The sequence below is a fragment of the Lepisosteus oculatus genome, chromosome 13 (genome assembly GCF_040954835.1).
Source record: "Lepisosteus oculatus isolate fLepOcu1 chromosome 13, fLepOcu1.hap2, whole genome shotgun sequence".
In the NCBI taxonomy this organism is placed as follows: domain Eukaryota; kingdom Metazoa; phylum Chordata; class Actinopteri; order Semionotiformes; family Lepisosteidae; genus Lepisosteus; species Lepisosteus oculatus.
In genome coordinates, this window is record NC_090708.1 from 2,846,127 (window position 1) to 2,990,305 (window position 144,179).

The 144,179-nt window shown below is 39.9% G+C and overlaps 2 protein-coding genes and 1 long non-coding RNA gene across 30 annotated transcripts; all 3 read left to right on the top strand.

The window, feature by feature from the left end:
- Positions 1-16,359: 16,359 nt before the first annotated feature.
- mbnl1 (muscleblind-like splicing regulator 1) lies at positions 16,360-104,607 on the top strand. 25 transcript variants are annotated; one of them, XM_069197799.1, is made up of 12 exons: positions 16,360-16,403; positions 47,126-48,169; positions 84,108-84,278; positions 87,418-87,624; positions 91,495-91,749; positions 92,481-92,534; positions 93,434-93,587; positions 96,458-96,493; positions 97,251-97,342; positions 98,049-98,093; positions 98,867-98,941; positions 101,157-104,607. In XM_069197799.1, the coding sequence occupies exons 2-11, from the start codon at positions 47,996-47,998 to the stop codon at positions 98,921-98,923; spliced, it is 1,245 nt and encodes a 414-aa protein (XP_069053900.1). In that variant the 5' UTR covers positions 16,360-16,403; positions 47,126-47,995; the 3' UTR covers positions 98,924-98,941; positions 101,157-104,607. The 25 variants fall into 25 exon arrangements, with proteins under 25 accessions (XP_069053900.1, XP_015216289.1, XP_015216300.1 ...); XM_015360803.2 differs by lacking the exon at positions 16,360-16,403 and adding an exon at positions 24,357-24,606; XM_015360806.2 differs by lacking the exon at positions 16,360-16,403 and adding an exon at positions 34,547-34,616.
- Positions 104,608-114,782: 10,175 nt separating this feature from the next.
- On the top strand, positions 114,783-117,092 carry LOC107079081 (uncharacterized). Its single transcript, XR_001480065.2, has 3 exons — positions 114,783-114,970; positions 115,242-115,377; positions 116,892-117,092. It is a non-coding gene; the product is annotated as an uncharacterized lncRNA (long non-coding RNA).
- A 14,692-nt stretch (positions 117,093-131,784) lies between these two features.
- Positions 131,785-135,034, top strand: p2ry1 (purinergic receptor P2Y1). Of its 4 annotated transcripts, none has more exons than XM_015360618.2 (2): positions 131,785-132,290; positions 132,603-135,034. In XM_015360618.2, the coding sequence occupies exon 2, from the start codon at positions 132,630-132,632 to the stop codon at positions 133,689-133,691; it is 1,062 nt and encodes a 353-aa protein (XP_015216104.1). In that variant the 5' UTR covers positions 131,785-132,290; positions 132,603-132,629; the 3' UTR covers positions 133,692-135,034. The 4 variants fall into 4 exon arrangements, with proteins under 4 accessions (XP_015216104.1, XP_069053668.1, XP_015216102.2 ...); XM_069197567.1 differs by having other exon boundaries at positions 131,786-132,290; positions 132,679-135,034; XM_015360616.2 differs by lacking the exon at positions 131,785-132,290 and adding an exon at positions 132,297-132,482.
- The last annotated feature ends 9,145 nt before the right edge of the window (positions 135,035-144,179 follow it).

A 144,179-nucleotide genomic window follows, 5' to 3' on the forward strand; every position in this document is an offset into this window, starting at 1 on the left:
TGTCTGCTTACAGGGGCTAGCTATAGGAATGTGTTTTCTGATTGATCTCATTTTGTAGCCAAGGACACTAATTTCCTGAAATTGTTTTCTCCGCACAATAACCTGATGCATTTCCAGTCCACTGCTTTGTCAGTGTTCCCTAAGATCTTTTGGTGACCTCTGATACTCAAGTAATCAGTGTAGATCTCTTATTAGTGGGTATTATTTTACAGCATGTGTCGCCACTTCTAGCAGTATCTAACAATTTCTCTGATTGTGTTGTTGTTTATGGGACAAGTAGTTCCTTGTAAACCTCTTTCCTACAGTATGTCCCCAATGGGAGAAGAGGGAAATGCTATTGCACTATTTGGCGCTGCACTAATACACAATGTCTTTAATAAAAACATGGAGCTTAACAAATCAAACCTATTGTTTGATTTGTTAGAGCGACCTTTTTAACTTGGACGTTCCTGCATTGGAGAGTGAACCTAAAAATTTTCTTTCATTGCAAAATGGTCATGTCACGTCATTTGCCAAACTGCTTTATACCACATGGTGTTGCAGGAAGACGGAGCCTACCTGGCAAGAAACGAGCGCAAGGCAGGGTACACCCTGGACAGGACACCAGTCCATCGCAGGGCCAATGCAAGCCAGTCATGCATGGGGACAATTTAGAGGCTACGGTAAAGGCACAGGGGGAGATTTGGCCCAGACACCAGGATAACTCCCCACTCTTATCGAGAAATGCCCGGGGATCTTTAATGACCACTGAGAGTCAGGACCTCGGTTTAATGTCTCATCCGAAAGACGGCGCCCACTACAGTACAGTGTCCCTGCCATTATACCGGGGCATCAGGACCCACACAGACTGCAGGTTGGGCACCCCCCGCTGGTCCCACTAACACCACTTCCAGCAGCAACCATAGCTTCCCAGGAGGCCTCCCATCCAGGTACTGACCAGGCTCAACCCTGCTGAGCTTCAGTGGGGAGCCAGTTGGCAGCTGCAGGGTGATATGGCTGCTGGCTTTGTGAAACGGTTTTCATGTAAAATCTCTTCTTAAGGACTCCTTCTCATTCTCGGAGTGCAAACCTGACCTACACTCTGACTAAGACGCAGAGAGGTGTGTTTTTTCATTGGTTATGTCATTGTTTGATTGCAGTAATTTCTCGTTTGCTGGTCATCCCAGGACCTTGTTAGAAAGGCTGCAATCTGAGAAAACAGCAGCATCTGGAGCACTTTCTTGACCCCTCTATCAAATTACTTCCAACTGATATGCCTTACATTTGTTGCCAGGCCAATATGTATTTCATATAGATTTATTGTTATTATGTGCGAAAGACGATGACGTCTAAAAAAAAAAGCACATGTGCTTTATGGAATAATGAGTCAAGACTGACAGGCTGAATTTGTGTGTTAAACATGAAACTGGCTGTTTTACCCAACAGAAATAATCACGTTGTCGCATTGATGAGTTAAAAAAGGAGCAAGGACAAATGTGCATTTTTAGCAAAAATGTATTTTTTTAGAAGAGTCTGTAATTTAGGACTAAAACCTATTACTGATTGTAATATTATACCATTGATCACACGAAGGCATATAGTCTGTTACTGCATGGAAAGCAAAGGTTTAGTGGGGGTATTTTGGTTCCTGCGATCCTCTTAAACTAATTCAGAGAAGGTTAAATGGTCAGCAGTTTTGCTTATAAAGGTTATGTCAATGTTCTCCTCTTAATCTCAGCAAGATTATTGGATTGTGTAGGAAAGCAAAATACCTCATGCTTATAAAAACCTGATTCCGGCTTGAGCTGCTTGCATGGACATTAGCGTTGTGTCTGCAATATAAACTGTGTGCCTAATGCAGCCTTTGTTCAAACAAGGAACAAGTGTTTTGAAAACGTTAATAGTGGTGAGATGGCAGCCTAGCCTAGTTGAAGCTAATTTGTTTAATTCAAATTGAGATATCTGTTTTTCATATCTTTGGCATAATCTACTGACACGTGTGTTGTGAGCTCTGCGTTGTGTAGATTGTACTGCCTCTAGGTTTATACAAACTGGCTTTCCTGAAGTGCTCCCTTAATTAAGTTGGAGCAGTCACTCTCCGCCAATCAGTTGTTATTTGGGGCAGTACTTCAGTGGTGAAGGAGTTGAATCCTCTCATCTTACAGTATATGTAAAGTGCTTTGAGATCCTTTGGAATGAAAAGCACGATATAAATTTAAATATAAAAGTTATTATTATTATTATTATTATTATTATTATTATTATTATTATTATTATTTTGCATTGATGTGGCTTTGCTGAGCCCAGCACGTCATTTGTTGCTTTTTGCATCATATACCGTATGGTAAAGATGTGGGCGTAACAATTTCAGAATTACAGTACTTTGTTTACACATTGTTGGATTTTCAGCTATAAAAAACAACTACTAAAGCATTTGTATAATGGAAATATCACTCATTGTCTTTTTTGGATAAAATATTCAAATTGCTGATTTGTAATACAGTCTCACTCCCTCTCTCAGTACCTCTTAGTATCTCACTTAAAACAGAAATACTTCATTTTTCTTAAACTAACAGTGTTCTTAAGACTCTTCCAATAATGTGGCCCAAAAGTGATTATTGTATCATCATATTGTTACAAATGCGGGGTTATGAAACTGGTGAAAATCAGGATTTGACCAAGCAGTTTAGTCAATAATTAGTACAATAATTATTCATAACCCCCGACTTGTAAGTGATTTGTAGTAATATACCCGATCAGCTGATGTGATTAGAGGCACGAGAATTCTTTGCTCTCTGGCACAGCTTTGTTGAGAGGAGTAACAATCCAGACACACTTGGTTAACAAATATATATTACAATGACAAAACACAAACTACAGTACACACAGCATAGAACACACACAGTATTCTATTCACAGTATTCTACAGTATTACGCACAGTATTTACACACACGACAGAGCCTAACGTTCTGGTCACCCAGAAAACCCCAGACTACTACTAGACTCTTAATATGCCTACGGACGCCACACAAGAGATGAGCTGCCTTCTAACTAAATGCAATGCAACCTGCAGTTAAATCTCTCTCTCTGCACGCCGCATGCCACAAAATCAATGGGAGCCTATATCCCTATCCATAAAATGTACCTTAAGCAGGAAAGACGTTTCTAACTGAGGTATCTTTTGCCCAGGAACCCCAAGTTCCCTAAAACACAGAAAAACACACTCTCTCTAACAAGGGTCAAATACTCAGCTCCAGTCAGGTTTGGTTTGGATGATCAAGAAGTAGGGGCTCTCGCCTGGTCCCATCTCCTCCGGACTCCTCTCTCTTCTCCTTGTTGGTCCTTCTTGTTTATTCTCCTCCTACGCCTTTTCTTTGCGCTCTTAATGTGATCTTATATTGTCTGTTTCTGTCCTGCTTCTGTGCAATCATAATCTGACTATACAGTACCTACTGTAGGTAAGTTGTGGGTTAAACTTGACAGTTGTTTCTGCTCAAGGGACCCCCCAGACCTTCACAGTTTGAAGTGCTTACCCTTCCAAGTGTCACAAACCTTATCTGAATTCTAAGAGACACTTCTCAGTCACCTAAAGCTGTACCAATATGGTGGAACTGTGGAAGTGATGTTAATTGCTATGTCAGACCTACAGGGTCCAAGCTACAGTACACTATGTATGACATTACGTTTCTGTTTTGTTTCTGCTTTTTGGATAACTCATAAACTAGGAACTTTAAAGTGTGTTTTTTGTCCACAAGCCTTTGTTAGCAGGTGTTTCTTTGAGCTGCACTTCCTTATAATGTATTGTGTACAGTTCTTACTTCAACAACCGTTAAAACAGGACAAAACTGGAAGTTTTGCTGCTTTAAGATCACTTCTGTAATGGTTTGTTTAATGAAAATGACAGTTTTTTTTGTATAGTTACAGGAACTGGTACTAGGTTACTCATTTTTCACACTATACAACACATTGTAAGAATTGCACTCCAATTGGTCATATGTACAAATATTGCCTGAGGATGAAAGTGCATGAAACTATGAGATCTTGTCAAACTGTACCGATTTAATATTAGATTCAGCTCTGCAATGCAGTCGTTTATTGTAGAGGGAAGTAGTTTGTTTTATACTTAATTATGCATACAAGACAAATGCTTCATCCCTTCTTGGTCACTTGCAGATCTGTAATTGGGAAAACCCCTTTCAGCCTTAGAATTTAGTGTTTCAAAATTCAATGACAGGAAGGCCATATTTGGAGGGATTTAAGAGCCCCTGTAAGATGTGGCTATTTGAGGTGCAGCTCTCTTGGACAAGACCTTCTTTAATTTTTTTCTGCATTTAGGATTCCTTATGGTTTAAAATCATACCCTTTCTGATTTCAACAGCACACAGGCCTTGCTACCCATGATTCACATGCAGGTGTCTGCATTGCCCAGTAACAAAAGAAAAGCAAAATCTGCCCATGACAGCTGCTTGGCTTCAGTACTTCAGCAGAGGACATGTACTGTACAACACAGTTCCTTGTGTTACAAATGAGGAAGTGCTTAATGTTTATTCTTTTTTTAAATTGGCGTTACAGCCCATGCAACATCAGACTACGAATATTAAACAGCTTGGATTAGGACAGTAAATTGAGTGTTAATGTATTTTTTTATTTTAAGTTCTACAGTTTATAATTGGATTAAGTGCATGGTTTGTGCAGAAGTTTACTGACTGTTAAACTACAGCTTCATACAGACTATAAACAGAGCATGTTTTCTTAACCTGGCAACAGCAGGGACTAATTGGCATATGGTATATCTAGACATCTCTAAATTCTGAGAGCATTTGACTATGCAGATAATCCCAGACAAAGGAGAAATATAGTTTAGTATGGCTGGAAGTAAAATTGTGATTATTTTAAAGTTGCCCTTTAACAGTCTGTGCTTTTACTGCTGTAGCAGCTTGAAGTCAGTTCACTGGGATGCTATTGGCAGTTCATCTGCTTCTAGTAATTGGCATTGAGTTTTAAAGTATTTCAGCAGTTTGCTAATTTGTTTTACTAAAATGACTGACAGGGAAGCAAACCCAGGGGTATTCTTGTGATTGACAGCACGGGCTTTAGAAATGTCACTCAGGGATTTCTTTTTGTAGTGTAAGGATTTCATTTTCAATAGATACAGAGGAGACTAAAAAAAGCCTAATAATTTGTCTCAATGATGAAATTGTGATAGAAAGGGAAAAAGGACAGAAAATTGAATTGGGTTGCCTTTTTTCTTCATAGAAAAAAGCAAATTTATTTTGGTCAAATGAAAGTGATTTGGTTGTGCCTGAATTCAGCAACATAGCCTGCAAGTTTTAATAAGAATTGTATTTATGTGGTCATGTGCTTTTTTTTGTAATTGTTATATGTGATTCCAAAAAAACCTTTCTTGGGCAATTTCTTTTTATACCTAAGTATTTCATTTAATAGTTCAGCAAATAAATGTAAAGTTGTTAGCATTTTGTTTTCAGAAATATTTCAAGAGACCCAATTTCAAGATGTTTCTTTGCATACATGCTTTTAATGTATCCAGTATCCAGACTGAGCAGATTTGTACTGTATGTGCATCATGTTCTGTGAAAAATAAACTGTCAAATACATTATTTTACTTCCATAAATATTAAAGTGATAGTTTAAATGTTACAGCAATAGTTTCTTAAGCATTAAGGCAAATGTTTGCCTTTGAAAGAAAAATAATTCAATAAAACTTTTATAAAAACCTTAATTTCCAGAAAGAAATCCTTCATTGGCAAACGTAGTGAAGTATTTTAAAGTAATATCAAGATTATTTATGAATGTGAAATATTACGCAAGTTTATGCTTTGTTCCACAGAGGTTTGACAAGATATGTATTTTTAGTACATTGCTCATAGTCATTTATACACTCATCCCTTTGAAAGTTTCCCTTCAAAATTATTGAGTTTAGAGTAACAGAAATGAGAATTTGGAGTATTGGCCTCCTTGGTGATGAATCTTGACAATGTGTTGAGTATATTCAAGATTTCTTACAGCATGTACTTTATTTTCAGAAGTTGTACCTCTCCATAATAGATATTTTAGCTTAAGATATTTAATATCAGGTTTATTTCATCAGATATTGTAATCAAATAAACGATGGGAATTGTTGTTAAGCAAGCACCAATGTTTTGTATAATTACAGGCAGGAGATGTAAATTTTAAACTCAACCATCAGAAAAGGTGCAAATTTAAACTCCAAAGGGAGGCCTTTCAGAGATGACTGTATTAAAATAATCTCAGGTAATTTATAGAGTTTGTTGGTTTTATTTTCGATCTTCCTTTTTTATCTTGAAATGTTTTTATACACAGCATACTGTAGGTCACCACCTACCAAAATTACAACTGTCAATAAAAAATAACACTGTCATATTTATATAGGGCACATAATTAACAGCCTTCATTTCCTCTCTGAAGAAATAGCTGTCTTAATCTGTGTCTGAACTGTTGCAAACCATAAAGTTTCAAAATGACCTTACAGAGGCAAACAGATGTCGTTTTTGTCAAGGCTCCAGTTTTACAACTGTGGGGTTTTTTACATTCTTTTTGTGCGAGTTTGAAGGAAAGTCAGCTTGTTTGCTTGCTTCAGTGTTTTCAGTCACCATTTGAAATGTCCTTAAGTGTTCAAAGTATTAAGTGTACGAACAAAACAAAACTAACTTTAGCATTTTCTGTATCCTTTTTGCTTCGTAGACATGGGCAGAGGCTGTTTTCACTGAACATTTGAAACATGAGAGCTTGCCTTAGCATTTTTTTACCCATGCTAACTTTCTCATTTCAGCAGCAGCAGAAGAGTGCAGTCATTTTACACACCCATAATACACACCTTAGCTAAAACCTTTTTTTTTGTGCTTTTTCAGAGAAAACACTTATGCAGTAATTGGCTTCACTCTCTAAACTTTTTTCTAGCTCTGCTTTTTGAAAGTGTTTATTTTTTCAGTTGAGTGTAATTTTGTCTGGTGTTTTTTGACTTTGTAGTCTAGCATAAATGCTAGAAGGATGTGTAATTAGGCTGACATGAACGCAGACTTGGGAGTGTTTTATAGTACAGTTCTGTACTGTATCAGCAGGTTGCTTGGTAACTTGACTGTCTGGCTTCTTTACTCTTAGTATATCACTGCTGAGGCTTAATGTATGCCAGTATTGGATTCTTCCTTCTGCTTCCTGCTATATTCATGTGCACAGAGGTCTCATCTTACAGTTTTTGTAATTTTTTCCCTCCCTTGTAAGATTATTCATCTGTCTCCCTGTTTCTCAGCAGGAGTATTTTTTTCTTCCATTGGAGAGAATGACTGGAACTGCGCGTTTTTTGACAGTGTGCATCCTTCAGAAACATACACCCGCTGAACAGAGATTGATATTACACCGGGATAAACTACTTGAAGAAAACTGATGTCTAATTCAGGACGGTCTGAAGGGTTTTACAATCCCTAGCCATGTCTCCAGTTCATCATTATTGATTAAAGGAATATGATCTGTTTTTTAAGTTGTTTTTTACAGTATATTAGCAGACATAATTGAGTGAATTTGAAATTCAATTTAAAATTATAATTGGATTCAGAATTGATACTGTCATTCTTATTTTCTTTACCAGTCCTGAATATCACTAACTAGAACATTAGTGCTCCTGAATGAAGTATAAGAGATCTTGACTAAAGCTCAGAGGGGCTTGTCCTGTTCATTCATTTTGTCTCATTCTCATGCTCCATTGAAAACACAGCTGACTTCTAAGGGCTTGATTACTGCTTAGCCAGCATTTATCAAGCATGTCAGATATATTTCAAATGGCATAAGGTAATGCAGTTAGGGGAAACTATATTAGGACCCCCGCTCTTTCATATTTATTCTGTATCAGTGATCTAGATTCTGGTATGGGTAATAAACTCGACAAGTTCCCAGATGATATGAAACAGATGGAAGAACATCTACTGAAAAGGAAATCCAAAAAGACTTTGACAATATTCAAGACTGGGCAAACACCTGACAGATTGCAATTAACATAGACAAGAGCAGAATGTTGCATGCATGTGACAAAAAGAAACTAAATATACAATGGAAAGCACTGATCTTTAAGATATGAAAAAGACTTACTGTAGGGTGAGTTTTTTTATCTTTTAGACAGTGTGGGAGAACGATGAAAGGCAAACAAAATATAAGGATATATAGTTTAGTGTGGAATTTTACTGTTTAATGAAAACTGTATAACACATTATTAAGACTTAATTTAGAATATTGTTCACCATGTCACAGAATACATACTGCTACTTTGGGATCAGTCCAGATAAGAGCAACTATCTGTAGATACATTGAGGGACGTAAATGAATGTTCTAGTCTGAAAGACTGACAAAATAAAATATTTTTAGTTGTTATTAGAGAAGGCTACTAGAGAGGCTACTAATAGAGAAGTTCAATTCAAGTATTCAAAATCTACTATTGCATTGACACAGTTATACCTAAAGACTTCAGCATCACAATGACAATGCAACTGGGAACTAAAGGGAAGTGTATTTGCAAACTGATAACAGGAGGCATTACTTTACACAAAGGGTTGTTGGAGTCTGCAACCAGCAACTCAGTCCTGTTTTTTTAAACTATGGCTTATTTTACGAAACACCTGAACTGGGATTATTTAGTGAGTGACATGCAAATAAGTTAGCTTTCTCATGATCTTAAAGAGCAACATATCTCTGAAGACAGTCTTCATCAATACTTCAGAGTATTTTTTTCCCTTTATGAACTGCAAGATTCTTATGATAGCTTTTGGACCGCATGTGCTACATGATTTGGTTTATCAAGAGAAATACATGTATGTTTTACAGTGGTTCAAGCTTGCTGTTCAGTTTCTCCTGTAAAAGACTTAGTGTTTAAAAATAACAAGCCACATACTGTACCGTACTGTGTTTTATTTTAAACAAAATGGATAATTTCAGTATACGTCAAAGCCATAGATCAGGATGTTCCGTGAAAGAAGTTATTAATCTGTAAATGTCATTCGTACAGAGAAAGGTGGAGTTCTTTTTTTACTATAACACATAAAGGCTTTTCGTTATTGCTTCTGTAATGTGACCCACATAATCAGAAATACTGGGATGCTACTCAGCTGTGTTGGATCCAGTGTAGTACCACTGAGAATATGATCCAGCAAAGCTGGGGCAACTTTTGACATAAGAACATCAGAAAGATTATAAGTGAGAGGTGGCCGTTTAGGCCATTTAGTCGTTAGTAGTTAATTGATCCAACCGATAATTAATCCACAGGGTAGGGTGGTGACCTACAGTATATTATATTATTTTGATTCACTTTAGTTAAAACTCAGTCCAGATATAATGTTAGTCTGAACTTTTAAAGATATGATGGGATTCTGTATTTCAAAAGTTAAACACACAAAAAATTGTTGTTTTAGTTAAACTGGGTTATTTAAAAAAATGTAGGCCCTAGACTGGTTTTATTGATACCTGAAAACCTTTAACAGTGTTTTCCTCTTTTACTAGACTGTTGAGGTTTGTGTAACAAGAGAAGCATCTAGAGATTTAGTTGCTGGTTTACTTTTTGTTTTTACTGAATTGGGATACACGTAACAAACACCAACATTATTGGTCTAGCATTAGACCTTTTCAGTAGACAGTTAGTCTTTAACAGGGAAATTTAATTCAGGCTTTAAAATCATGTTCTGGTCACATTTCGGTTGACAGAACTGCCCCTTATTCGTACATTATTGGGTGCGTGTCAGCTTGACCTTTCTTTGCAGAGCTATTAAAAGCCTTGGCACACTGCATAGGCTTTTGTTCCACACTTTCAGTCGAGTTGCCAAATAAAAATATTACTCGGCAACATTCCTGTTTGGAGTTTGCAGTCACAGATAGCCTGGTTCATGAATCTGCTCCACTAACAGTTGAAATTCTTCTGGCAGTATTCCATAGTACTGTTATATCCTGCCATCGCCTTGAATTGATTTGAGGGTACTTGAGCCTTTTCTTCAAGGGCTTAATTTAAGACACGCTGTGCTTCCTCTTTAGATTCTTTCAGAGATTCCTCATAACTTTCTTCCCTCCATTTATTTTTATTTCCCTCAGTATTTCAGGGTTACAGTGTGTTAAAAATGAGTGCCTTCTAAGAGGAGCTCCCTGTGCTTGGAGCCAGCAGAGGAATCTAATTCTGAATTGAGAGAAAACGCTGAGAGAGAGAATGAAGTGGGCAGTACAGCATGTTGCTGTCACTGGTGGAAGATCTTCATTTTCTCTATATATCTGCTTTATACTCTGCTGCTTTTCTGCTCCGAAACCTAGGAAACCAACTGTGGTCGTATATTAAGCCAAAAATAAAACCCCAAACTATGCCATTTATTTTAATAGTTTCATGTTTCAAAAACTGGTGTTTTATATTTCATTTTTATGAAATTATAGAAAATGTATGTTATTATTTAATCTCCCCTTGCTTGTGAGGTTGTGCATTGAAACTGAACGGTGGGATTTCTTTTTTGTACTTCAAAACCTTTGTGGAAGTTTGCATTACTGACTTTGTAGAGCAGAGCAGGGAGGAGGTCAGCTCCAGCGCTTCTTGTTTTGTAAAGTGCACCGTTCACTTGTGTGCAGCTTTTGCAGTGGGTACACTACACACAGTACAAGACAGGAGAAGCTGGGCAGTGAGGGGGATTTGCATTTTAAATGACCTGTTGTACATTATTCGTTGGAAAACCAGTAGCTTGATGTCTTTTCATTTTACTAGGAAACATTTTATATTAACCTGCAGAGGTTTGCATATATGGTACATAAATATACAGAATAAATGGGTAATTGCTTGAATTAATCTAATCTACATGCACATTAGAAGCCTGCTTGTCACAGAGGTTTAGGTATTCAAATGTGAAAGCATATGGTTGATTGAATTTCACAGCAGCCTCAGATGTATTATCTCCCATATGGAATTGTTTAAGGTAGTGATGCACAGAATCGACTGTCAGCTTTTCGAAAGGAGAAAGCACAGTGGCTTTCAGATGCATGAGAAAGGTCTTTACCTGCTTTCTGGCTGGATGTCTCTTTGTCGAAGGTTTTTTTTTGTAAGTTGTCAATTCCTTTTCTTTGTATTATGACGAGTTCTTTTTAAATGCGCAGCCCATGTTGTCGTGCTGCTTTTTGTCGGCTGAAGAAACAAGACATAAAACCGTACTTCAGTTCTATTTACAAATATAGTTCATGCATGAGAACAGCATGTTTGTTTCGTGGAGGAGGAAAGAAAGAATTAAAAGTGTTTTGTGTTTTAGCCATTAGTGGTGACTGCTGTGAAATCCATACTAAGATCTTGCAGATCATAAGAGTTGTAGTGTGTTTCACCCACTAACATCATACACCATACCTTACCATACTGTAAATGTACCGTAAATGTCATAAATGTTTTTTAGAGAAAATATTACTCATGTTTTAACAGTTAAGTGCCCTCAGGACTTATGTCCTGGCATTTCAAGGACTTCAAGGACTGGATGTATTAATGAGATCATTAAATTAAACAAAGGTAAAATTAAGGGTTGAGTACTGAACAGTAAATGTGTGGTATGGCTCCGGTCTCTACATACAGTACAGTTCTGTTTTTTGGCCATTTAAAGTAAGAGGCTTGTGGTTGAAAAAGCTTTCTGAATGCAAACTTTCTATATTTCCCGGAATAGCTGGTTGTCACCCACAGACAAATATAAATAGAAACAGGTCTGCACCCTTGAAAAGGTACTATAAAATATCTGATCATGAAAAACACACCCACACCTGTGTGTATGTGCTACATGGAAAAAAACAAGTATGTCTCGGCAGGGTTTTTTTCATACAGGAAACATTCCGCCCTGTTCTATTTGGGTGATTCTTATGTCTCACTTTGTAATATTAAATCCAAATTTAAGTGGATGGCTGCCTTCATTGAGCCCTTGTAAACAAGGGTCTATTTTAGTGCAGTCTTTGTGTCTCTTGAATGAGAAATGCAGAGGCTAGTTTCAGGAGAGCCTGTTGCTGTAGAGGGTAACTCAGAGCTTACAGGTACGTGAACAATTTAGCACAGAATACAGATGGACCTTGGCACAAAATGAAGCACATTAATATGTGTGAGCTTTGTGGCTCTGGGGCTATGACTCTGCACTCTGGAAGGTTGCTGGTTCGTATCCCGCGGCCGGCAGAGGAATCCTTCTCTGTTGGGCCCCTGAGCAAGGCCCTTCACCCCAACTGCTGCAGGGGTGCTGTATAAATGGCTGACCCTGCGCTCTGACCCCCAGCTTCTCTCCCTGTCTGTGTGTCTCTATTGTCTCTTATTATGTGTCAGTAAAGTGATATTATCTTATCTGATTGTAATAATGCTAAAAAGACTTTGCTTATTAATAGTGTTTCTAGCAATATTAGCTACCGTGATTTAATATATTCATAGATAATCAAATGTCTGGGTTTTAACCCTTATGAAATTATAGTTGGGTTGTTGCATATACTGTTTTTTATCTTAATGTACAATGCAATACCTTAATAATTCTGTCATAACTTTAAAACTGTTTTCTGTCATTTTGTCATTCTGCTATTTAATTGTAAGGTTTTAAGTAGCTGTTAAGTAGCTTGAATCTGCTGGGCTTAGGGAATGAATGCTTCAAGAAAATGAAGACAGAAAATTGCAGTCCACCTTCTTGTGGGACTGTTCGGTGGTATAATGAGTGTGCCACTCACTGGGAGATGCCTGATAGGTGTGGACAGTTTCTGGTCACCATGAGGTGGAACTCATACCTTGAAGTTAAGTTATTCAGACGTTATGACAACCTGATCGCACCTGTGAGGCGAGGTCAGCAGATCTGGGGTGTTTCAGCCCTCTGCAGGACTGAGGCTGGTTTGCGTTGCTGAGCATCTGCAAAGCATTACTGCCAGCTTGATGGATTGTTCATCCAAAAAGCCAGGTTTGATCTGACTGCAGACCATATGTACTGTACCTGTGTGTTTCTGTCCAAGGGAAGAGCTTCTTGAGGGAATCCTGGATTTGTCAGGGATGTTTTCTTCACTGTTTAAATATCTCTGTGTTGCTTTTCCTTTTTTTTAAAAAAAAATATTACTTGAATCGCAAACAATGGTTAATCCATATACCTCTATAGCTGTACTCTTAACCATTTATATGATGAGTAAATATCAGATCAAATAATAATAAACTAAGGCACATACAGTACGGTACAGTAGATATGTGGTTGTTGTGTTAATGCTCATTCATCTAAATGTTTGCATTACAGCGAGTTTGACTTCTCGTACTGCACTGGGAAACTGTTAGTACTGTCAGTGTGTCAGTGGATATTTTCATTCTGCCTCCCCGCTCTGTTTCTATTAACATTTGTGGTTTTTAGGGTTTTCTCTTATTTGCTGTATATTTTTATATGTGCAATACATGTATTGTATATTTTGTAAGTTACTCTGGGTAAGGGCATCTGCTCAGGAAATAATGATGATAATAACATCTGCACTTAAAGACTGCTGCCTTACCTTTTTCAAGCTAAAGCCCTAATTTGATATGAATCGTATTACTCAAAGTAAAAAACTCAAAGTTACTCAAGTGTGAAGTTGCTTAGTCTAAACAAAAGAGTATTCATTTTAGAATTCTAGGCAGGTTGAACTACCTTAGATAGTTAAGGGTGATACTGTTGATTTCAGGTCATTCTGGCATCATGACCTTTCACGTTTGTGTGATATACAATCCAAATGCAATTCACTGGATATTTGAGTTGGAAAATACACTCATTAGAAAAGGGGACACATTGCTCATCAGGTGGATTAAAGTAGTTATAGTTTGCTGTAGTATATTCTTCTTTTATTGGTATTGTTTTCATGGACAACAGCTCTCAGAATTTACATCAATACCCTGTCTCAGTTGTTGGTATTGTCATGATCAGGAAACTTGTTTTCTTTTTGATCTGCATGAAGGTGTTAACTTAACAGGAAACTGCTTATATACAGTCAATTGTTATACTCTTCGTGCATGTAATTCAAATAAAAATACATTTACTGTCCTGATCCCAGATAATAAATACCATGAGATTCTTGTTGTTTGGACTAGGTATCCAAATAGAAAAAAAGGACTAACGTTAACATTAAACATTTTTATAGTAGGATAGTGCACATTTTAATGTTTTTCAGTTTTATCACAGGCTGTCTTCTGTCTGTATGATCCCAAATGCACTCAAACACATGTTACTCTGAAAACAGTCCCTAGAATAGGGGCACCCATGCTGGAGCTGCATCTCCGCTGATGAGTCTCGAACCCGTATTCGCACACGGGGGAGAATGAGGGAGTGCAGACACACTCCCCAACCCCACCAACTTCCTGCCACTCAAGTCTGATCACGTCACAGTCAGCGCTGCCCCCTGCAGGGGGAGAGGTGCGACTCTCACTGACTGCCAGGACTTGCACACTGCCTCCAGTGGAATCCCAGTCACAGTCAGCTTGTGACCATCGAACTCAACCTGCCCTCGGTCCTCTTTCTAAACTAATGCCTCATGTAATATTGTGTAATAATATACATACTGTAAGAGCCCAAAATTGCAAAAAGCATTATAATCTCTCTAATAGATTTCTAAATGAAACAAAGACATTTTTTCAGAACACTAAATTCACCACTCTCACACATGCATTGTGTGTAAAGCTCTAAATTAAATTTAAAAAGATCACAAAATTATAAAAGCATGCTCTAGGGTGAGGAAACTGTGGGGAACAGATGGTTGCCAAAGCTCAGCATGGACTCTTTTCTTTGTTGTGTCTTCATACCATGTAACTGCATTGTATTAAAAGAATGATCTTTTTTGCAGTGTTCTAACTTTTTTACTAACAAGATGCAGCCTGATTTTATACCTAAGTAGTATACTAAAATCTGGTGAAAACACATTTGAAAAAAAGAACATGCTCCTTTGCTAACCATGCCAAATACACTATTTATCTCTGCTTATTGTTTTGTGGCATATTTTAAAGATTGAAAAGTTAATACTAAGTGAGCCAAAAATACTTAAAGCTCTCTGCTCTCTTCTTGCCAAAATATCCAAAAAATAAATTAATAAATGCAAAATGTCACTAGGCAGTGATGCTTTGTCTCCCATTCTGGGCACTGAGTCTGTTGGAGCTCCATTGACTTTGTAATTGATGCTTGTCATCTTATTTCAAAAAGAGGCTGGGGAGATGTTTTCCTTGACAATCCAGGAGAAGTCATGGCCGAGGTCGTTTGTTTATTTTTAAGAGAATTGATTTCTAAATTTGTCTCAGATTTCTTGCTGGTATAGTAATTTGTAAGAATAAAGAGAAGAAAAAATTGGGGTACGTTAAAGGATGTTTTTCACTGTGATGTGTTTCTAAATCGAATCAGTTAATATATTATTAGATATTTAATTGATTTTTTTATTTTCTCCATTGCGGCAAATACTGTATATCAAGGAGCTCTAAGCTGGCCGGTCAGAAAAGTGATTCATCCCTCTAAGTTTGTTTAAGTAAGGGGAATGAAGATACAGAATTAATACAATAAGAATTTAAATCTACAATTCAGTCAGTCATGTTTGGGGAAAAAGGGGTAAACGTGTTTCAAAATAAAACAAAAAAATCACCACTTCACAATTTTAACACGACTGTAAAAAGAAATACTCCTAAGCACCGCAAGATGAAAATGCAAAATAAACTCCTTAGTGAATATATTTTTTCCAGGGATGCAAAATACCAAAGAGCTTTCTTTTAGTCTGAACTAAAGCCATGTACTGTATTTGACTTCCATCTCTCATTTCTTTGGGCTCATTTCTGCCAAATGAACTCTCTGCACAGCTTCAGGGAAGTGGGTTTTAATGTACAGTACCTTACCTCTGGCATGACAGCATTCACAGCCAGGCTGCCTAGAAAAGCCCTGAGTAGCTCCTCAAGTCAGGTTTGCTTATACTGTAGGTGTGTAACTATGACCTCTGCCCATGTGCACTTGATGACAGTGCACACTGTTTAGAAAATGTGGCATTTTTCAGATATATATATGCACATAGTATACAGTATATTAAAGACCTGTCTTTTGTTTATTGCAGAGTGATAGAGCTTTTTATAGTATTAGTTTCAGGTCTGAAACTAAACAGTGAGGGGTTGAAAAATCCCAGCCCTTTTACAAAGCCATCTTGCTTTGCATAGGGGACAGTCTCTCATTTATCATTTATTATTGTGTTCTTCTTAAACCGCGATCAGGGAGTAAATACAGCTCAGCCGTCTTGCTGGAAGCCCAGAGCAGTCCGTTAAATGTCTGCCTTTGAGCCAGGAGAGTTGAGAAAGCCTTAAAAGGGAAGGAATATAATTTCAGTTCCTGGCATCCACAAAGGAAATGCTAAAACAGGCCTGGTTTTGCCAGATCGCACAGAGAGAGAGCTGTTGAGACGGTGTCAAGTAAGTTTTTTTTTTTGCATTCGAAATTAATATTTAATATTTAAAAGCATGAAACTTTAACGCTTCCTATAATAAATGGATGCTGAGTTTGGCTTCTCCCTGTTAAAGTATGAAGGCTGCATTTTCTGGCATATACTAATATCCTGCCATCGGGATGGTGTCGGCTGGGGAGAAGATTGTGTCGACCATAATGGAATGTTAGGACGGCCGATGTGGAAAGCACAGAGCAATTGGTTTTATTCCGACTGCGCTCAGTATTCATTTGAATGATAAAGACAGACGTTTTGGAGAGATTGCATACCTGACTCACCTTTTGTGTCAGTGTACACTGTTGACAGCTGCGTTTTTGCCTGTGTTTCCTAAAGATTGTGTTATTTTCAGTGTGCGCGCTGCGTGGCACAGTTCATAAATTGTCCACTTGCGTTAATGAAGAGCGAGTGGGAGCTGCCAAAGAAAAGAAGTCCAAGAGGCTTTTTTTCATTTTAAGTCTTTCTCTTTGAAGAGTTTAACAGCTGTAACACATTTTCCCCGATTTGTAATACGTTTTCCTTGGATTCTGAACTCTTTTCACATTTCGTCTATAGCATTTACTTGCTTTTTGTTCTGAGCAAGCTCAACATGTTGCGAGAGTTGTCAAAGTCTGGGATGCATTCTGGGCTTTGTCATAACTCCATGCATCGTCCCCTTTTTTCAGTTGTGCCTTTTATCTGTGTTTGATGAACTCTCCATATGATGCCTGGAGACAAATCAAGCAAGCGCATAAGTGATAGCTTACTGTTGAGCTCGCTGGCCCAGCTTGTTTTAATAATTTTACAGTCCCAAGTGCCAGTTCATTATTGAAAGAACACAGGGGCATATACAGATCGTAAGCTCCTTCGTTAGCTTTTCCCAAATGTAGGCCTCTTCAGCTTATAAATCTATTGGCCATTATTCTCAAATTTCCTTTTATAGGGCTGTAAAGCTATAAACACCACTATGGAGAGCCTTGAGAAGCTTCTTGGAAGCTGAGTGCAGTCACGTGAGGGAAAGGCTTGATCCACTGAAAAAATCAATGTGTTATTGTCACTGCATTTTATAAAAAAAAAACACTTATCAACTGGCACAAATAAATATGTCTTATAACTGGACTGAAAATGAACAGGTGCTCACGGGGAGCACCATACCTGTTGGACAAGGAGAAAGCCCTTTGGGTTCTTTTTCCCAGAGGAATGAAGTACTGGTTTTGAATTTGACAAGCCCTTCACTCCCACAGGTGTCCATGTTGTTATTCAGAACGTCCCAAATTTGAATTCTTTCCACTCTCTGGTAGCGTCAGTGGCTCCACATGACCCGGGGATGGGAGATGACATGGATGTCGGATTAGGAAAGAGAGCAGCCTCAGCTGAAATACAGTAGTGGCGTAACAGACACACACACACAGATAACAGGACAGCGGAAGTCAGGAAGGGTTTTCTGCTGCCCCATAAAGAAACAAGCAGCTGCAGTCCGGCATCATCAGTGCAGTGTGGCCTCTGCTTCTGTTTCTGCTCTGTCCTTCATTTCAACTGGTAGCCCCAGCTATTCCAAAACACAGAGATACTCAAATGGCAGTCAGAGATACAGTAGCAAGTACAGTGCATAGATTTGTGGTCCAGCTAGGCTGCAAAAAATTAAATACTTTTAAATAAGAAACTGAAATAGCCCCGGGTGATCATACCTAACAATGAATCAAAATAATCAAAAAAGATGATAAATGCCTAACTGAAGCATGATATACTGTAGTAATTAAGCTGAAATTATGTTACGATTGGATTTCCTACCTCATATATACAGAAATCCTATGAAGTGAATAATTTATAGTTTCTGCTCTTTTCATCCAACCCATTGGTAACTAATGAAGTTTGAATACAGTCAGTATGAAATGTAAATATAGCATTTTATGTAATTTATTAATAAATGGAAGGAATTAATATTTACCGGTGAATTAATAGGAGTCTGCAGCTAGAGTACCTTTAGTTCGGTTACAAAATCATTCAGTGAAAATCAATTTTATTTTTCTTTTCCTACTTTTATTTTCTAGTATAAAAATCAAATGGGCCTGCCCTCTGTTACCATTAAAAATAAGCTGGACAACTTTTGTTGACCAATGTCTATGTTGCAGAGGTGTTTGGGGTTATGATTATTTTTTCTTTCGTCTGTGTACCCTGTGGTAGTTTTTCAGACCTTGAATTAGCCTTCCAAGCTGCAGATTTCAGTTGAAACGTTGATTGAGACAGTGGACGAGGTGTGGGTTGCCAATCAAACACTGAAGTGTGGCCAGCAATGAAAATCCTTTTTGAAGCAGCAACCTGGAAGCGCCTGGCATGTTCCTCTGCCTTCACATTCTCGATGAATTAGTAGAGAGAACACATTCAGGCATTAACTTAGTGGATAAATAAGCAGCATGCATGACTGAGATGGTTTCCTAAACCTTGAGAAGTTATTATAAAATCATGGGGATGCTTCAGTGGTCTCCAGCTTTGCCAGTTTTCCAGGAAAGCAAAGACTGCTCACAGATAAATATTTCTATTGCTATGAAAAGAGAGTATTATCTTGATTTAGAGAATCTATTGCGATTGCAAACAGCAGTAAGTAGCAATAGATTCTACTTAACTGTGTTGTACCTTTTGAGTTTTTTTGTAACTTACTTGTTAAAATTTAAACTTCACTTTTTTCCTAGCTTTGTTGAAAACCATTATCACATAGTTAACATCTATTAAAACATTTAATGACTTCGCCATGTGCTGCATTCATGCTTGGATAGCTCCTACAATAAAGGATAAAGGAATCAGTTGCTCATGCTGTCATAACGAGACTGAAATTTAAAATGTTACTGATACTGAGAGGTCCCAAATTACTGCTTTAATGTGAATGCACAGGACTTGTTCTGAATGTAGGAGAATTCCAGGGGGGGGAATTGTTTTTGCAGCCCAGTGTGACTCATTATTTGTGAGCTTGGTGTCGTTTTTACATGCTCTGTAGGATCATCACCTTGGTGATGCAAAACTACAGCAGGCTCAAGCCACAGAGATCTCTGAGCTTGCTGCTAGGCTAGATCCATGCCTAAGAACTGAATTGCCTTCTTGAGTGACCTGCATCACCTTTATTGCATCCCAGGCATCCAGTTTATGGGCACTCTGTTATAATCAGTCTATTTCAGAGTTGTGTTGTGATAGGGAAGTTGCTGTTTATTTAAATATAAGGATGAGGTAAGTCTCACAAGTCTCTATCTGTGCATCACATTTCCTGTTTAACAGCAACGTGGGTTTAATTTCGCAGGAGGTGGGTTGGGCATGTCAGCATTTCATTTTGTGTGTTTCACTGTACAGTACATTGGCAGTCTGAGTGTTTCTTGCCATGAACTGAATTAAATGCCACTGTCATTGTTCCCATAGACACCAAGATCCTAACATTGGAACCAAAGTTACCACGTGTTTCTGGGTTACATCTTGATCATTCTTAATCTGGTCACGCCAAATGCTTGTCAGGACTCGTGACAGTGGGGCTTGCCACTGTCCCTTATTTTATATTTTATGTAAAGATGTTTGAGCAGGCTACATAGCATTGCATTGAACAGCGGAGGGTAGAAACATGCACCTCCACTGTATGTGCTGTATGTGTTCCACATAAAGCCAGAGCTCAATATACTCAATTTCATATACAGTGTAACACAGTGGATTTTATTGAGCGGTTCAGATGATTAACTGCTCAAGGGGCTGGAAATATGAAAAATTGCTCCAATTATGCAATCATAAATTAAACTTAAACAGTGAGCTTTTTCAGGTACTTGCACGTCAATATATTGCCTGAGCACTGAACCACATATTTATTTTAAATATTGCTTATTGAACCGTGAAGGTACGTTTTTTGAAAATTCAGATGAAATCAGCTCGATTCATCAATAAACTACTCTCTGCTCAAGGCAAGACTCACAACTGTGCGCAGTTCATTGTTTTATTTATCACAGCTCTCTGTTAAACTAGACTGTGATAACATCTGTGACTATGATAACACCATTAATGTCTGAAATAGCCACCCCCTACTCCCTGGTGTTATTAATTGAGTTCATAAGAGTCTAGTTGAAGAAGATGCCTAAATGCCACCAATCACTGGCTCCAGGGTGTGAATATGAACCTGTTCTGTAGCTTACACTGCATTAACACTCCTCCAACATCCCCAGCTCCACTGCTAATGCAGCACCCTCTCTGCCTGTCCACTGGATTTCAACTCCCTCATCCGTATGGGCAGGCAGTCGCCCTTCAAACCAGACGGGTCAAAGCCAGCATATGATTAAAGACTAAGGTGTCCCTCCACCTGAATACATTACACGCTCTTTAGCAACATCTTAAAGAGCCCCCCTGCCTTCACTGTACAGCCAGGAGCCACAGAAACAGTGTAACTCTCACCTTGGAGTGACCCTCTTAGGTGTTTCATCAAAAATTCATCCAGGTGTTTGTTTTGTTGTCGGAGGAGGTATCTCCTTGAAAACAAAAAAAAGACAGAAATGAATGCAGGGAAAAAATGAAGACGTTCAATGAAGGTAAATGTTGACAGGTTAGCTGAGCTTAATTATCCCTTCAACAAAGTTCACCTTGAAGAATGAGGACTCCTGGGGTTGTTTGCACCTGCAGCCATTAGGAACCAGGAAACTGCATGTGCCAGTGTGCTGATCATCAGGAATTTCCTCACATACTGGGGATACTGGTCAGGAGATTGTATTGTACAAAAGATTTAATGGTTTTCTTTTAGATAAAAGTACCCTGGATGTTGCTTTGGTACACATAAGTGTGCCTACACAAGTACATTCATGTCCATAGGTGTGTTGATTTTTCAACAGTGCTACCCTGTTATAACAGGAGATGGAGGTGCTTAAGTGGGAGACCCCATTATTTGTGGTAATTTAGTAACAAACCATGTTTCTGAAATGATTTACTGTGCAAAGCCCACGAGCCAAACAAATAGATGATATGCTGATGAGATTAAATAGAAACCCACTGAAAATTTAGCATACACCTTTATTTAATTTACATTGTCATCCTTTTCTAACGTATGTTGGAACCTATACAGTGAATTAAAGAACACGGAGCCCAAGGGCAAGGACTGTTGTAATGGTCCGTAATTATTTCTGTACTGTTATGGAATTTTTGTATTACCTGATTGGTTGAGTTTTTACTTTCAGAAAACAACGCGCACCAGGAGCACATGTTTGTGTTTCCTCAGTCCGCGGTCACAGAGAGGCTTGTTCCCAGAAAGGGTGGGGGCGACCTGGAGCTGGAGTCTGTTCCAGAACGACAGGGAACGAGACAGGACAACATCCTGGGCAAGACACACCTCCGCAACTGCGCAGGCACACACAAACACACGTGCGGACTGAACACACACACCCACACAATTTAGAGATGCCACTTAACCTAGCCGGCATGTCTCTGGTAGCCAGGAATGAACCAGAGAAAAATCTGTTGTGAGCCCTGGAAGGACAGGCTCCACGCAGATGGTGCTCCAGCTCGGGCTCGAACCCAGGACCCACGAGGTCTCAGCACTGATCACCTTGCTGCCGTGCCCGCCCTCAGTGCGCTCAAGTTTCAGGATGAATGCTTTCAAACTGTCAAAAGCACTGGTGTGGGTTTTTTTGTTTCACTTTCAGAGTTTCTTTTACCATTAAAAGACTCTGTTTAACGCCAAAAATTGATACCTTCCACTTGCTGTTTCGGGCTGACCAGAGGCTGAGAAGAGCTGTCTTGTACAGTATCATTTATTCATGGTGGTCACAGGTTAAAAAGTGCTTCGAAGTGGTGATTGAACACCCAAGTCTCCTGGATATATTTAATTTACAAATCTTAATGCATCGCAGCTGTGTTATCAGGTTTAATTGGCCACGAAGACATAATTTAAGTTGCCATGGACTCACAGGTTGAAATAAGTAAATGAACCTAAACTCTTGTAGTTAATTTTCTATCTCATAGATAGAAAGGCCGGTGTTTAACTATGGTGTTCTGTACAGTAACACGCCCACTGGGAATGTGCAGTAATTCAACATCTCAAATAATCTTCAGTAATCTTAAATGTGAATACATGATTGGCGTTCATTAATAATTAGTAATCATACCAAATAATTATTACTATTACTATCCCTTACGATGGTTTTTCATGTTCTGCAGAGAGTTCTGAAGATTCATGATATGTAGTTTTTTTTTCCAGCAAAACCAGAAACTTGGTGTTAAAGTTTGACAGAGACCCCATGCAGGCTATTAAATGAGGTTTATCCCCTGTTTTTGCTTCTGCAGACATCAGGTGCACAGGACAGAAGATTTCTTTAAGCCGCCTGTGCACTGTAGACTGTTCAAAGTGCTGTTCACGTTTTGCCTTTGCTCATTCTGCCAGCCATATTAAGTTGCCTTTTAACAGAGAAAGATTTCCTGTCTGCAGTGCTTTGTGCTGTCTATCTGGGATGTCATATTGCAAATGGGGAAATGGGAGCCCTGGCCTTACTGCATCGTAACCGATTCCCAACTGTTGGGAGGCAACAATTACCCTGCATTTCATAGCTCTTCCCAATTAAAGTACTGTCCTGTATCAACACTGTCGAGTGTCAGACAGTGAAGCAGTGCGGTATGTTACTGCCTTGGACCAAAGAGCTCTGTGGTGTTCCCTCCTGCATGAATATTTCAGAACCTGACTGTAGTGCAGACATTTCCTAATTTTCAGGTACAAAATGGCAGAGGATTTGTTAAGTTTAAAAGGAATGAGCACTGGAGTCCTGAAGGAATAAAAGAAAGTTCTGAGAGAGTAATTTGCTATTGATTGTCATAGGCCATGACCTAATAACTACCTCAACATTAGTCTGTCTCTGCTGGAGGTGCCACATGTAACCTGTCAACAATTGGGTTTTTTTTTGCTACCATGACTAGTTTTTTTGGACCGTTGGAGTACAAAAAAAAACATCTTAGAGTTCTTTTTTGTTACTCTTGTGGTTTATAAAAAAAAAACCCTGGAGCACTGGGCTGAAACCATGCTGTTGTGGCCATTACCCTGGCTTCTGTCAAGAAATGGCTGGAAGAGAATCTTGAATCAGTTCTCTAGAAAGACACCATATTCTTCTCAAGTGTAGAAATGAGCCTACAAACCACCAACAAGCTAGAGGGTCACCTGAGTAACTGTTGTTGTATACTGTTGATTCTAATTCAGCTTTGTTCCAGGGTTCGGTGCCAGCCTATGGTCAGGGGATTGAGAAACCTGGCCTTAGATTAATGTTTAGCTCAGTTTATAGAGCACTCTCTTTATCTCTCTTCCTCTTCTGGCTGGCCTGTAACATGGTATGGAATGTGTAGTCAGAACTGGAAAAGACAGGGCTGAGCTAAGGTGTGTTTACACTCGCGATCAGAGGTGTAAGACATTTGCACCTGCTTTGCGGTCATGCAGCGCGCATGGGTTAAAAAGAAACGCAGAAGAAGTGGCGCGATGCAGATCGTAACTGCAGCAGTTTTGCAAGGTTGTTGTTTTTTATCTGTCACAAGCAGATGGTTACACAGCTAGAGGAAGGAAGCAGCAGCAGATCGATGGACAGAAACCACAACCCAGATTCCAGGAACCCTTGCTGGTGCTCATGTCAGTTTGCACAAGGGTTCTGCAGACCAGATGTAAGTGGCCTGATTAGCATAGGGCCAGACCATGACCGTTTGCAGAGCGGGGGGGGTGGGGGGTTGTGGTGTGTGTGTGGGGGGGGAGCGATTTGTCCCGAGATAATATAAACAAACACTAACACATACGCCTTAAGACTACACTTTCATTTCATGTTCAGGCTCTGTGTTTCACTCAAAGGAAGGAGTAGCGCTTTCCGTCACATGTTCATGCTAGTATGGTTTCCTCTTAAATGTTTAAATAGATAAAATGTGTTACTCTTTTGGAGGTGGTAGAATGTAAGCAACCCCCCCCCAAAAAAAGAGTCTGTTGCCATAGTAACCCCGAGCAATCGTCTAAGAATAACTAATTTAATGTTCTTAGACCTATAGAGTTTGAAGAGTGCAATTATTCAGGTCTTTCACAGTTTCCTCTTCAGCCAGGTCATCATCCCCTGTGCTAAGAAAAAGGATGTTGTAATTAGCCCAGAATGCACTGCAAACTGCAGCTCTTCAGCTCCGGGTTCCACTAAGTTTTAAGGCGGCTTCAATGCATCAAATGCAGTCAGGTAAGGAAGATGTCTGTCTTTCCAGTTAGTAGTATTAAATGCTTGTATGTTTCTCTTTTTTAGATTTCAGCACTGTTAATTTGTATAATAAGACGTGCAGTTGAACACGCAGATTTGGAAAATAATTTTAAGTTACTCTTGATTTGTTTTAATAAATGCTGATGCTCTTTTCTCAGTTCATAGTATTGTGGTGTGAAATTGAAGATCCTTACTTTCTAAAGATGCTGCAACTGTTGATATAAAAGAGTATATTTTTCTTTTAATCCAGACATATTAGACCCACAATTTGGCAATTTTGAATTAAACACGATCTAACTAGATCTAATTGGAAATATACAGTTAATATGACTGTTTTTGTTGCAAATAACCTGAATTTAACTTTATGTAGCAAAGAAATACATTTTTATAGTTTTTATTTTATTCTTGATTGCGAAATGTATTTTTTATTTTAAAATTTTATTTTACAGTTAATCCTGTCCTGTTAACAAAAACAGTAACATACTTCTGAGATTGTGGTTTGTTATGCACTTACTTGTAATGAAATAATGTTTAATTTTTTTATTTACATTTGCCCCATCAATTTTTCAGGGTGATCTGAAAAGTTTTTTCTAATATGATTTGCTGTCAGTTCATTTTGGAAGTTGATATCAAGCTGTATTTTTAACTTCACGATTGTAAAAATAAGAACTTTAAAGAAAGAGCAGTTTGATTTTTCTTGTAGTTTTGTGTCTTTACAAAAGAATATTTGGAAATAGTCATGCTAAAGACCTGGGCATAACCTAAAAAGGGAAACATTGCTCATTGACCCAGGCTTGGTCGTTGAAGAAGTTGCGTCCTCATGCAGAATATACTGGTCATTTTGAGGTTTCAGTGTTTCCTGATGTGTGAAACAACTCTAACGACTGAGCAGTAAACACTGCGGAAGTGCTTTACATGCTAGTGCTGGCTGGGTGTGAGTTTATTACACAATATTATTATTATTGTATTATTAAAATTAAAAAAATAAATAAATGAGTTGCTGTTAGCAAAGAGAAAGGCCAAGACATGAAGATGAAAAAGTTTGCACTGTTTTTAGTGCTTCTCTGCAGTTTCTAGTTTCTTTAGACATACATATTACAGGTAATTGTCCTCTTACAGGCTTCATGACTGCTAAACAAAATTCTTCTTTAAGTCCTTTAAAAGTCTTTTCTCAGAGTGTGTTAGGTTGTGTGTGGTGGTTGAATGAGAGAAGTTAGCTGAACATTAAGTGATGAATGTTGATTTATCAGGTTTGAATACTTACATAAACGTGTCTATGTGTATGGATACATTTAACATGGTCTTTGTTGTCTCACAACACAGAGCACAGCACTCCCAAACTTAATCTACCTTTTAAATAATAATGCAAAGTTTCTAGCCATGGATCGGTGTTCTCACTCAGTGTGATACAGCTAACTTTGACCAGTAACAACTTTTTTATAGGTCTATCTTGCTGGGAGCACATTTCATATTTAAGCTGTGTTTTAGGAGATGCTATGAATTATGGAACTGAATATTAACTTAGCTTGTCCTCACAGATAAATAATCTTAAAAATTCATTTGCACTAGCTAATATTATGTTAGCGGGGCTGTTTTTATTTCAGTCTTTATTGATCTAGGGAAATGTATAAAGATATTAAAAAGAAAATATATTTCAGTTGAGAGTTTTTCCATCAAATCAGTTTGTTGTCCTTGGTCGAACTCTTTTTGGTCTTGCAATTACCATCACTGATGGACAGTTTATTAATAAAGATTCTCATGTCTGCATGTGGCCCTAGGTGTGAATTCACAAGGGCATGGCAATCATTTACAGGCTCTTGGTAGATGTTAAGCCTATGAGGAAGGCGATGGACTTGTGGAGGCCTTTCATGCTGGTGAATTCCTCACAGGCGGGTAGCAGGGTCAGAGCGCATAGCTGCTCTGCTCCTGTGCTTGTTGTCCGTTATAATTCCATCTGCTCATACTTATACTTAGAAGTCTCTTAACCTTCTCAAATTAATATTTCTAGTGGTTCCACCTGTTTTATAGAAGGTTCCCTTGGGAAAAACAGTTAAATACTGTAGTGTCACTGACAAATCAGGCATTATAAATAGAAATGACTAAGCACCTTCAGAAACAGCGGCCATGATGAAACCCAGTGAGATGGAATAACGTGTTTTAGTTTGTCTTGGCCTGCTGAAAACAAATGCATCATGGGATAGGAACAAAACAGTTTAAACCCAGGGGAGAAAACGTTTTGCAGCGCCAACTTTGTCTGACAAATTGGGGCACAGCTTATTCCCATTGGTTGTCTGCTATTTTAATTTTGGTTAAGCTGTAAATTATATTATTTTTTAGATCGACCTGCAGATATTTCTTTCTGTGAATAATGACCATAAAAACATTATCAGCAAAAGATCGGTTAAGGTGCCTTTTTCTCTCTTTTGTGGTTGAGACGTTTTCCTCATCCTGTTTTACATTATTCAAAGTGCAAATGTTCGTTATTCTGAGGGCATTGTTGAAACCAAAATTAGCAACTGAAACCAAGGTGGCTGTGGCATATTCTCATTATTTTTTTCTTTTTCAGATTTCTACCATTAGTATTTACATTGTTATGTTTTATTTTTGAATATATAATGTTGATACATCTGTCTGTATGTCTGTTAGGGTTAGGACAGTGTCTTTTTAAAGTGATTTTGCCTCAAAAGGGTAGCATTGGCTAAGCTGTTATTTAAGAAAAATAATTTGCAAACAAGTGCAGAGTGTCATGGTGTATTTAAAATGGGGCTCTCTGATCTCTTTGTTTTGTGTTTCAGTATCTTCATATATAGGGTCAAAATAAGCTGAAAATACACACCAGAGATATTTTGATCATACTTGTTTTATTTAATATTAAATAATAAAAAACTTTTAAAATAACCTTTAAGGCAACAACAAAAAACAGAATCTGGAAAAGGTGAAAAAAGATTTTAGTGTTTTACTGGGTTATTTGCATACCTTTGTCTGGTATTTTTGTTATTTACAATAGGGGCATTCCACATCAGTTTCCAGTTTCAGTAGAAACTGAATCTGTATCTGTGTATACTAATTCTAGGTAGTCTATGAAGAAGCATTAAAAATGCATGCAACACATAGGCATAATTTGCAGGGCTACATCATGGTGAAATTGCTAATCTTCTACCAGATAAATTAATTTAACTTTTTTTAGTTTAATTAACTGAAACAAAATGTAAATAATCTAAGTGTTCAGGCTTCTCCTAATTTGTTTTAGAACAGATTATTGCTATTTGCGTGTGAGAAAATAGTTTAAAGGGAAAAAAAACATCTCCCATTCTGATCATTTTGGCTATTTTATTTAACAGACCCATGGTGGAGCGCACAGGTCTTTAACAAAGTCCTTATCAGACACCCAGTGCTAGCTGGTCTTGGTACTGTAGCAGTGCATCAATGAAGGGGGTGGCATTTCAACACCTCAGAAACAAAATGGAAAAATAAATCTTGTTGCAGTCAAATCTTGGAATGCGTTTTCGTCTGTGATGTTCCAAACAGATTAAACTCTCCTTAATCTGGAAATAATAGTATTTCTTTGTTTAACCAGATAAGCCAGTTGATAGCAAATTCTAATTTACAGTGAAATGTGCAGTCTTCCAGCATGAACACGTCTGTATGTTAAAGCAGTCTGTAGCCCCTAAATACAATGATTTAATTAAAAATCCACAGAGGTCAGAGTAGCTGCATGCCAGAATGTTATTTAGGACATAAAGTGTGCTTTAGGACTTCAGGTCTTTACACTTTGCTGTGCAGAGTTAGTGGATTTTGATCGTCCGTACTGACAGGTGTGTACTTGCAAATTTCCACAAGGACTAATAAGCACTTGTATTTCCCTGAATGTCTTTTGTGTTAAGTTGGAGGTTGTTGGCTGTGTCTTTAGGTAGTGTACACCAGTTCTGATTTTGGAGGTCTACAGTCCAGCAGGCTGTTTAGATCAGGGGTTCATGGGGTTTTCTGAAGACCCGCACACCCAGGTTGTATTTCAGCCAAGCTCTTGGTTATTAACTGAACCCTTAGTTGACTCAATAACAGGATTAATTTGACCTGCTTGACTGTTGTCAGCTCTTAAACACGTCGGGTGAGGGGGGGCTTTTAGCTATTGCATTTCATAAATGACAGAAAATGACAAAACTTCGAGTTTAACAAAAACTCCCATCATGCAACGCATCCATCTGCTGGAATGAAAAACTGCAGGTTTCTGTGCCTCCGGGACCGGGACTGGGGAACCCCTGCTCTCCTGTAGGACACCCTTAATTCATCGCTTCATAAAGAAGAGGAACGCACATGACCTTTGAGCAATTTAGTGAGTTCGTTGGTTTATTTAGGTAAGGAAATAAGAGTTCTCTGAGCCTTGCAGGCTACAAGGGATTTTTCTTTATATACATTATATTTTTATTTTTATGCTTATTATATCTCTGAAACAACTGAACTCATCGCCAGCTTCGGTGCTCAGAACAAAATAGCTTCCAGAGGTTTTGAAATTAATAGTTAAGGGATGATACGTAAGAACTGCTGGATTGTTGCTCTTCAGGTCCAGGGTTGACCTCCGGTGTTTATATACTTATCAGTATTACACATTGTAATTTAATTATCCATTAAAACAGGCAGAACCCCCTTGAAAGGAGTTCTTGAGCGCGATGGTGATGTCTGGCTAATAGTCAGAGCTGTGTTTGGATCTTGGATATGTTCTTAAGGGGTTTGTTGTGTAGGTGAGAGTATATTGCTTTTGCTCCATGTGTTGGTAAAGAGTTCAGTCCGTGAGCATGTTCAATCACTGATCTGTGGACACTGCTGAGGCAAAGAGAGCTCTGCTCAGGTAGAGCATCACTGAGGTCCTAGACAGAGAGAACAGAGGTATGCAGTGGTTTAATTTTATACCTTTGTCTTCCTAAAATAATCTTTCCTAGAATAAAGTTGGCAAAAATGATTTTCTAACAGTTTTTTTCATTGGTTATTTCAGAATGGCATTACTTCAGTTTAAAGTGCTTGAGGCTCAGTATTGAGTCTTCCCTAAGACTCAGCCACAGTTGCCACAGAAGCCGCAGTTGTTTTATTTTCAGTTCATTGCTTCTCTGTCCCTAAATTTCCAAACCTCAACTTCCAGACCCCACACTTTTGTGCCACACCCACTAATCCAGTCATCAGGGCAGCAGGTCCCTGGGCTGTGTGCTGTTCCGGTGGCAGCCCCGGTAGTCTGGGGCTCAGCTTATCAAACCAAGAACAATACAGATTCAGACCAAAGCACATCAAGGCTACTATCTGTTTGGGGGCTATATGTAATGCTGATATATTGCTTGTTATTTCAGTGACCAGTGTCATTGTTGTCTGAGTGTTTATTGAGGCCTGCTTCTTTCCTGAAAAGTGCCAGCAGAATTAATTATTATTTAATGCCAGCTTATTAGGTAATATAATATTTCACATAACATACAGTATAACATTAAAATTATTTTTTTCAAAAGCAAATATTTGAAATATGTTAGTATTATAGAAGCTGTAGATATTCACTAATACGTTTATGCAGTACAGATTTACAGAGAAAATACTGTTCCTTTAAAATATAAAAAAAGACATTTGCCTTTAAAACAGAAAACGAAGAATGAGTACTGTATATTGCCAAGGCTAATCTCAATTCATTTTGCAATTAAAAAAAAATCAATATATCTTATGTGTCCAAAACAGGATACCTTAGCAGGAAACCTTAAAGACAAAAAATGCAGATTATTATTCTGAATAGATAACATGTGAGACTGAATTTAACTGTACATCTCAGCCTGTGACATTGCTGAATTAATGCTTCTTAGAAGAAAAGATCTGATGCGCAGATTGTATTACATAATATCAACTAGCTCTGCATGCAAGCACAGAAATCCAGACTACAGGGCATTGTTGTGTGTGTGTGCAATTATTCAGACAAATCCCAGGAGAGCTGGTGAGAAACTGTTGAAGAGACCTCTGATATAGGTGGCCAGAGATGTCACTTTCTAGGGTAGATAAGGAACGTTCTTAAAGATACAACGTTAATGCTCAGTGTGTAATTTTTTGGGAGTTTCATGCAATTATCTATGGAACTTCATTCCTCAGTAATGATCTGTGTAATAAGGAAGAATGAAAAAAGTTTATAGAAGGTGTTTCATAGAAATGTTGTCCTCCTTAAAGTGATTAGAAGTGTGAAAGAGAAAAATAAAGGCGGGCAGTAATGTATCAATAATCACAAACCACAGCTAAAAGCTGCTGAAAGCCTTATGTGCCTTTGTAACCATGTCCGAAACTTACTGTAAATATCTAGGTTTACACACTTGAACACGTCCATTGACAAGGTATGCAAATGATGTAGAGAGGTAGAAGGAAGGGGGTTGATGAAATCTGCACGGTATTCTGTGCAGCACCAGGTGGTTTATCTGAACACTGAGGTTCCTTGCACACTGGGAAGGAGGGAGGAAGGATAAACGTCCGGAGCTCAGGGGACGTGCATACCCAGAGTTAATCAGGCAAGACAAGCCCGGCTAGGAATGTGAGTGGAGGAGAGGTTCGCCACGAGCACACTGGGCACGCATATCACTGGCGCGGCTTCCTCAGCCACCGGCCAGCTCCACGTCTGCAGGAACGATGGCTTCCCAGCCTCAGCCTCAGCCTTCTCAGCCTACTGTACTTCTAGCTTGTGCAGGCTAACAAGGTTCCATCATTTAAAATGTATTTTTCTGGCTTGAGAAGAGATTCTAAACTCTCTCTCTCTCTTACACCTCCCCACATGGTCTCGAAGTCGTCCCTGTTATTATTGGCAGCGCCTACTTTCGGCATCATTCGTATCTAGATATGGCCGGCAATGCCATCCTGTGCTCTGCACACAGCCGTGCTAATGACGAATGTGCTTGCCTGCACCAGGAGCACCTACCCTTGCAAGCACCAGCTTCCTTGCTTACGCACATCTTTTTTCAGTCATTTACTACGTCTTTAGAAACAAGACCCATTGGCTGTAAATAATCCTAAAGCAACCCTGAAATACAGTGCCCAGCTGGGCCAGGTATAGAAAAACAAACGTCGTAGCGCCTCTGTGGTGAACAATGGTCTTTATCACAGCAGTGGGAGTGCGCTGTAATTCTTTGCTGTGATAACTGCGTCAGTGATGTGAAGGCACAGTGTTTCACTTCACATCTGTGAAGTAAAAGGCGCCTTTTGATTTCTCTTTTCTTCCAGGAGGTTCCAGAGCAGAGCTTTCCTCATTCAAATAACTCTTGGCTGAAGAGCTCATCAGTAGCTTGGTCCGTGCTTTGATTTTGTGCCTTTCTTCAGGATGAATCGAGTCATAGAATAATTGTTTGTGAAGGCATTTTGCTTGCTTATGTTCAATATCGTTACGTTTGGCATTGCTCAATATTTTGGCAAACAGTAAAACCTTGGGTTATTATGCTCCCAAAAGCGTACTTTTAAAGTGGGAGTTCCTATTACAGACTTTCCAAATCAGAATTAAAATGATCCTTTCTATTTGTTTTTCTAGTCCTTTTTAAGAATACCGCTAGCAGATTTCTCCCAGTCCGCGTGTTGTTCTTGGAATACAGTTTGAATTTCATTAAGTAATACAGCTCCCTTTCTAGATTTAGTAAATGTCTGTGTTGTTTTTGGAAACATTACATCAGAAAATCTAAAGCTAAGACATTTTACCACGTGGAAGCTTCTGTGTGTACTCATGTTACTACTTTATTTCTGTATGGAGTATGTAGCACTTAGCAACTGTATACAATGAGAATTAGTCCTTTCTTGTCTGATCTCAGTGCTACCATTAATAAATCTGCATTAGAAATCAACCCATCAGCCTACAAATTCTTGGTCCGTTTCAGCCATACAGTGAGGTGGAATTTCATCGTTAGAAATCACACAGATTAAAGATTAAAGTGGACTGTGACAACTCAATGCCAAAAATAGTATTAAAAGATAAACATTTAATCATACTGTGCTGTGCTGAGTGAAAGAGGAAATATTTTTAAAGGCATACACTTAAAACCATTGATTTGTGATATGACAGATAATTGCTTCATTGGCTCAAAGCTTTTTAGAGTTTAATTCTATGAAATGTCTAATAGAGGTCAGTGTACATTTTGGTAAAATGGATGCTTATCAGTGCTTCAGATAAACTTATTTACTGAAAGAGTAACTGGGCCAAAAATTCCACCAGCACATTTTCCTGGGGGGGGGCTGAGGTCATGCTCACGGTCTGGGGGGTAACTCTCGCTGGTCACCAGTCTAGAGCGCTCATTCACTTCCTGCTTCACCAGGGGGATGAGTCCTGCTTGTGACACTTGCTCATTCTCTTGCAGTTTTAAAAGGCAAAGGCACAAGCAAACCAGTTGCCAAACATATGCTTTGGTCACAATTGCAGTTGTTTTTGTCTGCCAAATGCACAGAGCAAGCCTTTAAGGACTACTTAGAAGATCTGTTCAATCATCACACCAAGCATTAATGAGACTTCAAAGTTTGAAAACTTGTCTTAGAAGCCAGAAGCATGTTGTTTAGGGGTTGAATGTCAAAACATTTTTCTCCAAAGAACCATTTCCTATTTTGTAAAGTAATTTGTCGATGTTTAAAGGTGAAAAATATACAATATATTGCAGGTGAAAGTAATCACAAAAGCAGTTGCTTGAAAAGTGAGTTAAAGACTCATTTGAAATTGGAAAAACAGAGCAAGTATTAAAAAGCTTTCAAAAGCCACCATACAGATTCATAAAGCAGACATTTCAGGATATCCATGTTTTATAGATTGGTTGAACAAAGTTCTGAGAGAAACATTAGTGTCTTTTTACACAATTAAACTTCCTGTCAAATGTGGTGTATAACCACAGACAGTCTTTGGAATTATATTCTTGCTCGTGGTCAGATCAAGCCTGTCACAAATGAAATACAGAACAAAGAAAAAGACTGTTGGTGGATTAGTTGTATGCCATGCTTAAAAGAATCAGAGAGTGACAGTATAAGCTGAGGATATTATAGGCAGGATTTAACCCTCTTGCTGAATTATTACAGTTAATTTGTTGACACTAGTGTTGGACATGGTTCTGGCTCTGTGTCAGTGTTTCAAACACATTAGGCGTGCAAAGACCTGAGTGAAATTGTCTGTCCTTAGACATGCACCTCCAGAAGTCCAGGACCATCCATGCCATACTGTGATCCTGGCTCTGTCTCAACTTCAACATAAATTGCTCATAAAAAAAACGTTGCTCCTAGAAAGGAACGTGTTACGCTTGCTGTAGAACACATTTATTCAGAAATTACCTCAAGGAGATGCCATCATTGCAGCCCTGTGTAGCTTCAACTATTGTGACTTGACTTTGAAGTGGGAGCTCTTAATTAAAAACTATAGGGGAACATAAAATAAAAGGAGGATTTTGCATAGCTGTGATGCATAGCGGTTTTAATTTTGCCTTGAGTGCTTTGACTGTTGCTGAAATTCCCTTGTACAAGCTGCAGCTTGCGTTCGTTAAACTTAAGTGCTTCTTTAACGACTCCTTTTTTGGTTAGAAGATGTCACTGGACTAGATACAAATCTCAATTTGAAATTAAATTTTAGTTGGGACCTTTCTGAATTATAAATATTTATGAAAGTCAAAACCCACCACTCACACGTTGGCGTCACAAAGATTTATCAAGCTGACTGTCATAGTTACGGAGTGAGGACTCCTGCTAAAAGCCAGTTAAAAGCCCACATGTACAATCTAATGTATTATCTGATTGGAATGTCCATGGCAACAGTATTTGTAAATTGCACAGTGTAGCACTGGAGTTCAGAGGTTATTATATGCTTTACATATCAGATGGACTGAACCAAAGGCAGCTTGTTGTAGGGGAAGCAGGAGGTGTGAGTGGGGGAAATTCCATCTGAAGAGCTTTTACTTCTTTCCTCGCGCTGTGCCCTAATGTAATCTGTGCTACAAATAAGGCTGAATAAAGGAAGGACAAATAAAGACAGTCTGGTAGGTATCCTGTTAGGAATCCGGTAAGTGAAAGCAATAGTAGGCTGTCTGGCAAGTATTTTGATCACTTCTACAGTTGAGAAGGCCAGTCTAGTCTGCTGCACACAGTGCCTGCTTCCTGGTAGGGCAGGCGTTTAGGGGAGGGGCAATTAGCAGGCAGGGAGAGGAGTCTGCAAAGCTAGATTCAACAGCCTTCCCACTGCAGCTGAATGTGGAGAGACTGTAAGAATGCTTTTTCTGATAGCAGCTTGAGCAGGTTCACTTCATTGCTGTGTCATCCATAAATAATGAATTCCACAGTGCCTTGGGCACTGTCTCTGCCGTCTGGTTTGATCTGAAAACACACACAAAAAATGTGAGGTAAGTTTTGTTTTGTTTTTTCTCCATTTTCTTTTTCTCTCTCTCAATTTTCACTGCTGTTCTGTGTTGCTGTCGGGAGAGCTCAGGGGCCGAGCAGATAGGAGAAGCTGAGGCTGTGCCTGCACTGGCTTCGTTTATCAGGTTGAGGGGGCTAAGTTACTGCGGTTTAAGGTTTCATATCGCACACCATCTTTAGCTGGAAAGAAAACAGAAGGTCACAGCTGCAGATCTGTATACAGCAGCCTCTTCCTGTCTGAGTGCTGCAGGCACACACCACAGCAGAGCTCGAGAGCTGTATTTCGACTGATCCGAGAGTGAGAAACAGGTGGATAACCCACCGGCATCTTTTCAGGGTCTTGATTTAAGGCAAAACGATGACACATTGCCATGAACTGGAGGACTTGTGAGTTCCGTTTTTAGTTAAGGTTTTTTTCCCTTTCTAGTTTTGGTTAAGAAGCTTCTGAAGGTTGCTTGTTCTGCATGTGGTCCAAATATGTGCTCTGAAAGGTTAACTCTCTGCCTACTGCATATAAATTATGCGTGACATGTTTAGCTGTGTGTCCTTATATGGCGAGTGCTGTATTTCAGTACAGTATGGGTTTGCCAAGCTACTGGGGTGGAAGACATTTAGCGTTTTTTTTTCACTTTTTTTTTTTGTAGTGCGTCATACCCAAACTGTAGGGCGAGTAAGTAAATGCAATAAGTGTTAACAGGGGTGATCAAGGAGAAGGATCATGCCTTTATTAGCCTTTCTTGCGAGAGGAAAGTTATTCTGTTAGAGAAAACAACAGAAAAGGCCTTTCGAATCGGGCAAGTTCAGGCAGAAGTTGTACGGAAGGCTATCACAGGCTTTTACCCATTAAAGGGCTGAGAGAGGCCGAGGACAACATGGCATCACGGAGCTATTTCACATGAGCTTACAGCCAAAAAACTGATAGGGATACCGTAAGTTCGAAAAGTCTGGAGCCTGAGCGAGCTGTTTATTTATTGGTTCAGAGGGACGTTATCCAAAGGCCCAGTTTGAATTTCAGTGTGGGTTTTTGCATATTTTGTACAGACATCTCTGTTGCAATGGAGCAGCTCTTCGAAATTATGGGACATTCAGGTTTATCTTTGGCGTTAATTCCAAGTAAAGTAAACAGGAATATCTCCACACCATTATCTGATAGTACGAACAGAAGCTCCTGTCAGTGGTTCCTTTTTTGCATAGATGGTACCACACCCACCCCTTTAAAGCTTCTGTCAGTTGCAGGAGGACCTGTGCTCCGACATGTACAAGCAAATGCAGATCGACAGAGTGCACTTATTCGTCAGCACAGCAGTGCCTTGGTCTGGCTGACTCAGGAAGAGGTCTCATTGCCTCCTGCTTGGGAGATACAGTCATCAGCCTCCAGAACAATAGGCAGCTATACATTCCCGTTGTTGCTGTGTGTGTGTCTGAAGGTCCAGCGGAATATTTGTCTGAATGAAAGAGCAGATATGTGAATAGATAGCTCTTCTGAATATTAATACTAACTAGGCCTTGTGAACCTGGTTAGCCGTGCACTGTATAACTCCACGTATTACGTACAGTACGTCTCCAGAATTAACAATGGATTTCTTGGGTTGCAAATCCCAATTCTATTTCTAAAAAAGGTATTGTTAGTTTTCAGTTGAATCTGAGATTTACCCAATAGTACATGGGGGACATAAATGTAATGTCATGTTTGCAAAATGTTCTTTTCAGTTTGTGTGCTGAAAACGTATTAAAGTAAAACCTTGAACAGACACAAAGTTTGAAATTCATAAAAAGGAGAATGAGCCCTTACAAGCAGCTGGTAAGATGTTTTGCTAGTGCGTGAAAAACAAATAGTCACTTCGGATGTTGTTTTGGTGTTAATCAACAGCACAACAGGATGCTTCCAAAAAAATGTAAATTGTTGCTGAGATGTATTTTTTTCTCTTATCTAGCTTTAAGGTTAAAGTGTTTAATATATGCTGTTTGGCATGTTAAGTGCAATGTTTACTGTGCCTTTAAATGGAGAAATAACAGTGCAAGAACCTTTCATTAGAATGTAGGTCTGAACACCTTTTCATTACCTAATTATTGTTAAATTACTATTTTGAATGTTATCGGCAAAGCAATCAGCACTTAGAGTGTAGCACAGACAAATATATCCTATAATTTGGAAGGATTATAGTGTTACAGACACTTCAGTTTTCACTTTTAATTATCTGAATTATTGTAATGTTGCGTTAAGTGTCTTCAGTGTTGCCATTTTTAAACGTTTTGATTTTTGTGGAGACAACAGCGGTGTGGAACTTTCACAATACGTGTTTGTTTGGTTTTTCATAAGCAGGGAATAATGGAGAGGCTCCAATATTGCCTTCCTGGAGCTAAAATGTTTCTAGCTGTGTTATTTTTAAAGGGTTCCACGTGGATGTGAAGCCATATATCTGTTAAATAATGCAAGACTGTTGCATGCTTGTCATCGAAGAGTTGCTAATCGGAGACAATGTAAATTTGTAGCGGCACTGCTCTCATTTACCCTGTGAGTAAAGTCACTGTCTTTGCAGCGTTCATTTCAGGCAGGAAACACATGTTTGGTGTGCATGCCTCAGAGCTTCTAAAGTGTCTTTGTCAAGTTTTCACTTACACTCTCTGAAGGCCCGACTTAGTGCGTTCGTACACAACGACCTGACAATTGACACATTGTCCAAGGTTTCTGGTTTCTGATTATGGTATGAATTGCCGCTGTGTGTCAACCCCCTGTGAAACCGTGGCCATCTGCACATTTGTAGGTGTGCCCATACGTGGCAGGACAACAATATCACTTCTATTCTCTCCTGTGAGCGCTGCACAGTAGTGCTTGTTCTGCTTATCTGTTGTCGTTGTTGTTTTCTAGCCTCAGAGGCACGGCAATGTCATGATTTCATGGGGGGGGGGTGGTGAGTTAAATTCCGTTTCATTCACCATTACCAGCTTCAATTTTCAGCAAGGGGGACGTTTGTTATTTTTAACGAAAATATTGTTTCAGGCAAGCCCTGGGAGTGCACACTGCTTTACAAAGAGACCCTGTCTCCCCCTGGGCTGGTAAACTGAGGCTTCTTCCAGAGAGCTGGCCAAAGAATGAAAGCAGCTCTTCTTTGTTTCACTCTGTCAGATATTTAAAGAACGGTAAACAGCCTGGGCCTTGGTGTTAGATTTCTATGAAAACATTACATTTCACTTTCCATATCTTGGTACCAAACTCATCTGCAGCATTTGACAGTGCATGATTTATTGCCAAAACAATAAAGAAATAATAAGGCTCAATCGTAAGACTTATGTTTAATTTCTGCTTTTATTTTTGTCGGTTTACATAAAGCATTAATAAAGCAGGTATCCTCTTTGTAGATATAGTCTGGCAGTGATGAAAGCATTTTAATCTACTGCTAGATAGGACTATACTGTATGCCGTTAGTTACTCTCTCTACAAGCACTTTATTTAAAAAAAACTTAGTTTTTTTCTAAATGACTATAACTCAGTTAGCTATTACACTCCAGAGTTCTGGGGAATTGCACTCATCAGATTCTCATTTGCTCCGTGCTGTGTCACGTAAATCGCAGAGCTCATGTGTGGCTAGCAGACACGAGAGCAGACAGGAGAAACAGCTGGGTCACAAACTTGTCCCGTAACTCACTCTTTTTCTGTTCAGTACAATGGCACTTGGAAAATAAGGTAAGAAAGTGCCAATCCTGCCTACAGTTACTCCCAGCTGGGGTTTGCGTTCTGTGGAGTGGGCTCCTCTGAGCTAGAGGAGAGAGTTCTGGCCACAGAGCATACTGTAACTGGAACTTTCTGGATCTAAATACATGTGCCTATGTTAGTAGGAAGTATCCAAAAACACATGGTAAAGCACACGAGGAATTTATTCATGCTGCATGTCTGCTGTGAATTTTCACATGATGCCAGGGATTAGTAAAACAGATGGGTAGATGGGTTTTGATGTGTCACATTTAAAATGCACGCCATCTAAATGAGAAGGAACTGCGAAGCCTCAGATTTTGCTAACTGATACATAAGTAGTTTTTCAAAAGCACGTCAAAACGGTCAAGTTCTAGCTGCGTTGCATATGAATCCAGTAGAGTCACTGGGAAATGGTAGAGAGTTGCGGACCAGTTATACTGTCCCATTTCTGTTGGTGAATAAAGCATCCTTTGGAAAGACCAAATGATTGGCAGAAATGGTCAGCTGCTCAATTAGAGTATTGCTCACTGGAGACGAGCAAAGGCTGCGATTGCTGATGTTAACTCTTTGGAAAATGATAGAAGAACAAGTGAGAGTAAAATGACGACATTATTCTTTTGTCCTGGGACGGCGCAGGATCAGGCGTAAGTGTCAGGGCTGATTTCTGGTGGGTTGTGGGCTCCATTCCTGGCTGCGGACGATGCTGTTGTGCCTTGAGTGAGGTACTCTACCCCAGTGGCTGCAGTCCACCCAGCAGTATGAGTGGGGAGCAGCTTTTGCGAGGGTAGACTGCGATGGACTGGCGTTCCATTCCCTGGGGGGGAGTCTTGCTCTTGATTGCTTCATGCCAAGAATGGAGGAGAAGCTCTGGCCTGTGCTGAGCTGTTTTGTGTGGCTCCAGTGGAATTACCTACCTGCCTACTTTCCTCTTAACATCGTCGCGGTGCTGCACATTGTCTTTTTGTGATCTGTTTGGAAAAAGGCAGTAGACAGGATATAAAAACGAGAACGCTGGGCTTCTGAAGGGATGGGCTGGGAAAGGGGCTCCCAGGGGGAGCCGCGTGTCTGGCTGAGTGCTGCCTGGTTTGGCTTTGGCCTCAGCTTGCTGGACGCCCGCAGCCTGTGGGATCTGCTGGGCCCCTCGGCCCCCAGGTGGCGCTGTCTGCGAGGGCTGTACCTCTCCTCCAGGTGGCACTGGCTCCGCTGCGTGCGTGCCTAGCCCCTACCTGGGGCTCGTTCCGACCGGGCGTTCTGGAGGAAGGGACTTGATGTCCTTGTCCCTCCTCTGCTGGTAAAACTGAGTTGATGCAGTCAGGAATCACAAACTGGGCTTGAAATCCTAACTTGAGAAAGAAATCATAAAAGCGTTTATTGGCTATTGCTGAGAGAATTTGAATTATGGGAGTGATATGGAGAAAGATGGATCGTTGACTGAAGGCCATGAAGAGCTTTGCTGTGTGCTGCACATGCAACCACCAGCTTTAATTACACCAGCACTACCGTTTTTGGATCTAGCTACCAATTATGCTCTGATTACAGATTGTCTTTATTTTCCACTTTTCTCCCATTGTGATGCATTTTGAGCGTTTGTAGTTTTTAAACATCTGGGATTTTATTAAAAGCACATGACAGCGCGCGCCATTCCAATGTAACTGTTGCACTGTCAGGTCGCTTCACCTTGTGTGACTTTGCTGCACAGTTGTCATTGGCCTGTGAGGTACTGTAGCTCTCTATGAAAGAGTTGGTTTTAAATGTGTTAGGAAGGATGTGGTAAGAATCATGGATGACATATATGATAACATAACATAGCATAACATCACTTCATTAGCCCTATACAATTTCTTGCATTAGGAATTCGTCTTTTCGCAGACCCCAGCTTGCTCTCCATGAGACACAGACACACAGACAGGGAGAGGCAAGCTTGGGGGTGAGCAAGGTTCCTATTGGAATGGTGTGTAGAAACGTAGAGCAGAAACTTCAGTCAAATTGTCCGCTCGCAGAAACATTAAATCAGTTTCTATGATGATTATTTTGATGTTAGTTGGAGCAACTTTATCTTAATTTATTTTGCACAAAACAAACCTGTCACCCTGAATGAGGAGCAGGTTTTTCTCATTAATTTAGCCATAATAGGTATTGTCTGTTAAATAATTTGCCAATTAACTGTAATTCGTCTTCTCTGGCCGGTAAGATTCTCATTATGTAATTTAGTAGAACATTAGAGTATATTATAAATGAAGCAAATATATTTTAAAAATATTTTGAATAAATTATTTTTTTAACTATAAATGTTTGTTAATAATACCGTTTCTTTTCGCAGTTTAGAGGACTTCAGATAATAGTAAAGATTCTGAGAGAATTATCTGATTTCAGATAGGAGTTACCAGTTCTTACACATCTGTACTGCATTTCTTTTTAGACGGGAGCAATTTTTATTTTTTAACAAAGGCGTGTACAGTAAGTATGCAGGCTGTGGCTTAAAAAAAACAGCGCATCCTGACCATTAATCTGCTTGTATGTAGCAACAGTAACATTTAACTTTTGACCATGTGCTGCACACTGCAGATTCTCTGCTCCCTGACTCACTCCTTGGAGACTGGTCCTGAGTGAGAGCTGGTCAGGAGAGAGATGCACTGACACATTTCTGCCATATGTTCCTGTATCACACATCAGTGCACGTGCTGCTTCTGCACAGGCCAATCTTGCATCCATTCTGCCCTCTTAACTGATGACTCCCGTGAGCCAGAATGAAAGAGCTTGTAGCCCACCAGGAGTTTAGTATTGTGTGAATTGGGAGGCATCAATACCTGCATTTAATAGAACTGCAGTGATGCTTCAGTTTATGTACAAAACAAACACCAGAAAGTACCTATAGAATATAATCCACTCGTAGCTGGTATTTGCTCTGGCCTGTGCTAGTTTAGAAGGCAGCAGTGACCTTGCAGCGTCGTGTTGTGTACCTTGCTCTGTAAGATGCCAAGCTGTGTAGATTGTATATATTCTCCTCATCTTGCACTGTCACCTCTTGTGTGCAGCCATGATTTCCTGAGAAAACGCAAAACGAATCTTTAATCTGTTGACTCCCCACTCTGTAAACAATCCTGCGCTTGAAAATATGTTGTATTTTTTTTTATCGAAAGCTGGCACCCGGTGTATTCCCAACAATATCCTTAGAAAGGCATCCAAGGCTGCACAGAACAGTGGAGAAGGAAATAAATCTGTAATCGCAATAAAGGAGGAATACGCAAGGGTCTTGTGCCCTGTAAACATCACAGTGGAATCTCACCATTTCCAACAGAGTGTTTAATTCCCTGTGTTTCAGTTGCAGTTAAGTGAGTCATACAGTCATACAGCATGTGTGCTGGGCAAGCCTCTGGACTGTATCTCTGTTTGAATTCTCAAAAATAAATGCATTTTCACTTAGAAAATTGGTTCATATATTCATTAAAAATGAAGTATTTTACAGAATAAAAAATCAAAGAGTCTAAAGGAGAAAAAAACAGGAAGTATTTTTTTAAAGACTTATTTCCAGACTAACTGGTAAATCATTATTCTGTTTTTTTTCAGCCCAAATATGTCAAATCAGAGACGTCAGCTCTAGCCCGTACGTGTGTCTGGATAGCTCTGAATCCAGCCATTGTTTCATTTTAATGTCTACAGATTTTTCTCCTTTCCTGTGTGTAATGTAGAGCATATTCTTTACCCTTTCAGTATAATACAAGGCAGAAATCTGTAACTGTACTGCTGCTTTTTCAGACTTGGTGTTATTTGTTACAGACTGTGCTCATTTGCATCGTCCCATTCTGAGGGAGTCTGATAAAGCCATGCAGCTTCCTCTGTCGTGGAAGTCATTCAAGGTGAAAAGATGGCGTGCCACCACGTTGCTTCTGCGTGTTGGGATTACTTTCAGATGTGGAGCCTCTCCTTTGTGACGTCTTATTATAGGGTGTTGGGAGGCCAGTGTGGTTTACTGGTTTATTCATTTTTCTAAATACATCTCCATGCGGTCCGATCTGTGTGTCTTGTCTGTACAGAACAGCTACAAAACCTTAAAAACAATATACAGTCCATTCTACATAAACAAAATACCTTTTTTGCACAGTAGGCTTAAGTTTTCACAAGGCAAAAACATTAGGAATTAGTCAGGATGGAATTAGACTTAGAAATTAGCATCTGTAGTGTTTTTTTTTTCCAAGTGGAAAAAAATACTCTAAATGCTCTTTATGTATTGCTACAGAAATACCTAAATGGTGTTACTAACCTAAGCTTCAGAAAGTCAATGCCTGGTTCATTTTTTAAATTCTGTCATTAAAGTTTCTTACTCCATGACAAATACTATGTAGTGAAACATTTTAATATTTTCCTTTGCTTTGTCCTTCCTACATATGTGGATGTCTGGGTTTTTGAATACGAAAACTGAGTAAAGATGAATATGAGACATTTTTAATAGAATTGCTCCAAAAATGAAGAAGAACATGATTTCCAAGTAGTAAAAGTTTCCTTAGGTAACTTCCAAAAGAAGCTTCTGATAATGGTGAAAAGCAAATGAGAAACTCAATGAAGAAAAAATGACATTATATAAAGAGCATTGTAGATGAGGAGAAGAATGTGCTCATCTGATGAGTCACACTGCACATCGATTTTGAACTGCACTTGTAGCTAACAGAGCTCTAGCCAGCGGGTAGCATAACTATATTTTTTATTTTAAATCACAAAAATCTGAAAGCTGCATCACCACTCACACACCTGAGACTATTAGAACATTTGAAAAATGTAACAACCCTGGCTTGTGTAATTTTAGTTTTAGTTTTTGATTGACTTTACTAATAAATATTATTCTATTTTGTAAGGCTAATAATTAAATGCATGTTTTAATGTGTAAAGTATGAAGTAATTTGGTTATGAAACCACAGCAGGTTCCTATCCTCTGCTCAGCTCGATATTGCTCTTTCTGTATCAGATAACAGGAGATTGGGATGTGGTAATCAAATTCTTGTGAACTTAGTTAAGTACTATATTAATTATATAAAAGTTTTCAATTATTTACTTTTGTATTAATACTTATTGTAGTGTTTGATGCGTTAGTTATACAACTAATTGGCATGGGCATCTGACAGGGTCTTATAAATTATATAAAAGGTATGAATAAGGCTTCCTTTTAAAGAAACAGCCTCTTGTTGATATCGCATGATGTTTCATGATGTTTCATCTCTCTCCAGCTTGGAAAAATTGGAAAGCTATTGACCTTATTTACAGTATATGAAATATTTTCAGCACTTACTATGGTATGAAAATACTGTATGTAAAACTGCCAAGCCTGATATGTCTAATCTGTTAAATTTTGCATCCTTGTGGATAAGCTGGTTCAATAGCTTTAGTCTTGGTGCCTTTGCTTTATCTGGGAAAACTGTTGTAGTACAAATGGCATAACAGATTCAGAATTCAGATTCAGATTCAGAAACAGAACAGTTCCAAATTATACTGAATTTCCTGAGTACTTCATGACTTATTAAGGAGGAGCTTAGTGTGTAATGCTTAATGTACTGTAACAAATTGTGTTTTAGTATCTAAATGTGTTTTTGCAAAAGTCAAAAGAACTTTCTTTAAGTTGAATTCGTTCAACTTCAAAGTTGAGTGAATCAACTTGTTAGTTGATTCACTCACGTTTAATCTTCACTAATGTGTATAGTATTAACTAGATATGATGAAACTTGAAAAAGCATTTGAATTCAAAATTATTTTAAGTACAATTGATGTGAGTACTGCATGTTATGCATGTACACTTTTTTTAAAAAAAAGCAAGACTTAGAACTGGCAAGAATAATAAAGAGTTATTTCAAGAAGAAATGGAAAGTACCTTGAATTACGTTGCATTACTGGGGAGAGAGGGGTTTACAGTTAACTGTGATTTTAAGAATATTCCCAAAATATTTTACCTTTTAGAAGTTGAGAGGCTATATTTAAGAGAGGTAATAAAATAATGTCAGCCCTTCTGGAGCAGTGTCCATAAGGAAGGCCTAAGTAGTCTGACTACGTAAACAAGTTTTATTGGGAAGATTTGCAGATTATCAAATAGCAGTCTTTAAATAGATGACACGGAATACACTTAACTGTGTGTCCACCCATCTCTGTAATTAATATGTTTCAATCGAGTTGTAAACAGGATGCATAGTTTTAATATTCAAAAATAGAGTGGTGTTTAAATGTTATCTTAGGTAGTTGAATTCTATTTAGCATGCATGAAATTGCAAATTCATTGGCTTGTTATCTTAATGCCTGTGGCTGTTTATGTTTCATTATTCTTGTGGCTTAAGATGCATTTATTAAAAATCTTACTGAAGTTATTCACGGTGGACCTTACACATTCCAGGCTGAATTTTGCATTGGTCCCCTTCTGCTCAGGCAAAGGTGAGAAAGATCTTGGTTGCACTTAATAATTATGTACAGTACATCTACAAAGCATTTTGGGCAAAAAAGCATGGCCCGCTAAACAAAATCTGTCATCCTGCTCAGCAGAGACCTGGCTTAACAGCGTGGCAGCCACAGAGAGGTTATTGTGTGAGGTCAGGACAGTTGCAGGAGGTGTTCTGTTAATCTGCTGGTCTCACATGAGTTTGTTTTGTCTGATGAATGTTCTGAAACATATAGAAGCAGACAGTGCCAATTGGCAGCCTGTGGAGTTTAACTTTAAGTCCCATTCTCTAATCAGTCTGTCCTGAAAGAGAACTTCGACTTGGATTTTGGAATAGACTAGTGTAGGATATTACAGTTACTGTACATATACAGTAGTTTTAAATGATGTGTTCCATTCATAAGCAGTGTTGAGGATAATACAAGTTATAGACTTTCTTTTTTTCTTATAGGAAAACTGGATTGCCTATATATATTTACCTAGTCTGATATAAGTTGATATGCCATATTGAAAGAATTACTGTAGAATAGGCAGTAGAAACCCTTTAAGTAACATTGTCTTTTTTTAGAATGCAGTGTTTTAGGGATATCATATTAAATATTTCAAATATTGTCCGATTGAAATTAACACTTTTAAAAATAAACAGCGAGATTTTATGACTCCTTCATAAACCTTCCTACCAAAAGCAGTCAGACATGCAAGACCTCTGTGAGTCAGAGGTTCTGCTCTTTAAATAGTTCTGAGTAGCAAAAGCTGCTTTTACAGAATGGCAGAGGTAAAACAGTACAGGGATCACAGTCTTTTTTTCCCTCCTAACTTGGTGGTAAAATAAATCACAGCCAGATGGTGGAATTTTAAAAACTGCAGTGTCGAAATTTCGATTCCTGATTTCAGCCAAGTAGGCCATTCAGAGTTAATGTCTTACAGATAAACCTTCTGCGTTACAAGGCCTCTGTTTGACACCGCCTCCAGCATGGGTTAAGTCAGGCAAAATCACACCCTCGAGTGTGTAGACCATTTTTACGAAAAATAAAACTGCCTCTTTAATATTTAATACGTCTGTAATGGAATCGCCTCCTTCTCTGACTGCTTATATTTTACCAGACGCTTTGACACCAGCCTGGTCTCTGTTTCCTCTGCATTTCTAAAACCTCGGAGTTGAAAAAAGGTCACAACAGGGGCTACTTGTGTTGATATTGGACCTGGCTGCAACATATTGACGGCGTCTGCTGACTGGTTTTGTGTGTGCGTGTGCTGTGTGCTCTGGAGCTGAAGAGGCAGTGCTGGAGAGGAAGGAATAGGAAGTGAATGGAAGGGGTCAGGAGATTGTTCCATTCGCACACACCCCTGCTCCCTTTCTGTTCGCGGGTGTGAGATGGAGCATAGTCTGTCCCTGAGGCAGAGCCGTCGAAGCAGAGAGCACACCAGCTAGGAAGTGAGCTGCAGTTCAGAAGCTTTTTCACTTCTGCTCCAGCTAACCGGCAGGTGTCTGTCTTGTTTTCTTCTTTCTTTTTGTCAGCGCAGGGGGACAGATATTCGCTTTGAAAAAGCAACGTGGTTTAATCCCCCGTGCTGCATGTCGGATAGATTCAGACCCCCCCCCCCCACACACACGGCTGTCCTCTCTCTAGAGAATAAGGGATAAGTCACATCTAATGGACATTTTCTCAGCTTATTGAATAGTAATGAATGTCTGACGGGCCCGACCTTTCGTGAGACAGCCCACACTGCTGGCTTTCTGCCCAGGGTACTGCTGCAACTCTGTGCGATGGGTTGTCCTATAGTCGTCCAGCACTGCTTCAGTAGGGGAAGTGGCCCCCTCTTTTTTGTCTCTTTTTTATATATATATATGTACAATGGCTGGCTGCAGTATGCTTAACTGTAAGTATGGTGTTTCCCATTTTGTGTTCCAGGCTTCCCCTGTTGCACGCTAGGTGCTGGGAGGAGGGGGTAAAGGGGGCTCTGGGGTTGTGCTAAGGAGTTAAATGCTGTCTGGTGACTTTTACTGTATCTCCTTTCTCCTACAGGTTGGTACTAAAGAAGTGCCTTTCCTGACGTCTCTGCTGCTTGGGACCGCTTCTAGAGCCGTCTGTGCTTTTTGCCTTGCTTGCTGCCAGCTAGACTGCGAAGACTGCACATCCCTCCAGCGCTGCTCCAGCCCACCCCCTCCCTTCCTCACCTGTACTTAGACATTTTGTGAACTCATCCTCGTCCTTGGCCTCGGCCTCAGCACCAGGCATCGCCCCCTGCTGCTTCATTGTAAAATCACAGTGTTTTTTTTTTTTTTTACCGGTATCTCTTTCCTTCTTGAGTGGGGGGAAAAAAAAGAGAACGTTTTTTTTGTTTGTTTTTTACTGCCATTAATAATCAACAAAAAACTTGTCGGGTTTTTCAGTTGTCGCTGCACACTGCTGCAACTCTCTGTGCCAGACTAATCAATAATGATTGCACCATAAAAACCCAATTGCCAACTCCCCTGAGCGAACGATTACAGGTTTCAGGCGACTCTACTGAAGGCACTGTGAGTTTACCACAGGGGTCTGCCACGTTCTCGGACTTGTGCTGGGCTCTGGTGTTGTGCTTGGAATGGGTTTCTGAGAGCTCTAGGCTAGTTGTAGGCCACCCCTTCACTTCAGCAATGATACTCTCCCACTAAACCTAAAACCGTTTGAAAAAGTAACAGCTCTGTGCTGTGTCAGCTCGACAAAGAAGATACCTTCTGTCAGTTCACTGAAGTGCGCCACCGCATAAACGAAGAACGCAGAAGGAGAGCCTTTTATTTATTTTTAAGGTACTTTTTTTTTTTTACTCGAATCATACCGCAGATTGCCTGGATCTTTCTTTTTTTTTTGTTGTTTTTTTTTGTGTAAAATTTCAACTACCTAGAAATTTCAAACATGGCAGTTAACGTCACGCCGATTCGGGACACAAAGTGGCTCACGTTGGAAGTGTGCCGAGAGTTCCAGAGGGGAACCTGCTCGCGACCAGACACGGAATGTAAATTTGCACACCCTTCAAAGAGCTGCCAAGTGGAGAACGGAAGAGTAATCGCCTGCTTTGACTCCTTAAAAGTAAGTACCTCCGTCAAGTGTGGTGCTAGACCTTTCCCAGTCTCCTCGCGTTCGCTCGAGGGGCTGCTTAGGGACACGGTCCTCTGCGCCTCAGCCTGGTCTGCTGGCGCTGTGGTGATCGCATCTTCCTGTTCGTGTGCGGGAGTATGAGCTCTTTGGGCCCAGTGTGATCAGTTGATGCTGGCATGCTCAGAATCAGAAACAGGGGTTCTCCTTTTGAAGTTGGTGCCCGGCTTTGTTCGAACTTCTTTTTTAAAGCGCTTACCGAGATGGGTGGTTCACTGCGCAGTTCCTGCAGTGGGTTTTTTCCTTTTTTTTTGTTACGGATGTGTTTTTGAAGATGAGGGTGCAGAGGGTGGTTAGGGCTCGCTGCAAGATCGGAACAGCTTTGAGAAAGAAAAGCAACTGCCGTTTGTCCGATCTTCTCTAAGAAGATAGGAATGTGTGCCCTATGTTACACTTAAAAGACTAACGTTTGAAACAATCCCGAGGAAAGCTTCAAAGACGTTCATTGTGCAGTCCAAATCTACAGTAATGTAGATGGGAGGTGAGCCTTACTTTTGCCATGCATCTGTCTGGTGGAGAATGAGATGAATATAAACTGTGTCATTTTCTGTCTATTTTTAGATTGGTTTGAAAGGCAAACTGAATACTTTCTAAGGGGAACCCGTGAAATGGCAGTACCTTTCAGCTGTGATAGAGAGCCTGGCTGCTGTCCAAGGTTTCATACATCCTTGCAGACAAGCAGGGGCTAAAACGTCTAGTTTACCGATCGCAGTGGAATAAAGACGTGCTCACTGGAAAAGCTGTGCATGTGCTGTCCCTCTGCTGTTTAAGAATTTGGTGTAAAAGGATGTTGCTTCAATGGATTGTCTAAAAAGGATATGGATTGCTGTGTCTGGCCAATAGTGGTGTCTAATCTTTCGCCAAAGGCTCAGCTGGTGGTAGAAAAGTGCAGGGAGTAAAGACTGGAGCAGAATCGTGTGTAATAATCTCCTGAAAGGCTGTAATTATATAGAGGGCATAAAAACTCCTGTGTACACTAAGACTGCCATGCAGCCAAGCACAGAGGGCCAGGCAGAGACTGAATGCATTGTTTCACCGTTGTGCCAGTAGTGTTATCATCTGCCTCTTGATGAAAGGATAGCTAAATAAATCATGTATTCTTTCATTGAAAGAAAAATAGAAAAAAAGGGCAATAGGAGAGATACTGCCAAATAAACCCCTAAATTGTGGCCAATTTTTTGTAAAGAATTTGTCATCACACATTGCATAGTGTTTGTGATTCTTTTTGCTAAACATGCTTGGAATATGTGGCTGAAATAGAAATAGTTCCATGAATTAAAGCCAAGTCGTTTTTTTCACTTCTATTTGCCCACTTTTTCCATATCTGTAATCAAAACCAGATTGTTTCGAACAAATGACCTACAGATTGTAGCGAAGGTGCTGGTATACTCTCTAGCTGTAGGGGCAGGAAGTTACGATTGCTTGGCTTATAAGAAATAAACACACAATTTCGTTCGAGAGCCAGACCAAGAATTCAAAGCTTCAGATTCGTCTTATTCATGTTAAAGGTTCACCACACAGCCCACTCGTAAAAAGCCAGTGGAGGGTTTGAAATTTACAAATGGTATGGCCCTAGCTCTACGTTTATTTTAATAATTTATCCTTAAACATCTTTTGTGACCAAAATATCTGTAGACAACTGCTTTCTTCTAGAAGAGTTTGTTGTTTGCCATGTTATCAATATAGATTCAAAACACACTTAATAGAATTTGTTCTTGCTATATATTTTATTAAAATGTTTAACAAAAAGTTTTCTTACAAAAGCAGCAGAATAAAACGTTATGATTCTGAAACTTAGGTGGAACATGGGATTCTGTATCAGCTTCTACTATTAAACATCTCTTATGTTTTAGTTTTTTGTTTTGTTTTAATTGGGGTTTTATTGCATTTAATTGTACTTCATAACATTGTTATTAACTGCTAGTTGTTATTATAGGTTGGTCATTTAAATTGTTTATAGTAAATAAAAATCAGTTTAAAGTAAATAAAAAAAAGATCTCATGATACCTGTCACTCCAAATATAATAAATGTTTAAATATTTAATATAAATAGTAGGATAGAACATGTGGAGTTGATTAAGAGTTTTTAGATGTCATAGCGTTAAAGACTTTTGGTTTTCAACATGGAAGGATAACTCTTAAAGATTGAAATAAGCAATCTGACAGCTGTAAAATGTCTTAGGAAATGGGTTATTAAGAATTAATAGAATTCAAAAGCCAAATTCCAAAACAACGCACAAAAAATGTTAGATTCTTGTTTTTTTCTCAGTGAAAAAATTTTGAGGTTACCTTTCTGTTTTGCAGTGGATGTACAATATACTACTTATTATGATGATGTCACAAATGTAAAAAAAAAGGTAGTTTTTGGGGGGTTTCTAGGGTTTTTCCTCAAACATTGATTGGGATTGTGCTTTAATAAACCTGTTGTGTGTCTGGGCATAACCCAAGCAACTACGGAGCAACTTGGAAAAATAGATATTACCCAGAGAGCGTTAATAAAGGAAGACTGTAAACAGCTCTTACCAAAATTCTGTGAATTTCTTTCTAACTGTGGTTCTAGCCTTTTTTCCCTGGAACAATCAGAACATGAGAAGGGTTACAAACAAAGCTCATTTAGCAACTCAGAATCATTTTGTAGTTACAAGCTAATCGATCCCAGACATCTAAAGATCCAAAGATCCAGCTGATTCTTGACCGTAGCCAGGGTATCAACGTCAACCACAGGACTGGTTAGCCTGCGCCACACTCCCAACACCCTTTGTGCAAAGAAATGCCTCCTGTTCTTGTTTTTAAATGCCCTTCCGTACAGTTTCCACTTGTGACTTCTTGGCAGGTGACTTTGGGAATGTCTATGAGGAAGGTTTCCTTATCTAATTTTCCTCCCAAACCCTAACAGTCCCCATTCATGCCAGGTTTTCTGCAGCTCGTTCAGTGAAAATAATTGGCTTATTTATTGACAGTGTTTAATAGGGGAGAGGTGTCTGCAGCAGAAAGTGCTCAGGGCGCAGTGACAGCCAGGAATACAAGGAGCAAGAGCCCCAGGGGCTTTTACATGACCCTTATTCAGCCCTGGAGAGGACGAGACAGCTTTGCACCAGCTCAGGAACGTATAGGATTACAGAATGGGTTGTTAAGTAGGCAGGGTGTTAATGAGCATTTTCCGAATTGCACAAAGGTGGATTCCCGCTGTGCCGCTATGCAGAGAGTGGTTCACCTTGTCGGTGGGGCTGTCGGAGGCATGTGGCAGCAACGTGCTCCTCTTCCTGTGCCCCTGAATCCAGCCTCCAGAGTGACTCAGGGCTGAGGGCAGGGTGTGGTATTTGACAGCTTTATTTGTGTTTCCGATCATTGTGCCGATTATTGTTTTTTTTTAGCGGCTTTGAAAGTGAAATCAGAGACGAGTTCATCTTAAACAGCATTGCGTGTGGGAGCGTGCGGGAAGCACCTATAGAAAAATGAAAGGGCTTCTCAGATGGGCAGCACAGTCTCCCTTTCTCCCCTATGGGACTTTGTAGTGGAAATAAATAGGAAAAACTGTATTTTTACACACCTCTGTCGCTCTCTCGATAAATTTTTTGTCACAGGCTTTGTAACATAAATGAACGATTCTGATCGTGAGACAGGTCACGTTATCTTTCTTGGAAAAACAGCAACAACAGAAAAAACAAGGGAATTTAATTGAGGGAGTCTCTCCTGAAAATATTAGTCATACACCATAGAAGCAGACAAAGCAGCTTAACTTCATACTTTTTTCCATAAGCTTGGTCATTAACAGGTTTGATATTAACTGGCGGATATATCATTTTATTGTCCATTGGAATATTGTGGTGTTGTGGTTAAGGCCCAACTGTTTTACTGGATTCCTTTTTTTTTACTTTGTTCTTTTTTGAAGAGTTTGATCTGCTTTCCCTCATGAAACGTACAGTATCCATCATATGAGGAGGTACTGTAATTGCTGTCGGCACTGTTTCTCAGGAAGATATCAGGTTTTTACCTGTCGCCTGGCCCCTCTAAATGTCACAGTTCATTAACTGGAGAGCAGTGCGTGCCAGTCATACTTGTCTGCAGGGTGAAGAAGACTTCACCCTCAACAGCTGTGCGATGGAAAGTCTGTGTTATTCAACAGCATTAAAGCCTGTACTGTGTGGCCTGTGACAACTCCAGGTCTCTACGTGACTTTTGAAAGCATGATTTCTCTAGAGCAGAAGTGGCGGTCAGTATTTTTTTAGACATAATATTTTCATTAGGATTGTATTTTGTTTCCTTTGAGGGTTTGCAGTTTTTTTGCCTTTTTGGTCCTTTAATGCGGCCCAAATCATTTATTCCGTCTTCCGATGAGACTAATTGTTTTGGTAAAATCTGGAAGGCACTGCTGTTTTGGTCAGAGCTGCCTTAATCTGTGCTGAGGAGTTATGGTGTTTCAGTAGATTGTTTCATTGGAAAATGTGTTGGTCACCCTTGATCACACTGCAGTGTGCAGGAGCCTGTTATTTTATTACTCCTTTGCCCATGAGGTGGGGTAAAAAAGTTTGCATTTCTGAGCTTTGCTAGGGTGATGTCCAGGTTTTAATGAAGCAATTACCCCCGTAGTGACTCAGACAGACCATCTTCACTCGACCTCCACTTCCACATAGGCTACTGTCAGTTTAACAGGAAAGAGTAGCTCTTAGGCTTAGATCTTAGCAGAGACCTTCGTTTTTTAATTTTTCTAAACCCCCACCCAAAAAAAAACCAAAATGCCAATAGTGCCTGAATATAATGGATTGCCTTTCAAATTAAAAGTACTTTTTTCATGAACAATTAACATCTTCTGGATTCAGGAACAGCTGTGTGCTGTGTCTCTTTGCGAGCTGAATTTGTTTCAGAATGGACCAGCAGTTTTGCTAACAGCGTAACAGGCTTAAAGTGTAGAAAGCAGGCAGTTATCAAAGTGAGTGGCACTTACAAATGTGATAACCCAGGAACATGTGTAAGGCGTGCTCCTACGTTCTGCTTCTGAAAGCTGTTATGGATCTTGCAGTGATCTTTGAGTAAAAGCATTTTTTTTACAATCTAAGATCAGGTGCTTTCTTTGAGTGTAGACGTTTCACAGAATACCATTTTGCAGAATTCCACTCCTGGTTTCTACCTTTTCAATTAACATGAAATCCTCTTATCAAGCCAATAAATTAAAAATTACAATGTCCTAGAAGCTTTCCAAAGTTCTGTTTGGGTTGGAAATATGATCCCCTTTCTGTAGCCCTTATCATCATAAACAGGTGCTTTATAATCCTTTCAAGTTCTTGAAGAAAACAAACATGTATTTTAATTAAAATGCAAACAATAAGAAAACAGCTTTTTTCCCCCTAGCCACAACACTCGTTGATCTCCTTCATTTTAAGTTCCCCCCAGAGTTTGCCTGGAGCTTGTTTTTGACTGCTGGTCAGGTGAGAGAGTTTTGAACACTCATTTTTAATAAAGAAAGGCAAACCCTCAAGGAATAGATTTGCTTTGGCAAGTTAGAATATAAAACCAAGCGACTCTACATGAATTCTAAGTAGGGCCATATTTAGAGCATTATATAAAATAACAGCCTGACATTAACTGAAGCCTTGTCTTACTTGAAAAATACTTTTCAACATTGCTTATTTAAAAAGGGTAAGGTGTAGGTATAGGTTGTGCAATATAATTTTAGGCCTTATACTGAGCCCCAATGAGAATATTTGTGTGTCTAGAAGCCATTTGAAAGAAGGGGAGATATGATGGTTAACTGCAGATGAAAACAGGCCGAACTCCTGGCAGTGTAAATGAAAGCCAAGCTAATGAGCTGAGCTAGATTTCCGCAGGATATTAAATATTGGGTTACAATTACTATATGCTTCTGTGTTTTTTATGTAAGAGATCACTTCTGATGGCTGTAATTGCACTGAAAGGAGTTGGTCTAAAATACCTAGAATAGAGCATGCATCTCAATCTGAAGGGTTCCGGAAAAAAACGTGTGTATAATTTTTGTTTGTTTGAATAGTAAGTAAGCGATCTGTTGGTGCCAGTATGAGTAGTGTGTGGGATCTTACTGCTGGAGAGAACAGGCTTTAGTGAGTTGTAATGAAAATCCTGTACGTCTGACTTCTGTGCTGTAGTTGTAAAAAGACTATTGAAAGAACCACACTATCACAGATACGCTGTTTGGTCGGCTTCCAACACACTTTCTCTAATCCCTATGCTCTTGTGCCAGATATAATTTCTTATGTATGTGACTTTTTAAGCTGGAAATGGTGCTTTGTGTATAATAAAGCAAATTAAATATTGAACCTTGTAAACTTTGCCTTGGGTGACTGTCATCACTCCTAGAGTTATTTTTTCTCATTTTTATTTATAGAATGAACATAGGTCTTTCAAATCTTCATAAACTTTTATGAGACATCAAAACAGAAAGAAGAAGAATAGATGCATAATAAAAAAACACATTTGATTCTGTATTCTCCATGGCTGGAAATAGTTGCTGTTGTCATGTGAAAAAAACCATAGCGCTCCTGACTTGAAGACCTACTGGACCAGTACCAAACAGTCTGAAGGGTCATGCTTACTAGTTTCTTTGCTCTGCCAAGATAAATGGGCCGTGCACAAAAACTTACAAGTCAACAAGCCCAACTGGAAAAACTTCAAGGTTCTGGAGCATTTGAAATACAGTTTGTGTGTACAATTTAAGATGCAGTCAGCTATATTCTTAAACTGCCTTTGCTTATGGTTCATTCAGCTAATTTCCATATCACATAGACTGTTTATAGAGGGGCCACTAGGTCTGTAGGTTTTCTATGTCTCTTTAAGGCACCTGCACCTGATGAGCTGGGGGAGTTTGGTAAATTTTTAAGCACAATTACGTCAGTCCTGAGCTAATATAGGACATTACGGATTGAGCTAAAATACAGATCTGCAGATTCAAGGGTCCTTAATTCAGGTGTTCAGAGACCTTAAAGTGTGGACATAGTCAGTCCACTGGTCCTATTCAGGATCAACAGGGAAATAAGAAACAGAAAAGACAATTGGAAGTAGAAGGAAGGGCATTTAAAATGGAAAATAGTAACACAAGGGGATGGGAGAATTTGGAACAAGCTCCACCGGCTTGTTGTTGATGCAGATACCCTGGCTTTCTTCAGTAAATGACAGTGTGAGATCAGTTAGTGGCTAGCAACCAAAAAAGCTAGATGGAGCAGATGTTTTTCCATAATTTGCAACCTTTCTTCTGATAGGTGCTCCTGATATACAAGGGTCATGGAGTCATTATTTAAAACCAGTGCACCTTTAAAGCTACAGTATGTTGTGTGTCTCAATGTATCAAGGAAGGAAATCAGACACAAAAGGAGCTATCGAACCAGAGACTGTTGAATAATTCATGTTGCATTGTTGAACTGAACTGGTACCAGACCTTTCCTACATCAGCCGAACATCTAGATAAACTAAGGTTTCTCATTGCTTTGATTATTCTGGAAACGTATGATTTCCAAAAGTATTTTAGGAGTGTCAGAGGGATTATAGAACTGTTCAGTAAATGTTAAAGGTTGCAGTGCAGGAACGTTTATACCTTTGACAGCCATTAGACGAAGCTTAATTAGTCAGAGCTGTGAACTGTCAGACCACTTTGTCTTCATGAAATATTGATCCTGCATGTTGACAGTGAGGCATGACATGCTTCTTGGGCAGGGTGACGTGTCAGCCTTCTGCAGCTTACAGCGGAGTCATGAAAGTAAACCATTAATGATCATTTCTTAAAGAGCATTTATCCCATGGTACTTTTTTTGCGTAGCCTTTTTGTATTTTGGATTTACTTTAATTCTTCATAGAAAAGTTTGATCTCTGAGTTTTAATTTTAGAATCGTCACTTGAGCTGGGGTCCTGGAATATAACTGGTCTTTCTGCAGCATCTCTGCAGAATTAATGCTTGTTGATAGTGGCCTGCACGTGTGAATCCCAGAGCTTTGGAGGGGATTTTCTTTTGTTTTTAAGATCCGAACTGATTTTTTTTTTCAATTGATTGAAAATAAATGTGTGCTGAACTACTGTGGTAAGGTGATGAGACATTCTCAGTAGCTGTTTTGCTGTTAGATAAGTGCTTTTGTCTGGCTTCCAATAACATTTCTGAGCATTCTCCTCTACTTTAGAATATGTCTATCAGTAAATGCACAACATGTGCAACTTTTCATTTGTAGTAATACAATGAACCTTATAATGGGGTGATCATAGTAAAACTTTTAAAGTATAGAAAATTAACCATTTCTTGCATTGTACAATGCAGTGCTATTGATTTTCTCAATAACATAAACAGTAGTTTTTATGTTAAGGTGGTGAGCATGCAGGATTTTATTTTCATTTTAGTCTATTTTTCTCAAATATCAAGCTGTTAGACAGCTGGCAGGACTGAAGTTGTCTGAGAATTTTCTAATATAAAGGTTTTGGATTTTAAACTTGTCAGCTTTAATTATTTTTCTGTTGTCATTACAGAAATGTACTTTGTTAATGAAGACTTTGCTACGTTGTTCTGTGATAACATGTTTGCCTTTTCAATGTGCTACGTGTCGTAGAATTGTTTTCCATTTTTTGTGTTTCGCTTGGCAAGAACAGGTTTAGTACGTTAGATTTCGGCTAAATGATTGTTGTGAAGAAAGAGCCCGGAGTCACGAGAAGGCAACTGAGAGGGCTGAGCTGACAGCTGATGAGAAGTGAACTTGTCTGAACCACACGGAGAACAGCCTGTCAGGACACACAAGAGTGGCTGAAAGTGGTGCCTTTCCTGCCTGGGAGCTGCCATGCCTCTGCATGTCTCACTGCCTTGTTTGTCTCTCACTGTGCTCCTCCTAGAGAGCGTGCCCTCATGTCCCTGTGGGCGGCACAGCTCTGGAGCTGTTTGCCCTGGGCTGGAGACTTTGCACAATGCGGTCTCATGTTTTTTTTTTTTGTGCACCCTATAATTTCTCCCATGGCCACAGGTTTTTTAAATATCGCATTTGAGTGTGCAGGGGAAAGGGGCAGCGAGCAGCCGAGAGGAAGCGTGGATTGTCGACACCTACATTGGCCTGGCTTCCTTTTGTTGTTGCTGTTGGTCTGGCTTCCTGTCGTGCACTTTATTTATTTACTCTGTGGTGACGTGTGATTTCATTTTCTGCTTACTAATCGTGTGCTGCACCATCTAGGGCGCTAGAGTTGAGGTCTGGTTACATCATGCCTGTAGGCCATTTTGCCAGGCTTGCTCATCAAGCAGCAGCATGTTTCGGGAGCAACGCCTTGCGACCACTGGTGGCTCTGTGTCTACAGTGTAGCTGTGCCGCACTGACACAGCTCTCCGTTGGACAGAAGTGTTGGACATTTTGCTCTCTTTCGTCTTTAAAATTCACGTTAAAAAGAAAATCAATTGTAAAATGCATGTCCAAGCCCGTGACTGTGTGAGAGATATGAGTTTGTTCCAGCAGTGGGGACATCCCACAAAAAGGAGACATCTTGCATACCCCTCTCATTGATAATTACTGGTGCTGGCTGTCAATTGTGATTTATAGTGCATCAGAGGGCTTTGAAAAGACTGTATTTAATATGGCATTTAACTGTGAGCATTAGTGGATTAGCCCTTACAGTGATTGTCGTTAGAAGAGGCCATCAACTGCCATTAAATTACACAAACCTTGAACCAAATGCTAATGGTGTGCTGGATACAGTTTCACAAATTAGATTTTTTTAGTAAAGAGATTTAGTTACATTCTTTTCTGAAGGCTGACATTTTCTTATTATTTGCATCCATTTTGACACATTGCTAAGAGCACCTGAGGCACAGATAGGTACCATTTTGCTTTTATATCAGTTTTGTTGTGCCTTGCAAATGGTATACTGTATGAAGTCTCCATTAACAGCATGATGATTTTAACAGCATGAATGAATTTAGTTAGAACTCCAAAATCTCCTGCTCACAGGATATCCATTCATGGGACTCCAGATATATAGATAATCTAGAATTGTAGAAAAGGAAGGGAATTGTAAATCTGACAGACAGCAGGCAGCTAGCTGTGCTGCATTAAGGACAAAAAAGGAGCAACTATTTGAGTGTCAGGCTCATTAAAAGACCTGTCGGCAATTCTGTTTGGGTCTGATGCTAGAGGACAAACAGGAGCCCTGAGAAAAACAGCATAGATGGAAAAAATCCCTTTGAGCTGTTTTTTTAATGGAATAATAGTGATGGAGTTACAACCAGGCCAGAAACTCTTTGGAAACTGACAGAAAGGTTACAGACATCGGTCGTTCACATCAATGTAATTTCACTTTCTGTGTCCTGACAGAGCTGTGGGAGTAATTTCCCGCGAGGATTGACAATGATGGCACCTAACAGCAACTGATCAATGCACATTTTTTCTAAAATGAAAACAAATGCCTGGATTCAGCACTCACAGTTTTATAGGAAGGATAGTTATTTCATAAGCTTCCCTTTTATTATTTTGGAGAACAAAATTTGTGAACTTCATGTTTGATATTTTTATAAGTGGATATTTAATATGTCAATGAGAATATACTGAGAAAGTGTCAATTGTTTAAAAGCAAATATTTCTGGCGGAGTTACAACCATAGGACTACTGTAAGTAGTGGAGTAGTTAAATTAATTTAATATTAAAGGCAAATACTGTATCAAAGCAAACAATAGGGTAACAGATGCAATGCATTTTCCTTATCACTAACATTTAAACACAAACTTTTTAATTACGAAATGAAAATAATAATATTCTGATAAGGGAAAAGTGTAAAACCAGACTTTGACTTGAGAAGCAGAAGGATGAAGAGCTGCTGGTGCTGTGAATACAGTACATGCAACATGGAAAAAAAACTTGCTTCTTTCATTAATACGCGATTCCCAAATGGCTACTGTCCCATTTTGTTAATTTTTTTCTCTATTCAGGCAATTTAATAGGTAACTAGTTAAATCCATTAGGGGGAAGTGCATCTGTCACTTGACAGATTTGTCAGTGGAAGCAACCCATGTTACCTGCAGCTGACAGACTGTGACACAGTTATCTCTTTTGTTCCTGGTCTCCAGCTCATCAGTCCTGCATAAAACTACACTGATAAATGGATTCATTTTTCTGTCTGTACGAATTTGCCAAAATGCCCAGGTTTGATCCATAGTGTCATGCACAGAATTGCGAAAAGCGAAACATTCAGTTTTCTAAAATCAGCATTTTTCCCCCTAAATGATCATCCTCATAATTTCATAGATAAAAAGATTGAAGCTTCCACAGTTGTTGGCAGTCTGACCATATTCTAGCATTTCAGTAGCATCAGCTGTAATTTTAAACTGGTAAATTGAACAGGATTGTTGAATGTGTGTGGCTGACAAAAGAGATTACCAATACATCCTAATTCTCTACCCTGTTATTTAATTATTGTGTTAAGAATTTGACAGAATAGTACTCCCCCTCCTCAGTGTGTGAGGAGGTATTGAGACAACAATCAGCACTTCAAAGTAAACAGTGTGGGTTGCCTGATTATTTTGGGAAGAAATGTAAAGCTCACTTTAATGTGCACCTATTAATTTTCTTACATAATGATGGATGGGAGGCATTGTTTGGTTATATTAAGAAAGAAGCCAGTTATACTTAAGCTAAATAACAGCATGACTTGGGGTTCTTTTTTTTCATTTGGATAGGTTACATCACCCCTGGCAATAACTTGCAATTTTAAAAAAAGATGCAAAAGGAAACAGAAAATAGGAAACTTTTCTGTACTAGTTAGGGCACAAAATGTTGATGTTTAAGTTGAATGTGTGAACACTTTGTTTACTTTTGCGACTTCTGCCTTTGTACTAATAAGACATGCACTACTGCGAATTTAATTGTTTTTGTACTTCCCTCATCTAGCTGTGACAGAAGGGAAGAGACTTCAGTGGAAGTAAGAACAGTTTTGATGGAATTCCTTAATTAGCTTATCGGAGTTGGCAGGGGTATCATGCAGATCTGTGCCAGATCAAAGATTCGCGTTAAGCTCGCCTTTCAAACCATGTGTAGAAAGATGCACAGTGCACCAGTTTTCCCACAGCAGTTTAAAGCAGTTTTTGTTCCTTTCTTTTATTAATATACTTGTCAGAGTATTGCTCAGAAAGTATCATTCTGTGTTTGTGGTTTTAAGAGAGTACTTCCATGAAGACAGGGGCCCTTTGAGTATTTGGTTTAGGTTCCTGACTTGGGGCACACACTGTAGGTGAAAGTGAAAATGCATCCCAGTGTGGAAACAGTAGTGCTGTGAATGCTCTTGCACACAGGGTGTCTTAAACACTTTTGGAAATTTTAGAACTTGAAAGAAACTTCGATAGATGATCACCAGTAGGCTGGATCCTTCAGTCCTTGGGAACAAAGTCAGCTTCTTCAGAATGAGCAGTGAATCACAAATTAGAACAAGAATCATGAACCAGAGGACACGAAAGGAAACTACATGGAAGTGCATGTATTTTTACAAACGAGGGGTAGTGGTACTGTAGAAAACAAACTACTGTTTCCAGCCATGCTCAAGAAATGCCCCGCCTTCCTTTCAAAAATGGTTGGATGAGATCCTTGAATCAATTAGCTGCTAATGACCGAACAGCTAGCTGAGTCAAGTGGCTCCTCTTTGTTTGTAACCATTCGTATGTTCACATGAACTGGGATAAGTTGGGTGTTTTATTGAGGAGCTGGGTTTTTAAGGCATGGATAGAACATTGTGATCCTGAGGTGTGGTTTTGCAAGTGACAGGGAAACAGAGTCACCGAAACCATAAGGCATATACTGTACACGCCCATGTCCACCTTGACCGGTGTCTGTACTCTGTAAAAATCAAGGGAGCATTCGTATAGGGTTACCATTACTTGGCTATTTGAACACTTAGACTAGACTGACAGTCCTCATGATACACTCCAGCAGAGCAACATTCCAGGGCTGGATCGCTGGGACTGCTTGGGGATTTACTGCGAAGAGGGTTGGAATCCTGTTTGAAGCGAAATGCAAATGAAGGCTGATATAAAGAGTCTTGCAATCCACTTTTTAACCATTTTTAAAAATTAATGAAGTACGAAATATTCCACAGAGCGTTTCTGATTCAAGAACGCTTTTCAATAATACCCTTTCATCTTCTTTTAATACACTTCCACTCCAACATACGTGCTCTTCCTGCTGATACTGTTGTCCATGAAATGAATATTCAGCTCAGCAGTACTAAAGAACCCGGAGGATGATCTGAACACTAACCCTTCACCCAGCCTTAATTCTGTGGATAAAATGGATCGATGCATAGTCATGAAGTTTGTGTCATCTTCATTCAGAAAGAAAACCTCAAGATGCTGTCTTTTCAAGCCAAAAACATTTTAAACATTTAGTTTGTATAAACAGAAGTGAGGATTAAATTTCTACCTATTTTCTTCTGGGAATTTCAGTTTCAAGCATTTTACAGTAATAGTTTACTTATTATTTATGCAATTTTCCACCACTGTCATTCACACTTGGAAGTGTGAGCTTTGCTGTAGTTATTATTCACAATACTGTATGTCTCTGTTCATTTCCTGAAATTAAAAACTCATTTTACTCAAAACAATCTACTGTCAGTGTCTTTGAAACTACACTATGCTCCAGAAAAGCCCCATAAGGATGAAAGAAGGATGGCTATAGCTCCAACAATTTATTATACTATACTGGCATACCAAAACATCACCTGCAAAAGTATCAAAACAATGTATTTTTAGCACAATTTGATGAATTACAGTACAGGCAAAGCTCAAGTGTAAACCTCATGTGTAAAATGTAGAAAAGCCATTTTCCTCCTTAGTGTCATAAATGAGTAAATGTCAACCTAAAATTAGAAGAGATCATCAAGGTAGCTGTCACTTGTTTTTAATCAGTCTGTTTTTATTATACCATTCCTGATCCGAATTCCCTGAGAATTCACAATCACCTCTTCCGTACTTTTTATCCCTGTAACTGTCAGAACTCTTGGCAGCTGCGGACACTGGCATGTGTAGAGTTAACCTTTATATATTGTGTCTTTGTTATTTTGGAATGGTGGGAAGTTACTGCTTCCATGTTATTGTGTGATTCACGATTTACTTTGTGCGCAAAATAACTCATCCTTGAACACTAACCATGTTATGGAAGATCAGATGGGAGTTTCCATCTTGGTTGGTGGCTTAGACCAATAGTCTTAGATGGCTTAGACTATTTCAAGTCTAAGCTTCCAATAGGGATTCCACTGTAATAAAAGCTGGATGAAAAGCAACTGCCTACAGTGATAATAGGTGTTATGCTGTTAGGAGTTTCAGTGACTCCTGTCTCCAGTTTGGTTGGGGAAGTTGTCTTGTGAGAAAGTTTGTCTTGGAGACACTCACTTTTTTTTAATACCCTAGGATGTGCTGCTAGCAAACACTCACGGCATCTAACTTTCATAGATCGGTGTTCAGTTCATGTAAGTTGCTGGTGTTGGCTGGGTGCCTGCAGCAGTGATTCTGCATTTCCAAAGGCTAAGGAAAGAGGTCAGGGTTCAGGTCATTTTGGTCCAGACCTGAACTGGGAAAGGACAGCAATCTCAGACTCTACATAACACGCCATAACACCATCATTCATAATGAATGAATTCCATAGCATCTTACTTGGCATTTAAAATATGTACAATATTACTGGTGAGAGGGGGGTTTGATTTTGTTTTTCTGAATAATATTTAAATGCGCTAAGTTCAGTTACATCACCCTCTGAGGCCGATTCCACATTTGAGCCCCAGTGCAAACAAGAACATTGAAGTTCTGTCTTCTACTTCGTTAAGATACCAGGCAGGTAATTGTACCAGGGAGCTCGGTGATCTCTGTCTCTAGAGGGTTGTTCATTGCCAGCCCACCACATCCCACGCATACCTGTAAATGGTTCAGGAAAGTTCCTGAGCCACTTCAGCCTGGTTGTGCTTTGTGTATCAATTAGAAGTTAAATTATTACTCTTTATCACTTCATTTCAGTGGCAATGCGGACCCACTGTGCCCAAACTACAGCCTTGTGAACAGCAGGAGAAGATAAAAGGAAAATGGCTTCCAAATAATGTAGTTATTTTAATGTCTTAAAAACATGTGGCCTTAGCTATGTGAAAGTTAGAAGGGGAAAATACATTTTTTATTCATTTTTACATTCAGGGAGAGAGATCAATTTTCAAGTTTTCTTCTGTGAGCACAACATGTAAAACAGAACCAAAATATACAAATATAGATGAGTGTCTCTTGTGTGCAAAGATAGTGCCTCATCAATACTAATGTAATAGGATGCTGAATGTGTGCTGCTAAGTACTACATCATAAGAGGGTGAAAGCTTTTTAGGCGTCTTGGATTTTAAAAAAAGGTCTATTTCAAATTTCACTGACTAATGATAATCGTATCTTGTTCTAAAAACAAGTAGGGATTTTTCGCAAATAGAAAAATAATGATCTTGTCTACGTTTGGACCCCTGCTCTGTGATTTTAATAACATTGAACCCAGAACCACACTGCAGTTAGTGTTAGAGAGCTGAAACAATGTGCCTTTGGACACTGCACTGCGTGATAAAGTACATTTGAGAGAGGCTTGGAAAGCTGTGTCAGTCACTGACATCTCAGAGCTCATCCTAGGCTTGACAAGCAGTCATTATCAGAGTTCTGCTAAACAACGTTGGGCTGTCAAATGGCAGTCACTCAAACGTTTTTAGCTGACAGATCCATGGTGGTAAAATTTTTAGGTCATGCACAGTCAGCCTACGGTGTCAGGCTGTGGTCAGAGGAAATGGCTTGGAAACAGGCAGGAAGCTATTGTCAAGGAAAAGAAATCGAAGTATCACTCATCAGGCCACTTAGGTGTAATTTGCTAAATGAGAGCCAAGTGTTGGGGAGGAGAGCTGCGGGCGGCGGTGAGGACTGGAAGTTCGGATGAGGTCGAGGAGGTGGACGACAAATACTACCAAGTAAAAAAAAAAGGCCACAAATTGCCACATCCGTCGTCGACGTCGTTCCCTTTTCCTCTCTCTGCCTTGCTGACAGCGTCTGTTCTCTCAGAGATATTGGTGATTTGCTATAATTTTAAGAGCTCAGATTGCTATCGTTTGAGTTATTGGATTATAAAGGCCTTGTCTTCGTTAAATCAAGGGAAAAAACAGATTTACGAAGAGCACTGATATGTATTTGACTTGTAACAGCTAGGTGCAGTTAGGCTGCATCTCCCTTGCTTTAGGATGTATTACAGTTGGAGACGAAGGGAGGGAACCCCTGCTGGTTTTGCAGTTTCTTGGGCACCTTGTTCTCAGTATACCAAACAACAGATTTATTTTCTAAATCTTTTGGTGTCCCTGAGAAAAACAGTCTTTGTCTTTCCTAATTGCCTGTCTATTAAACAGGCCTCCCACAAGGAGTGTGAGAGGAACTAGGGAACTGCTTACATAGAAGAATATTAGTTTTAATTAAGCAACATTGCAACATTTAAGTGAATTACAAAAGGCAATATGAAGCCTAGGTTTTAGCTATAATGTATATTGCCTATATTTTATAACATCCCTATCTGTTGTGCCCAGCTGTGTCAGTATAGATTACTTGCTGGCCTTGATTGTGTGTATTATTGTACTGTATATACAATTGAAAATTCAAACCAAAACGTTACCACAATAAACAACACAGCAAGGATTATGGAAAGGTAAAACGAGACTATTATGTGATTAGAGGTATTTCTGAACAAGCACTGAAATGCGATTTGGTCAGGACACAGCGCTTGACTTTAAAAGCAGGAAAGAAAGAGCAAGTAAGAAAGAGTTCTTGGTGCCACCTGTCTTTCAACAACCTGAAAACCCTGTTCAGTGCTTCTTGGAAGGGCATGTTCGGGTGAATTAAAAACTAGGGAATTGTGTTAATCCCGTAACACACTCACCCGAAGAAGGCTTCACACCCAAAACGTGTTTCCTTTCTTCTCTTTTCAGCAGGGAATAAACCTATTACTTGTTCCTTTAATCCCGTCCATAAAATGGACCTGATCTTAATGGACAGGAAAAACGAGAGAGTATTATGAATTCTCCCTTCAAAATCATGTTTCAATTTAAGGAACGAACCAACATATAATTGAAATAAATGTGTTTAGAGAACTTCAGTTGTGTGGACATTATTTGGAATGGGGTAATGGACAGGATATAAATGCAGTGAGTATCGTATGTGTACTGTCATCAAAGTCTGCAATGCATAGCAAAAACGGCACCTCTTCGTAATTGTCAAGCACATTTTAGTGCAGCTAATTAGTGTAACATTTGAAGCAGTCTAGGATAAGACAGCTGCAAACCGTAAAATTCATGCTTATTTGTGTGCTGAATGCTTTTACTAGATTTATGTGTCTTCGCGTTTTTTGATCCTCAGAAAGCAAATCAGCATATTTTATTGGCCTTATTATTTGTGCTTTAATAGTGAAGGGATTATTATTTTTTTATCCAGACATGATTTGAAAGTAATCGTCTTCATACAGTTTTGAGTCAGAGGTAGAATATAGAGGGGGAAACAGACAAGGATTTCATCAGGATAATACTGTCAATTTTGCTGGTAATTAATCTTAATCCTTTCTTATCTGCCAGTACCCAGAGGGAGATCTTCTAATGCAGTTAACGCAGGCGAATGACATGGTCAGATATTATCCCCTTATATTGCATTGTATCACTTTCTGAAGAAGGGAACAATTGGTGATCAAAGCAATCTTATTCCAGTAGAACAGAAGGTATGAGAGACATCCTAGACTAGGACAGCTGTTAAAATTGTAAGTCCTGAAGCAAGTGATACCGATACTCAGAGAAATTTGTGAAGTACTGTAAATTACCCAGCACAGACCACAGTCCTAATCAGATGTCCTTTCACAAACATCAGGTCTATGATTATCAGTAGTCCTTCTATTTTTTACTGGTTGTATTCATTAAAAAATGTTTGTAGCGTATCTTTTAAAAACTTGGATGATGTGTAAAAACCTTAGGAAGTTGGTTGCTTTTTCTGCATTTTAACGTCTTTGAGGAAGGAGAATGAGGAGAATGTTTTTTTCTTCACAACTTAAGAATTAAAAGAGACATTTAAGAGCTTGATGCTTTGGAACATCCGCATTTAAACAAATCCATGCTTAACAAGGAGCTTTTCTAACGTGTTCTAAACAAATAGTAGACACTAAAGCCACAATGCATTTCTAAAATCTTAGCTGCTGCCGAGTTAGAAGGAAATGGAAACCTGGCATAAGTCTGACTTTTTTTTTCTTTCACAGTAAAATTGTGGCGGTGGCGCTGAAATCGATTGGTGGAGGAGCTGGGGAGATTTTTAGCGTTTGTTTTTTTGTTCTCTGTTCTAGCCCTAAACAAGGTAGTGAAAGATGTCTGTAAACAGCGTCTCCCATATTTAGAACAGTTCCTGTTTTTTAAAGATACCCTGAGCCTGTGACCAGAAGGGTGTTGCTCTTGGAAAAATGCCTCCGTTCGGAATTGTGAGCACACGCTCTGACTCACCGGGAAAGGAATTTCAGTGCTGAAATTCAACCAAGTTTCTTAAAAAAAAACCTGAGATGTAGTACTCGGAGAGCATTTTGGATAGCAAAATGAAAATCCTGGTAGTAACTCATAATATATTTATTCCTCTTTATCATGAAGTTTGTGGAGTTCCCGCGTCTCTGAATCTCTTAATTATCAAAATTGTAAAAGTTAAATTTAATCAATATTTCATGGGTTTTGTTTTTGGTAACTCCTTGAAATTTGCACAAAGACAGACATTCAGTGCATCCATATTGTTGTTGGAAAGATGAGATTGTTCTTAATGATTTTGATCCTGAAGCCTTCTAACTAGGCCAGTTTGGTAAGTATGAGTGTGTGTAGTTGCACACAGTGCACATGCAAAATTAGAGTTTCTGAATCGCTTGTCTTTCAGTTCGCTTGCAGCCTTCCTGTAACACCTCTGTCATCTGTAACTCAGAATGAGATGATGTTTGTCTTTTTCTTGGGAAAAACAAAAAAATCCTGTGAGGACTCTTGAGATGAATTTGAGGTATCTGTGGGGGGGTTTTAACACTGTCAGCCCTTATAAAGCGAAGGTGACCTCAAAGTCTTCTTACAAATACGTGCCCAAGCGTCGGTGAGCCAAACCGAAAACAAAAACTAAAAAAAAAACGAGGTTGAAAGTAGCACCTTGTGCTCAGGGCTAGAGCTGCAGCACGTGCTTTTTCCACTGCGTGATTTCACGGAGTGCCGGAAAAACCACCAGCGAGCTGACAGAAAATGGCTGTCAAGGGAAGTGTTTTTCCGTGCTCCGGGCGCTCCGAAGGTGAAGGCGGCGGGCTCGCGCTCCTCCGCCTGGTTCGCACAAGGACAGCTCTGTCTTGCCTCGCGCGCCGCAGGAGCGCAGAGCCGGGCAGCACAGTTTAAATTAACACGGGGATCCGGAATGTGCAACGTGTTTCAGCCAGGTTCATCTCAGTCTCTCTCTCGTTTAACACTCAGTTTTATATAACTGGCACATGTGCAGCTTGGTAGCCTGTTGTGCAGGCACATATTATTATTATTATTATTATTATTATTATTATTATTATTATTATTATTATTATTATTATTGCGGCAATAGATTGTAACAGAAGTTGCAGTCCATGAGTGTGAGCCTGATTTAAGCAGACAGCAGGTATGTGGAGAGTCTGCAATTCAGAGGGACAATAGATAGATGACCAAGAATCTTGACATCTTAATATACCAGATTCTGCAAGCATTTGCTTTGGAAAATTGTGGACTTTTGTATAACATGTCAACCCATGTTTGGAACCTCCTGTGCTTAAAACGGGTCTGTTTTGTCCCAAGAGAATGAGGCTCATCGACCTGCTCCTTTGACAAGCCCTCATGCTGAGCCATGTGTCATAAGGAGAGGAGGCCTTACTGCTACAGTACTTGGGACTTAGCTGGTACTGGTTTGGTACTTAATAACTAGTTGATACAAGGATCTGATCCAGCTGGTTTTTCATCCAGCCTTTAAATGCCTTCATTTATGGTTTCACGTTTGTTTGTTTTTTTAGTCTTTCAAAATGTGGAGATAAAAATTCGCACCCACCCCTAAAATCAGAGAAAGGTATTGCTAAACAGTGACCTGTTTCTGGACTAAACGCATATACACATCTACTGCTACATCTGTTCTCTTTCTTTTTCTTTTTCTTTTTCCCGTTTACAACCACTTTTGTGCAATATATGCCAGGGACCTGTGCAATACATTTATATTGATATTTATATCTATGGTTACATCTATATTTATATTCATACGTGTGATACGATTTTCTGTGTACTGTTCTGTTCTAGTTTGTTCTTGTGTGTCCGGACTGTGAGTAACTCTTGTATTGTATTGTATGTATTGTACTATTATTATATAATTCGTTACACTGTGGCTGTGTTGTGTGTGTTAAGCTGCTGTTGCACTGCAATTTCCCTCACGGGATCAATAAAGTATCTATCTATCTAATCTTACATCGCCAGTATGAGACAGCCTGCTGTTGCTTGCCTGAATCAGGAGAAACGTGAGACAAAGCTGAGGAATGTATTCTGTGCAATTATTTGGGGTAGTTATCTCTTCTCTGGTTATGTGCTTGGCAGCATGACCAACAGCATGTCAAATCACCAGCTGTAGGCGCGCCTCTGTGCTGTAGGCTTTCCTGAGCTTGTACTGGGCATGTGCGAATCGCTGGGGGTGATACGGGCTACAGTTTCTTCCAAACACCTTGCTTTGTTTATCTGCCAAAAAACCTGACCGTGGCGCTGACCTGCGGGTTTATAGAACGGCGGCGACTGTTTTCAGCATGGTTAGTCTTTATTGGTCGACTGTGGGTGCCTTACTGCACCAGGGGCTGTTTAACACGCTGGAAGACAGCAGGCCTGGCATTTCCTCACTTGTCCTAATGTGTTGTGGCCTGTAGGAGGGCCCTGTCCTCCATTTTTCCACTCAATTTCAGCAAAAGCTCCACTGCCAGTTCTGCCTGGCCTTTGGGGACAGAACCCTTCTCTAACAAGGGCATCGATGCATATAGAGAACCTCATTATTATTATTATTATTATTATTATTATTATTATTATTGGCAGACAGCATTATTACTGTATTATTACTGGCTTTTCTGTTGTCCTACTTTAAATCAAAGGGAAGGAAAACAAGATGCAAAAAGATGTAGAGCTTTAAGGGGAATTCTGGATTGTTCTGTGGCAGTCTCTAACTGGCTGGTGCCCTAAGCTCTGTTTGCTCAAGATGTAAAGGACATCTTGGCTGTCACTCTGGCTGGTGCAGTGCTAATTGGCATCAGAGGTGCTCAGCGCAGTAGTTATGCTGGTATTCACTGTCAGCAATGTCTGAGTCCAGAAAGGTCTGCAGCCCTGCTTGCACATCATCGTCCACTGTTAGTTTCCTAACTGAGGAAGATTATCTCCCCCGTGCTGACCAGTGGACTGCACAGTACTGTAGTGGCTCCTTTCTTGGTTCCTATTACAGTTACCATCTTTCCCTGCATGGCTGTCTGAGTTTTGCAGTTCTAATATGCAAGAACCAGCCAGGCATTCTGTTACCACCTCGGACAAACAGATTTTATTATTCTGCACACATAAAGTTTTTGATTTTTTTAAATGTATTCACTGCTTATGACGAATTTCAAATCTATTGCTTACACAGTCCTCCTGCTGGCCAGGTTTGTTTTTTTTGTGCATTTGTCGTTATTAAAAAGAAAGGGCTAGGAGGAAACGTTTTCTTGCTTCCTTGACTCATTCTGTGCCATCAATAATGCCCTTAAAATGAACTCATGAGTTTTCTAAGTCTTCCATTTAGTCCTTCTGCAATCGAACTTTCGCTCTTGAACAACATTTGCTTCACTAATACATATTCTGAATTTTGCAGATGTTCTAGAAGACTGGCAAAGAAGCAGACATGTTTACAGAATCCACAGAAAGACAAGAAATGTCTGTGTCGTTGAATGTGATGGGTCAAAGGTTAGGACTTATGATGAAGGAGTCCTTTAACACACTGGAGCTCACTGTATGGCATTCACAGATATCAGCTAAAAATTTGTGTGAAGGCCGTACCCTGTTAGAGTGGTGTTAGTGATACTAATACCAGAGCTCAGCAGAAATAACCCTTTGTGTTTCTGTTCAACTGGGCAGTCATTCAAAATATTGTTCAGAGACGGGTTTTCTGTAGGTTAAAGGGTAAAAATATAACACTGACACTTTATTTTGTGAAGTGTTAGCAAGTCTGTAGCTATTTTGCATTTGCAGCTGACAGTTAAAGTGTTATGCAGGCGCAGTTGGAAAACCAAAGCTATTTTCCTGTAGACCCCAGTTCTTTTAGAGACTGCTTTGATTTTGCTCTCCTCTCCCATGGAACACACACATTAACTATTAACACAATTCAGCAGAAACTGCCAGCTTTGTTACATTGTGTTTAACAGAAAATGCCCTCTTCCAGAATATGTCTTGATTCCTTGACTGGCGTCTTAAGTCTTGTTTGGCACAGTTTGTGAAGAAAATTATTCAATAAGTCATTAGTCGAATAGAATATCTGTATGGCATAGCAAAGCGCAGTCTTAGCAAATATTAGAGTTCTCTGAAACATTGACACACTGTCAGAATTTACCCAGAGGTCACATTTCCAGAGATGGTATATAACAGCAGCCTGAAGTATCTCTAGAGTAGACTGTATGGCTTTGCTATTTTTCACATGCTCTTTGGCAGCTCAAGAACCACGAACTGGGCACCCGAGGGCTTCTGAAAATAAAATATCTGTTTCTCTTTTGATAGTTTTTCAATAGAGTTCACCCACAAAGTCCGTCTTGAATATATCAACCCGTTAACTGCCTGGTTATAACTTTGCCTTGCGCTGTAGGTTTAACACATTGTTTAAGTGCACATCTGGTAGGTTCATCCATGCAACGGAGGCTCAACCGCTGTGCGTCACTTTTGAATATTTGAAGTTCTCAGGCTCCCTTAGATATTGTCTGTGCCAGGCGTGATACCAGTGGTAGAGCATTTTACTATGGGGAGGGTTAAGGAGTTCCAGTTGCAAGGTGCTAATTGTATTGTTTTGGGATGTGGTGCTGTCCACCAGTCCCAGTTTTGGGAAAATGATGTCCCTGGACAATGTGACAATGGGCCCCCACTGGTGTATATACTATATGCATTTCACGCAGAGAAACAGGCTCTCGGGTTTGGATTGCAATGCTGACTCCTGCAGTTTAATGGCCACATTCTCAAAAAGTTCTTCAGTGGTAAGACACATCTTAGCCATAGATTAGGAGCAGACCATAAAACACTGTATTCACAAACCGCGACGAGAAGGGTCCGGCAATTGAAGACCATGTGGGGTTATACTTAAAAATAAGATTATTGGTTTATTGCAAAATGTTGAATTTGCTAAATATATACCAATATATTAAATTGATGTAGAAACTAGCACTAATGAGGCTATTGAGATGAATTATTTGTATCCGTAAGATGCAGCTATACCCTCATGCACGTTGGAACCTAATGGACATGCTGGTATTATTAATATTATTTATGAGAAAAAGCTGCCTTGTAAAAGTGTTTTGCAACAGGACATAGAGCCTCCTGTACAGTGTAGTTTCCCTAAGACGTGCCTTATCTTCAGCCACTCCTTATCGTGATAGCTTTGCCTCTTCAGATAAGCAGCAGCTTATGCTGCTAACACTTTCCATAGAAAGTCTTAAATATAATTCACCTTTGTGAATACCACTTAAACCATAGGTAATATTACTTTTTTGACTTAGGCTTTTATCTGAAGTGGCTTGATACAGTAAACAGATGCAGTCTGAGTCCAGTGCCTTAGTCAAGGGTATAACAGCAGTGCTCCACCTGGGATATGAACCATAACATCCCTCTTGTGAACCCAGAGCCTGACCCACTCTTCCATAGCACAACCCTATAAAGCCTCTGCTGTGGAAATGTATTGACAAACATCTAATTTTGACCTTTGAGAACCATTTGTGATTGGGGCCCATATAGTCTTAAACTGGGGGTGAACCCAACACCAGGGCTGTCTGGTCTCTGGGTCTTGGAGGACATGCAATGACAGATACAAGACGATACCCTGGGAATACAGAAGATGATGCATATTTTAAATGAAAAAGCTTTGCACAAATGCAGTGCAGGGCTAGGTAAGACTCACTAGGACGATGCTGTCTTTGCGTCCTCTTTCAGGGGATTCAGAAATAAGACTTAGATTGGAATAACAGCTGGAGAGAAATATGCTTCTCACACACTTGGACTGCAGCAGTCACCTTTGTCAGGCCTTCGTGAGACAGAGACACATTAAGCAGCAGTATCTCATGCAGAGCAGGCAGAGCAGAACTAACGAAGGGGGGTTACGATCTGTACCCTTGAGCAAAAGATGCAGCCTGTTGCTCTCCTTGTTTTTCTTGTAATTTCTAAAGGGTACCAGTGGTTTCACACTTTAAAAGAGGTAACAATCTTCACAGGACTTCTTTATACATCATCATTTTTCACCTTTTCTGCCCCTGGAACTCTAAAATGCAAGTGGTACCATTTTGCACTTGTGTGTGTAGACACTGTGTTGCATGAAGGCACAATGACAGCATTTTGGTTATGAGCTGTAGTGGTAACTAAAATAACAAAAAAGAGTCATTTGATTTATGTAGTGAACACAAGGAATAATAATCTAAAACAGACCATGCATATAATTTTTTTTATTTCTCTCTAGCAGAACTGTTCAAGATTGCTATTTTTTGTCCAAACATATGCTTTTGCATCTCATGTGTAGTTGGCTTTTAAGTGATTGTGTAAGAAATAAAAGTATCTTATGTTCCCTTTCTGAGGTGCTCATCACTAGCTCATATTTCTAGACTAAATGGACTAATGGCATCTATACTGTACCTTGAGAAACCTGAGGTTTGTCATCCTGCCACTATATTCTACAAATGTTACAATATACTGAACCAGTACGAAGCTGGGTTTTCTGTCCACCAGCTGAGATTGTCTAGTTCAAACAATATGTAAATGGAATCAAGTACCGGATACTGTGTTTTCCCCCTCTATGGTATCATTTGGACACCTCTTGTAACTTTTATTTTTAAAATACATTTCTCATCACTGGTATTTCACTTTGTTAGTGTAGCTCCCATTTGGCTAACAGGACCCAGTTCCCAAATCCTGACTGGTTTGAATCTTAGGTTGTCCCATATGGTCTGGGTGTTCCACAGGGCTCTGAGCAGGGACCTTTGCTGATTTCATCAGTGAATTGCTAAGATGATGAAAATCAGATTTACTAGCAGGCTAAACCACATACTGCTTGGTTTCCGCTGTTTACAGGTATCTGTTTAATACTGACAAGTCATGAAGTTAATACAATATAACTTCCCTAAACAAAACTGTAACATGACTGAGGTTATGCTGATGGGCTCCTAATGTCAACTTAGCAAAGATGCTGGCTTTGGCGCCGTTGATGGTGCTGAAATTAAGCTCTTGACAGAAGTCAGAAACATTGTACTATATGTTAGGAATGTCACAAGAGCACCTTTTTTCCACTTGCCTAACTACATTGCTTGAGGCCTGAGCTTTGTCTGTCTGTATTTTATCACAATTATGCTTTTGTAACACTTTACTTTCTGGGATGTCTGCTAAGGTACTAACTGTGCTTCAGTATGTCCAGAATTGCTCATGTGCAAACTAACACCCCTCTGCATCAGTATTCCAATTCTGTCCTCTGTCACCTGCACTGGCTTCCTGTGACATTTACAGTGGAATTAAAGGTTCTCCTGCTCGTGTATATTGAACTGAACAGTCCAGCTCCAGGTGATCTTAAGGATTTAGTGTGTGAGTATAGCGCATCACTTAATCGGATACCTACTGATTCAGGCCTGCTTACTCCTGCCGAAGACCAGGTTTCACACTGTGGGTGAAAGCGCCTCACTGTCCATTAAATCCATTAGAAACTCTGTAACTATGGAGATTTTCAGACCTCCATGAAAGACCTACAGTATCATAGCTTGTAATCTAAAATTTAGTTGAACTCTGTTTTATTGGATAAGTATATTATCTGTGTGCTACTGTGCAATAGATTGCATTTTGCACAGTGCTTGGCATACAAATGCTGATGATGTTATGTTGGTGAAGAATAATTAGTGATTGTATTTGCCCTTTCAGAAGTTACAAATGAGCAGTTCTTCAATACCACCATGTGCGGAGTATAACAGTGGACTTAGCTCATCTGTGCAAAACAAATATTTTGCCTGAAGCCAAAATCATTCCAAAATCATCCATTTTGTACCTCAGACTTTCAAAGCAAATCTGCAGTGTTTAGCAATAAAGAAAGAATTCCAGTGTGGGGCCATTTCCAGTTCCCATGAAATGATTCTAATGATGTACTGCCAGTTAGTCATTTTGCACCGTAGTTGTATAGGATCAACATCCAGCTTCGTATCGATGCTATCTGTATCAAAAATCATTTGTTTTAGCAATGACAGTGAAAAACTATTTTTTTGCCTAAAGAAAATGGCAAAGAACGTATTTTTTTCTTTTTGAATTTGTTTTAAGTGAATCCAACTGAGGCTTGTGCAAACTGAATTCCACTGCGTGTCTCAGCACTGTTCACCACAGTACCTGTCTATCTGCAGCATGGTAGGGAGAGGCAGTGGTTGCACGGAAAAACAGTAGCTGTGTTGAAGCAGCTATAAGGGTTTAGTTAACATGTGTTCATGAATCATCCTGCTTGCTGTATTGCAATGTATTAATGCAATACCATTTCATCAGGGAATTAGAATGCTGCCCTGTTTTTATTAAAAACAATAAGTAACCTAGGAAAAATTCACAGACCAGACAGGGATTTTACACTCAGTTATTTATAAACTATATTTCATCTTGGAGCTGTTGGATCTGGTTGATTTTTAAAACCTCATTTATAAATTCCTGTTTCAGAATGACCTCATGTCACATGTGCACTTAAGTGAGTAACCAAATTTGGACTGAATTACTTTTTCTTCTTCCTAAAAACATGTAAATTTATAGAACATTTATGTATAGTGCTAGTTGTGTCTTCTTTCACCCTACACTATCTCCTTTACAAAGTATCTACTGTAAATACTGTAGGACTTAACACCAGAGTGCCACTTCTAGCATATTTTGGAATTTCTAAATGTCTAACAGTAGAAATATATTTATATTTACAGCAGATATATTTAGTTTTAATCAAGATGTATATTCATGGCTTTTGGAGTTCCACTATTTTATGAAAAATCTAAATTATTGATTAAATATATCTGATTGGTACTGATGGAAAAACAGAATTTTATTTCTTCTTGAGATCTCTGGAATCTGTGGAAGGTAAATTGAAGGCCAGGTTTGGTTGACTGCAGTTGGTAACGAAAAGCCCTAAACTAAACACATACTGCTACTGGTAAAAAATAGTCTTGTAATAAAAATGTGCGGTATCTTTTATTTTCCAATATTCCATCCATTTATTTTGTGAAAGTGACTAATTCCTCGTAGGGGTTATGGCATCCCAGAAGCAGAAAGTCTCAGTGGGGAAGTGCACAGATAATCAGGATGCCGGTCCACTCATGAGCCCACACACACACGTACAGGGACAGTTTAGAGACACCTGTGGAGCTAGACTGCACGTCTTTGGAAGACAGGAGAAAACCAGAGTGCCTGAAGAAAACCCACGTGCACATGTAGCAGGGAGTGTGAGTTACAGGACATTCGTCTGGGCTTGTGTGTGGGAAAGCCACCATCCTGTTTCAAGGCCAGGCCACCGGACCTGTGTGCTGAGCCATAGAAGCCATTACAATTCTGTATAGGTGGCCATGATCATATTTATCTTGTGATATTATTGTAGTAAGTCAGCTTAGAGGAAATTAATTGTTGTTCCTTTGTTTGCTGTTGTGTATTATTGATTATCAATCTGTACATGAAGGGATCAAAGTAATTAAGAGATCTTAAACAATTTTTAGTTAGAACGTGGCATGATCTATATTCAGTTTTCCTTTCTCTTTCCTTGAGACCAGCGGCTACAGGTACAGGACAGACCCCTGTCTTGTTTTCACTATGTGCCGATCTCTTGTATGAAAAATGTTATTTAACAGTGAGCACATATAGTAGGAAGGATGACAAATGAGAGGAGACCATTAGGAGCCTGGGCTGTCTCCTGGGCTCCTGATATGATATCAGAGGGACGCCATCAGCTGAAGACAGCACCTGTGCATTTCCTGGCATTGAAGTTGCTGCCATTGGCGTGACTGACATCAGTACGTGTAGAAACAATACGTATCGACACTCCTCTGCTTCCACGGCCTTCCTGTCGTTCTTATTTTCATTATATCCCTCTCTGATATCCTTTCTAATATCACTTTTACATACATTACAAAGTGTGTTTTTTCAAATTATGAATATGCGTACAGTGTATATCTCTACATATACTGTATATCTGAAGTGTGTATATTTATCCTGTAAAAAAGAACACATAAAAATATTCCAGATACCACTTTGGTTTTTTTTTTTACAAGATATTGTAATATATATGTAATATACATATACAAACCACTTTGTGCTTAAATAAACATATCTACCACCCGATACCTCCCCTTAAAATACCGTGGATGTAATTACAATGAAATCCGTTTTTAGTCAGTATGGATAAAAATAACGTAATCCTCTTAAACATTGTCAGAGCTGTTAAAGGTCTGCAGCATCCCATGTCTTTAATTTCCTTGAATTGATAGCGGTTTTACAGTAATGACCACTCAGCCATTGCTGAAAAGACTGCAGACTGCAACTTACTATGCTTTAGCTGTGGCGTACAGTTTTAAAAGTACGTAAAATGGGTGTTTCAGGAACTTTATAAGCTGTTTCATTCAGAGAGGGAAGGCAATGCATGCATTGTCAAAAAAACCAAACAAATTGTTAACAGTGCTTTTTTAACTAAATCGGGGGCTAAAAAATATCTATTTGACTTGGTGTTAAATTACTCCGAGCCAGACAAGACACCCACTCCGTATTACAAATAATGATCAGGTTTATTTGTAGGGGCTCTGGCTTCAGGATGTCTGAGTACTGTTCAGTACTGGGATGGCAATCCTCTAGCTAAGCCCAGTGGCTGTTGTAAATGGCGCTTTTCCTACAGGACCAGATGTTTCCAGTCCACTGCCCCAGTACCGTGACTGGGAAATCCGTGCTATAGAAGGTGTCGTCTCTAAGATGAGCCCTTGAACCGAAGTCCTGACTCCATGGTCGTTAAAGATCCCATGGCGCCGTTCCGTACAAGTAGAGGTGTTCTGTTTTGGGCTTGCAGAGCATTAGGCAATTGCTGAAGCAGCTTCTTCCCCTGACCTGCTGTGTATTGGGGCTGCTGGTACAGTATGGCTGTGTATCACCCACTTAGGGGGTGAATGAAGTGGGACCCCTCCTTTATGTGAAGCACTTTGGGATCTCATGTGAAGAAGAGAGCTGTATGATCTCAGGAATGTATGATTAATTAATGAATTGATCATTAGCCAGGTCAATAGGCAAACAGTTGAACCGCTAGTTGTGTTAAGGTTCTGCAGTGGAGTGGATTGAAAGGGTCACACATGGGACAGCTCTGATGTATTACAGTACATGGGCCAGACCTTCAGTATAGGTGGTTCCAGTCCCCTGTAAGTAATCAAGACAGTGCCGTTGTGACAGGAGTCCATGAGGTAGTTCCTGAAGCAGACGTCCTGACCATACTGTGGCAGTGAGGCAGCGTCGCTGACCGTAACCCAGAAAGTGGAAGCGCACACAGACCGGAGAGCGCCGTCTTCCTTCACAGAGAGCTCATCGCCTGGTCAGAGAACTCAGACATTGAGCTGCTGTGTCATGTCTGTTAAGTGCAAAGGAACCAGTCTTTCAGCGACTTTTCTTCGAACATTTTTGAGTAATTAGAAATAAAAGCAGCATCCCTACATTTAAGTGCATCTCCAGGGTGAAGAGAGGAGAATGCCATGTTATTGTGCGAGGCACGAACCGTCGTTATTTGTGTTCTCTGGATCTGGGCCGAGTTACTCTTCCCCAGCAGCATCATGAGTGCTGTTGTCAAAATCAAGACCTACAGTATGGGAAATGTGACACCAAATGATGTCAGGCTCATTTTTATTTTTCATAAACTCTAATCCAGTGAGTCAAACTCTGTTCCCCAAATGAAGCAGATGTAACAGCTAATCCAGGAAGAGAGAGTTTAAGAATAGTTGCGAATGGGGCGAGAGGCCATTCGACCCGTCCAGCCTTTCTGTTTTTCAGTATCTAATTGATCTAGGGCCAGGGCAACGGCCTTAACAACAAGGCTGGACAGCTGTTCCTCACTCCCACAACCCTTTGGGTAAAGAAGTACCTCGGGCTCTTGGTTTTAACTGCACTTCTACGTAGTTTCCTCTGGCTCACGGGTTTCACTGCTCATTCTTAAGACGTCTGCTGGTCAAGGATTAAGGATGTGGCCTCTCATGGTCTCCATGGTCAAGACTGAAAGGGTTCAGTGTCAGCGTCGGACATTTCTTTTAAGTTCCAGAATGTATCCAGTTGCTCTTCTCTGCACTGATTCCAGAGCAGCAATATCTTTTCTAGAGTGTTTTGACTACAAATGAGCACAATTATTCGAAATGAGGTCTTACAAGTGCATTATTCCATTTAAACTTTATGGCCTCACACTTTGTTTGCCTTTTTGTTTCACTTCCACAAATTGTCTAAAAGCACCACATTACCCTGTACTTTGAAGATTTCAAACAGGGATTGTAGAGCATCTGTCTTAGTAAGAACAATGCCTTGCAGAAAAGGTTTGGCCCAGGTACAGTATAAGTATAGGTGTAGGTATTGGTGTAAGAGAAGGCATTGATATAGGTATCTGCAATGTAATAAAAGCACAGGCATTGGTACAGACACTTGTACAGGGATGAGAATAGGTTTAGCTATTAGTATAAGTATAAACAGATGTATGAACATAGGCAACCTGAGAAACTCAGCTGCCAGATGAAAGGCAGCAGCTTTCTTGCCTCCTCTACCCAGCCATGTAAAGGCAGTTGGGACAGCTTAAAGAATTCAGTTGCGAGAAGATAACTCATTGACAGTCATTCTGAGGAATTAAAAAAAACAGCAACATAATGATAAAATAAAAACCTGTATGCATGACTATAGCAGTTAATCTGAAAGTACAGATAATGGGCCTTTTACACGTGACTTTTTGCAAATGTACAATAGTTCAGCTGGATTTAGACCTGTTAGTTTTGTTTAAAGAAAGATCGATAACAAACATGCGAAACTGGGGCAAAAATGGGGCATGTAAATTCATATTTCTGATTGCCATTCTTGGCATTAACTTGCCTTATTCAGCGCCAAAACTTTCTTAATGCGTTACTGCTTTAGAGAAGCATTTTATTACCAGTTGATTATATTACAGCTGGTGTAGGTTTGCGGTTTCACATTTCCCCATTTGAGTCCTGCATTATAAATAGGATATGATTAGGGAATAACCAAGGGCCTCATAATTCACGTTCTTTTACATATCTTTTTATAGAATGATTTCTGAGACCTGTGATTGAAATCAATATAGCAATATAATTTTCCTGGTTTGTCACATAATTTTGAAATAAAATCCAGTCAATTTGCATTTGTGTCCCCTCAAAATCAATGTTATAGTGCACATTTACTGCCACGTGTTGAACATAATTTTTCTCTTTGCATTTCAAAGGATGTACAGTATTGATTGATTGGTTGATTGGATGGTTGGTTGATTGATTTGACAGTTTAATTATCAATCCTTGTTGCCTAGGCCATTCTAGAAACAACTTAAAAATCTGGCGTTGTATAGAAACAAAAAATAAATATGGAAGAGCTGCTTTTTATGGCTTTTATTTTCGTGCCTTTTTTCTTGTTTTTGTTTTTTTTTATGATTTCCCACTACAAAAATGTGTTTCTCATCCAAGAACTTTGCTCAGCTCCTGTGAGGCCAGCATTTGGCCAGGGAGCCAGGAGAAAAGGTCCAAAGGCCAGTGAAATATGAGGAAAATAGCTCTTCTGTTGTCTCAAAGCCCAGCTCAGAATTCTGGATTTTCAAAGCTGAAAAGTGGTGCTTATGCTTCTAGTGTTATTCAGTGATATCATTTACTTCAGTAGAGAAAAAGCACCACAACAAAACAAACAACATTTTATATTGATTTCTAACTTTTGTATTGTTTTCTAAGGAGTTGATATACATATATAAACAAAGCAGTTTGCCTTTTGTCTTTCTAGTACCCTCTCTCTTCCCATTTGAAATTTCATTTAAACATGCTCGTAGTGTGAGCCTGTAGTTGATGCTGCACAAGTATGCACCTCATGCTTCATTTCTAGTAAAGTTACATCAGTAAACACTCCAGCTCTCTTCAATTGCAGCAGAACTGCAGTGCAATTAATAATCATAATAGGTCTTTTCTTTTCTGTCTGAGGCTGCGTATATTCACAATGACAAACAAGAGACTGTTTTAATTGCACCTGACTAGATAATATCATGTTAAGTCAGCAATAATAACAGGGAGGATACCTTCCTTTTGCAGAAAACAGTGGGTCCATTGAAAAACAAATGAATATGCAAATATCATAGTCAGTTACAGCTTGGGTTGACCTAACATTTCCCTGGCACCTCTACACATATTCATTAACTGGGTATAAAACACCCTGGGGCCATGTGCTATAAACTCTTGGCTTGGCAACATGCTATTTTTCTCCTTCTGTCTGCCAGTGATGTGAGACATTTTTTCATTACAGTCCATTATACTCGCCATCCACATGTCATATCTGAAATGTTGTGAAGGATTCTGACCACCTTTCACCTCTTGTTTTCACTCAGACTCTTAAGCTTGCTGTAAAGACCAGATATTCTTGAATTGATGGCTCCCTTTTAAGCCATAAAAAACTTAACCCCCTTTCAGCTTATGATTCTGACAGTTTGTCTTGATAACGTTGCTGCTCTCTGTTACATATCACTGCCTGTAGGCATTAGTTATGATGTCCCGGGAGTTCTGATGTAGAGAGATTCATTCTAACAATTTGCATTTCCTTGCAGCATGAACTTCCTCACAGGTCTGCTAATGGCTGATTTTTCTGAGGGGTTATTGATTTGGACGCTGTGAAAGTGGTGCACTGCACAACATTTCAGGAGTTGAGGAATTAGGATCGTGACCTTGCTTTTAAGAAAGAGACTGGGTTTGTTTTGTGGTGGGACACAGTTTGCATTCTCTGAAGAGTAAATGCAGGGTTTCAAAATCATCCCATTCCGCACAGCAAATGATCTTGTCAGGTAGGGCTTCAAATACATGAACAGTGATGGGTGGACTTCTGAGGTCATCAGCTCAATTAGCAACTTAATACCAAACAAGCTGGATAGAAGATGAAACGTCTCCTGGGCTGAAACCTTTCTCTTGCTCCTCTGGGTCGTTTAATCGGACTCATGGAACTGTCTCTCTGAGTTTCAGTAGGAAGCCTGGAGCTTTTGTGTCCTTCTTTCTTGTTTGCTTTTGGAAAAGTAATTCTGTACAATGAACAGATACAAATTTGTTTTTCCATACGTATATGTGTTGGAGGCCTGGTAGCTCAGATGGCAAGGGCGCCTACTGGAAGGTTCTGGGTTCAATCCCAGGTAGGGGCAAGTGACAGAGCTTGCTCTGATTCCTTCCAGAGGGCTCCCAAGTCCATTCCAAGTGAGTACCAGGGGTCTAATCCTTCTGGGGGTAACCAGTCTCAGGTGGTCAAAGAAGAATGGTGGCCCTTGCCCCCCATTACCCCATAGGTGCTTATGGCATGAAAAGAGGACCTACCTACCCATATGTATGTGTATTTCTATATGCATATAGAAATTCATATTTATATACTGTATGTATTTTCCTTTTGAACATATAAGATACGTTTGGAAGTCAACCCCTGTTTCATTTCAAGTCCAGGTAGTGATAGAATTTGAGGTCAGTCGCTAGGATAAGTCAAGAGCCCTGTCTTTGTGGAACTGTGAGTTGTGCAAGAATTATTGGAACAGTTGTCGTCTTTACTTTTGCCGTACTCTGTTCCTTGCAAATGGACTGAGATCACTTGGTGTCTCTGTGTGGCTTTCACTCGTGAGATCATTGAGGATCGAAGTGGGGCTCTTGCCAGTTCGTGAAAACAAATGCCAGTTTTCCTTCTTGCATCCTTCAGTGCATTTCATTATTTTTCCAGGATATAATTGCATTTCTTATTTCTTTGCATCATGTCCTACTACGGTTTAGTCTGTATCCTGTCCTGTGCAAAAACAGTTAGATCCATTCTTGGTGTGTCGGTGAGGGGGTTCTCCAGACATCCTAGAATTTTTGGTACAAGTGAAGTCATATGCAACTGACCTGTTTCATTATTTTCCTCTTTGCGATTTGTGGATGCAGAATTTTCTGTTCCCTAGGAGCACTGAGAATGTATTCACATGCTGAAAGCTGCAGGTCATTGAATGATCAATCTAGTAGGCTGTTGGACTTAAAAGCTGGAAAAGGGGGAAACTGCTGTTTATGATCTTCTGCATTAGCCAGGGCTGAGAATAGATTTTTGTAATTGAACGAAATAATTAAATGAACATTTCTGCTGGCATGTCACCTGTTTTACTGATGTAAACAACAGACAATGTAAATGTATTTAAAAAAGGGTCCTAAATCGAAACTACTAACTGTATCACATCAGAGATTTATAAAAGAGACTCACAGTCTTGCCTTCTATAGCTAAGTGCAGGGAATATTGACCTTCAGGGAAATAAACATGGCTGTCAAACAATCATCATCTGCTGAGAGGTGCGATTCTGAGATTATAGCTTGCCAACAAGCTGCGTTAAGCTTTTAGTCGCGATTAATTAACTAATTTCCATTCCTACAGCGCCTACCAGTCAGCCGTAGTTGGCCAGTGTAGAAGTTCAGTCAACAGCCACGGGGCGGCTGAAAATAGAACGCCTTTGCAATTAGTGCTGATCAATAAAGCTGTAGAGAAAAGGGTGGAACAGGGACAGTTGTTTTGCTCAAAACAAGGTCTTTAGCTTTTGTGGTTAAAAAACATGCAGCCAATACATCTACAGTATTCCAAAGTAGAGGAGCACTGTACTTTAATTACAGAATGCATAGCAAAACAAATATCACAGTAAAGTACTATAATTACTAACACAAATCATCACGAGTGCATCACCTTTGAATGCTATGCATTCTGATAGTATATTGGAGTTAATGTACTTCTGCAAATTTCTATAGCTGAACTACAGGTTTTATTTTCTGTGGAATAGACCACAACTTTGTGCAGCTAAATGTGATTATACTGTCTCCTTACTGGGGGTGGGCATACACACCCTCAGGCTCAGTCTGCTTAATATTCAAGGATGAGAATATCTTTCTCCCCCTGCGTGATTGAAATATGTATAGAGCTGTGAAAAAATAACAATTTTCACGTCAGACGCAAATTGCATTGTACAAGCTGGAGCAATCCTTGCTTTTATAGAATCAGACACATTTAAATGACCTCTCTGCTTCTCTGATTCTTGTAAGGTAACCTCTGTCATATTATAAATCAGGAGGTGAGAAGGTGAGGAATCTGAGCTGCTCTTCTGTTTGCTGGAGAAAACGTTGACTGAAACTGTGCAGGTTGCCTTTAATATGAAAGAGCCTAATAAGCCATATCTGTTATGCAGCTGCTAATTTATTTCACATACTGTCCCTCACAAGCCAGCGAAGGGACAGCATCTGGTGCCAGTAAAGAAAGCTATCGATGCCTTCGAGAACTCTCTCTGCACGTCTGAAATGAAAGCAATTTGAAGCTGTTTGCGGATTTGTATTGGTTCCTTTGTTCTTCTCTTCACTTATTTGTTTTCCTTGTCTCCTCAGGGCCGCTGCTCACGAGAAAACTGCAAATATCTGCACCCTCCTCCTCACTTAAAAACACAGCTGGAGATAAATGGACGCAATAACCTGATCCAGCAGAAAAACATGGCCATGCTAGCCCAGCAGATGCAGCTGGCCAACGCCATGATGCCTGGTACACAGCTACAACCTATGGTAAGCGAGCCTTTCAGATGCTGATCAGACAAAACTGGTGACCCAGACACAGACTCTAAATGTGGTCCAGGGACTTTTTTTCTTTTCTTTGTGGGGGGGGGTAGGGGGGGCAGGCTAGCGTGGACACCTGATCGGATGGGTCAGATGTCCGACAGATGCTGGCGTTTCACTGGAGCACAGTGAGGAGTTGTAACAGTGAGGAATTGTGACCGGGCTGTTCTAACATTTGACCAAACGCCTGAGGGGCTGATACGAAGTTTCAAAAACAAACTCCCTCTCTCTTTAATTTCTCGGATTAACAAATCTGCCGAGCTTCAGCTGCTAAGCTTGGCTAACATTCCTTAATAAAGTCGAGCTGAAAAGGATCCCATTTGGCCATTTTTGAGGTGCTGACTCTTAAAATATGTCAGATATTCTTGCAGTAATTAATAATGCAGGTTGTAAAAGTGTTTATGATTTTTACATCAAGAGAATTATGGGGGCACAAAGATTGACTTTTAAATGTTTAACATTTTCCTACATTGTTCAAATGTAGCATAAAAGATACAAAATTGGGCTCTTTTCATGCTATATTTATATGACAATATATTCAAAGTCTGAAGAGGCTGAGGAAATGTTCAGGATTGTACTAATATGTGGAGGAAGGTCCATTCCTTTAATAGGAAGAGAAAACAATTGAGATCTTATTGATGAAAGTAAAGTAGAATTAAATCAAATAATTTGTTCCAGCGTTGCAGTAACATATGAACATATGAAATAGCGTGTTACCCCATGAAGATCTAGAACTTCCATCTTTCGCATGGAAAAGCAATTAATGTGTGCTAATTTGTTTTGACAGATCAACTACTGTCATATTTAGGTTACTTGCATTCCGTAGTGCTTTCTGTATGCATTTTCCAAATTGGATAAATATTAGCAAAATCCTAGACTGTTGATGTTGTTTCAGATACATGTAGTTTATCTAAATTATGATTTTAAAGGTATGGTCGTATCATGAGAGTTAGAGAATGATAAACTCTTAGATCTTCAGCTGTTAAACATGGGGAGGTATTTTTGGTTGCCTGTTAGAAATACAGGACCTGTAGATGAGTAGTGGTCCTGAGACAGAGCGTTGGTTGTATGCCTGTGCTGTTTTGAAGCTGCCCTGTGTGCCAGCCCATTGCAGGCTGTGTGCTGTAAGATGATCCGGGTGTCTGGGACAGCTCTGGGACGAATCCCAGCCTGGCTCATTGGCTCGGTGTCTGGAGGCTGGGAGAGAGCTAGTGGGTGCAGTGTCGGAGCTTGGGTCCTCTCAGGACTCTGGGACAGAGATGGGAAGAAGTTGCACTGATAATCACCGAGGGTTTCAGCCAAAGAAAAGTGATGCTTTCTCATGTGTACTCCCACAGATGTAGGGCTCTGTTATCTATAGCTCTGCAGCATTTTCTTTTTCTGTCCAAAGACTATTCCCAGTTCCTCCATTTATCAGACATAAGAAATTATTTGCTCATACACAAAAAGCCTTTTATAGTTGCACATGTGATTAAATATGATTTGTATTCATTTTGGACAATGTTCTGCATGTGGTGATAAATGTTTTATTAATGTAAGCCAGAGGCTTATATATATATATATTTTAATTAATATAAATATTAATACAGTGTGTTAGAAGGTATATATCACTCTGCTGAGGGAGCGTATCTCCTCTCTGTCTGAACCTTCTGTCCATCCTCTGCTTTTGAACTGGTGTGTAGTCCTGCAGGACACAGCATTCATTTTCTCTGCGTTACATCTCCAGGTGAAATTCAAGGTAGGGTCCAAGTGTCAGGGCTTGCTCCTCTAAATAAAAACCTGAGCAAGCCTTCTTTCATACCTGTAAAAGAAGCTTTGGTTATGCTTTACAAGGCTGGGTAAGATTAACTGCAGCACAAAGCAATTTAAATGGAAAGCTAAGCAAAAAAAAATGTTTAGCAGATTTCAAACATACGTTAGATTTCTCCTTGATGCATGTAAAGATTTTCTTCTCATTGTGCCAAAAAAGACAGCATTCTTTTACACTCTCACTCTCCTGCTCTATTTCTCTTTAGGGGGAGGGAGAAGGTAATGTTTCCGCAGGAGCAGTCAAGCTTCTTATCTTGTCTGAGACAGAATAAGTGAAAGCTAAATGTTTGAAGGAGATGTACTTTAGAGGGAGTAACGAAAGCTCTGAAAAGTGATATGTAATGGATCTTAAAATTACGTTCAAGCCCTATACTAAATCACAAGGAGAGTGGAATGAAGAATAGCAGAGAAGAAAGAAAAGCATTTTTTTTAGTGTGGGAGCTTATTTTAATTTCATGCATGATTTATCATTGAAGATGATCTAATTAGTTCACATTAATATCTGAGGCTCCTAGATACTTGAAATTAAAAAGACAAAGTTAATTGTAATCCCATCACTAGAGGTTAAAATTGGCACTATTCTAAAAAGCCACAAGCTACCCAGTGCATTATCCCTCTTGCAATGTATTATCCTGCATCTGTCTTAACTGGAATGCCTGTGGAAATGTTTAAATATTAGTCTTTTCAGAGCTGCTTTTCAAAAGCAGAACTTTTTTTCAAAAAATATTTTTGTCCTGCTGGTAGACTTCTAGATTTCAGAACGATCACCGACCTTCGATTAAATGTTGATGCGTGTTTTAAAAATCAAGAAGCCTGAAGAGGCTGCTGACAGCATGCAGCATGCGCTGTAAAAAAATCAAAGCACCTACAAGTTATCCTTTGCTTTTCTGGCATTAGAGACTTGATGAGGTCAAGGACAAGGTGATACTGTCTTATTTTAACCGGTGACTGGAATAATATTGCTGCCCTTTGTAATGTTTTATTCCCAGTTACAAAACTCATAGAACAGAGCCTGTTGCTTGGTACAGGTCACTTACAGTTGGGTGCTGACCCCATGCTTTCTCCAGCTTGTTGGTTCTCAAGGTTTGCTTCACCTGCTGATAGCCAAGCTTTTCTCATAGCACAGAAAGTGGAAGTGGAAGAAGTGGTCGTCCTTGAAGCACTTTCTTTGCAGCTGGGGGGGCGGGGGGGCCTGTGGTGTGGGAAAGTGCGGGTTAAGTATTCGGCCTAAATCGTGCTCCTCCTGCTCAGTGGCGCCCCCTGCTGTCTTGTCTTGCAGCCAATGTTCTCTGTCACGCCAAGCCTAGCCACCAATGCTACAGCAGCTGCAGCCTTCAACCCCTACCTGGGGCCCGTGTCTCCCGGCCTGGTCCCTGCGGAGATTCTGCCCAGCGCCCCGGTCCTGGTCACGGGCAACCACGGCGTCCCTGTGCCTTCTGCGGCCGCCGCCGCTGCGCAGAAGCTCATGAGGACCGACAGGCTGGAGGTAAGGCGGCTGCATCGCGGTGACTTTCTCCCCCTCCCCCTCCTCCTCCTCGTCCGCAGGTCTGGGGTGACCTGGGTCGATCTCAATCCCAGGGCCCCGGCCGCTTCGATTCTCGGGGGCGCTCGGTGTCCCGGACGAGGGGGCGCAGCTAATTGCGAGCTCCTCCCCTGCCACTGGGGGGCACTGCAGCTTCAGTCTCGGGGGAGGCGCTCTGCTTCACGGCCGCCCGGCTGTGTTCGTGGCCTCCCTCCGCGTAGTTGCACGCGGCTCTGCTGCGCCCCTGCCTGGCTTCGGTCACGGTCGCTCACTGGCCCAGAACAAACACGGCGCCCCTCCCTGCCACTTTTCCGAAGGCTTCTGCTTCGTGTGTGTGAGACGGCAGCGAGCTCAGAGCGGGGCCCCGCCCTGGCCCGGGTTTCAAGGGGGCTGACTTCACTTCCACGACTCGCTCGGTATGCCTGTTACACATGGAGGAGGAGGAGGAGGAAAGGAGGTACAAACAGCAGAAATGACCTGAAAGTGCAGCAGTGCTGATCCGTTCACATGCAATCAAACATCCTGTTGTGTTTTTGGAATGTGCTGTGAAGTAAGAGTGCGTCTTGACAGTTGCACTTCCCATAATCTTGAACGTGAAGCCTTCCTGCGGATGAGTTCGACAGAAAGTTCGGCTTGGATTATTTATTGAATTTCTAGTAGCGTCTTCAGTGATTAAATTAATGACTCATCTTCAGCCCACGTGAATAGATAAAGGTGTATGTGGTCAGGAGTGTGCTGTGGAGATGCTGGTAAACAGATCTGTTGCACATTTCTGTAAATGAAGACATAAATAAGACGGCATAACGTTGCCATAAGTATATATTATATGTACATGTACAAACATACAAAATATGTACAAAAATATATGACGTAGAATGTGCAAACCCTGCTAGTTTTTAAAGGCTTCTGCTCTGTGTTTCTGCTACACAGAAATCTGTTGACTTGATCAAAAATGTTCGAGGGTGCTGTTCTGGTCATCTGCTTCAAGGCATCAGTACTTTAGAAAGTCAGTTATTTCCATTCTGAATAAGTACATGTATCGTTGGCAACTGCACAATTGAGAAATCGTTAAAAAATAAGCTGTACAGTGGTCTGCATCTTTAACCAATTAAGGTAGTAGACACCGGCTCAGTATTTGAGAAAGCATGTAGTACTTGTGAATCTATCATCAGAAGCTAAACGGGAAGAAAATCAATAGAAAACTAACTTATTATCGAAGGCACAGGACTTGGCTGGCATTAGGTCTCTTACAGTATCGTTGATACTGTGCTGGAAATAGCAGTTTTACTCTAAGTAAGCTGTCTATTCACCCCTGCAAAACAGACTTCAAAACGGTCTAGAAAAGCAGTCGGCAGTAGGTTTTGCTAGCACTTGTGGGTGGCTTTCTTTTTTCGCTTGCAGAATCTGTCATCCTGTTCATTCCTAAAATGAGAAAACTGGTGCAGTTGATCCACATTAGAAGTTCTAAATGACCATTCTAAATCAACATCCTGTCGAGTAGGTCAAAGTCAATGCAAGACTTTGTTTGCAGAACTAAAATTAAGCCTCGGTTCCCTTTTGAAATAGATTTTCAAATGCAGAACTGAATATGCAGTGAATTTACTACTTTTCTTAGTTTTGTTTTGCGTTTTGGAGTCACAAATGTGACTCATTCATTAAGTTTGAACTTAATGTGTAAGGCTTGAAAAATGTATTCCATATCGCTCCTGTTCATGTGCACTTAAAGGCACAATAAGGGAAATACAAGGCACAATTTCTAATTTGTAAAAATATTACCTTTTCTACAAATTCCACCCCTTTTCATTTTTCATTCCTTTATTTTTATGCTTGTCTCAAATGCATGAAAATTCATTAAATAATTGCTATTAGAACATTTCTCACTGCCTGTCATTGAGGCCGCCCTGCAGCAGAGGATCTCAGATTTATTAATACATTACAGGGCTCAGTTTCAGATTTTTTTAAAGGAATAAATATTGTATTTTGTTCAAAGGTTTATTGACTACAGTATTTGGTCTTCCTACAGAAGCAGTCAAATATTACACAGTGCCAAGACCTCCTTTGAACAACAGAAAAGGAGTGCCCTCTAGTGGTCACTAGGAAGTAAAACCTATTTAAATTCAGTGGTACACTGAGGGAATAAAGTCATAATAAAGTCAAGATACCAGCAATTTATACCACACTATGTACAAATAGCTATATACATAATTATATATAACATTTTATCTTCCTGCAATACAACTAACTTCTAATGACGCTGAATCGGCATCTGTAATCATCTTCCTACATCATGTCTTTAAATAGTGCTTTATGTTATGACAAAGCACTTATGCCACTTTCATGTGTATTTGCGTTTATGCTAATGCACAGCAGAAACGCGACACCCAGATCTAATGTATTTAATCGAATATGGTAAGTGTAGATAGCACACAAACTCGGAAAATGGGAACAGAAATACAGCTTAAAGAAACGTGATAAGTTTTCACTAGGAAGCTTGACACACTGTCAAATTGATATCATGTTAGTCCCAGGTGACTCACCCCTGGACATTAACACGGACAGTGTTGCATTATAGTCCAGTTCAGCGCTGGACGGACAGACAGACTCTTTCCAGTCAGCTGCAGTCAGCTGGGGAGGTTTAGCCAGCTGTAATTGGCTCCTGTTGATATCGGCCATGGCGTGATGTCGACATTATTGTCTTGAGGTTTACAAGTTTTAACCCTAGCATGGTCCAGTCTCGCATTGTCCTAGTGGAAAACCGCAACTTCAGGACTGGCTACAGGAAGACTTTGTTAATGTGCCGCAGAGTAGTAAGATTGACCCAAACTGCACAAAAGGTTTAGTTGTGTCCGGGACAGTTTCCCTTAAATCATCATACTTTTTTTCTGAAGCCCATTCATGGAGTTTATGGAGGACAGGATTCATATACTAATGCAGAGTGGTTTTAGCATCAGAAATGTGCCCAATGGGCTATTGGTATAAAACATAAATTGTTGCATTTTATTAGTTTATCAGAGTATCTTCTCGGTTAATCATACGGCTAAACAGGTCGAGCAATTCAAGGATGATGAGTGCTAATTATCTCATTAAATTACCTTTATTCCATTTCTTCTAATATAATTTCTTCTCACCTTCTAATCTCTTCTTACAAAATGAATAGGAAAAAAAGTAACTTCATCAGCAGTAGAATGAGGCTCCATATTGAGCAGCAGCCCCACGTAAAATAAGATTTTACATTGAGGCATCTGCCGAGGGGTGTGGATACATTTGGTATAATGCCGTGCTAGGGCTTTAAGACTGCATTGGAGTGTCATAACACGTGCTGGAATGAAAACAGTGGCTGTCAGAGGTTCTTGTCAGATTTTGTCTCCATTAGGAAATGTGCTATGGATGTGTGAGTTCTCATTCATAGATGAGGAACAAGTAAAAATTCATTCCACACTGAGAAATAAAGGAGAAGCACAGCGTTTCGGCAGACGAGTCTTCTTCTGTGTGCTTCTCCTTTCTCCCTTTCAGTCTGGAGTTGACAGGTGCTTGTGCCTTTGCAGCCAGCGCACACTGGCACAGCTGCCCGCTGGAACCTCTCACTCCCGGATGATGTGAATGTGTTATGTGTGAGAGCAGTGGCTGACCGCCGTGGTCCTGTGTGAAGTTTTATCTGCGTTCCCAGTCGTGCTGCAGGGGGGGAGTTCCTTCTTCTCCTCGAGCCGTAGTTGGGCTGGGCGGCCGCCGCAAGCCGAGCCACAGCGCCGCTGTATCCCTGCTGCCTCAGGACACACGAGGACACGTCGGTTTTCTTGCCCGCTCACCCCGGGGGGGGGGGGTTTCCTTTTGCAGGTGTGCCGGGAGTACCAGCGCGGAAATTGCACAAGAGGGGAAAACGACTGCCGCTTCGCTCACCCCTCCGACAGCGCCATGATCGACACCAATGACAACACGGTCACGGTGTGCATGGACTACATCAAGGGCCGCTGCTCCCGGGAGAAGTGCAAGTACTTCCACCCGCCGGCGCACCTGCAGGCCAAGATCAAGGCCGCCCAGCACCAGGTCAACCAGGCCGCTGCGGCCCAGGCCGCCACCGCCGCTGCCATGGTAGGTGCCAGCGCCCCTGCGGCCTCCCCCTGCAGGCGCCCCTTTCGTCTTTCTCTGAGCCTCCCAGTGCAGCTCTGCCGGGACGACCTCGTCCTTAAGGAACGGCGAGCAGAAACGGCACGGGGCGTATAGCTCTGCGAGGTCGCCCTACTTTTACCGTAGAAGTTCTTTAGGGTTTCGCATCGCCAGGCAGCGCCTGCCGCATGATTGCGTTACGAGATTAGGACGGCATTCTTCTTTGCGTTTGAACCAGTGCCTTCCTTCTCCCTGTGCTCAGCTCTTTGTAATGTTATAAGTCTCCTTCACACAGCCGCCTAACTTGATCCGTAGGTAGAAGGTCATGTTAGCACTGTTTTGTGATATGTGTAGCTCCAGCTAGCTGAAGAACTGAGTCCGTGTTTTGTTGCTTAAACCCGATAACCCTACAATTGTTGAGCAAAAACCAAAGAAAAAAGCAGCACAGGCAAAATCTGTTTCATTAGATTTACCTTGTTTGTAATTAACTACAGGTCTTTAGTCTTACAATAACAACAGTAGTGCCTTTATTGTGCATGCTTAGTCTTGTTATTCGTTGTATATTGCATTCCGATGATTTGTTTTTTATTTGTTTTTTTCTCACCTACCCAAAATGCACTGCTGCCCCCATGATGCACCTCTGCTTGCTGTTTATGTTAATGCGCTTGAACCCCATTGGCCCATTGCCATCATGTGCTCGCTGCCTGCTAATTAAGACTCAGTCGGCTGTCAAATCACTGAAGCGACCCCTCGAGGCAACCTTTGACCTGGTACTATGACCTTTCACCTTTTAGCTTGGCATGTAGCTTTATTGTAGATACAAGTTTTGACTAAAACATTGTTCAATTAATTACTATTGTTATTTTTTGTTGCAAATATTTCATTCATGGTGATAAATTGATTGTGGCATTTTCAGAGTAAATTAAATTTTTGGGATTTTTGTAATTTCATATTAAAATATCAATTTAATAATTGAACAGATTTTTTTTGTAAATTTAACCACATTCAGTTCATCACCTGTAGACTTTTCTAACTAAATATGGAGAGGGTTCTTTAAACTGTATTTATAGTATCTGTATCTGTGTGGTTGGCATGGCTCTAGTTAAAAAGGATTTAAATGTTTAGTATTTAAATATCTTGCATGTATTGTTTCCAGTTTTGCATGTCTAATTTGGGGGTTAAAAGTCTGGGGTTTAATGTGTTATATTCCTGTTGGATCTTTATAAATCACTTGCTAGAGTAAGAATTAACTTGGCTTTCACTGTTGATTCTCATGGAGCTAGCAGTGCAGCTTTCTGTTTTAATATCATTTTTGTTACCATAGGGCTGTTGCTTTGTATTATTTAAACATGAAGATGCTTTTTAACATACAGCTCCAATTTTTGTATTAATTTCTGTTAGAGAAATGCTTGCTTTGTTCAGCGTTATTATTATTATTATTATTATTATTATTATTATTATTATTGTTATTGTTGTTGTTGTTGTTTTAGTTAGTAGAGATGTCTTGCTTTTTTAAGTAGTTCAGTCTGCTGCTTGCTTGCTGGTTGCTAGAGAAGGTGATGGGAGACTGTTTTTGTCCTCTACTGATAACTGTTTATTTTCTTTCTTTTTATTTTCATTCTGCTCCTTTTCTCCCTCCTTTCTTTCTGTTGCACATCCTCGTTTGCAGGGAATACCGCCCGGTGTGCTCCCTCCATTACCAAAGAGACCCGCTCTTGAAAAAACCAATGGTGCCGCCACTGTCTTTAATACTGGTGTTTTCCAATACCAACAGGCTCTTGCTAACATGCAGTTTCAGCAACAAACCGCATTTATCCCATCAGGTAGGAGCGTCTGCTTACTGTGAGACTCCGTAGACAAGCGAGGGCAGATTATTTCATATAGCACTTACAGATTAACACTTGTTTGTCTTTATGCGATAACCCCCTTACATACAGTTTCGGGTGTTCATTGACATGAACTTACAGGAATACCATTTTCCTCCTTACTTTTTACAACAGCAGAGAATCGGGAGAACAGTCATGAACTTTCGTATGAGATCTCTTTTCTTTGCGGGACAGTTATTGGGTGCTCAGAGTCTCATTCATTGTTAAATCTGGATTCCTAATGGTTAAAAATCAAATCCAAGATTACTGTTTTCTAATGGAATTTGAGATGGCCTGTTCTCCTTTCTTTGGGCTCCTTTGCTTATAGCTTTCTTCACTGAAATGGTTTGATTAAGCATGATTGCTGCTGGTCCCTTTTAAAAGCACAACCAAGGTTAACTGTTGTCCTTGACATCAGTTTGTAAAGCTTTCTGTGATATCGAGGTTAGTTTTGATCAAACCTCCCTGACAGTTTATTGGATATTGTAAAGGACATTCTAAAAATAAAATGATATTGATTGCAGGGAACATTATACAGTTTGTTCAGGGCATTGTGGGATTGTAGATTCACTGCAATGTATAACTTAAAATTAAACAAGCAGCCTTGCTGTGTTTTATTTAGTCTTGCCCGTTTTTTTAGCTTTCGTTCAGAAATCATGAATTGTTGTTTTATAATATCTTATTTACAACGAGAATGCATCTCAGACAACATCTCAGTTGTTTTAAAAATAAAAGTATGAAAGTGATGTATCGGCACCAGTTTAGTGTGGCCACACAGTTTTAAGTGATTACAGATGATGGTAAAAATTTCATATATTTAACTGCTGCTACATTTATCCCTTGGTAACCATAACTATTTGATATGATGTGGTCAAAAGACCACATATTTCAATCATAACCAGGCTTTTCACAGTTACCGCACCTAACTAAATAAGTAAAATGGAGCTGTTATTCCAATCTGTTATTTTATTACTGCAACAAAACGGGATTTTGAGCAACCAGAACACACACTCTGATCAATTCTCCAAATTTAGATTCCCCTAGGGCAGTATGGAGGCATGACAGTGAGCACCGCCCGACAGATCTGTCTGTGTGGAGCTTGCATGTTGTGCTCTTAACTTGCCTGTTTTTTTTTTTTTCTGGGTGCTCCTAGTGGCAGGTTTGACAGTGATAGCTTTACTTGGTGACTCTGAATTGAGCTGTTAACCACGGCCGAGGAGTGGACTGGTGTCCCATTCAGTTGGAGAGCACTCATTAGTTACTCATTAGTTAGTTACCTTGCGCTCCTGAGATAGCCTGTAGATTGTCGTGATCCTTCCCAGTACAGACACTCTGAATAGAATGGGACCGGATAGATTCCTCCTTTAGTTTGTTTGATGGCTTTTCAGATCGGGTGGGTCCCTCAGCAATCATTGTCAGTGTTATTTTTTTAATTTTGCGCCCTCTTCTGAAATGTCACTGCAGCTTTAAGATTCATGTGCTTCACATTCCTCTGCAGTTTTGTATGTGCTAACAGATCCTGTACTGAGATCTGAGTATCCACCTGGACTATCCTGGCTGAATGCACAGCATGCTTAAAGAGTCTTTTTTTTTCCCCTCGTGTAAGGATGGTATTAACAGTGATCAATGACCATTTTCCCATCATGTGTCTGATAATAATTTTTACGGCGACAATTACAGTAGTCATTAGACAGAAAGAATTTTTCATAATACTTAAAGGTGTTCCTTTTTTAAGTCTTTGATACTTTTCATTATTATTTAATTTTATTTAGATTTTTCTATGTTTAAGGTCAGTAGTAGCTTGAAAACCTTAAACTTATGTAGGCGTTTTACTAGTTCAGTGTAATTATAGATTGAGATTGAGAGCTAATTATAGAAAACTTTGTATTCCATAAAGGAATCAGCTAATGTTCTAATACATTAATACTGTTAGAAAGGTCAAAGTGATCTTTTTTACCTACTGAATAATCCAGAAGATAGGTTTTTAAAAACAATTAATTCACCCAGCTATTGTCTGCAAGATAGTTTTGCTTAGGTTGGACTTTAAGAAAGCTGACAGTTTAGATGTTGGGTGCAGTCATTTTAAAACTGTTTAATGGGGTAACCTCTAAGGTTAGCCAGGTGAATAGTACCTGAAATGAGTTGTTTCACATGTGTCACTTCAGGTACAGACTGGTACAAACATTTGGGTTATTTCTATTTTATAAGATGAATGCAACAAAAGTAACAGTCCATAGATATTTCTAATTTTACAATGATAAGGAAATTAGAAACCAAGGTGGATGCCAGAGTTCTTGAAAGGCCACCTCAGGCTCCTGACATGAATCTGATTGGTGGGATTAACCAGAGTCAGAGAGAAATGTGTAGAAGCCAACTAGTTTATCTGGGTTTACAAGACATCGGCTGTACACTTCTTGCATGAAGGCTGCAATAATCAATTCAAAACATAAAGAAGCAAGTAGTGAAAATTAAAAAACAAACTGTTGTCTGACATAGTGAAAATATTACAGTTCGTATTACACTTTACATCAGTCATAAGTAAAACCCAAAACAATTTTGAAACAGCCCAAATGTTTGAGCAGAATTATGTGTCTGAATGTTTACCAGCACTTGGCAAGATTAACACCATGTTGTTCCTTGAAACAAGCACTCTTGAGTAGCTGATGACTATGTGAATTGATTGTGCTTTTAATATTTATGCAGCTGTTCCCATAACAACATTTTCTTTCTTGTTCAAATATTTATTTTTCTAATTACACTTGTGATGGGTTGTTTTGATTCTTTTCCCCTTTCCAATCCACCTTCCTGTTGCAATGCATGATGGGCAGGCTCGATTTTGTGCATGACACCTGCAACAAGTGTTGGTAGGTGCCAGCTTTCTTTCCTAATTCCGTAAGTGTTTCCAAGTGCTCACACTCCAACAAAGTCCACGGGTGCCCTCATCTCTACCACGGTGCGCTGCGCCACCTTTCTCCACTAACACCTCTCCATTTGATACAAAAGTTGAAATCCAAGTAATGCTTCACATTTTTAAAAAAAAGCAAGCAGTCACGTCATCCTGCAGTTGTTAAATCCTGTCTCTGTGATCATGGCCTGTGTATTTTGGTGGGTTGTGAGTCTCAGATGAAAGGTCTGTTTATGATTACGTAGTGTGATTGTTTTTTTTTTTTGTTTGTTTTTTTCCTGAATAACATTTTAAGCACAATTAAAAGATTTTGGATATTAAATTCCTAGCAGAAAATAATTTGTATGTTAGTATTGTACATGACTTTCTATGTATATATGGTGGATGTTATGATGTGTTATTTTAGTAGAAAAAACTGTTGACTGCTAATTATTAAATGCATGTACGCAGAATTAAGTATTTTTTTTGCAGACAAACTAAAAATGACATTTTTTAAAAATATATATTTTTGTTCCGTTTACTGCACATCTTGGAATGATTTCCCTGCTTTGCATTATAATTGCATGTCTCCTGCTGATAATAATAACTTAATATTCACATGGCTTATTGCTGGTATAACTCTACCATGCCTTAATACTCTCTACCACACGTTTGCGTCGTTACCCATATTGCTACACTCTTCTGTCTGTTTGCTTATGTGATTCTCCCTCCGAAAGTTCCCATGATGCACGGTGCTACGCCCGCCACTGTGTCCGCAGCAACAACATCTGCCACAAGTGTTCCCTTCGCAACAGCCACAGCCGGCCAGGTTAGCTCATCTACAGCTTCCTCTCTCCATACAGAGCGACTCCCAAGAGCAGTTTTAATACTGGGGAAAGAGAATCCCTCTTGTTGGCCTACACTGACACCGAACGCTCAATTAAACCCCATCGCTGTTTTGCACCATGAGAATCATTGCACTTTTTGAAAAAAAATAGTGTCCTCGGACACTCTGCCAGGTGTTGGAGCTGAGCAACATCTGTGACACAGAAAACTAAGGAAGGGAGACCAAGAGTACTTTTTCTCGTTACGGTTACAGTACAGGGAGGGGATGTGAGGGGGTAAACTCACCAGGCTGGCCCTTACACCATAGTGAAGGTGTTTAAAAAGGACAATACACTTATCTGTTGATCCTTTTTTTTCACACTGCCAGTCTTTCTGTATGCCATTTAGCTTATGTTTCGTGCCATAGCTGACGAGCAGTTTTTCATGTTGGTCAGTGCCACGGATTTAGTGGGTCCAGGAGTCACGAGCTTCCATAGTATATCGATTAAATGAAAACTTTTCGACTATTCAGGCAGAGCATTCACTGAAGAATTCATGACAAAGTTCAGTATTTTGTATGTAGTTTCATTCACACTCACCCAGCCTAGAAAATGATTAACCTTACTGTAGAGCTTACTGTCTTTATTTTAATGTTCATTTGAATGTAGTACATAATTTTAATGTGCAATTTTTGTCCTTTCTCATTTGAGGAATCTCCCTTATCAAAGTTGACTACCTACGAATACATGCATTTGGTATGTATGAGGTAGTTTTTGCTTAAGATCTGTATGTGCAATGTATGCAGTTTGTGCAGTATTTGCACGCCTGGACTCCAGCTTCAAATTGACATACTTTGGCATACTGTAACTACCTCGTCATACTAAACATTTGCTTTTTACAGCTGAAATATTTGTGCAAATATATGCCAAAGTATGAAAGTGAACTAAGCCATTGCACCTGCTAAGATTCCCTAGACATGATATAAGAGATCCGTTGTAGTCGACATTTAGAAGTGTGATGGCCAGGAGTTCATTTGATTGGTTGAGTCAAGAGCCCAAATTGTTTTTGCTTGATTGTTTTTTCACATTATCGCCACATATCAACGGCAAATCACATAATATGATCAATTCCTAATTGACTTTTTGAGGTTTTCAGTAAATTTGCATCTATTTTCATAATTCATCAAAACCAGATCCAATCTCTCTGTGGAGGTCAACAAGAAGGAAAGTGGGGTCTGCATGGGGGAACTATAACCCTCTCTTCCTCTTACCCTCCTGTCAGCTTTTAACACTGTTTAGATTTGGTCAACAGCACTAAAATAACGTATGGCTCCTATTTAAAATTCTGTGTTTACAAGTAGGATTACAGTCACGTGCCAATCAGTATGTAAACTCATTTTTCTTTTCCAAGTACTGTGCAATGGGGAATGTTTCAATTGTGAATGAGTTCTATTAATGTTTGAAGTGCAGTTTTAAACTTTGAGAGTTTGTAGTTCTTAGAAGTTATTTTTTAATTTTTTTATTTTTAGATTCCAATAATATCTGCAGATCATCTGACTAGCCACAAGTACGTTACTCAGATGTAGGAAGCTCTACACAGAACAGTAAGTTCTCTTTTTCATTTCCCTTTTTAAAACCTTGTGCTCTATTTCCTCATTTTACTTTTTGATAGGAGTACTTCCAGACGTCTTCAGATCATTACACAAAGGGCGGTTGTGCTTCATAAAGACAGGACGATGGCACAGAAACACTAATTAACAGCTTTTCAGAAGATCTCGAGAGCTTGCTTAACTTGCTCATTACAAATGCGTGGAATATAAAATCATGTATAGACAAGTTACTTTGCCAAAGCTGCTACTGGCAATTCAGAAAATATTTTTAAAGAATTGAGCATTACATTTTAATACATTGAATTTTATTTTTCCTTTGTCAAGAAATCCTAAGTGAATGACATTTTAAAGCAGCATTCCTCATTCCTGGGCATTCTAGGGTTTTGTCACAAGTGTAGTCCCCCCCCCCCCCCCTTTAAGGGCGCTCTGGCTCTTTTACTTCAGACCTGATTTTGTGCACCTGCCCCCTGTTCCAGCCTCCTTCCAGCCCACCTTAAAAGCCAGACGCTGACGTTGGTTTCTGCATCATGCGAGCCCGGACCTGGATGTGCCTGGCTCCGTTATGCTTTTAGTTTCTGTTCCCGTTCCCGTTCCCGTTTCCCCTGCCGGTCCTGACCCGGCTCTGGTTTTTAATCGTCAGTCCCGGATGGATCGCCTGGCTTTAGACTTTTGCCCTGTCTTTGGATTCCGCTTTTGACTCGTCCCCGGATTGTTTGCCTCGGCCACACCTCCCCCGAACACCAGCACTCCATGGACATGCCCCCCTGTTTTCATCCCCGTATCCTGCATGACTTTTTCCCCATGTTTTCTTCACTTTTCCCTGGATTGTGTCGTCTGCATAGGGTCTGTAAAGAAGGCTTTCGTTACAGGTTTCTTTTAATCTTAGTGACTGAATTGAATCAGTTATTGATGTAATTGGTCATAATTGGTCGTTGACACTTTACACTCTTCAGGGCTAGAAGGGAGGATTTCTGGTCTACATTATGTTTAATACCTACAGCTTGTAGTCTGAAGCTTCGTAGTGACATACTGTGGAGCACAGTAGTTACCTCATCATTGCTTTGGACAGCAAAAACATTTGTCCATATTAGTGCCCAAATATAAAAGTGATATAAGCCTTTGGGAAGCTCAGATTTGGCAGACATGATGGAATGAGCACAGGTGTGGTAGTGAGATGGGCTGAAATAGATTTGATGAGATGGATTAAGTTTTTTTTTTCTGAAGTTGTGTTGCTCACACATGGTGGGTTATCAGAATAATACCCCAGAAATAACAACATCCTGTTGGCCTTTGAGCTGCCATTTATATTCCTTGGTATGTCGTAGTAAGTGTATTTCTGAACAAACCTGAATGTGTGTAAATGTGGTACTCATCAGGGGTTATACCATATACAGTAAGATGTGTCAGACATGCTCAAGTGAGAACCCACCATTCGGCTCTAATAATGTCTCGAATGGTTCTTTTCTTTCAAGAAAAATTTGTCTGCCTCACCCATCTACTGTATGTCAGACACCAGTTTCAACTGTATTTCCAGTGTATTCTACCAATATTTATGGTTCCTCTATTCACTCCTATTATATTTACAATCATTAAGAGCTGTGAAAACATAATGCTGATAATCTGAGGTGATTTCAGTGCCCTTTACTGCCTTTATTCACCAACTGTGGTTATTCTGTAGCAAACTAAAAGTGTTGTTCGCGTTTTTCTTTTGCTTCTCTTTTGTATTTCCCTACACTAGAGGGCAGTATAGCTCCAGAGCTGTTGATACAGTGCAATATTGTATTTCTAGGAAATATATATATATTTGATATATTAATAGAGATTAAATGGCAGTGATGTGAAGAATCCTCTTCTTACTTCACCGCAAAATTATTTGCTTTTAGAACAATTAATGGACTGACAGACTACCACATTACTTTTGCACCAGGATGACTGACCTTTCAGAAACTTATAAAATATATATTCATACACCACTACATTCAAAATGAAGTTGTTTGTGCTATATGTTATGTCGCTATAGGCTAAAGAGTGTATCTAACTAATAAAAAACACAGATCAAGATGACAGCATGACAGTGCCGTTTTCAGTGCTGTTTGCTGCCCCGTGGCTGAGTTTAGGAGACTTTAGAAGGCAGTGCTTTAGTCATCTCTGTGTCTCTTATTTCCAGCCGGGTGTTTTAAGTCCTGTTTCTGTTCTTGTTGTTTTCCAGATCATACACAAAACGAAATGTGTGCTGGTGTACCATTCAGGACAAACGATCATCTGTTGTGTAAATAACATCGACCAACACAGCTTCCTTCAGTGGGAAATCATTGATGTAATGCATGCTAACAACAGTGAGCGAAGGGCAGAAGAAATGAATATATATACCGCACACTTGACACCTATAGTCTATCTTCAACTAAATGTAGAGCGGAGTTGAACTGTGTTACTGTCCGGCATACAGTACTGTCTGCCTTTTCTAAGCAGTATTGATGCATACATTTCTATATATGCACAAAGGAATTCAACATCACACATTCTGAATGAAAAGGTTGACAGTAGTGTACTAAATCCTGTCGAAAATGTATTGGTACTTCTGTAGACCAAGAAATACTTTTTGTTTCATTTTTAATTATTATGTATTTCGTTTCATGGTTTACAAAAAAAGAAAACAAAAGTGCACCTTGTATTTAAACAAAAATGCCAATTATAGATGAGTCAATTGTGCATGCACAGTGTTCTTTGTGTAGGGGTTCAATTTTTTTTAACGTAATAGATTGTAACAGGAGGTTTAGGAGGTATATGACAGATGAATGTGCTGAGCAAAAGCCACAACTGTGTATATTTTAAAGCACATCCTGGCTTTAATTACCATGTTGTAGGATACACATTAAGTGCCATACACTGTACATCCAAACTAGAGTATTATCCCTGCAGTGTTATTTGTTTTTACCTTATCCACATTTTATGATTTTTTTTAAAATATATATTTTTTGGCTAGTGCTGTTTACTGATGGCACAGTTACTGGTTTAGTGACTGAAACATTTCAGAAGTGGTATCTTCTGCTGGTGACATGTTGAGGACAGCTCAAACTAGGTTACAGTCAAACCTAACGTACAACACATTGCATGGAAACATAGTAAAACACGCAGTGTACTTTTTCCCTCTAGCATGAGGATGCCATTTCTGAGATGGAGCACAAAAGGGCCTTGCAGGTTTCTTAGCTCTGATTTCTTTAGATACAGCAGTCAACAGACTATAAATGCTTTACAGAGAAGACTTTTGCATTGAGCTGAATGTTGCATTCAAGTCACTGTCAATGAGATGGAGACTCTAAATGGAAAGAGAAGAAACACTGTCAGAAGATGCATGATAAACCAAATCATTGAGTACAATGGACATGTTTAAAGTAGTTACAGGGAGGGATATGTGTTCGGGTGAATTTTATATGTGATTTTATTTTTATTATTATAATTATTATTATTATTATTTTTTTTTAAGAGTAACTGCATATAGCCTTAGACAGCCTTTAAGAAAAAAAAAACAAAAAAAGTTTTATTAGTTGGGTTATTTTTTTATTTTTGTTTTTGTTAATGGGTTCATCCAAAGGTATTCCTTTTTTTAAGGTTGTTTTTGCAGCTTGTGATGATCAGTGGAGCTCTGTTCAGCGAAGACCTGGGTCGCTGAAGGGGGGGCCAAGTTCCGAGAGTTTAGCACTGAATCGGAAGAAGTGAGAGTTCTGTTCTAGAATTTTCCGTACTTCCAAGTGTTTTGCAGGTTTTTAAAAAGAAGAGTGATGTGTTTCAAAAGTACAGGGATGATGTGTTGATTTTTCCTGATTGTACTGTACATCTATTAAAGCCTTAGATTACATTGTGGGTGTGAACCCGTTAAGATGTAATTTCAATCACAATGTAGGTAGTAAACTCAACATTTTTAGCATAGTTCTTACATCTAGAGTTTTACTTATTTTATTTCTCATTGCATTTATATATTTTCTTGTTTGTTTCTTACATTTTATTAGGTTGTTTTCATTTTATATTACTTAAAGGTTGGATACTGTTTTAATATTTAGTTCATAGATTTTTTTGTCTTATTAGATTTTACTGATAACTTTTGTAGAATATGGAATATTAAAAATAGTTTTTCTTCATACCATACTCATAGTTTGAATTTACATGTAGTGTCAAATTAAGTATTCGTATTGTAAACTAAATGATTTTTATTTTTTAGTGAAATGTAAGAATGTCAGTCATTTCCTTCTCTGGTCTGTTTGCATTCTTTGAACAAAGATATTTTATATGGATATCTTACAATGAGGTAATCATTGCTAAGAAATAAAATAACTTGTTGCTGTGGCAACAAACATGGCTGACAGTTGAGTAATATTTTGATGATTTATTTTGTTTGTAACTAGTCACTGTTATATAGAATAAATCTAGTTCCTAGATGTTAGAGTAAAAGTTATTTTCTACTGTATCCATTTCAAATAGTAAAATATTGTTTAAATATTTTTAAATCCCTGGATGTCAGGCCTTGTTAAAAAAAAAGCTGCATAATCAATAAATCGAGGGGCTTTGTGAATAACTAAAAAAAAAAGTTTACGTATAGAAAAATGTAATCACTGAGCGAGCAAACTCTGAAACGTTGATTATGCTGCATTTGAAAGTGTTGGAGCCTAAGGGAAGAAGGTTGACTTTTTGCACTTCTGTATATAGTCAAAAAAGAAAGAAACATGTATAATAATAAGATCTTATTTTGAATAAAAAATGTCTATAATTAACAAGGAATTTTGTTAGATTATTAAAAAATAGAGGCTGAACAAAGTTGCTTGCAGGAAGTGGCTTGGAGTTCCACTCCTTACCTCCTTCAGAAAAGGCAAAATGTTGCTTCTGCTTTTTTGCCAGCAGCTTGTAGTTTGCCAACTGGAAGGATAATGACACACCCTCGAGACGCTGAGACCGAAAAACACTGCTCTGAGCCCTCCCTAAGATCACCTTTGAGAGCAGATCGTACCTACCACTGGGGTAGAACTATAAACCAATGTATTGTCTTTACATCAGTCAAACAGATTGCATGTTCAAGAAGAAGAGTGTGGAATAACAGCAAGGTTTATTTTAAATCTACAGTATAATATTATAAAATACTAAGAAAAAAATCAGTGGTTCATTGTTCAGGAATCTTAAATACTTTCTCACAAATTCAGAAATACAGTAAGAAAGACACGTGTGTAGCTGCAGTGGTCACACAAATTTGTTTTCTGTTGTAAACTGTACTTTTAGCAGATGAAACAAAGGTAACAGAAATCCAACTAGTCAAACTGATCTCTTCCCTAACCACCTGCATCTATAAAACCTACTCGTAAAAGAGCCAAAGTTCTGGTTTCGATTAAACTAGTGAAGTCAATCCACTGGTTTTATCTGAGAGTATTACAATTTGGTGATGCTTGATAATGTATTTCAAACATTTCTTCATCTGCTGAAAGGACAGATCCTTGGATTTTTCCTAATGTGTAATCAAAGACTTACATTATTGCTTGTAGTTGCTTAAATAATGTACTCTGTCCTCCGCTGCGATTTGTTTTATGCTAATTTTATTATTCCTGCTATATTTGATTCTTGCTGTTATGAAAAAAAACAATAAAAAATACATAAAATAAAGAGGATTTGCTCTAAAATTGAGTTTGCCTTTCTAGTATTCTCAACACCCAGCATGCCCTTAAAATGGACTATAATACAGTTTATGGCCACAAGATGTCGCCATCTCCCTGTTGTTATAGTTGCTGCGCATAAAACAATATAAAGTTGAGATAAAATAACTTAATTAGCCATATACAATTTCTTGCATAAGGAATTCGTCTTTTTACATACCCCAACTTGCTCTCCATGAGACACAGACAGGGAGAGACATTTTGGGGTCAGAGCACAGGGTCAGCTGTTCTATAGCCCCCCTGGGTTGGGGTTAAGGGCCACAGGATCCTTGCCGGCCACAGGATTTGAACCAGTAACCTTCCAGCCACAGGCACAGATCCTAAGCCACAGTGCCACCACTCCACCCTGCTTTGTCATAATGGTTTCCAGTTACTGGACATTTAGTTACTGTACTAATGTGAGTGGCAAATACCACCTTGTAAGTACCAGATGTGGATCCTGGATTGGCAATTTCAAATCCTATGTTAAAAATAGCTCATACAGGGCTCCCAAACGGAGGTTGAATGCCGTGTTCGGACATCACCAGATTATACCTGGGTCGTGTCACTAGCCCAATGTGAAAAGAACCTCCTAAACAGAGATGCACGATTAGCATTAAAGCAGAAATGAGGAGAACAAGCTAGTCTGCTCATCGCTGCTAGTCGTTATACGAACCAGGGTCATGCAGAATCTATTATGGCATGCACCGTGTGTCCATTGATGTGATTAATAATAATTCCTTACACTTATATAGCACTTTTCTGGACACTTGACTCCACCACCACCAGTGTGTAGCCCCACCTGCATGATGCCACACTCCAGCTCTCAGTGGGGAGGAGATGAGAGTGATGAAGCCAGTTGAGAGATGGGGATTATGAGAAGGCCATGATGGGTAAAGACCAATGTGAAATTTGGCCAGGACATCAGGGTAACACCCCTACTCTTTTCGAGAAAGGCCCTGGGATTTTTAGTTACCACAGAAGGTCTTTTAACTTTCCAGGGAGGTATTTGCCTTGGAATGTTCTTTTTCATAATAATAACTTTTATTTAGAAACTGCCTTTCCAAACCCAAGGCTGCTGCTGTACACCTTGAATTGACAAAAAAGAAAAAAGACAAAAAAGTACAATAAAAGTAAATGAAGAAAAAAAAAACATTTTTTGTTTTCCAGATGTAGGGCAATCAGATGTAGACCCTGGTAAAAAGGTCAGCTTTAAGTGTAGATGTGAAGTGAGTTACAGAAGCTGTATCAGCGTCGAGCGTCAAGTCTGACTAAGGTCATTCCACAGCCCTGGAGCAGTGACAGAGAGGGCTCGGTCACATCAAGTCCGAAACGTAGTCTCTGGCACAGCGAGGAGAGGACCGGTCGCAAGTGACCAGAGCCTATGAGGGGAGAGTAAATGTGGAGGAGTTCAGAGATGTATGATGGAGTCAGGGTGTTCAGAGCCTTCTTTTTGCTGGGAGTTAGAGGTCAGAGGTGTGGGGAGGACAGGATCCCTTTGCCTCCTTGTGTATTGCGCAGCGCGGGCTGGTGGTGACAGGTCTCCTCCCCCTCTTTGCTCCCCCCAACATCCCAGACCTGGAAAAGCTGCCCCCAACACGGAGGAGGAAGATAGGGAGCAGCAGTTCCACGGCTGTCCTTCTCCCCCTGCCCTGCAAATCGTCAGCAAGCGTGGATGAGGCACGGGCACACAGCCAGACGAGAAAACAACAAAAATATCTGGTTTCTGTTCTGAAAGGGAGCAGTGTGTGTGATGAGACCCGCGGAGGACGGTTTCATGCACAAAGTGAGGGAGCACCTGGAGAGTTTGATTTACCGCTTTCTAGAGCAAACATACGCTGAAAGGAGTGCCTGAACACACATGATCACAATGCAATCTGGCAGCTGATTAAACCTCCCTCTTTGGCATATTAAGATTCTCTCTTTTTTCTATACAAAGTAATGAAGGCCTGGACTAGATCATAGTTCCCACCCACCTTGAAAGAGGTCGTTGAAGGCGAGGTCCCTGTGCACAGTAGGAATCAGGCTCTGACAGAGAGAAACCCCCTCATGCGCTGTGTTTGTCTTGCGCTTTTGGTGAGTGGGCAGAGGTTTTGATTTAACACAGGCCCAGGTTTCTTGGCCAACAAATGCACCGATTGTAGTACAGATGGATTAGTGCCAGAAAAGTTTATTTCACATCTGTTTTGTCATTGTTGATTTTATTCAGGCCCTCTAAATTTTGTGATTTCTGTTGGCATTGAGCCCATCAGGTCTGTCGTGTGCTCAATAAAAAGGAATGTTTTATGGCGTCTGTGACACGGTGTGTGTGTGTGGTCTTTAGTCCAGGATATACTGTCTCCCTGAGTGAGCAGATTAGTACAAAAATTCTCTTCTTCAGTTCTTGGCCCTGATTTGATGTACAATACCAATCAGGTTCTTAAAAGATTTCCTTATCAATCTAAGTTAACTCAGAATTCCAAGAGACAATAAAATCAATTGAGGTCCTTTCAAGTCCAGGTCTGCAGCTCCACATTTTTTACAATTATGAGGGGCATTGTTTTATTGTCTGTAAATTTACGGAAGGTATTTTTTAAATCTCTGGTTTCTGAGTAGAATGTGTTTATTACTTATGGGACGGGATTCACTCAGCCAACAACTGAAGTAACTTTAGCCCCACTTCAGAACAGATTGGGTGGAGAAATAAGAAGTTACATCACCAATTTTCTAAGAGCAGTGGTCATAGTTTAAATTCCTGTGACAATGCGTGAGGGACACCGCCTCTTGGCTACGAGCGATGGAAGGACCGACGGGAGAGGAAGGACCCTGTGCGTTGTTCTGAAAGTTTCGGAAAATCTGGGAAAAGGGCAAAAGGGAAAGGAGATCGATAGCTACTCATCCCAGACGCTGGGCTGAAGTCGAAGTCGGGGGGCGAAGGCCAGACGTTGAGTCAGGAAGAGTATATCTCTGCCTTGAATGGCGAGGTAGGAGCTCCTAGAAAGAGGCTGCGGACATTAGCGTGGTGTCGTGTTTGGATAACGGATCAGTGCGCTGGCGCTTGCTGGAATTACCCATAGCTGTGGCCTCATTAGTGAGAGGTCGTTTGCAGGATAGAATGTGGTTGCTGGCGGACGTGACACTTTCTGATTATTTACCCCTTTACCTGAATCTCTGCATTTTAAGAATCAATCTTTAATTCTTCTTCTTCATTTGTGTCATATGATCTTTTTCTATTTATACATACATCTACATACAGAACGCATCTGCTGGTCATTCCCTCTGTTGGTGAACAGGCTTTTTTCTTCTTTAATGAGTGCAGTGCTGTGAGCTCTTCTTATTACATGAATGAATTCTGAGCAACCTGAAGTAAAAATAATCTTGAACGTTTTCCTCACTGAAGCAATGGGCTGAGCTACAGTAACTTAATTTAATTCAGCTTTAATAATTGCAGTTTTGCTGCTAGTCTCAACTTTTGATATATGATGCAGTTCCCATATTAAAACTGTATTCCTCACTGACTAAGCAAATACACAAATTTAACTTCAAAAATCTCTGGAAGAACAGCTGCAGTAAATGCTAGATTGAAGACACACATCTTCTGTGCAGTCGCTGGCTTATTACAACACATTTATCTAAATGAAAACTACAACTGAAAGTTCTCGACATGTCTTTGACCCTTATGCCAGGTTTTTTTTTTGCTGAGCAGGTGGGTGTTAAATGGATTAATGTTGTGATTAGGGACACCCCGAAAGTAGGACTTGTGCTATTAAAAATGAAAATGAATTGCTATGTTGATAGAAAAGTTTGCACCTGTTTGCACGCGAGTTTTACTTGTTTTCTGGACAAGGCTTAGTTTGTAGATCTACAGGAGGGGCCGATTCATGTCCTGTTAATGTGATGGGTAGCGATACGCTCATTCCAGATTGCGTTACTGTCACGATTATAGTCCCCCCTCCTTAAGGGTGCTCCAGCCCTTTCGCTTTATACTTAATTCTGTGCACCTGATCCCTTTTCCCAGCCCACCTTAAAAGCCAGGCGCTGACGCTCATCCTGGCTCTGCATCTGGTTTCCGCACCGTGCGAGTCCGGGACCTGGAAGCGCCTGGTTCCGTTCCTTGTCCGCCGGTTCCGACCCGGTTCATGGTTTTAATTCCTAGTTTGGATGGATCACCTGGCTATGGACTTATTTTTGTGTTTTTGGATTCCCTCTATGGATTACTTCTGGATTGTTCGCCTCGGCCACACCTCCCCCGTGCACCAGCGCACTTTGGACACGCCCCCCTGTTTTCAGCCCCGTATCCCTGCATGACCTTTTCCTAGTGTTTCCCCACTTCTTCGGATTGTGTCGTCCGCATAGGGTCCGGAAAGAACTGTTCGTTACAGTTACGGTAGAGCTCCGAGACCAACGAAGTCGGGTTCAATGCTTTTGTCCCCTTGATCGTATGTTTCCTAGAAGAGTGCTGGGAGTCTGGATTCACCCACCGTGCCACGTTATTGAAACTGACTGAAGGGTCTTTTTTCAAGAAACAGCTGGATGACGATCTTGGATCACTTGGCGGATGGGCTATCTGGGCGGAACGGCCCCATGACAGAGATAAATGGAATAGCAGGGATAACTGTGTTCCTCCAAATGCACATGTTTTAGCCCAGCAGTCACTCTGCTCTGTAAACAATCGAAGATCCAACAATGACCTCGCTCCCAGTAGCAACGCGAGCACCTGTACGACATAATGCAGAGCAACACAGGGCTGTCTTGACAAGCAGCTGTTGCTGCCTCTACTGCCGAATAACCCAGCCTCTGGCCTGTGGCCTGGAACAAAGTGTATGGATTCATTGACTGAATTAGCATCTGGGCTGTGCATGAGGTTGTTGTTGTTTTTTTTTTTAAAAGCACATACACTGGGGATTCTGTGAGATATATCGCCAGCACCCAAATAAAAAAACAACACCCGGGAGCAAGATGTATTTTCATGCACTTTGAAAATGATACGTAAGCTAACAGTGCTCCAGCCCAACCCCTCATGTCTAGGTAATACAATAGTGTAATCATATACTATTATATAATTATATATAATATAGGACATTTTTTCAGTGTAATCTGCCATTACAGCTACACAAGCCCATATCAGTTAAGGCTCAAGTCAGAACTGAAAGTGTTCGTTTTTATTTATATACTGTATATAATTAAGTACCTGAACTACATTGATCTAATTATGTTAATATGATCCCTATGTACTGTATGTGTCATGACTTCCACCCTAGGACATCACAGTGCTAGTCATCTTAGAATCAAAGGTATTTCATGAAAAGAGAGGCTTTACAGTGGCTCTTGGTGTGTGTGACAAAAATTCATAGTGTCCTTTGCTTTTGACCTGTGTACTACTACTTACATGTCTGTGAAAGGACTGCACACACAGACCTTACACAGCAAGTCTTTCAGTGGTGTTAGTGGGACCAGTGGGGGGCTCCCACCATGTGGTCTGTGTGGGTCCATATGCTCCTGTATAGTGGTATACTGGTACTGTAGTGGGCGCCATCTTTCGGATGAGACGTTAAACCAAGGTCCTGACTCCCAGTGGTCGTTAAAGATCCCCGGGCATTTCTTGATAAGAGTGGGGAGTTATCCTGGTGTCTGGATCAAATTTCCCCCATGGCCTCCAAATTATCCCCATGTATGACTGGCTTGCACTGGCCCTGCGATGGACTGGTGTCCTGTCCAGTGTGTACCCTGCCTTGCGCTCGTTGTTTGCTGGGTAGGCTCCGGCTCCCCATAACACCGAATGGGGTTCACGTGGGCACCCTCGCCGCTGCCGCATCAGGTCGGCCCCCAACCGTCGGGGACTCGAACGCGGGCCTCCGGGATCACTCTACAGGGACCCAGCCTCTTGAGCCAAAGGGAAATCTCCCATCAGCCCAGCGGCTGCGGTCCTTGCTATTCACCGCCAGCTCTCGCAAGCAATGGAGGCCGTATGCGTTACAGTATAAAGAGGTTGGGCAAATGAGGTGACATAACTTTAGTTTTGCGGAAACAAAAACGGCTGAGCTGCTCGTTGCTGTGATTCACCCGAAGTGCTTCCTTCAGGTTAAAATGGAAAAGACACTGTCATGAAACTGTACATGGGATGTTTTAGGATTGTGTTGCGCTCGCTCAAATAGCTAGTGGTGATTTTCCTTCGCAGCTTCCTGACTGATATTCACGGGGCGACAGGCTGAAGCAGCACAGCTGTCCTCTGGTCATTGCTGCCGCTCAGAGGGGAGAGGGCTGTGCCGCCCCCAGGGTCTACTGCCGGGAAGGAAAAGCTAGTTTCCAGGTTAAGGAATTTCTAGGAACGTGAGATTTTTAATATCCCTCATCAGCGCTCATGAATCAGATACTCTGCTCTTCCATCTGGCTTCAATGAAAGTTCACTGGGTTTGAAGGACTGACACGAAAATTAATATGCTGAACTTTTTTCTTCTTCTGTGGATGCTCTATATTAAAAAAATGATTAACACTGGAAGAAGCAGAATGCATTACCAAGCAATCTTTTTTATTATTATTATTCTTACATAAAGGTCAGGTTTAACCGGAGGAATCAATGTATCTGCTGTACTGCGGCTCATTCACGCGTTGCTCAGCCTAGCTGTATTTTAATAATACAAAATACTTTGTTTTATGTTGAGCTGACGGGGGAACTCTCCGTGCCACGACCAGAAAAAACCTAGAATATCTTCCAGCTTCGGCCTGGATGTTTCTCTTGTAATTACTGGTAACATTCAACTTCAAGTACACAAAAATAAACGCATGAAAGCATCACCTAGTAAAGATATACTGTATACATGTATGTGTATATACTATATGCAGCAATTAAAATTCAGGAATGACTAGTTGAATGCATCAGAATAAAGGTTACACGTTCTTCCTCGAAACATACAGTGAATTTAAAGGAGAGTAAATGGAATTTTAAATGGTCAGAGGGACTATTTCCGGTCGATAAAAGTGACATCTCAAAATTATATTAAAACTTTAGGAACTGGTAAGATTTCCCATTTGTATTATTTATTCAATGCATTGTGATAAAGCAATAAGGCAGGTGAGAGCATGGAATGCTGTGGATGTTGTCCCACCTTACTTGCGAGTCACTACACTAAGGAGTAACAAATCCCAGCAGCCCAAGCTATCGGGAGCCACACTCCCTCAGTAAATTAGGATGTTAATCACCGGGAAAGGGCTCTTCTGTGAAACCATGTACACTAGCTGCTACTGAAAACCAGGCAACTGAGCAATTAAATTCAAGCGGAGAAACTGGTGTTTGTGAAATCAGGAGGCAACAGCCCTGCTCCCAGCCAGCTGTTAAACCTGCCCGCAGTCCTCTTCCATCAAGAGAGTCTCAAACTCCCACAGACCCAGCTACCCTGCAACTCTGCTGATAAAACCATCCTAAATTGCTTTTTTTGGTCTGAAAGGAGTACACGTCATACAATAAATTAAGTCTTGCAGTGTTTTTAATTGAGATATTTTTATAGCAATTTTTCCAAAAGCAAGGAATTCAAATTCATTGTTGTGGGAAAGTGGAGTAAAATTAACGTGCCAGGGAGTCGAGAATGACCTCTCTTTTTATCTACACATACTAGATGTCTTGATGACCTAAAAATAAAAATGCTCAGCTTTGTGGCAGCAATTTAACACTTTTTAAAAAATATATTTTTATTATGAGAAGAGTAGTATACACTTTTAACTTTATTCTAATTTTGCATTTTTTTTTCTGGGAGCTTGTTTACATTTTGATTACCACATGTAATAAGGGAGTTCAATGACACTGTGAAGACATCTGCAGTCATTACTCTATGATCTCAGAAACCTACTTTGATAAAGCAAAAAAGAGCTTTTTTTAGAGGTCCTGTCCCTTTTTGGAATCTTTAAGATGCCTGATTTAAGCCCCAGTGGGGTGACGAGGGACACTATGACTCAGGAGGTGCTGTCCTTTGTATGAGATGACTGCCAGCAGCCATTTCACCCTGAAACTCACCTGGATGGCAGACCTCCTGGGAAAGCTAAGGTTGCTGCTGGAAGAGGTGTTAGTGGGGCCAGCAGGGGGCGCTCATCCTGCGGTCTGTGTGGGTCCTAATGCCCCAGTATAGTGACAGTGACACTATACTGTAAAAAGGCGCCGTCCTTCGGATGAGACATAAAACAGAGGTCCTGACTTTCTGTGATCATTAAAAATCCCAGGGTGTTTCTGGAAAAGAGTAGGAGTGTTACCTGGGAGTCCTGGCCAAATTTTCCATGGGCCTTTACCAATCATGGCCTCCCTATAATCCCCATCTATGAGCTGGCTCCATCACTCTGCTCTCCTCCCCACTGAGAGCTGGTGTGTGGTGAGCGTACTGTGCACATTATGGCTGCTGTTGCATCATCCTTGTGGGGCTGCACACTGGTGGTGGTGGAGGGGATCCCCATTACTTGTAAAGCGCTTTGAGTGGAGTGTCCAGAAAAAGCCCTATATAAGTGTAAGCAATTATTAATTACTTGGTCATTACAGATCCCCTGGCCCTGTTTGGAAGAGAAAGGCTTTTAAATCCCATTCATCTGGAGATGTGTCACTATTCCAGCTGATCTGCTGTGTAGTGGGGTTGCCAGCAGATGAAGATTGGTGCAAGTTTCCCCGGTGTGTCACTAAAATGCAAACCGCTAAAGGGTCCATCTGCTGGAAAAGCACCGTATAATTGCAAGAATTATTATTTAAAAAATAAAAATGAAAGATAAAAAATGTGCTTTGTTTTTCCTAGTTCCAGAAGCAACCAACAATGTTCAATTGGTTGTTCAACATACTCAGCTGTAGCTGGATTCTGAACGGTTCTGAATCGAATAAGAAACATCATGCACTGCCCGATCCTGGTTTCTCCAGCTGGCATTCAGCTCTGAATGACTTCTCTACACACATAATTATGTCTGTGCTCAAATGCCATTCCTCGTTGCACCTGCAAAAGGCCAGGCTTCCAGATATGAATGCATTTTCTTTCTGCTTCACTTAGTTTAGTTTGCTGTTGTGCTCTCCTGCCTAGGGCTCTGCTCAGGCACTTTTTCTAAGGGAACATGTCATCTCCAGTGATTTCAGATTGTGGCTAACACCCTTCACTTGATGTGTTTATCTTCCAATTCTTTGCCACAGTGTGTTTAGCTAGGCAGTGTGTCCTTTTGTTTTGTTCAGATGTTATCATTTTCAGTCACCTGTTCAGATGGCTTGTTTGGGGTAGTTTTAACAAATGACATTTTATTACTGCATTAAAAGGTCAGGGCTTCATCCCTTCCCTCTTCTCTGTGTTCGGTAATAACCTTTAAGATCCATCACCCTTGGAGGGAAGCTAGTCAATTACTGTATCTCATTGCATCATGTGGATGTTTCTGGTCTATGATTACAGACTATGAAAATGTTTCAGAATGATAAATATGAGTCTTCTTCATGCTGTGTTTGCTAATGTTACACATAACACAGTTTAAGTAAAATCTTCCCCCACCTGAAACAGAGTAGCAAAGTGAGTATTATTCATGTCAGGCATTTTACAAAAACCGAGTCATTACTTTTATTTTCAGAGATGATTTAATCTCAGAGACTCAGAGATTAAATTCCATCATTAAAAAGGGGAACAGACAAGATTGGTTATTCCTTAATGTTCATGGCCAGAATAATCTGTTAGACAGAGGATACAAAAAATTTGCTTATTGTGACAACCTGTCTTTGTGCTTTTGTCTGTGCAAGAACTCTGGTTGAGAATCACACTTCACAAAGATCATCTGATGGCCACCAAACAACATATCTTTGACTGTCATCATGTACGAACAACTTCTACTGACATTTCCCTGATGCCGTGTCTTAAAACTCTTATCACTCTCTGTAAAAAAAAGTCATCATGAAAACGCAGGAAAAGGTTTCCTGAGACAGTGGGGCCTAGCCCATGCATTACAAACACATTTGATTAAATGGTGAAATAAACAGACCTGATTAAAGTTACAGTAAGATGCTATCTGGGACGTATACATTTATTATAAACGACCGGGAGAAACGTGTATATAAACTGGGGAAAAGGTAAAACTGGTAAGATAAACAATGGCTTTGTAAACTGACTTTAACTGCAGGCCCTAACTGTTACCATGCCGACCAGCTGTTCAGTGTTCCTTTTGACTGCACTTGACATGCACTGTCTGGTACCTTCACTGTATTTTACTACTCCTGCTTCAAACCTCGACACAGGCAAAACAGTGACTGCAAGACCTTCTGCAAGAGGAACTGTCCAGCTATAAAACTCATGGGTCATTTAATTTTCAGAGGCCACCTTCCAAGCACAAACTGAGTCCCATTTTCTCTGTTGAATATACAAGCTTGAAATGAAAGGTAATATTTTCACTTGTTGCAGAAGAGGAAATTAGAACCAGTACAAGCTGTCCACCATTTTAATTAGTGTTGTTTCTAAACCCCAATTTTTCCTTTTTATTTATTTTCATTGGGAGGGCAGTGGCAGGGATGTAACGGGCATAATTTCAGAAGGAAGAATAAATCACCGTTCTATTTATCGGTTTCATATCATAAAGAAGTACACAGAAGTAAAAAGGTATTACAATTGAATTTTTTTTTCTGAGTCTCATGAATTATGTTTCTTGAACAGTTGTGCAATGTGGACTTAGCAGAGTTCCTGTCACACTCCTGGAACTTTCCGGCTGTCACTATCTGTAGAAATGGCAAGATCTGAAGCTTCCTTCCTGTTGGCACTCTTTGGCTCCGGCCGATAAGCCTGGGTGGTTGTGAGTATGAGTACCTTTCCTCCAGCTCCCTGTCCCCCTTCTTCGGGCAGGAAGCTCTGTTGCAGTTACCATACTCACATGTGAGACAAAATGTTTTCTTGAATGAGGGTAACATCATGTTTTGCAATCTAAAACCACAGAAGCCCTTCCATTAGGAGATTAAACTTTAATGAACGATATTTTATGGTGCTCAATTGTAACAAGATTGATGGTTGGCCTCTAGATATTTTAAATACATTTTTGTCTCCCATTAACATTGTACTTTAGCCAGTTTCTTTTTCTGTGGTCCAGCAAAACACTTTGATTATTTTCATGAAAACACTTCATGTTTCTTTCCAGGACTTCCTTTAGGTAAATTACAGTAACAGAGTGTGGAGCTAAGTATGGTCACAGTGCCCTGGGGAAGGGAATAAATGGGTTAGATACAGTAGGTCAATTGCATTTCATTGTGTAATTCAATGATGCTTTTAAAGGTCACTGGTTTGCACTTTAGCAACATGGCTTAGTAGAATATTCAAAAAATGCAACTGTACATTCTGGACACCTGTTATTTATTCTCGAGCACTAAGGTTTATTCTAGGCACCAACAACTCCTTCATATTCCTGAAAGTAGTATAACCTGTTCCACTGTGGCATACTGGTGTCACTGGATTGAGGGGCTGTGCCTTGCAGCACCTTTGGTTATGTCATAAAAATCTTATAGTGTCACAGGCATGACTGAATTACACAAAAAATAATAATACAAGAGACGCTTCTTCATGACCTACTGTAGGTTAAGATACTTGATTTGGTACAATATTGCCAGCCTTTGTCAGTATTTAGTATTTAGTCTTGCAAGAAGTTCCTGGGTATCTGAAACAGCCGAAAATCCATTACTTTTGACCAAGGGTAGCAATAATTTCAGAAGTCTTTGTTTGCACTTTGTTTTTTAAGGCTATCCCAGTTTGGGCTCATATCTCCACTCAGAGCCTTCACATGTCTCATCCTGCCAGTGTGCAGTCAGGAAAAGACAGAAAGTTGGGATTGCCAAACTCCCGTCTGATCCTGTCTGAGCATGCTCCTATGCAGAAGTGCAACAAATAAGTGCTGCAGTACTGTATATCACAGGTGCTAGTACATTGAACTGCATTATATTGTTCACAAAGAGGTCTGCAGAGCCATGATATTCTGCCTCTGTAATAGTACAACATATGCAGACATACAGCATATTAGCCTCCTGGGGAGAGAGAGCCTTATGAATTCACGTATTGTCTGTATTCACCGCTGATGCACTTAATTTCTCCCAACCTGTTGTTATTTCAGCATTTTCTATTTCTGTCCCTGTATATCAGTAGAAAAATCTATCCGAGCAGAATGTATTTGCATTCCTTATCCTTGATTTACTGATTTATTTGCCCCACAGAAAGTGAGCACCAAAAAGTGCCTTCACAATTTATCACATTTCTTTCTGGGAATGATATATCAAAGGATAATCCATCCATCAATCTAATTTCTAACCTTTTTATCCAATACAGGGTCATGGAGGTGTCGGAGCCTAACTTGCCAAACAATGCATGCAAGACAAGATACACTCTGCACAGGCCGCCAGTCCATCTCTGGGCACACACAAACTCACACTGAGGACCAGTTTTCAGTAAGTCTTGTGTCTGTGGAAGGAAACTGGAGTCATAAGATAATATTTACAGAAATTAAACTTAAAAGAATGCTTTGTCATATAAGATGCTGAGGTGTAAAACGCTGGAATTAAAGTATGGAATCAAAAGTATGGATTCATAGATTTTATCAAGTTGTATCCCTTGGAAAACTGCATTTCAAGTACAGTGCTGCCTGTAAACCCAGGGAAAAAGAAAGAACATTTATCCTGAGAGGTGAAATGAAGCCCCCTCCTCCTGAAACCAGTTGAACAATATCACAAATTGATGAAATTAGAAGCAAATATGTTGACAGGTTCTGTCTCCAGATCAATAAACGACTCTGGAGAGACTGTGCTTTGAAAGTCCATTAAGTCTCTTCCTTTATCTGCAACTCAGCAGTTTTTCTTCACATTAGTATCCTTTAAAACCATTATCTCTCTAATGTACAGCAATGCAATGCCCTGTCCTTTGCACATCATGCCATTGTACTCGGATTTCACAATCCGAGTTGCCAAAATTTCCCAAGCAACGTGCCTTCTCACACTTTTCTTTCACTGTGGGTCGTTAATTACAGCTTTTCCTTTATAAGGCCAGCACGTCATCTAACAAACATGGTACCGACTGATATTAATGACAATGGATTCTTCGCACTGGTAAGGAACCCACACATTGTGAACAGTCATTCTGAGCCAACAGCCCCACTGAGATAAGATCACTTCATTGGCCATACACAATTTCTTGCATTAGGAATTTGACCTTTCACATACCCCACACTTGCTCTCCATGAGACACACAGACAGGGAGAGAAGCTGGGGGTCAGAGCACAGGGTCAGCCATTTATACAGCACCCTGGAGCAGTTGGGGTTAAGGGCCTTACTCAGGGGCCCAACAGAGGAGGATTCCTCTGACAGCCGATTGATACAAACCAGCAACCTTCCAGTCAGGCGCAGATCCTTAGCCACAGCGCCACTGTACCGCCCCCCAGTGGAAGTGTCGAATTGCTTCACAAATTGAATTAAGGGTGAACCGTAGGGACATCGCGTTGCACAAGCTCATAGTGGAACTCATCCAGCACACCTGGATTAACAACCCTACTCTTATTAACAGTGCAATGGGATCTTTAAAGACCAAGTAGTCTAGACTTCAAATTAACATCTCATCTGAAGGATGGCACATCATACAGAACAGAACAGTGTCCCCGATCATCATTGCTGAGGCAATAGTTTGGAAATTTTGGCTCAGCAGCCAGAGTGCTACATGCTGGTGTAGCAGTACAACTTGCAGCAGCAAACCGATTTTCCTTCAATGTCTCCCATCCCAGTATGGACCAGTTTTATCTTCCGAACCTTCACAAGATCAGGCTAGTAGGTGGTGACAGTGCATTTATCGATAATGACTGTAGCAATTGGAAATTAAACAAAGAAGCAATAGAAAATCAGGGCAGTTCTGAGCTGTAAGGACTATGTGAAACAATATCCCCTAGTCATATATAAAACACAATTTCAGGACTATTTCTGCATAAGGCCAGCATAGTGGCAATGTAGTTCACTCTCTTGCCTCACAGCTCTTAGGTCCTGGGTTTGATTCTGAGTACACTAGACTGTCTGTGTTGTCTGTGGTAAATGGTTCGGTCTGATCTTCGAGAACAGATTTTTGCACAATTCACTGGCGTCTTCCACTGCACACATGATTCTGACTAATTAAGCAAAAATCAATTAAGAATCTTTAAGCTCTGGTGGAACCAACAGATGCAGTGACCTTTTTGGAAAATAATTGCATACTGCCTTGCATATGAACTTCTTCCTCAAAAAAGTTATGACTTCCCAAAAGAATACCTTGTGTAAGAAAAATCACACTGCAGATCTCAACTGTTGTGAGAGCTTCAAGCCATGGTAATTCAGTTGGAAATTAGGCCAACTCCAACTGACTACCCCATTTTGCTAATTTTAATAGAGAATTATGTCATAGAGGAGTTTAATTTCTAAATACAGTTTATAAATCATTGCTTGTTACATTGTGTTTTTTCTGTCGTTCCAGGAATTCTTTCCAAGAATTTGTTTGTGTGCCAGATTATAGTAAACTGCCTTTAATTATGTTATGATAGTAAAAAATATTTGTTTTTATTTGCCTGAACATACAAAAGGCTACAGGTGAAATTCAGCCACTCTGGCTCATTGGGTATTTAGTAGCTAATTGCTCTAAGGGTCTCATCAGGCCTTTACCTGAAAGAAAGCCAGGGTTCTGACTTCAATAACAAGAAGAATACTCTTATTCTGTTAATAAGCGCAGGAACCCGCTTCAAAGGTCTTCATTTCATGGTAACTTCATGTAAGTCGGCAGGTCCCTCTTACTCTTGTTTTAACTGCTGTTTTAACTGGGAAATGTAATTGTCTCTTTTTCAGTGAATACTCATTTATTAATTGATTATTGACATTAAGATCGGTGTAAGCAAGAAACAACACAGAACAGAAAAAACCACCAATAAAAACTTTGTTCACTTGAATTTCTGTCCAATGTGTTTCAGAGGAGACAAAAACAGTGTTACGACCATGTCTACTTCCAGACTGGTTTCAGGGAACATTTGGTGTGCGTCATCTTCAATGGTAACTTCTGGGAACTCGTTCTGAACTTGACCTTCATAAAGACCGATGGCTTCATTTCTGGAAGTGGGTCCAACAACAGAAAGTCACGCACAGCTTTTTACTCTTGTTAGCACGTCTGTTGGGGGTGTGATGACAGATCTCTGTAATGATGGCCATGCATGAAGAAAAACACAGCTAAAAGGGAGAAACGGGGCTTACATCACCAGAAGCATTGCACTGCCATAGCACAGAGAGTCATTTTCCTGGCCTAAAACAATAAGTGGAGAAATTGCACTTTACCAGCTAATTCTTATTCTATGTTTTTTTATTTAATAGGGATGGTATTTTTTGTCCTTTTAATTTGGTACTACTCCCATGCATGTGTGGGATGTGAAAAAATAATGTGCATACGGAGGCCTTTCTGAGCTGCCAGGACACAGGAAAGAAAGGAATTCTGCTTAACAGTGGATAAATAAATTCCCAGAGCCTTCGCCTTTGCAAATTATCAGGGGATAGTGCTGCTGAAATGCAATCATTTACTCTGAGAAAGTGTCGCTGTGGGGCAGCAATTCAGCAAATTCAAGGTTCACAATTCTATCACTTTATTGCTTTTGCTCCAGGCCCAGGAGAGTCCAGGGTTATTCTTGTGCAGTGCTGCTCTTATACCCGTTGAACTCTGTATCATTTGGGATAGAAAAAACTGTGATTGGTATGAGATCAGATATAATATTCTCTTCTGCTGCCTGCGCACAACAGATACTAATCTGTAATTGTGTCAGTACGATGCTTATGCATTATGAATATACCGAGGCCTTGAAACATGCTAGTCTGTATACTGTCGCCTTCCTCGGATCTCTGTAAATGGACACTTTTGGGAAGGCAAGCTCTTGAGACTCGTCCTGGATTCAGTTCTCCAAATAAGATGTCAGCAGTAATTCTCACCAAACCCCACACATGGAAAAGGCGCACAGCTGCAAGCCTACTGAGAAATTGTTGAAATTTGAGGGCCTATTACAGAACAGTGAAGTGTATAGTGCATTGATGTATCCTTATCTCATGTCGCTTCACTTAAAAATAACATTGTTCTGCCCAGTGCCTACTATTCCAAGGGATCTCTCCAATATGGGAACAGTGATTGTTTGCAGAACTTGGAGAGAAATATCCCTGTCTTGTGCTTTGAACATGAGCCAGTGGATTAAAGCTTCTTTTTTGTTCTTTTATTCATCCTCATCTTTATTTATCTGTGTCTGATAAAAAAAAAACAATCTTTTGGAAGTATTTGAACATCAGATAGGGGAAATAAAATGGATGGCATGATTTTACCATTGGTTCCATTCTACAGTTTCATTCAGTTTTGATTTAATGGAGCGACATGTCAAGAACTAAAAGAAAACACTCTAATCATTGTCCTTCACAATAATTACCCATTGAGGATTATATCTGGAGCTTGATCTTTAAAGTAACAACAACAAGGTGATAATTAATTTTCCTTGTCTTTACAAAAGCCAAGTCCAAAAGTAATATTTTCACATGAACAGGGAGGAGTAGAAGGTTTCTTTTCTCGTAAAGTACTACTTGACCTTTGCTTCTGTAAAGTACAGTGTTTGACTATAACATCAAAAGAATGCAGTTCAGCCCTTCCAAGATAAGGTATGAGCAAGCTAATATATTTCACTCAGAGTTGTTTTCAATATATGAAGTGTATGAATTCACCCATCTTCTGCCTGTTGGGCAGATACTTCATACCAGAAGTGAAGTGAGACATCTGGATCAAATGGAAATGAATTTACATTTGGTAAAAATGAACTCTTTTTATGTCTGGTTGTGCCTAATACGCAGCGAAAGGCAAGAATTAAAAAAAATACAACTTGTACTAACAAATCAATTTTAGGTATAATATGAAGCATTTTCCCAACTGTAAAGCCTATATATGATCTTTTCATCTTAATATTTACTGGTTTAGAGGTTTCAGCTATACATTTTACAGTTTCCTTGTTAGGTTTTAGCTGTTTTTAAGACTGTAAGCAAGCATTATGACCATTCAGTTCTGTATCAACACATGTCCCTGCACATGTTTAGTTAAAATCCTTGCGAGCAGAATATTTTATTAATTTTGCTTCTTTCTTCATAGAAATATATCAAGGCCATGTCCTAAGCTCTCTGTGTCTGTGAAAAATCTGTTTTCATTTATTTATTATTGTGATGTCTTCCTGGTGGAGTCTCTGAGACAACACTCAGCAAGTATGAATATGTACGCAATTCAGCTGCTAGAGTCCTGACTGGGTCACGTGTACAGTAAGTGATCAAATCACTCTCGTCTCAGAGTCCCTGCACTGAGACTGGCTTCTTTTTAGGTTTTCAACTCCTTTTGAAATATTGAGAAAGGTAATGAACTACAGGGGGCCAGGCAGTCCACGCAGCCTGTTTGGTAGTCTAAATGATCCAAGAATGTCATTCAGCCTTTGCTTGAAGGAAGCCAAGGCACCACGGCTGGGCGTTGCGCCTGCTCCAGACTCCCACAACCCTTTGGATAAAGAAGGGCTTCCTGTTCTCAATCTTTAACTACACTTTGACTTTTGGTTGGTGTCCTGCTATTCCTGAAGACATTCACTGGGCTGACTTTGGGAATTCCAAGCCCCTGTGTCAAACCACCATACAATCTTCTCTAAAAGGGTTCTGTTCCTTCAGCCTGCTGGTGCAGGAGATTCCCTCAAGCCCTGGGCTACTGTATCTAGCAGCTCTTATCTGTACTGATTCCAGAGCAGCAATGTATTTTCTATAATGTGGTGACCAAAATGTCCACTATATTCAAGTTGTGGTGTTATACAGATCTTCTTCTTGCCCCTTTTGCTTGTCTTATGATGTCCCTCTCGTTCTTGATCTTTGTAGTATGATTAGTTATAACCTGTTTATAATATTTCTTGTTGATGACAGATGTGGTTATTGTAGTGCAAGCACTTTCAATCTTGTCAGATTTTATCATCAAGTCCAGACAGGGCATGTGCTGGAGGTTTGACCCTCTGTGAGGTCCCAGCGTCTCCTCTTGGCTCCTTCTTCACTCTTCGATGTCATGCATGCACCTGTAGGGGGCATCGCTTTACCTGCTGTGAGTAATGTCACTGACATGGTGAAACAGAAAACATCATGTCTAAATTGAAATGGTTTAGTTCCTTTGACAGGGTTACATTTTTACTGTTTAATTAATGAATGCACACTATAAAAACACTGTAGTATCAAAGGAAGATGTTTAACAGCAAACAATGAAACTTGTTCAGCTTACACAATGGAATACACAGTTCTACAATTCCTATAATCATCTTAAAGTAATGCAGAACTTTTTACTTGCACTTACTTAAACTTTTCTGTGCCCTTTCCAATACAGTACGTTCAGTAATGTCTTATTTATTTATTTATGCAATAGCTGAACCTTGTGAGTAAGATTCATAGCTTTCAGAAGTTTTAATGATTACAGACCTGCGGTTTGATTTTCCACATGCCTGAACAAGAATAGTTCCTGAGTGTGGGGGGAATTTAAATTAGGTCTTCAATTGTGGCAAAAATGAGTTTATTAAGGCTTTATCGAAGCAGTGCTGGTTCATGCATCATTACCATGGTCTGTCTCTGTAAATTGTACTAACAAATTTTATGATGCATACAAGCACAGCCATTCAGGTGTTTGCTCAGGAAGGTGAACACTTGCTCTGGTCTTAAAAAAACTGAGTTCCAGTAAATCCCAAGAGCAGCATTATAAAAAGAGACCTTCATCTTTTAAAAGGTGTCTTCTGTGCTGAGTCTTAACAGAGGCCTTCTGATGGTCCTGGTGCTTCTTCATCAGCCATTCCTTTTGTTTCTTCTTCCTGGCTCATGTCCAATTCCTGCCCATCAAGTACTAGTGTCAACACAAAGATCCAATATCCAAAGATCCAAAAAAAAACTTGTTGAGTCTTGAAATGATTAATGGGTGGAATTTCTGTCTTATGTGTTTTGTTTCTAATTTGCTCATGATTTGCTGATTTGACCAATAAACCTGTGTAATAGGGCCTTCACTATTCAATACTATATTTTATTTGTTAAAATAATAATTATGACTTTATTGTTTGTGAATTCCAACACAGTTGATGCCTGAGTAATTTCTGAAACAACATTGTGCTCTTAATGAAATGAAATGCTCTGCTGTATAAACGGGTATTCATTGTCAATGTGAATGTGGTCTCATCTGGTTTAATGAAGCAACAGATGCTATCTGCCCTAAGTAAATGTGGACGACAGGAAGATCAGCACATCACCCCCTTGTGTGAGAAATGCACAAGCACTCCCACATTTGAGATTCCTGCAGCACTCCAGAGACTGGTATACAACTGTGTCTTTATCTGGTGTGGAAAAGCTGTACAAATATCTGCCTTTGCTCAAACCCATGATTGCTGAGTTTGGAATTTGAGCAGGTGTGTCTGCACATCTTCTGTACACATTCATAGTAAAATCTCGCACGTTTCTGTTATTCGGCCAGAATCTATTGCCATGCAATGACAGTGTTTAAACACCTGGAAATAACAATTTAACACATTTCATATGTTTTAGAAACATATTAAATACTGTCCACACATACTGTATCAAGGCCTCACCCGAGCTAAAATATTTCTAGATACATGCATATAACATAACATATATCCTCGTGAGCAAAGACATATTTAGAGTGAAGGACAGCAGCAGCTTCCCAGCTGGGTTTGACCCTGGTTGCCACAAGTTCACAAAGCTGCCTCCATCACACTCTCCTGCCGCTGGCCCTACCAGTGTGCGTGGGTGGACTGAATCCTGCAAACAACAGTTTATTCCAAAGCAGAAATGTTGCTAGCAGTTTGCCTCACAGCTTAGAGGAACCAACCTACAGCTTGCATGGCAGAAACTGCAGTCTTTTTAAGACAGGGTTGCTTGATTTGGTGAACTGCATACATTTTGCATGAAGTGGTGGCAGGTCTTTAAGAAAACCTTTATTTTAAAGAAATGTGAAAATAAATAAAATAAACAATTACCTTTGTATCAGTAAAGAAGAATACGGTTTAATATTACACACTTTATTAGTTTTACCCTGTAAATCAATCGAGAACAAGTTCTCATTTACAATGACCCAGAGACCCATTTGTATAGCAGGACACTCACTAGGGTGACCTGACTGAAGCATTTTGCTCAAGGGCACAACAGCACCGTCCCACCCAAGATTTATACCCAGTATTCTCTAGTTAGGAGTCCAGGGTGCAATTACGCCACACTCCTGCCTAAAGCAATTTTTCAGCAAGCAGTTTGCATATTTGCGATAAGCTGTATGCATGTGTACTGTGCTGCAAAGACTTACACAATGGGAATAAGAGTTCAGAGTACAACTGCTTTGTTAATGTCATTCTTGAATAATAGATACTTCCTTGTAACTTAATGGTTAACTCTGAGGGCATATAATTGTCTCGCACGGAAATGCCCTCAAGTATTGGTCAACATATTTTTTGTCTTTGTTATTGTTATGGGATCCCACAAACCGAATTCCTTTCAGAATCCAAGGACAAAAGATCCTCAACAGATCAATTAAACTGCAGAATATATGAATGCTTGAAAATAGAGTACTTAACAATGATATCAGCCCAATTTAGAAACTGAGCAGGAATAATGAGATAAGTGTTCCCTGTACAGCTGCTTTGATTTTGCTGTATTTCAGCTGTCAGTTATGCAGGTATAAGTAATCAAGTTAATACTGCTATTGTAATTAAACAAATGGAAACACATGTATAATGAATCCCGGTCTTTCCATGCCAGATGCAGCATTTTCTCACATTTTCCCCACAACCCTGGGATACTGATGGAGAGAAAGTCCTGCAGCTATTCAATTTCAAGTGTTAATTACCTCAGGCACTGCCATTCCAACCCCCTCCAAGAAAACGTAATCTGAATAACCCAACAAAAGCTCGACAGAAGCACAGAACAACTGCTTAGCTGAGGAAGAATAGCCTGGAGAGCCAGAGCACTACAAGGTTTCTAAACCACCAATTTGCCAATTTCAAAAACCTGGGATAATGTGATTCTATATTATGGATCCATTAAACAGGTGATTTGCTTAATTAAATACTTTAGAGATTATGTGGCACAAAAGTCCAAGCACCCTTTAATTCTCACTGGATCAGATTTCTGTTAATTGAATAGATCACTTGCCTAGTTTATCAAAAACATACACATGATGAAATCTTTATAAACTGGAGACTTTGTTAAGCCTACTGTAACCGGACTGGGCTGGAGACCCCTGAATAGAATAAACGTTAGTCTTATACCATAATCGTACACTCTGCAGTTCCCAGACCCTCCCTGGTGGAATAATCAATTCAAAACAGATGTTTATCATCAAGTCAAAATAGTGAGCTCTGCTGGTTAAATAGTCCCCATTCTGTGAGCTGCTAATTACACCAGGAACAAGCTGATGTAATGTGGGACATTCAGCAACAGAAACATTTAATGCAGTGAAAGAATTTATTTCAGGCAACACAATGAAAGCAGACAGTAGAGAAGTAGAGATGTAAGCACTCTAATTCAGGGGTCCAGTCTGCATGGTCTTCCTAAAGTTGTAATTGTGCATCAACATCTTCTCTGAAACTTACCTAAATTAATTTAGGTGCACAAAGCTACTTTAATGAGCCACACAATTAGTTGTCTGTCTGCAATAATAGTAGTTAACATGATTTCAGAATACGTACACCTGTCTTTGAATAGCTAGGGAAAGTGGAAACTGGTTAGGGCTTTCTCTGTGAGGTTAGTGGCAACTTTGAGAGCTCAAATGGTTGAAATAAGAGAAAAACTCCAGGGTTTGACAATTTTCCTCATTCCACAAAAGGGGCTGACTTGTAGGGAATTTTAAAAAAAATCTCCGGTGCTGCATACCGTAGGTATTGCAACAAAGTACCCAAATTGTATTTCTAATAAGAAAAAGGTTTTGTGAACCTTGTGAACTGAACGTTTGGGTATAAATGCAAAGAGCTGTATGTAATGCAAACCCAACACAGTGCCTCACTCAGCCAACACTAACCCTGAATCAGTCCTGGTGGTGGTGGCAGCACGTTATACTGTAGGTCTGGTTCTTAGAAGGGACGGGCAGGAAATAATAAAAGAGGAGGACCTGCTGTTTCTGTCTGCAAAACTCTTAAAAATAAACCCTTCAGCTGGAAAATGATCCGAAGAACAAGCCCATATCTAAACTGGAGTGGCTAAAGAATGGAAAAGTGAATGTGCAGTGGCCCAGTCAACGTCCTGACTTGAACCCTACTGAGTATTTGTGGAAAGACATGGTTGTGAACCGTGATAGTCTGAGAGTCCTTGGGTATGTCTATTAAGACCAATAGGCAGAAATTGCACCAAGCTGGTTTGCAAAGTTGGTAGAAACGTCCCCAAAAAAGACTTGTAACTTACAATTGCTGCCAAAAGTGCTTCCACTAAATGAGTTTGGAATACTTATACAATCAACATATTTCAGTTTTGTTTCTGTTTAGTTTGTGCTGTCATTTACTGTAATGTACTGTATCTAACCCTTAGAAGCCTTCGATTTGAGCATTCGGGTTTTGGAAAAACAACATTGTTTAAAAAATGTCATTTTAGAACATGGAACACCATTGACAGGGTCTGACTGCACTTGTGAAGTCTTCATATAAACAGTACAGAGTACAGAGTATAGTGCCTGAGGAACTAAAAAAAGTACCTGCAAAACATCCCATTTCAAGGCACATCCAAGAAATCAATATGAGGCTATTTAGAATTATAACCTGATGTACAATGAAAGAACCTAAATCTCAGCCACTCTGGAAACCTTAGGAGCACAAGTTCAGACAGAACAAATTTGATTACCTGCCTCACTAAATCACTACTGAGTCATCGGACCCTGTCAGTGTACAGTATATTGCTTTATAGGGTTATAGTGCATTACCAGTGCCAAGCACACTAACAACTGGGAAACCTTTAATACATAGGAAGATCAGTATTATATCTAAGAGTGTTAAAACCTTATGGATACTGAAATCACTTTTATGAAGTGCAAACCTGTGTGTGGTCAGTCATAGCTAAATTATCTTTAACTGCTATCAAAGGAAAATGTATGTTCCAAAAACTCTATACTAATATGTCATAATCTGGAATTATTAGCTAGGGACAGTGCATTTTAGTGCTTATTTTTTAGAGCACAAAAACAAGTGTACGTCTTAAAATGTAAATACTCAGCTTTTCAAAAGAATCAAAATGCTGAATATAAATAGATATGAATATCTAAAAAAGTGATAAAAATGCATATTTTCAGGAGTAGTCAACCATATTAAAGAGACACGGCACTAAGTATCTCCAAATCATTGTCAGACGTTCCCTTTATCTTTGATTAGCATTATACTGTTAAACCAAAACGCAGGCAGTTTGTGGGAATTGACATTTATATTATTTTGATTTAATATAACTACATGTTTATACTATTCTATATAATTCCATCAGGAGAAGGCCAAGTGAAACTGGAAGTTGAAGTACAACCATCCGTTACCACAGAATAACAGAAGGCATTGTTTATCCTCTTTCCAAGGAAAAAGAAGACAGCAAACAGTCTGAAGACATTCTTATCAGGTCTCGACACGTCTTTGGAAAGGCTCAGGCATTCTTTCAGAGGAGGATATCGATGATAAAACATATGCAAAAACAGCAACAAAGAACAACATTAAAATCTCAGATTACAACAACAATTTGTTGGCAACAAGAAGAGTTCAATGGGCTTATTTTGCCATTTGTCTGTGAAAATCACTGGGTATGATTTTATTTATAGCCTATCCACGAAGACCTAGTTGCTGTTTTCAACCAAATCGATACATTTACCTTATCTGAGCTGTCTGAGTATGCTGGCTCAGTTGGCTTTTGTAAAGATTAACTTGAGAGTGGTCTGGAATGGCTTACATATCCGATTTCAAATTCACAGTGTCCCCATGGACATGGTTTTCATCCAGCTCTGCATCGCGAACCAGAATGAGATGAACAATGCGAGATGCAGAGTGGCTGGAATCTAAAAGATTCAAGATTCTGCACGGCTAAGCCTACGAGCCACTGTATGATGTTCATTCCAAGTTGTGCATGAAATTCCGGTTTCAAATGATAAAAAGAAGAGCGTTTCTGTTTTTGAACAGTAGGAGAGCTTATGTTGTCGGTGTAGGTCTTTTGTTCTTGGATCTGAAATACTGGTTGTAAAGTTCGGTTATTGGCAAGTATTCCATATACATTGTCAGATGAGCACTGAGAGATCCCGCACTGGTATTTTCTTCTGGCCTTTCTAAGCTTGCATAGCATGGGAACCAACTGTCTCTCGTTCTTAACTGAAGATCAAGACACTGAGAGACGTTCAGCCAGGTACTGATATAGTTTTCCAGTATTATTTCCAGTTTTCCCGTTATCTCTCCTCAGGTCCTGTGCTCTTGCCAGTTATTTAAATGTGTTAAATGATTCAGATCCTTAAGTGTTTCATTTCCTGACTTGTTGGCACTCCAAGAAGGTGAAAATCTTGCAAAGCATTGTTGGGAAATGCACAGTAGAAATGCCCCCATTATCTGCACATATACATTTTGCATGACTGTTGTTCACGATTAATTTCTCTCAAGTGTACTGGAAGGAGAGGGCCGGTGGACATGCTTGTCTTTAGAGAGTGGAACTTTTAAGTTCTTGAATAAGAGTGCACATGGCTCTCATCATCACCATACAAAACAGTTCTCTCCTCACCTTGGTGCAGGGAATTGGGGTGTAAATCAGTCCTCTGTCGAGATACTCAAGCACCAAGCAAAAAGAAACTTGTTTTTAATATGACTCTTTAATCCTCCGGTTTGGATTCCATTCACCTTCAGCCTGGAATCTGACGAAATCCAGAAGGGTCTTGAGGCTCTGTTGTAACTTACACACGCTTCGCCCATGAGACGGCTCAGATCGCAAGATACTTGTACTTTGAACATTGTAGCAAAATAAACACCAACTTAAAGAATACGGAGGTGGCCTGTGGCACATTACCTCAGGCAAAACACATCAAAGCTGGGAAAACATCAGCAAAGATTCTGCTCTTTTTCTATATTTTTTTAATTCACAGACATTATTATAAATCTTTTCAGCCCACCTCTATTTAAACGATACACCAGTTTGCTGTGCACTTCGGCACTTAGTCAGCAAGTTCGAAAACAGGATCACACTCAGAGTCTGCCTGTGCTGCTAATTGTGTTGCATGGACATTAGGTGACTCCTGAAGGAAATTAACACCTCACCTTCTTAAGTGTTGGAAACAGGTTTGTTGCAAATGTTTAGAAACTGGCGAGTGAAGGGTAACCTACACGATCTCCAAGTCCGTGGATTCTGACCTGGGTGCTGCGAACCCATTAACCCTGCGCTGCAAACTTTCATCGTGACGCTGACATTCCGGAGACTGGGAGTCTTTAAATTGATAATTAATTATCGATGGAATTCTCGTGCATTTAAAGACGTGTACACTGTGATGCCCCCAAAACACGTGGTGTGCGTGGATCGATTGGACGCAAACAGGTTGAGAAAAGGGCATCACAGCTTCGTCAGTCAGGAGATTTGAGCTACAGTATCTGTACGTGTGCCGTCCTCTTGGAACGCAATTCGCTGATCAATACTAAACATACACAGCGAATGAAAACAGAACGCTTTCTAACCTCTCGTAAAACTACATTTCATTCCAATTCAACGCGTGTACTTTCAGCTCGTCGGTCCAGTCTTTTCGAGAGCCGTCTGCTGCTGTGAATTTCAACGATCGGTTACTCTGCTGCGCTAAACTGTCTGTTCCCAAAGGCTGCCAGCTTCTGTTCCCGGATTCCTGCGTTTCCTCAGAAATGAACCTAAAGTCTTTTAACAATCTGTTCACAGCACACGGCTGTTCTTAGCCCAATTTCAAGCACAATGGCTTGAAATACACTCATAGGAACGGTGCTATGGAATAAAAAACGCGACTATTGTCAATTTCTTTAATTTAGCATTGATTTCTATCCTTTGGGAACTCAATCTTGCAAAATAGACGGAGGTCCAATAGCCCAAAGCTTTAAGCATATACCTACCCATTACACACATCGAATATTTAAACCTAGCTAACATCGAGAGGTTATTGCATTTCTGCGACGAACTAAGCCAAAGAACTGAACAATTTAAAGCCAATTTAATAACAGATATCAGACACTTCTCTAGTTACCGTTCCTTTCGTGATCTTTGAACGTTTTTTACTGCACTTCTCGCTGACTGTGCCGACTGTATTGTATTGTTGTATTATTGTATCATTTCGTTACGCTGTGCGATGTGTTGACTGTGCGAGACTCTTGTTTCTCTGCAATTTCCCGCACGGGATTAATGAAGTATCTGTCTATTTCTTTTTGCACCCTCATCGCAAAAAAAGATCAGTAGTCAGCCGTCTCTGCGTGAAAAGCCTACTGTGAAGACGGCCGTGAGGACTTGAGAGGTTGGAGAGGTGTGTGTCTGCAGTATGCATCGTGAAAACAGAGCAGATAAGATGCTAGATTGGCTGGACACCCTGACGCGAAGGATTTAATTCCTCCTCGCCGCGGAAAGACTTCTTGCCTTAATTGTAAATCGATTGGACAGGAGACATTCGGTCGTTTCCCCGTGTATAACGTGAACGTAGATCGCGGTTCAATCGTCCACCCGTGTCTGAGAACATTTTCTTGCGTGGCCCGCCTTTTCTAAAAAAAAAAGAAGGTTAAAAGTGTCCTACTTGGTGGCTAAAGCGAAGGACGAAACGAACTGTCCACAGACTTCACCTGAGGAAGGAATGCAGACAGACGGAGCATTGCATTTTTGTCGCCTCGTTCATCCTGACCCCCATATTATGTGTGTTTTGCATGTCTAACTCGCGTAGATCCATGGACATTTTTTTTTACAAACTACTTTTTATAAACTAAAAATCTAAATAACATTTCTTAGCCTTCGGTGAAGAGCTGTTTAATCTGTTAATTGTTCCTGCGACGTATTAATAAACACAGGGAAATTAAAGGTCAGTGAAGGACTTGTATTTATTGGACTCTTGGCTGGAGAAGATAATTGATGATCTTTTTAAATGTACGCCTCTGTTCATCGCGACCATAATTTCTAAGAAGAAAAAACAACACGTTTTCCAATCTTAGGACGCAACTCATAAATATATACATTTTTAATGTGCGTTTTGGCTTTGTTCTTCCAAAAGTCAAAACGAAAACAAAACACGGTGTGTGTATGAAAATAAAATCAGCTACCCCCTCAAGAGCGCGGCTGAATTGCATGTATTAGCTCAAACTGCATGCTGATACAACACTTGTCAGTTCTTCGGTGTTTTTGATCCTTGCCGCTCTTTTTGCTCCAGCCTTTCTGTCTTTCCACCGGGCAGATGTTGAAGCTCGTCTCCAAGTGGCTCACAAACGCCACGCCCGGCTCCGAGACGCTCCTCCTTCTGGCGCGGAGACCTGTCGCTGGTGCGTCTCGGCAGGGGCTCGGCGCTGCTCTCGCCTGCTCCCCCACAAGGCGGCTACAGCCCGATCCGACCCTGTAGTGCTGGGCCTTACGGGGACACGCGTCGGGTGACACGCCGAGCCCCGGCCGAACAGAAAAGGGGGCCCTTTTAAAACAACCAGTAAGGAATGAGGGATTCGTGTGCGAGTGAACGGTAAGAAACTTTGTTTCTCCAAAGGACTCAGTAAGAGCCGGTTTCATAATGCATGTTTTTTTTTTCCCCGAGAACGAGCATGACATGCCGCTAAGGAGCGGAGCAGCGCTCTATTAGAACTAAGCGCCGTGAAGATCAGTTGCGATACATTTAAAAAAAGTTCAATGTTCAATGTGCTCGGAGCAAAGCAAGGTGAGTTGAACCGCGCCGGCTACATGCCAGTCCTTTACTGCCGGATCTGCACTAAAGCTGAAGCACAGCTACCTTTCCCTAAATGCATTTAGTTGACGTTGCTCTTCTTTGTTTTAACAGTTCCCTCACCTGCCTTTTACAGACAACATGACTGCTGAGTTAAACTTGACTTCACTTTTCAATATTTCTGAAATAGATCCCCATAGCAAAGGATGTTCGCTGACGAAGACTGGCTTTCAGTTTTACTACCTTCCCACTGTCTACATCATAGTGTTCGTGACCGGACTCATAGGGAACAGCGTGGCCATATGGATGTTCATCTTTCACATGAAGCCGTGGAGCAGCATCTCGGTCTACATGTTCAACCTCGCGCTGGCGGATTTCTTCTACGTGCTTTCCCTTCCCATCCTGATCTTTTACTATTTCAACAAGACGGACTGGATCTTCGGGGATGTCATGTGCAAACTGCAGCGCTTCATTTTCCACGTGAACCTGTATGGGAGCATCCTGTTCTTGACCTGCATCAGCGTCCACCGGTACACCGGGGTGGTCCACCCTCTGAAGTCGCTGGGGCGGCTGAAGAAGAGGAACGCGATCTACACCAGCGCGCTGGTGTGGTTCATTGTGGTGGGCGGCATCTCGCCGATACTTTACTACTCCCGGACCGGCTTGAAGAAAAACGCCACCACCTGCTATGACACCACTACTGAAGACGAGCTGCCCAGCTACTTCATCTACAGCATGTGCACGACCGTGTTCGGGTTCTGCATTCCCTTCATGATTATCCTGGGCTGTTACGGACTGATAGCGAAGTCGCTCATCTGCAACGAGATGAACAACGCGCCGCTCAGGAAGAAATCCATCCACCTCGTCATCATCGTATTGGCCGTGTTCGCCGTGTCCTATCTCCCGTTTCACGTGATGAAGAATTTGAATCTGCGAGCCCGGCTGTACTTTCAGAGCCCCGAGATGTGTGACTTCAATAACAAGGTGTACGCCACCTACCAGGTGACTCGGGGAGTCGCCAGCCTGAACAGCTGTGTGGATCCTATCTTGTACTTCTTGGCCGGGGACACGTTCAGACGGCGGTTGTCTCGGGCCACAAGGAAAGCCTCCAAAAAAAGTGATAATACCCTTCAGTCCAAAAGCGAAGAAACTGCCATCAACATTCTGTCGGAATGCACTGAAAACGGAGATACGCGCCTTTGAATGTATTCAATTGCAGTCAATGGAGTTGAGCAATGACTGACCGCACACCCGCATTACAAATGACTGCACTACCCGAATGTACAGCAGTTGTCTGTTTGCAGTACTATGGTTGTATGCCTGTGTATAGCCCCCACCACTGTTCGACTTACTGTAGGTAATTTTTCAAGTTAACTTGGTATGTTGTTTTTTATTTGGGATCGAAAAGGTATTTTACAAAGTAAACCCAATACTGTATTTCAGGAACAAGACGTTTCTAGTAGATTTACCGTATAATAGTTTGTGAGCTTGACTGAACTAGTATACAAATAAAGGTTTATTCCATGGTGAAAAGAGAGTAGAAAAGAAACACAACGTTCTGGCTGTGGAGCCTTCTTCGAGTGAAGAAGCATGAACTAATTTCCATACCATTTTAACATGCCACAAACAATACCTTAAAATTAGTGACCCCACGCAGTTTACAGTTCTGTACTGGATGTGTAAAATGAGCAGCCAAAAGCTGAACTAAAAGTTCACTGCAGTAGTACAAACAGCATTTGTAATGTTTTTTTAAAACACAGTAGTGTTTTTTAATTCGTTGCAGAATGTATGACCGCATAGTAACAAGAATAATAGACCATTTAAATAAGCCTTATATTTATAATGATTGATTAGTGATCAATTGCCTAATGATGTCTGGTCAAGCAATGATGACGATATTCCACAGGTTTTCCCTGTCACAGAGTAACATTCTGGAAGTATGTAGCAAAATACTGTTTAAATGTCTGGTGACTGCTAACACAATCGGACACAAACACCAGAAAGGTGCAGCATATATCAGCCAGGAAAAGAAGGTGTCACAGTAATTAACTGAGATTACCGGTTTTATTACAAGATGCCTTTAAATTATGCAGATTAGTGGAATAACCTGCTGTAGGTGATTGACTGCTATGTTGAAATTATTCACACTGACAATTTTACTCCTGACTGCCCAATGCACCATTTTTGTGCATTTCTCTTATATGAAGGGACAGAATATGTTAAAATACCAACCTCTTTTGTAGGTTTATGTCTAAGATTTAAAAGTTATTTTTTATTTTTGTATGTTTTAATGTGTTATTAAAAAACAGTAATGTGACTGTTAAATTATTGCATGTAGACAGTGTTAAATGACCGTAACATGAGGTAACTAATGACAAAGGCTGACTTTCTCCTTTTCTGTGAGATACTGTTTGCATGCTGGGGATTTTGCATGATGGGAAAAGACTGTAGCTGTCATTTGCTAAAAAATGCAGATAAAAAGCAAATACAATAGCGTCTGCCCTTGTACTTGAGTAAAATGTGACCAATAAAACCTTAAAATAATATCGCTGCTTGAATTTTGACCCATGTTTGAACAGGTTGGTAGCATTCTGCAGGTTAACCAGTGAATGCTTTCAAATTTAGAAATTGTTTATGTGTCTTTTCCTAACACTAACCCTTTCTTCACGTTGTGGGGAGGAGGGGTTTTTGCAAGTGGATTAGTCTGATCCGTCCCTTGGCAGGACACAGCGTGAATCTGGTGTTTATGACACACACAACCGAGCTCTTCCATGTTGTGAGCTTGAAGAGAACGATGGGATTGCTGCTGGGCTGCAGTACATTCAGAAAGACAGAGGAAGTCTCCAATTATGCTTAAAAATCCCTTTGAGGATCAAGGATATTGAATATGTGTTCATTAGTGGTAGCAGTTTTGGATGTGTTTGTTTTTCATGTACTCAGATGATGTGAGAAATTGACCATTCTTAGATCCCCAGCCGTTAGGAAACGCCCATTGGTCGTGTGCTCAGTACTCAATTACATTTGGATTGTTGCCGATAACATATAGGTTAAGTTGTGAATGCTCTCAATTCATTTTTTATTACCTCAGTAGTGATGAAAATGTCTTTTATTTAATTGTGGTATATTTGGAATTTTGTCTCGATTAAGTGAATTAAATTTGCATCATGTGCGTATTACTTGCCAAACTCCCATGACATTTTATATCGCTGCTGCTTTTTTTTCAGTTTCAGTTCATAATAGCGTAAATGAATGAAGAAAAGGAAAGCAGGGCTCCTTTTGCAGTTTCCCCAAGACGTGCTTTGTGTACTAAACAAAAGGTTAGAGTTATTGATGCTGCCTGTGTTTAGGTTTTGGGTGTCAGTGCCCAGGCTCTGGTTTCTGGCACTATGTTTAGGAAGGTAGTGGATATTTCTGGATGATCCTTATAAGTAGAAAAGGGTTTTAAATAACACTATGTCTGTGTGTTGACTAAAATCACTGTCATTTTGTTTAAAGGTTATTTTTTTTTCTTCAGAATTTCTTTTGCGCTTTGCCTGAAAACACACTAAGATCTTTGAGAGCCCAGGTTTATCCTTCTATACAGGTTGAATTTAACAGCACGGAGAATTAGTTGTTCTCGCTGATATATTTTCAGAAGAACTCTTTGTGCAACACCAGTACACCTCAAACCAAGTTCTAGAGATCCCCCCGTTTGAAAGGCTCAATAGCAATTCGTACGTGTAAAGGACACACTGACCTCTTCCAACTGGACAGCTGACGCATAGCTAAGCATTGAGAAAATAAGCAATTAAAGTACAGACAGGCATGAGAAAATATGGAGCCCTGTTCCTAGGGAATATATGGAGGCTGCAGTGCTTTGTGAAGACAAAACCAGTGTAATTCTTGTACAGAAGTCAATTGCCTTTGCTAAAATCCAATTAAAGAAATGCAGCAAACTTTTATCTCCACTTAAACAAGGCCATGGCTTTCTGTAATAACTTTATAACTTTCAGAATACCAGAATGGTTACCAACGAGAGGCCCAGTTTTCAGCCCATCAAGCTCGCCTGGTGATGTTTCTTTATAGTCCGATAGCGAGTACTGGTTGAACTGGGAACAAAACTGCCAAGTATGAATACCCTTGAGCCCCAGCATGCTAGACAATTTAGGGTCAAATAAACTTAACTTGCATGTCTTTGGAAGTTGGAAGGAAACCTAGAAAGTGTGGACAAACCCTGGGATAACTGTTTTACGAAAGGAATATTGTTCAACCGATTTATTATTATTTAATTTCAAGGAACATTAAAATGTTTTTCTTATTCTCCTGCAGTTAAACCTTCTTGTGCTATCTTGGGAGGTGTTAAGCGCAGTGAATGATTAAAAACCATGTTAAAAAATCAATTTAAACATGACCCAGCCCATAAAAAAATAGCCCGGCTTTTGAATTGAAACCGTGAGGAATAATAAACTGCAGAGGTTCTCTTTGCTGAATTCAGCATGAAGCTAGGCAGACAATTCATCACTTTGTTTTTGACAGTAGGGAGAAGACGCAGCAATTTCCCTTCAATGTCGTCGGCATAACCTGTTAAAATGAACTAAATGTTATGTGTTACCCTTTTTGTTAGATGGATAAAATAATTCCATTTGCTAAAACACATTTTATACTTTATAGGTCTTTCTCTAACTAGAAGGGAATACTAAAGTTTTTTGTTTCAGATTGAAGATAAAACAATCATGGCTCATTTCTGTAATTTCTCCTTTGTTGGAGGCTGTTTGGGTGTTAATCTTTTTTTTTAAATGAACAGTTACAAAGCTAATAAACAACATATAGGAACATGAGGACGGATCCTGTATTAACCAGCTGATGTTGTCAAAGCTCATAGAGGCTTCTGTGTGCCCAGTGTCTACTTTTAGTTCATCCCTTGCCATGTGATACTCCCGACTGAGTGAAAGTGCATTTATAGCTGAGAACCTTCTGTATACAGAGGGTTGTGGGGGTGTGGAACAAGCTACCCAGCCAGGTGACTGAAGCTGCAAGAAGTGGATAGATGAGATCCTTGGATCTTTATCTACCCAAATCCAAATGGAATAATTCAAATCCAAATGGGATCTTACATGCTTTGGCATAACCTGACAGAACAGTACAAAATTTCTCATGCCTTGCTCTCTTACCCAGTTATATGATTTTCTTACTCAGTAGTGATATAATTACTAAGTATATCTTTTATTATCTTTGTTTGTTTTTGCTTTGCAGACACCCATATCTGGGATGATGTACATGTAGAATACATATACAGTACATATATATGCTTAGAAAACAGACTCGAGGAGTTTATTTACAGAATTCAGCCAAAGATACGCCTTTAAATAGGACATTAGTTTTGCATCTTTCAGCAGATGTCTTGGAAGGATTTGTGCAGGCGAAACAGAAAACGAAAACATGTGGTGTATTTGCACACACCAGTCAGACAGCTTTTCACGTTTGACCTCTCTGGGTTGGAGGTGTGATGCAACAGTTTAACGGTTAAATACCACTCGTGAACCGTGCTTACAGAAACAGAAATAATCAGCAACAAGACATTTTAGAGCTTCTGCTCGCTCACACCGATGACAGGGAGCTCCAAATTACAGCCCCCTCTAGGATTCTGTTTTGAAAATGATTGCAATTACAGTCCTGAAGTGCTGCCGTCAGTGGAGCTATGTGTAATTAACATACTACTCCAAGGTTATGAACCAGGATTTGCTGCAAGTAGGCAAATATCTTTTCTTGTTTTTTGCGCTTGCATGTGTGGACAAGTGTAGCAGCACGCCCACATCCAGGAGATGTGTTACATTATTGGGCTTTGTGAAGGAGAAGTTATTGATGGCCCGGAACATTACGGAATATAGAACTAGTCATTTATCTCTGTGACATTTGATTCTAGTTGCTGTCAAAGTAGTCTGCCTGAGGATACTATCTGCACAAACAAATTGTAGAAGTTAAAAATTGTGCTTTTAATTTTTAACCATGTATTAACCACCACAGATGATGTTTACAACATCATTGTCATGCTTTTCAGATTTAGTTAGAAACTGCAGTCAGTTGTCTTGTTAATTTTGTGTCCCTAAAGTCAGTTTTCCATAGAGTTTAGACCTATTTTTGTCCTATAACTTTTCCATATTTCCTGTCACAGAAGCTTACTTTTTTTTACTTTAAAGGTGCAGTTTCTAAAACATGTTACAGAGACTGCTGGGATTTGTAGTGTTATGGTAATGATGGGTGGCAGCTTGTAAGAGAGGGGAGATTTGTGAGAGAAGCCTAATTTTTTTAATGCACTTTTTAAGGGAAACTCTGACTGTAGGAGATAAGGCAATGCAAGTGGGACAGTCTATTTCCTAGCCCTGTCTTAAGCTATTGAGTGTACTTACTGAGTAATGGTTTTAATAACTGCATGTATTTTGCATTACAGTCTGAAAAAGGAAGTTCATAACCATATTTTTATTTTTATTTACAGTCTTGACAGATTTGGAAAAGCATCCAAGCTTTTCATTATTTAGCTTGGTCCAAAGACAAGCAAAACCTTGAATATTTTCAAAGTCTGCAATAAATCCTTACCTCAGGATTGGGATTTGGGATTCAGAAGAACTAGAGAACCAGTGTTATCCTTCTCTCTCACATGGCCTCATCACGGAGAATTTCCTTTTGCTTGACTGCCTGTGATCTCTGGAACACAAAGATATGCATCTTAATTTAGCCCATGAAAGTGTTTGCTGTTTTATATTGTTATTTGTTTTTTTTTTCATTTCGAAGGAGACACAGGTTTCTTTAATCATGCGGGCGAATAAGTTTACACACACCCCGGCGTGCACAGAGGACCTGTCTGCTGTCCCTCACAGGCAACAGTTAATCAACTGACTTGAAACGCCAGCTGAGTAATGATGTGTCTTTTACTGAGCCATTGTCCCAGATTCACCAGCTCTTTTAAGAAGCGAGATTCAGTGCTGCTGTGCTCTGTTTGATTGCAAAAAAAAAAACTCGTGAAATGTAGTAAGAGTGCCAGTATTTTGTATTGGTTGTGTGTCATTGAAGAGGTCTGACAGCCTGCAGGTGTGTGGCTCCTCTCCCAGGCGATCGTCTCATCGTGTCTTTGCCAGCTCAGTGACTCTAAGTATTCCAGGTTTTGTATTGTTCTCATTTCTCTTTCATTATGTGCATTCTGTCAGCACAGGGCTACCGTTCATTCATGCTGAAGACCACAGTGAGGAGCCTGCCTGTGACGCAAAGCTCTTCTGAAGCGTTGCACTTGTTGGCAGTGCCAGGCCACTTCATTCAGTCCGTCGTGAGCAGGCACGGACGCTCACACACGAGCACTGGTAATCCCACCTGTGTGGGGTCTTCCACTCCAAGCTGGGTGCAAACAGACCAGGAACAGCTATTTTTGGCATGCTATAGAACATGCTATCGTATTTAGATAAAAACTTCTTTACATTGTGAGGATATGAGGAGTTGCAATTCCTATGAGACACCTTCATGAAAAAGCAGGACCACCCAAAACACTGAGACATCATGTGATCCTCCTACTGATGCTCTTTCTGTTTCTACTGTTTTAATCAATTTTAGCTTTTAAAGAGCTTCACATTTTGTGTAAAATAAAATGCTGTCTTCTGGAGACTCACTGGTCCTCACAACATCTCCTTCACTTGGTTTACTGTCACACTTATAACAAATACAGTGTCCACCAAAAGTATTCATGCCCCTGTCGATATGGGAACATAAATGGTCATAGAGCAGAATGAGTAATGTAATGAATTATGTCTTAAAAATTCTAATATTCCAGTACTGTAGTCATTATGGCACTGCACAAAGCCAAGTCATCTTCACCATAAATAATTAACTTAATTCCAGAAAACAAGTGGGTCACGTAGTAATACTTGTGCACACACACACAGTCCATTTGGCAACAATGGTAAATCCATCTCATTTTAATTCCTAAAAAATCTTCAGGAGAAGGTTCAGCTACCGGGGGGATACTGAGTGATCAGCCTTTCGTTTATTACCCTACTGGAAATACCAATAACATCATCTGCCCTGAGTGTTTTTTCCTGATATTTCCTATATAATTGGCTTTTTTTTGCCGAAACATTTGTTCTTATCAAATCTGGGTCTTTCCAGGCATTACAAGTCTTTCCCTAATTGCTTGGAAAAGTAATGTGCATACATAATTTAGAAACATCCAGGCTCCTGGGTGGCTCCCAGTTCATCCATTAGTTTTCTTTAGTCGCCCACAGTGCCCTTATCAGCTGGGAGACAGGAAGTGTTTGTTTTCTCCTCTTCCATATTTACTCTCGCAATTAAGGCTACACTTGTTGGCAGAAGTCCTCGGTCCAGTTTTCTGGATTGAAGGGCAGATGTTTGTATAATCAAGACTTCATCACTATGCTCTTGCCTTGTTTGTTATAAAGCAATGTCGCGCAGTTTTTGTACTTTGAACTGAGGTGTAAAATCGATTAATGTAAAAGTAGCATGACACATATCACGACTGCACACGAAGGCTAATGTCAATGAAGAATAAAGGAGATACACAGGTCATGCCAAAAGTTAATGTATCCAGGCGGTTCTTTGAGTCTGTGATTCTAAGAATTGGGTTTAATTTTTGGTGCTAGTAGGGTAAATGCACGCCGTCTGTGTGGAAAAAAGGTTACTATCTGATTACAGACAACAGAACGTATTTTAAATCAAAGAAATTGGATTCACATGTGTATCAAACACTGCTGGCTATCACTGAATACATTCTTCCATCCATATTCTAAGCCCTTTATCCAAATCTGTGGCTCAGGATCTGCTCCTGTGGCTAGAAGGTTGCTGGTTCGTATACCGCGGCCGGCAGAGGAATCCTAATCCATTGGGCCCCTGAGCAAGGCCCTTAACCCCAACTGCTCCAGGGACGCCTTACAAATGGCTGACCCTGTGCTCTGACCCCCAGCTTCTCTCCCTGTCTGTGTGTCTCATTCCTACTGCAAGAAATTGTATATGGCCAATAAAGTGATCTTATCTTATCAAATACAGGGGTGTGGGAGAGGCCTGTCCCAACAAGCAACGGGTGCCAGATGGGATACACCCTGGACGGGACGCTAGTTCCACACTGGGCATCACACAGAAACGCCCGCACCAGGGCCAGTTTTCCCAGAAGTCAATGAACCTACCCGTGTGTCTTTAGACTCTTTGAAGAGCTCAGAGCCCCCACAGGAAACCCACACAAACACACAGAGAGCAGACAAACAGATCCACACAGATAACACCCCAGGAACTGAACCCAGGGCTCCAGTACTGCGCGACAGTAATGCTATCCACTGCACCACTGTGTGCTAAAAGAGAGGAGATGTATTGAGTTTCTTTACTCATTCTGAGCTCAGAGCCCTTCATTTGTTTCTTCTGCATTTCCTGAAAACCAGCAAATATGAGATTTTAACACGTTTTTAACGTGTTAGCCATTCAACTAGGAAGGCGAGACCTCGTGAGCTTGTAACGTGTAAGTGAGTGCTGCATTTTGAGTGTAATGATCTTAAAAACGTCGATATAATACACAGTTAACTTTGATGACTTGTAAAATCAGCGATGTGCCACATTACAAGCAGAATAACATCTAAAAGCAAATTGAAACTGAAGAATGATAAAGCTTGTATACATGGACATAAGACTATGCACAACGTACAGAAAGTCCCTGTTCACTGTGGCTTACCCTCATTAGGAACTATATATAGAGATACTTGTTTTGTTATACTCTTTTCACTTAGTGTCAGAATTGTATGGCGATCTACATAAATTTTACACGTTTAATTTGAATCTGACGCTTGATCCAGATGACCTTTTGTAGTACAGTAATTACAATACAATAATTTATCCTTATCAATTGGTAAATGTGATGGATTCATTGCTATGTCACTTCTTACGGATTGCTCAGTTGTGGTTGGATAACAGCTTTAGACCACTGAATTAATAATAAATGTACAGTAAAACAGTAAAACAGCAAGTTTCTGGAGGTACAATTTCTTAAGAGATGAATCCTGTGCTTCATTAATAAAAGCTCTGTATTCTGTTATTGACAACATGTTTCTTGTGTGTAAAGGAACAAGTAATAGGTTTATTCCATGCTGAAAAGTGAAGAAAGAAAACACAACGTTTCTGCCATGGAGCCTTCTTCAGGTGTGTGTCATTTTCATCACTAGTTATTTAGTAAAAAGCAGTTACTCAAATATGTTTTTCTAACTGAAATGTTACGTTTAAAGGAATATTTAACTGTCACCACAAAGTTAAAACAAAATACATAAAACACACAAATGAGACACAAGTCACCTTTTGGAAAGCTCAATCTCAAGGAATGATTAAGGACTTCTTCACATGCAGGATGGCAATAAAATTGGCAGGATTATACTTCATACGATCTCAATGGGAAAGTTCACATAAGGTTTTTTTTTTTAAAACATTGAAGAAATAAAGGTTACAAATGACAGGAGGCTTTTTGGCCCCTCAAGCTTGTTTGTAACTAATTGATATTGATATTGACTAATTGATGGGCTGTCTCTTGACAGAAACAAGAGTATTGGCTTTAACAAAATGTTAAATTAGCTTGCTCCACGCTCCTACAGCACTTGGGGTATATAAGGACCTCCTGATCTTGGGTTTAAATGTTCTTCCACTTGGTTTCTGCCTGTTTCCTTTGATTTATCGAGTCTGTAGTTCACTTGTTAGTGCCTCAAGGATTTTGAATACTTGAATCAATTCCACTCTTAGTCCTTTGTTCAGAACACATTTTTTTTTTTAATTTTAAAAATTATATCAGGGTAGCCTTATTCCTTAATTTAATAATTCTATGGTGAACCGTGGAACCTGAAGAGTTTTTTTTCTCCTTTTTCAGTAGGGTCGGAAAAACACAGTTTACATCCCCTGATTTAAAATTTCCGCTGCAGACAACTTCAGCTTCTACTTATCCACGATCTAGCAGAGGTCTTTTCTTACTTCAGATGAAAAACAGAAGTGAAACTTTCTTTTTTAACAGTTGTAGTAAGTCGTATTTGGAAAAGACAGCCAGTTCCTTTTCAGACAAAGGTCATCCAATTTTGAAGGCATGTGAATTGTGTATCTTGTGTTGATACTGTAGCTGGCGATAAGTAGTATTTACATAATGCAACAATTATAAATCAGTCAGATTTCAGACTGTGGTATAACCCAATCGTGCTTTACATAAGCATGTCTAGAAAAAGAAAACAGCATTTATTCAAAGGTAATTACTGTTTTAAATGTTGCAATATGGTGATTTTCTCATAAATTACTGAGACCTTTTGGTAACCTCAAAAGGAAAAAAAAGATGTGTATTACAGAATCGTATTGGGGCATTTTAAATATGTTCAATATGACAATACAGTCTGAAATATTTAAAGACCGTTGATTGCGAAATGTACATGATAAACAATGCCTATTTATTCTTTTAGTTCTGTGTCATGCAATTGCTTTGTGATCTAAGATCATTGGTCTTTTCTTAAGAACGGCTCAATTTTAGGAGGCGCTCATTCATTGTACTGTTGGAGACATAGTTCTGATGCTGCAGATTTGGACCTGGGCACTGGAACTGGCCAGCTGTCACTGGGATTTTGGCCATGGTTTGAATCTGCCCCGGACGTTTCCACTTAAACTTCAAACTTGCACTGGCATCACTGACAGTGCACAACGCAGAGG

Bases quoted from the DNA above. Each gene is read 5' to 3' on its own strand.
- mbnl1 (XM_069197799.1), top strand. From the start codon at position 47,996: ATGGCAGTTAACGTCACGCCGATTCGGGACACAAAGTGGCTCACGTTG. The intron at 87,625-91,494 runs GTAAGGCGGCTG...TTCCTTTTGCAG, and splicing joins TGAGGACCGACAGGCTGGAG to GTGTGCCGGGAGTACCAGCG. The intron at 98,094-98,866 runs GTATGTATGAGG...TTTTATTTTTAG, and splicing joins CCTACGAATACATGCATTTG to ATTCCAATAATATCTGCAGA.
- p2ry1 (XM_015360616.2), top strand. From the start codon at position 132,462: ATGTGCTCGGAGCAAAGCAAG. The intron at 132,483-132,602 runs GTGAGTTGAACC...TTGTTTTAACAG, and splicing joins TGTGCTCGGAGCAAAGCAAG to TTCCCTCACCTGCCTTTTAC.